Raw genomic sequence first — 144,179 nt, 5'->3', positions numbered from 1 at the left:
GCTGGGGCCTTTTCCTTGGGGATGGTGTTGGCAGTGTCTCAGTGGTGCGGGCTGCTCACTTGAGACCTCCAGACACGGTTCCCCACAACAGAGGGGTCAGTACACTCACATAAGCGCATCCGCATGAGGCTGGAGTCTGCCTGATGGCAACAAGAAATGATTGCATTCCAAAATGAGGAGCCTGTTCCACGCCTTAGGATGCAGTAGGCTTTGGAAGAGGAGCCCACGGTGGAGCAAGACTCTTCGGTGTCTTTTGAGAGGTTGTCTGGCCTTAGGGCCTGCTCTTCAAAATGGGGTATGCACGCCCCTGAGGGTAAATGAAGCCCTTCTAAGGAATAGTTTTGAATGATAAGTATTTGAAGTAAACCAGAAATCATATCTTTGCAACTATCTATCTAAACTTATGAAAAAATTCAGACGCAAGTTTCAAAATGTGTGTGTGGTGGGGACATAGTTTTACGGAATTCTTCTGGGGGCTGTTGTTGTTGTTAGGTGCCGTCGAGTCCATTCTGACTCGTAGCGACACTATATACAACGGAGCAAAACACTGCCCAGTCCTGCAACATCCTCACAATTGTTGTTACGCTTGAGCCCACTGTTGCCGCCACTGTGTCAAACCATCTGGTTGAGGGTCTTCCTCTTTTTCCCTGACCGTCTACTTTACCAAGGATGATGTCCTTCTGCAGGGAGTGATCCCTCCTGATAACATGTTCAAAGTATGTGAGACGTAGTCTCACCATCTTTGTGTCTAAGGAGCATTCTCGTTGTACTTCTTCCAAGGCAGACTTGTTAGTTCTTCTGGCAGTCCATGGTATATTCAATACTCTTTGCCAACACCATGGTTCAAAGGCATCAATTCTTCTTCAGTCTTCCTTGTTCATTGTCCAGCTTTCTCATGCATATGAGGCGATCGAAAACACCACGGCTTGGGTCCGGCCCACTTTAGTCCTCAAAATGACATCTTTGCTTTTCAACGCTTTACGGAGGTCTTTTGGGGGGGTACATGACCGAAAATGTTTGAAGTCCATTGGTCTAGTAGACAGAATTTTGGACCTGGCTCTAACCAGAAGTGGTCTCTGCTCTCTCACTTGCCAGCTCCGAGACCTTGGGCAGGTGCGTTTTCTCATCTGTAAATGGATATGATAATCCCTCCCCACAGTGCCTCACGGGAAAGTTACGTTCACTCGCACCCACCCACTGTGAGCTCCTGCTTTGTTCAGGCTGTATGCTAGGTCCCAGGCACAAAGGCGGGAAAGACGTTGCTGCTTCTTCCAGGACCTCACGGTGTTATTAGGATCAGATGCCATGAAGAAATAAAATGTGAAGAGCTGGAGCCACATGATAGGGATGTGGCAGGGCTCCTTAATACGGAGTTTGTGCTTCGGCTAGACAGGCCTGTGGAACAGCAGGGAGGGCGCTTTTCCTTGATGAAATCAGGCTATCGGAAGACTTGGGGTCACAAACGAGGAGGGGCAGGCTGGTTTCTCTAGGACTGAAGCCGAATACTTGTCTCCGTCATTCTGACGCTGGTACCCTGTAATTATTAAGCGTCTGAAAAGCCGCCTATGTCTGTTTCTCTCTCACTCCCACTTGAGGACAAACGTCGCCAGGACGTGATTACATTGTACATCATGAAATTCTACTTGAATTCAGAGGTTCTCAAACTTTAGAGGCATCAGAACCACCTAGAGGGCTCGTTAAAACACAGAGGGCTGCGTTCCCCCCCTAGAGTTTCTGACCCCGTAGGTCTGGGGGGGAACTTTAGGATGTGCATCTCTAACAAGTCCCAGATGCTGCTGATGCCGCTGACCCACGAACCACACTTTGAGAACCACTGTTCTGACCATATGCATCCATCTGTGGCAACTGAGATGAACTGCTCATAAATTACGTTAGTCCTTTCCTCTTTGATACCTCCCTGTGTCTAACCATCTTGGTCCTATATTGGAATGGTTGCATTTTTTCACCCCCATAAATTGTGAGCTGGGACTGGTATATTCGTCTTTGTTTTTTTCTGTTTCCCCTCCTTCTCTCCATGACTGGCTGGTTCCTACTCATTCTTCACGTCTCGACTTAGATGTCATTTCTTCCCTGATCAAGATTGGTTAGGTACCCTTCCTGTGTGCTTTTGTAGGACCAATATACCACATATCGATTGTATTTGTTGTCGTTGTTAGTAGCCGTTGAGTAGATTCTGACTCATGGCGACCCCGTGTGTGCAGAGTAGAGCTGCTCCATAGGGCTTTGAAGGCTGTGACCCTTTAGAAACAGATTGCCAGGCCTCTCTTCAGAGGTGCCTCTGAGTAGGTTCGAAGAGCCAACCTTTGAGCCAGTAGTCCAGCACTTAGCCATTTGTGCCACCCAGGGACGCAGTGTATTATAATTGCCTATTTTCTCATGTGCCCCATCCATTAGATTGTGAACCCCTCCAGGGTAGGGAATGCGTCCAGGAGGTTGCTAGTACTGAGTCTTGGCATGTGGTAATGAGCTCCTGGTCTCCAAAAACATGGAAATAGAGAAAAAGGGATGCATATGAGGGATACTGTAAAGGAAAGTTCTCGAAGGTGCCTGACCCATAGTAAACCAAACCGAAACACCAAATCCGTTGCCATCAAGTCGATCCCTACTCGTCGTGACCCTACAGATAGGTGTCCATAAATCCTTATTCAGTTAAACCGATGTATTCACAGAGCTCGTTGACTGATGGGTTTTGGAGGGTAAAACGGAGTAAGGATTTGACATTCGGTGAGCCCCTTATAGGTGAGAGACGCTGACAGAGACGGTAAAGTTGAAGATGGTGTGACTTAGAGGGGAGGGGGACAAAATCATGAGTCTAACATTTCTCAAGTGGTATTTAAGGTGATAGCAAATGCACAAATGGAGATATAAATCTGAAGAAGTGGGGCTGGAGATTTGTTTGTTATAAATTATATACACATATTATATATATATATAAAATATATATATATATATATAATTTTTTTTTTTTTTATGTAATAGGTGAAGAGATGTGGGAGTCAGACGTGTATCTGTGGCCAACTCTGTCTCGTTCACCAAGCCCGCACCAAGATCTCAGATCTCACCACTCTAGTCAGATCTTGCTATAGAAAGAGAACATTTACAACAAAGCCTGGAGCAGCACCGGCCTGGATGGCCTGCTCCCTCACTTGCTCCCGTGTAAGGAAGAGTCAAAAGGGAACAAAAAGACACCCAACAGGACAGTCCTTAGCTGGCCCTCCATGGGTTCCTCCCCTGCCTGAGTAGCCAGACCTTCCAAGTTTCCCTTTCTCTCTTTCTTTACCCTGCAGGGTTATGAGTTGCCAGTTGAAGAGGCAGGAGAAAACCCTTACAGGTCTTTTAGTCTCAGCCTCACAGTGGGAAGGGACACAGGACCTTGAGTGGTGAGCGCGAGTGAATCCAAATGTTGTCCTCAGGACCTTTTCCTGTGCTACCACACTTTCATCTTTCTGCTTCCTCTGTCCTCTCCAAAACCAAGAGCCTGAATCACAAGGCAGTCGGTTTCCACCTGGGGTCAGGTCTCATCTCCTTAAAGGAAAAATCGCGTTCACACAAGTTCAGGGATCCTGATCTCCGCCCCGCCCCCCCCCCCGCCCCTTGGAAGATTGCCTTTTTGTTTTCCCAACAGGGAATGCAACGGTGGGGGTGGGTTACTGAAGCTGTTGGTGGGTTAGGGGCTAAAAACTTCAGAGATGAGATCTTTTCGAGGGCTGCTGAACTTTTACCAACCTGAGTGTTTATCAGTGCATTCCTTGTTGACAAAGCTGATTTATCTGCCTGCTTTTTCTCCCCTCTTGCAGCTGTGGATAGAGGAGAGGAAGTCCCAGGAAATTGAAAACCACACCAAGATGACTGAATTCATTCTCGTGGGACTGTCCAAACACCCCCCATCCCAGAGTGTCCTCTTCTGGGCACTGATGTTTCTCTACAGAGTTACTTTAGCAGGAAACAGCATGAGCGTTTTCCTGGTAGGAGCCAATTCTCAGCTCCACACCCCCATGCATTCCTTCCATGGTAACTTATCTTTACGGGATATCCTTTTCTCCACCAGTGCTGTGCCTCTGGTCGTGGTGAACTCACTGCAGAACTTCCCCACCATCTCCTGCAGGTCCTGCTTTGCCCAACTTGCCATTCGAGCCTTCTTGGCACGGGCTGAGTGTTTCCTTCTTGCCATTATGGCTTACGGCCGATTTGTGGCAATCTCAAGCCCACTCGGGTACAACCTGGTCATGTCTTCCCGAGCCTGCATTTTAATGGCTCTGGTTGCATGGACGACAGCCTTCCTGCTCACTGTTATGCCCATTCTGCTCTTTCCCATCAGCTTCTGTGGGCATAATGCAATCGATCACTTTTCCTGTGAAGTCCAAGCCACCTTTAAATTGCTCTGTCCTCACACCGTTTCCCTAGAGGTTGCAGTGATGGTATGTGCTGTCATTTCAAGGCCAGTACCTCTAATTTTCATTCTGACCTCTTACCTTGGTATCCTCAGGGCTGTCTTAAGAATCCACCCAATTACGATGAGGCTTAAAGCCTTTTCCGCGTGTGGCTCTCCCCTGGTTGTGGTCGCCATCTACTTTGGGACACTCGCGTATATTTATGTGACACCCCAGAACAAAAAGTCCCAAGATAGGGACAAAATCGTCTCTCTATTTTATGCAGCAGTGACCCCAGTGTTAAATCCCCTCATCTACACCCTGAGAAATGAGGATGTGAAAGCTGCCCTCAGGGGGGTAGCGTGTAGGATCAAGTCCTGACGGACAGTGACACAACAATGGCTTTAGGTGCCCTGGAAGTTTTGTATCTGAGAGTGAACACTTGTGGAATGCAAAAGGACTTTCAAGGCGTAAACCTAATGGAATAAGTCACCCACAGGCAGAGATCTGATGACACAGAAATGCAAAACTGCTGAGTCGCCTGCATCTTAAATGAAAATAAAATACAAGGCACACACGAGGAGCAAGGCTGGCGACACACACAGCGGAAAAACAATAGTCTTTCTACATAAAACCTCTTGCAGATGACTCAGGTGAAAGATAAACACTCCAGTAGGAAAACGGCCGGAGGGCACTGCGTAGCAAAGGATTAACCTTACCCGAAGAGAGGTCTGGCCTTTGCCCTCAGCTCCTGGGAGATGACCTCTAGGCCCATGGAATGTCCTGCTTGAAAAGAGTGCCTTTGTTTATCAGGGGGCGTTAGGCCACGCCAGAGAGTCTAACAATGCGATTTACGACGGGGACTTTGGGCCATGTGGTATCTGCTCTCCCTCTGGAAGGGCTGGAGGCTAAAGGTCAGCCAGGTGGGAAGTCAATCATGTCTACGTGATTGAGCTACAAATAAAAACGTTGAACGCCAAGGCTCGGGTGCGCTTCTTTGGTTGGCGACGCTCCATGCGTATTGTCATACATCACTTCTGGGAGGAGCTAACGCTGTCTGTGGCCCCACTGGGGAGAGGGCAACTGGACGCTCTGTGTTTGGAACTTTCCTGGACTCTGTCCCATTTGCATCTCTTCTCTTGGCCAGTTTTAATCTGTATCCTTCCACTGTAATGAACGGTAGCTGTGAGAATAACAACTTACAGTGAACTCTGTGAACACTTCCAGTGAATTATCGAACCTGAGGGTGGTCCTGGGGACCCTCAAACTTGCAGCTGGTGTCAGGACTTAGGGAAATCTTGTGGACCGTTGCCTAACTTTGGAGGTACAAATACACAGTTCAGTAGAGAAGAAACAAACATTCGCGTTTAAACAACAACAAGAAAATCACTTTTCACTTATCATATTAACACAAATGAGAAACATTTAGCGTGGATTAGGGCTTGGGGAAGTACCGTTGGTGGGAGCGCAAATCGGTGCAGCCCTTTTGGGGGGGCTGTAAAAATCAAACATTCGGATAATCAATTTAGTTGAGCAGTTGGCCCTCAGCTGGCAGTTGCATTGCACACCTCTCCCTCACACTGCAGCAATCTGCTTTTCTTCCCACCACTCTGAAAGTACTGAGGTGGGCTGGAAAGTCGAGTGGCTCAGCTAATGCCCAACCAGGAACGAAATGCCAGCTTATGCTTTTTGCAGACTCCCACAGCTGTGCAAGTGAGGTGCTTGCCCTTGTACCCTCCCCAATTTGGGGGGAACTATGAGAAGGATAAGGGTGGTTTCTCGCAAAGGTGACTACCCTACCCAAAGGTGACTCTTCCACTCTAACCCTCTTTATGAAGATGCTGTGGAAGGGGCTCCTCTGAAATGGCAGCTTTTGGCAATTCCCCTCAGGAGGTGGTTGGTCTTGGACAGGTGGTCTTTTTTTACTTTAGAATGGGAGCTATCTTCAGGACTTTTTTCTCCCCACAGCTGTGAACTTTAATAACCAATTCCAGGAAAATAGAAAAGACCCACATTGGCACCTCACGGCATCACGCCACCTCTATGCATCCGTGCTACAGAAATACATACGCACATGGCACGTATGTACCAGAAGGCTTGTTAAAAAGCACCGTTTGAGATTGTAAGAATTTTGGACAAAAGCTCTAAATGTCAGGAAATAGAGCAATGCTTAAATAAATCAGTACCGGGACATGCTCTTTTTCGCTGACCGTCTACTTTACCAAGCGTGATGTCCTTCTCCAGGGACTGATCCCTTCCGATAACATGTCCAAAAGTATGCGAGACAACGTCTCACCATCCTCGCTTCTAATGAGCATCCCGGCTGTACTTCTTCCAAGACCGATTTGTTCGTTCTTCTGGCAGTCCAAGGTATATTCAGTGTTCTTCGCCGACACCATAATTCAAAGGCATCAATTCTTCTTCCGTCTTCCTTGTTCGTTGTCCAGCTTCCGCATGTATATGAGGTGATTGAAAATACTCAGGCGCACCTTAGCCCTCAAAGCGACATCCTTGCTTTTCAATGCTTGAGAGAGGTCTTCTGCAGCAGATTTGCCCAACGCAATGCGTCTTTTGGTTTCTTGACGCTGCTTCCACGGGCTTTGATTGGAGATCCAAGTGAAATGAATCCTTGACAACGTCAATGTTTTCTCCGTTTATCATAGACGCTGAGTGAGTGTACAATTTGCTATTCATAGATTCTTCCAAACTACCCTGCCAAGTGGCTGTCCCCATGTATGTGCCCGCCAGCGGTGTGGAACAGCACCGGTTTCCTCATCACCTCGGACTTGTTATGCTCTTTAAGTTTTACAAATCTGACGTGTGACCATTGATTTGTGGTTTTACTTTGCATCTCCAGATGAGTGACGATGAGCATTGGAATTCCTTCTCCTTTGAATTAATGCGGAGGTCTGCAAACTGTGGTCGGCGACCCAAAGCCAGCCAACAAAGTTGGATTGGAGCCCAGCTACACTGATTAGTTCACATATCGGCTAGGGCAGCTTTCCCGCCACATGGGAGAGGGGAGTTGTTTCAATGGAGACCACACGGCCTGCAAAGGGGAAATTATTTACCGTCTGGCCCTTTGCGGAAGAGGTCGGCCAACCCCTGACAAACCGTTCACATCCTCTGTCCATTGCCTAGTGGGTTGTTAGTCTCGTGTGGGAGTATAGGATGGCGTCTCTTTTCTGCCCCAGGTGCTTTACATTCATCATTGCATTTCGTCTTCACAACCCCGGGAGAGAAGGGCTGCGACTTCTGCCTTTCAGAGATGGTAAACTGAGGCTCAGCGGAGGAGGCACTGGAAGTGGTTGCACCAGGGCCTTCGACCCGGATCCACCACCTCATGGGCCTCCCAACGCCTCAGCACCTGGCAGGCGCCTGCTGCAGCCCCTCGGGCCCTCTCCCACCCTGGCCAATCAGCATGCGCCTCATGGCCGGCCCTTCAAGGACCAGGCTGTAAATGAGAGGCGGGGTGCTTTGTGGCGTGGGACTCAAAGGTGCGCACCGATTGGCGGGCTGGGGCAGGTGCGCACTGCTGCCATGGTTGCAGAGTGCCCCCCCCCCTCCATCCCAACCAGGGTTTCAGCGCCCTTCAGTCCTGAGGAACGTCCTCTCCGTGTCGGGCGGCTGGGCTCCACGGAGGCATGAGCTCCCCCAACGATGAGGTTTTCGCTTGGGGAACGGACCTTGGCCCGGGGCTGGGGAGGGCAGCAAGAGTGACGACGGGGCCCCTCGCTCGGGGCGTCTAGGGAGGCGCCCTGGGGAGTGAGGGGCACTTGGCGCCGTCCCGGAGATGGCGGCCAACGAGGGAGCTATATGGGGCATCGTCGGGGGAGATGGTGGCCGGGTGAGGGGCCCTCGGTGCGGCAAGGGTGATCCTGGCCTTGGTGAGGGGGCTTCACTGGTAGCTGGGGGCAAGCGGGGCCTGGCTGAGGGATTCCCCCACCGGACAGCATCGAGTGCGGCCTGGGTAAGGGGGTCTCACTTGGCAGGGGGCACAAGGTGGGCCTGGACGAGGATGTCCTTGGGGAGGGAGCAGTCAGTTGAGGGTTGACTGAATGGGGGCCCCCAGGCTGCTCCCACCCTTTTCAACCTTTTTGGGTGAGAGAGATCGGGGCTGGGGAAACCCTGAGAGTGACTAAGAGTAGGTTGACTATCTCTGTGTGACCCCAGGGGCCGACATCCCTGGACCAGCCACCGTCTGACTCTGAGGCCTCTGACCCGTCATCAGATGAGTACCCGGAGCCACAGCCGATAAGGGTGGACGTTAACCCTGAAACTCTAAGCCAGTTAAGGTCTAGCCTCCTGAAGGACCCTGGAGGCATACTCAGAGACAATGTCTTCTGTGGGCTGAGCTCCATCCGGCGTTCCTTAGCTTCACATTTTGAAAGGCAGTTTGAGATCGACACCTGTTCTCCCAGGAAACCATCAGCTAAGAAAATGCAGAGTGTGGAGAGCAGGAAGAGAGGGGACAGGCCCAGCTACCCACCCCAGACCACTTCTAGGGGGAAGGTGCCCCAGGAGAAGAAATCGCTAGGTGGTGGCACCACCACAAAGTTGGTCCTGGGGAGAAAGTCCCAAACCTACCTCTCACGAGGTCCCCAGGGACCAGCCACCTTCCCCCCGATCTCTGGACTTCCAGTGCTTGAGAGGTCTGAAGGCTATTCCTTGGGCCCTTGGGGACCCAAAATGACCAAACAGAATGCTGGCAAGAACGCGGTGGTGAGCAGGATAAGGGCATCTGAGCTGGTGGCCAAGGAAGATAACCTCCCACATAGAGATCCAGCCTTGAAGGGCCAAGTGAGTAGGCCACCCTCCTCCCTCCCCCTCCCCCTCCCTTCCCTGTCCCATCCCTATCCCCAACACGGACTTACTTTACGTATGCTCCTTCTGTCCTTTGAGGTTGTCATTAGGATGCCCAGCTGGGGTCATTCTAACAAGAGCAAGCACTTAAAAAGCGCCAGGCCCTGTTTGCAACACTTTACACGCTTTGGGCCTCTTTTCCAGAGAGACGCTGGGAAGAAGGGGGGCTGGCCACTGATTTCTATTGGCCAACCCCTCAAGAATTGGGCTGCAAAGCTTGCAGTCTAGACTTGTCGGCTTCCTGATTCCTCCTTGCCCCGATGGCCTCCTTGGCTGACCCAGGGAGAAAGTGCTCAAGATCTTGGGCTCTTGCTTCCCCTGCGTATTCCCCACCTCATCCCAGTCCCTGAGTGTGTGGGTGCACACACATGCAAAAATCCTCATCAGCCAGAGATTTGTGTTTTAGCCGTCAGCATGCAGGCCAGGGCCGTCTCGCCTGTCCGTGCACCGTGGAGATCATGGAGGATGCGCCGATAGGGACCCCAAGACCAGAGAGCCCCAAATTTCGGGAAACTCACCGCTGCTGGCCACGGCCCAGGGAGCCACGCCCAAAGTGCCCTCACCCTCTGGTGAGTCTCGAGGGCTTGGTTTGTGGGGAGAAGGACATGGGGGGAAGAATCTGGCTCTGTCACTCCTGGGACCTCAGCCTTGCTCCCAGAACTTTCTGCCCACCCAGGCAGTTCTCCCGCGGGGAAACAGGGTAGAGACAGGGCTGGCCTTGAGCCCAGTTGTCCTCTGTGGGAGGCTGTGTTACACCAGTGCTCCAAACTTCAACTCCAGGAGGCGACTTTCGGCAGGACTGAGCCTTTTCTGTTGGGCCCAGCCCAGCCAGAGTTCTTGGGCCCACAGCCTCTCTCTGATGGGCTGAGACTGGGGAGCAGGGAAGGCAGGCCTGGAGAGAAGGTTGGCGCTGCTGGGCAGAGCAGGAGCAACTTGCTGCTGGCGGAGGGTGCTGCTGCCTCCCTTCAGACCGTGCCGGCCCCTTTCCACCTCACTTGGGCTTTGAAGCTGGATTTTGGTGTTCTCTTTCAGGTGACCAGGGGCCACGTCCCCATGCTTCAGGAGAAGAGAGGAACCAGCAACCGTCTGTAGTACAGTGCTGCCTTCAAGTAATGCTAGCTAAGCTAGGTGGTGGGGTCTCTGTCCAGGTTAAGTGGGTTTATGCTATCTTCCCAGCCCACGGAGGAGGGAGGGCACCTTCCTTCCATTGAAAGTTCACTTCCAGTCTAGCCACTGGGCTTTGGGACGCGGGAGATAGGGGCCTGGGAGGGAGGGGGGTGAGGAGAGAGAAGAGGCAAGGACATTCTAACCAGTTTTCTTTCTCCCCTGCCTGCTGGTCTAGTGTCCTCTATTGCAACAGGAAATAGAGGACCTCAAAGATCAACTTGGTATGACGAACTCCTGGCTGAGGCAGGGACAGAGCAGGGTATTTTAGTGCAGAACCCCGGGGGTGTGGGGGCTGGGGCTGCAGGCCGCTTCCCAGGGACCAGCATTCCTGTGGGAAGGAGACCCTGGTGGGCCTGGCCCTGGAGCCTTCTGGGCATTTACATCTAGGGGCGCGCGCGTGTGTGTGTGTGTGTGTGTGTGTGTGTGTGTGTGAGAGAGAGAGAGAGAGAGAGATACTCATGCAGAAATGCATTATTTGAATTGCTTGTACACTTTGCCACCAGGTCCTAGAGATCGCCTTCTCTTAGTACAGTTAGAGACGCATGTTTATTTTCTCTCTAACTGCTGCTTGGCAGGGAATATGCATTTTTGGACAGATTCTGAATGCTTCTGATACACACCAGTTTGCAAAGTGCTTGTACATTGTCTTCCCATTTAGAAACATATCTACATTTAACTCAGGTGACAAGTGGGCGGGTCAGTCCCAGGGCTGCACACAGCCAAGTTTGGATGGGGGAGGGTGGGGTTGCAGGGTTAGGCCTGTCCCCGGGGGACAGGGGAGGGTTTCCATATCCCTATGCTTGCAGTGCCTGGCTATGCCTTTCTCTGTTTCAGCGAACATGTATTGCCTCATCAACAAGTTGCAGATCTTTTGACGTGAGTGGTACATTCCACGCCCCTTCCTGCAGCTGTGGCCGAGTAGGGGGACCAGGGGCTGGCCATGACCTGGGGCTTCTCCCTGACTCTGCTCCCTTTGACAGTTTGAACAGAGTTTCTCTGCACTCAGGAGCAGCAGGTATCTCCTGAGGCCAGGAGCTGTAGCCACACCGGCTCCCGCCTGTCCCCTCCTCATCCTCCCTGCCTGCCTCTTCCGAGGTCTGCCGTGCTGGCCATCCCCTGTGGTTTGGCACAGCGTCCATCCCCACGTTTTCTGTAGTTGCAAAATAAAGTACTTCTTGGATCCTGTGGTCTGCCTTCTCTCTGTGGGGGAACCTCGGCTGGCCTCTGGGCAGGATCCCGGCTGGCCACGGTGACCTGGCTCCGGGGGCCATGTGGGTCTGGGGACATGTGGCTCTGCCTCTACTTGCACTCTTAACCGTTCTTTCCCCATCTCTTTTTGGGGTGTCATCATTCCCGTTGATCATCGCTTTTCCCCTTTCCCTTCAGCAGGAATGAAGCAGCCGCTTCCGGAGTCCCAGACCCTCTCCTCTTCTCTCGGCTCCTCACCTGGCTCTCCCTCTCTCCCCTTCTCTGCCTGAGCACCCCCGTTTCTCCACTGGCCTCACAATGGCCGGCCTCCCCTTGGCGGTTGTTTCAGCACAGTGGAGCTCATCTTCCCCTTTCCAGGCCCAGGCCTCATTCTAGGTTCATTATCCCCAGAACCCGTGCTGCCAGCAGCACCTCTCACCCCACTACAAGCTGGGAGCCCGTGGGGCTGCAGATGGATAGGCATCTCCAGGCCTGGGCACCAATGCGTGCCTGAAGCCATAGGCCCCTGGTGGGGGCCACCACCACCAACAGCTTTGATTCCCAGCCGAGAAGGCTGGCCTGGTCTGACCCTACCCACTAGCCAAGAGCCTCCTGGGCTGTTCAGGCTGGCCCCTGAAGGTCTGAAGAAGGCACACTCCTGCCTGGGCCTGGCCAGCTTCAGTCTTTGGCCACCTGACAGTCCCACCGCCGTTTGCTCTGGCCTCGGCCTCAGAGGTTCCTGCCCCTCTTTCCTGGTGCTGTTCTCATTTGCCCTGGGCCACCTTGGGTGGCCCCTCCTGAAGCTGAAAGAGCAGCTGACAAGGACGCTCTCTGGGCAGGGTGCCATTACCACCGCCATCCCGCAGGGAGTGAAAGGAGTTTCTGCAGCCCAGGGAACTTCCGTCCCAGGTGACCCCCACCTGATGACCAGAGCACTGATCCCCTGCCAGCCAGCCGAGGCCAGGTAGCCCATGACTAGCCAGGTGACCACTTCCTCCTCCCCACCCCTGAGAGGAGCAGGGCAGGGAGGATCCCTGAGTTACAGGAGACGGGCTGGCAGGAGCCAGGGCGCTGGAGGAATTGGCCATTCTAGCCCCCCCCCCCGCCCCCGCCCCAGACCCCCGGTCTCTGCTCGATCTTCAGGGAGAAACCGTTGCTCCTTTCCTCATGTCCACAGGGAGGGGGAGTGAACTAAGAATGCCTTCCCTGGCGACCTGTAGCCGCATTAGAGACTGGGGGCAGCTGGCTTCTGGACTGGTGACACCTCCTCGGGAAGCAGCCCCAGGTCAGGGGCTCCATGCTTGGCTACTCTGCAGCCCTCTCAGGCCTCACTGTGCGCTGCCCATCTGCCCTGCCACCCCAAGCCTGCTCCCTTCACCTGGGCCCGAGGGAGACAGCACGCCTGAACAGGAGAATGGCTCAGTCCCTGTGGGAGGGAGAGGGGTCCCCAGAGAACCCCACCAGCTCTGCCTACCAACTCTTGCCCTCCTTGGCCTTCTTCCAAGTAAACGTGCACGCAGGGTGCGGGTGTCCCTGATGTGGGTGGGCAGGGGGAGGGCGTGCAGTGAGGATGCTAGCCCTGCTCAGACCCGCTTCGCACGCCTTGAGGGGTGAGGCAGTCCTCACCCACCCTGCGCAGGGACCACCTGGCACCCCGGCTCCTTCTCTGTCTCCTGTGTGTCTGCTCCAGGCTTGCTCTCCCCACAGCAGCTCATCTCGTTGGCTCCTTCCTGCCATCCTCATCCACTATCTGACTGTCTCTGCAGCTGGGGCGGAGCGTGGCTGACTCCATAGCATCCGCTGAGCACTGCAGCTCACTCGGCCTTTGAGGAGAAGCAAGCCGAGGAGCCCTGGTGGTGCAATGGTTAAGCATTCGGTTAGCAGCCCAAGGGTGGTGGTTCACCCCTACCCGACTGTTCTGTGGGAGAAAAGACCTGGCAGTTTGCTCCCGTAAAGACTGCAGCCTTGGAAACCCTCTGGGACTGTTCTACTCTGCCCTATTACAGGGTCACTATGAGTTGGAATCGACTCAATGGCACCCAGCGACAATCCCCTCGCAGGGCAACCTCACACTCTGCTGTGGGGGAAAGGCTGGGATGTGGTGGGGCCGGCACCCCCAGCTCCCTTAGGAGGCTGACGGGGAGAAGTGAAGAGCCTGAGGGGCGGTCACAGTAGGGATGCCCACCAGGAACCCGAGGCAGTTGCAGAAGCTGCAAGGCTGTGCCGCCCAGTGAGACTGAGAACGGTCCCCCAGGCGTCCAGCTCTTCGAGAGCTGCAGCTGGGTGCTGGGTGTTGGGGACTGGGGTTCGGGCTCTTCACTCAAAGGTGAGCAGAGGCAGCAGGACGAAGCAGCATTACAGATGCAGAAACCACGCAGATTCTCAAACACACAAGTGTCACCAGAAACCAAAAGAGTATGGAGGAGCTGACACCTTGCTGAGAGGGCCAAGGCTAGGGTGTCCCCCCACTCCCCCTGCTCCACCATCAGATTCAGCTTGACCACTCCTGAGTCTCGGGGCAGACCTGCCACGTGGGCCAAAGGAGGGAAGACAAATGTCTACTCAGCTCCTACAACTGGTTCCCCTCGCGCCACAGCTTCTGGAGCATCCGTAGGGAGTCCAGCATCTTCTTGGTAGGTGCTCCTCTCATCTTCATCCCAGGTGCCCGGCTGAGACAGCGGAGACGGCTCCGCTTCTCCTTGACCCAAGATGGCCCCTGTGCCCACACAGTCCTGAGACAGGGTGCACTACTCTGCCTCCCTCAGGCGGGGCCCTATCCCGGCTGGGCTGGGGCCACTCCTCTGCTCTGGAAGGGATGAGGGCTCAGGATTCTGCAGCAGACAGCCGGGCTCAGGCCTGCTGCTTCCTGAAGGCTCCAGCCACCTCACAGCCTCATTTCAGGGCCTGTCTCCCGTTGGCCAAGTCATCTTTTCCAGAAAGTGAGGACACAATGCCACCTCCTGGGTCAGGGTCTGACTGTTAGCTCCCAGACACTGAGACAGTATCCTTGGCTCCAGCTTTCCTGCCTGGCTTCTTTCCCTGTTGTTCCTCACAGCACTGAAGCTCAGCTCCCAACCTGCTTGACACCCTGAGTGCACCTGGGTGCCTTCAGGGATTCTGATCCTGCCCTGCTTACTAGGGGGTGGGCGGAAGGGAACCGTGACACAGGTTACATACGTGGGGGTAAACACATGGTGGGGGAGTAGAACAGTGCTGAGTACGCAGAGCTAGGTTTGTGCTGCCACTGGGAACAATGCTTTTCGGCTGAGTCATGTTCCGTTGTATATATGTACCACATTTGGTTTATCCATTCATCTGTTGATGACCCGGTGTGTTATAAGTGAAGTCTGATGAAACAATGAAGCATGCATGTGAGCAAAGGAGATAGGTTGGGTGTCAGGATGTGGGCATGTGGGCTCAAGCCCGGGGAATGGTGGGCAGGGCGCAGCACGGGTAGAGTTCACTTTAAAGCGTCGTAGAACCAAGGTGTCTACCTCACCTGGACTCTCTGGTGTCCACAGTTAGCATTGTTGCCTGAAAGGGAATACACCACAGAGATGAGGCTATACCATTTTACAGTCCCATCAGCAATGGAGGAGGGTTTCAACTTCTACACGTCTTCACTAACACTTGATTTTGTTTATAATTCTAGCCATCCTGTTGTTGATAGGTGCCACGGAGTCGCTTCCGACTCAGAGCGACCCCATGTGCAACAGAACGAAACAGCGCCTGGTCCTGCGACATCCTCACAATCGTTGGTGTGCTTGAGCCCATTGTTGCAGCCACCGCATCAATCCATCCCATTGAGGAGGGTCTTCCTCTTTTTCTCTGACCCTCTACTTTACCCCAAGCATGATGTCCTTCTCCAGGGACTGGTCCCTCCTGATAACATGTCCAAGGTACGTGAGACGAAGTCTTGCCATCCTTGCTTCTATGGAGCATTCTGGCTGTACTTCTTCCAAGACAGATTTATTTGTTCTTCTGGCAGTCCTTGGTATATTCTATATTATTCGCCAACACCATAATACAGAGGCACCAATTCTTTGGTCTTCCTTATTCCTCGGGGTTGTGGCCTGCATCCAATATTGGTGGACTTTCCGGCCAAGTTCGCTGGGTTTTGCTCGCTCGGGATCCTGCAGCAGGCTCCTGTTCATCTGACCTCCGCTTCCTGGGACTTGGGCTAGCAGCTTCCCTGCTGATCTTGGGATTCGCCAGCCTCCGCAGCCTGTGAACCAGTGCTCTGCTATTTGACCTGCCGATTTAGGGGTGCCAGCCCCTACAGCTATCTGAGTCACGAGAAGCATACAGCCTGATCCACGGATTTGGGACTTGCCAGACTCTACAACCGCATGAGTCGTTTCCTTGACATAAATCTCTCTCTGTATATATTTACACACGTCACTGGTTTTGCTCCTCTAGAGAGCCCAGCCTGAGACATTTGGTACGAAGATGGTTGTTGTTGTTGTTGTTGTTGTTGTTGTTAGGAGCCGTCGAGTCAGTTCAGACTCAGCGACCCATTGTGAAACAGAACGAAACACTGCCCAGTCTTGCACCACCTTCACACTCTTTGCTATGCTTGAGCCCATTGTTGCAGCCACTGTGTCAATCCCTCTTGTCGAGGGTTTTCCTCTCTTTTGCTGACCGTCTATTTTATCAAGCGCGATGTCCGTCTCCAGGGCCTGATGCATCCTGATAACATGTTCAAAGTACATGAGACGAAGTCTCAACATCCTTGCTCCCTAGGAGCACCCCGGCTGCACTTCTTCCAAGACGGATTTGTTCGTTCTTCTGGCAGTCCTTCTGGTATATTCAATATTCTTCTCCAACACCGTAATTCCAAGGGGTCAATTCTTCTTTGGTCTTCCTTATGCACTGTCCAGCTTTCTCATGCATATGAGGTGATTGAAAATACCATGGCTTGGGTATGGCACGCTTTAGTCCTCAGAGTGACCTCTTTGATTTTTAACACTTGAAAGAGGTCTTTTGCTGCAGATTTGCCCAACGCAACGTGTCTTTTGGTTTCTTGATGCTGCTTCCATGGGCATTGATTGTGGATCCAAGTAAAATGAAATCCTTGACAACTTCAGTCTTTTCTCTGTTTATCATGATGTTGCTTATTGGTCCAGTTGTGAGGATTTTTGTTTTCTTTACGTTGAGGTGGAATCCATGCTGAAGGCTGTGGTCTTCGATCTTCATTAGTACGTGCTTCAAGTCCTCTTCACTTTCAGCAAGCAAGGTTGGGTCATCTGCATATCGCAGGTTACTAATGAGTCTTTCTCCAATCCCGATGCCCCGTTCTTCTTCACATAGTCCAGCTTCTTGGATTAATTGCTCAGCATACAGACTGAATGGGTATGGTGAAAGGATACAGTCCTGACACACACCTTTCCTGATTTTAATCCAAGCAGCATCCCCTTGTTCTGTTCAAGCAACTGCCTCTTGGCCTATGTACAGGTACCTCATGAGCACGATTACGCGTCCTGGGATTCCCATTCTTCTCAATGTTATCCATAATTTTTTTGTCATCCGCATATTTGAATGCATTTGCATAGCCAATAAAACACAGGCAAACATCTTTCTGGTATTCTCTGTGCTCAGCCAAGATCCATCTGACAGCAATGATGTCTCTAGTTCCATGTCCTCTTCTGAATCCGGCTTGGATTTCTGGCAGTTCCTTGTCTATGTTCTGCTGCAACTGCTTTTGAGTTATCTTCAGCAAAATTTTACTCGCGTGTGGTATTATTATTTAATAATTGCCGCATTCTGTTGGATCACCTTTCTCTGGAATGGGCACAAATATGGATCTCTTCCAGTGGCTTGCCAGGTAGCTGTCTTTGAAATTTCTTGGCATAGATGAGTGAGCACTTGCAGTGCTGCATCCATTCTTCGAGACATCTCAGTTGGTATTCCGCCAATTCCTGGAGCCTTGTTTTGTTTTGTTGCCAGTGCCTTCAGTGCAGCTTGGATTTCTTCCTTCAGTACCATCGGTTCTTGATTATATACTACCTCCCGAAATGGTTGAACATTGACTAATGTTTCTACAGAAACAAAATTGTAAGGCTGAGTTTCCTGAATTGGTTCTTAACTCTGGTCAGTCTTAGAGATGTTGATAGCTCTGCTTCCAGAAGTGAAGAGAACACTGCTAATCCGAGGCACCAGGTGCCAATAGAAATACAAAAAATATCACCACCAATAGATCAGGTATTGGTGAGAGTCCAAGTTCTGGGTGATCTCACGTTTGGTAACTTTCTACAATTTTGTCAGATTGAGAAGTATAAAGAAGCTTGTGCACTGGTCCTGCTTTTGCTAGACAAAACGGTGAAAGAAAGACATGAGCTCAGGACTTCAGAGTCACAGCTGAAGCGCTGCGTAAATGACCTCCGAGTTTCCACCTGTGCCTTGAAAGACAGCCTTATTTCTGGTAGTCACAGAGCCGATATTGCTGAAAACCAGCCCTGCCATGTTATCGTAAGAGTGGCCGAATTACAATGCCAATTGAATTCTTATTCTCAAATGGTGCCTGAAATTAAAGTGAGGGCATTGCTTGGGAAGAAATGGGGTCTTGAAACTTGGGATGAGGACATATGGGCAGATAATCAGGAAGCTCTGTTGGCTCAGTGGTTAAGAGCTCAGCTGCTTACCAAAAGATTGCCAGTTCTAATCCACCAGCTGCTCCTTGGAAACCCTATGGGGCAGTATGGGGCAGTTCTACTCTGTCCTACAGGTTCGCAATGAGTTGCAATCGACTTGATGTCAATGCATTTAGTTAGTTTTTTTTTTTTTTTTTAAACGGGAAGCTGGAGACACTGAGCCCCTAAATTCCTGTGAGTCACTCCTGCCAACAGAACCAGCACTGTCAATCTCATCTGAGGAGATTACCGCACCTGCGTATGCTAAGCCATCACCCCCAGTAAAACCATGAGCCCCTCCACCCCCATCTGATGAGGTTAACCCAGCCCCCGTCAGAAGAGCTTTTGTCTGAGTCATTGCCTGGGGCATTGCCTGAGGCAAATGCCTTACAAAATGTTGCTGAATGTTCTCAGGACACATCCCTAAAACTGATTTTTGCTTCTAGACCTTTAACTAGACTTCAGTTCCAGTGAGCCCCAAAAGGTGAAGTACAAAGTGTGACCCAGGAGGAGGTATGCTGCACTCCAAAAGAACTGCTTGACTTTTCTAATACGTACAAACAGAAACCTGGGGAATATTTGTGCGAATGGCTATTAAGGGTGTGGGACAATGGTGCAAGGAACATATAGTTGAATCAGTCTGAGTTTATTGATAGAGACCCACTAAGCATGGATTTTTCATTCAATGTTTCAGCTTGAGAGGTTAGAAAGGAGCTAATAATTTATTTGGTTGGTTGGCCGAAGCATGTATTATGTGGTGGCCCACACTAACTCAAGTTCAACTGCCAGACCTGCCTTGGTGTAGTGTATAACGAGGAAGCCAAAGACTTAGGGCGATTGGCATGTTAGAGTGCATTTATCACGTTAGACCCACAGACCCAGACCTGGAGTGCCCAGAGGACACACCTTTTACCACAACTGTGGGGAGCAAATTTGTGAATTGAGCCCCAGCATCCTTGAAGACTGATGTGATTGCTACTTTATATAAATCCGATTTGACAGTGGAAACGGCTCTAACTGAATTAAGACCCTAACTATAATGCGGCTGATTCACCCAGTGGTGGTAGGGGCCAAGTGGTGCAACTGAATACACAAAGACAAGGTGGACATGGTTTCCGTAATGGACAGCAGAGTCAAAGCAGTAATCAGAATACTCTGACTAGTGTAGACTTATAGCATTGGCTACTTAGTCACGGTGTCCCTAGGAGTGAAAGAAATCAGAAATTTACTAAATATTTACTTGTTCTGTACAAGCAGAAGAATTCTCGGTCAAGCGAATGGCAGTTTAACTTGAATCTCCAAAATAGGAAGTCAGGCCCATCAATCAAATCTCAGACTTGGGCCAACTTGCAGACCCACAAGCCCTTGAATGCAGGGAAGGCCGGTTCACCTTAAGGAAGGACCCCACTAAACTGCCCACAATTTATACTGTTAATCTCTCTCCCAGCCTTCTCCGAAGGGATCGACGGCCATTCATGAACGTGACTGTTCACTGGGGGCAAAGGAAATCACCAGGCATTTCGAGGATTACTGGATACTGGCTCTGAACTGACACTAATTCCAGGAGACACAAAACATCACTGTGGCCCACCAGTCAGAGTGGAGGCATACGGAGGTCAGGTTATTAATGGATTCTTAGCCCAGGTTCAGCTCATAGTAGGTCCAATGTGTCCCTGAACTCATCCTGCTGTGACTTCCCCACTTCCAGAATGAATAATTGGAGTGGATGTATTCAGCAAACTGGCAGAACCCCCACACTGGATCTCTGGCAAGTGGAGTAAGGGCTATTATGGTAGGAAAAGCCAAGTGGAAACCATTAGAACTTCCCCTACCTAGGAAAATAGTGAACCAAAAGCAATACCTCATTCCTGGAGGGACTGCAGAGATTGGTGCCACCATCAAGGACTTGAAGGATGCAAGGCTGGTTACTTCCACCACAACCCCATTCAACTTGCCTATCTGGCCTGTGTGTGCAAAAAAAAAAAAACAAAAAACAAAGATGGATCTTGGAGAATGACAGTGGATTATTGAAAAGTTAACCAGGTGTTGACTCCAATTGTAGCTGCTCCAGATGTGGTTTCATTGCCTGAGCAAATTAATACATCTCGTGGTAGCTGATGGAACCGTGGTGGCTCGGTGGTGGTTAATTAAGAGCATGGCTTCTAACTAAAAGGTTGGCAGTTTGAATCCACCAGCCTCACCTTGAAAACCCTGTGGGACATTCTACTCTGTCCTACAGGGTCGCTATAAGTTGGAATCGACTCAATGGCAAAGAGTTTTGTTTTGTTTTGTACCTGGTATGCAGCTACTCCCCCACGTGTCTGTCAGTTTGTCGTACTGTGAGGGCTCGCGTGTTGCTGTGATGTGGGAAGCTATGCCACCGGTATCCAGACACCAGCACGGTCACCCGTGGAGGACAGGTTTCAGCTGAGCTTCCAGACTAAGACACACTAGGAAGAAGGACCCTGCAGTCTACTTCTGAAAAGCATTAGCCAGTGAAAACCTTATGAATAGCAACAGAACATTGTCTGATATAGTGCTGGAAGATGAGCCCCCCAGACCAGAAGGCACTCAAAAGGTGACTGGGGAAGAGCTGCCTCCTCAAAGTAGAGTCGGCCTTAACGATGTTGATGGAGTAAAGCTTTCGGGATCATCATTTGCTGATGTGGCACGACTCAAAATGAGAAGAAACTGATGCAAAAATCCTTTGATAATTGGAACCTGGAATGTACAAACTATTAATCTAGGAAAATTGGAAATCGTCAAAAATGAAATGGAATGCACAAACATCAATATCCTAGGCATTGGTGAGCTGAAATGGACTGGTATTGGCCATTTTGAATCGAACAATCATATCGTCTACTATGCTGGCAATGACAACTTGAAGACGAATGGTGTTGCATTCATCGTCAAAAAGAACGTTTCAAGATCTATCCTGAAGTACAATGCTGTCAGTGATAGGAAAATATACACACACCTACAAGGAAGACCAGTTAATACAACTGTTATACAAATTTACGCACCAACCACTAGGGCCAAAGATGAAGAAATAGAAGATTTTTATCAGCTGCTCCACTCTGAAATTGATCGAACATGCAATCAAGATGCATTGATAATTACTGGTGATTGGAATGCAAAAGTTGGAAAGAAAGAAGAAGGATCAGTAGTTGGTGATAGAAACAATGCTGGAGATTGAATGATAGAATTTTGCAAGACCAATGACTTCTTCATTGCAAATACCTTCTTTCACCAACATAAACGTCGATTATACGCAGGTACCTCGCCAGATGGAACACACGGAAATCAAAATGACTGCATCTGTGGAAGGAGACGATGGAAAAGCTCAATATCATCAGTGAGAACAAGGCCAGGGGCCGACTGTGGAAGAGACCATCAATTGCTCATATGCAAGTTCAAACTGAAACTGAAGAAAATCAGGGCAAGTCCACGAGAGCGAAAATATGACCTTGAGTGCATCTCACCTGAACTTAGAGACAATCTCAAGAATAGATTGGACACATGCAACACTAGTGACGGAAGACCAGACGAGTTTTGGAATGACACCAAGGGCATCATACATGAAGAAAGCAGGAGGTCATTGAAAAGACAGGAAAGAAAGAAAAGACCAAGATGGATGTCAGAGGGAACTCTGACTGAAACTTGCTCTCAAATGTCGAGCAGCTAAAGCAAAAGGAAGAACTGACGAAATAAAAGAACTGAACTGAAGATATCAAAGGGCAGCTCAAGGAGACAAAGTAAAGTATTATAATGACACGTGCAAAGAGCTGGAGATGGAAAACCAAAAGGGAAGAACACGCTCAACATTTCTCAAGCTGAAAGAACTGAAGAGAAAATTCAAGCCTCGGGTTGCAATAGTGAAGGATTCTATGGGGGAAAATATTAAACGACACAGGAAGGATCAAAAGAAGATGGGAGGAATACACTGAGTCATTATGCCAAAAAAGAATTAGTCGATGATCAACCATTTCAAAAGGTAGCGTATGATCAGGAACCAATCGTACTGAAGGAAGAAGTCCCAGCTGCTCTGAAGCCATTAGCTAAAAACAAGACTCAAGAAATTGATGGAATATCAATTCAGATATTTCAACAAACAGATGCAGTGCTGGAGGTGCTCACTCGTCTATGCCAAGAAATATGGAAGACAGCTTCCTGGCCAACTGACTGGAAGAGATCCATATTTATGTCTATTCCCAAGAAAGATGAACCAACCAAATGTGGAAATTATAGAACAGTATCATGAATATCACACCCAAGCAAAATTTTGCTGAAGATCATTCAAAAACGGCTGAAGCAGTGTATCGACTGGAAACTGCCAGAAATTCAGCCTGGTTTCAGAAGAGGACGTGGAGCCAGGGATATCGTTGCTGATGTCAGATGGCTCCCGGCTGAAAGCAGAGAATACCAGAAGGATGTTTACCTGTGTTTTATTGATTATGCAAAGGCATTCGACTGTGTGGATCATAACAAATTATGGAGAACACTGCGAAGACTGGGAATTCCAGAACACTTAATTGTGCTCATGAGAAACCTTTACATGGATCAAGAGGCAGTTGTTCAGACAGAACAAGGGGATACTGATTGGTTTAAAGTCAGGAAACGTGTACGTCAGGGTTGTATTCTTTCACCATACCTATTCAATCTGTATGCTGAGCAAATAATCTGAGAAGCTGGACTATATGAAGAAGAACGGGGCATCAGGATTGGAGGAAGACTCATTAACAACCTCCGTTATGCAGATGACACAGGCTTGCTTGCTGAAAGTGAAGAGGACTTGAAGCACTTACTAATGAAGATCAAAGACCACAGCCTTCAGTACGGATTGCGCCTCAACATAAAGAAAACAAAAATCCTCACAACTGGACCAATGAGCAACATCATGATAAGCAGAGAAAAGATTGAAGGTGTCAAGGATTTCATTTTACTTGGATCCACAATCAACAGCCATGGAAGCAGCAGTCAAGAAATCAAGACACACTTTGCATTGGGTAAATCTGCTGCAAAGGACCTCATTAAAGTGTTGAAGAGCAAAGATGTCACCTTGAAGACTAAGGTGTGCCTGACCCAAGCCGTGGTATTTTTGATCACATCATGTGCATGTGAAAGCTGGACAATGAATAAGGAAGACCGAAGATTTGACACCTTTGAATTGTGGTGTTGGTGAAGAATACTGAATACACCACGGACTACCAAGAGAGTGGTCAAATCTGTATTAGAAGTACAACCAGAATGCTCCTTAGAAGCAAGGATGGCGACGGTGCATCTTACATACTTTGCACATGTTGTCAGGAGGGATCAGTCCCTGGAGAAGGACATCATGCTTGGCAAAGCACAGGGTCAACGGAAAAGAGGAAGGCCCTCAATGAGGTGGATTGGCACAGTGGCTGCAACAATGAGCTCAAGCACAACAACAATTGTGAGGATGGTGCAGGACCGGGCAGTGTTTCATTCTGTTGTGCATAGGGTCGCTACGAGTCGGAGCCGACTCGGCGGCACCTAACAACAACAACAACATGCAGCTACTGACCTGGCTAATGTCTTTTTCTCCATACGTTCTTTTGAAGGACCACAAAAAGCAGTTTGCCTTCAGCTGGCAAGGCCAGAAATACATCTTCAGTGGCCTACCTCAGGGGTATATCTCTTCTCCAGCTCTACGTCATAACTTAGTTCAAGGGACCTTGAGTGCCTTTGCCTTCCACAAGACATCACACTGGGCCATTACACTGATGACATTATGCCGGCTGTACCTAGTAAGGAAGGAGTTTCAACGACTCTGGAGTTATGGTAAAACATTTGTGTGCTAAAACCCAAAAAATAATTGCCTCTGATTGTTTTCAAGAAAAATCTCTTGGGGGAAAGACCATTCTCACTGGATTGGTCAAGGCAAATAAAGACAGCCCTGTGAGTGGGGTCTTGCAAGAAACTACCACACAGATGAAATAACAATGATTGTCTCAGAATGGAGCTTTGAAGGAGCTCCAGACCCATTCTGACCCTCCAGTGGTTTCTTGGCTTCTGGCTTTCACCATAATAACAGGCTGTTGGTGAATGAGGCTACTGCAGAGCGTGTTGCTTTGATACTAGAAGCTTTGCCACTGGTATTTCAAATACCACCAGGGTCACCCTTGGTGGAGAGGTTTCAGCGAATCTTCTACACTAAAACAAACTAGGAAGAAAAGCACCTGTTAATCTACTTCTGAAAAAAACTGCCCAGTGAAAACCTTACCAACAGCAGGGGAACGTTCTCTGATATAGTGCCGGAAGATAAGCCCCTTAGTTTGGAAGGCACTCAAAATACGACTGGGGAAGAGCTGCCTCCTCAAAGAAGAGTCGACCTTAATGATGTGGATGGAGTCAAGCTTCCAAGACCTTCATTTGCTCAAAATGAGAAGAAACAGCTGCAAACATTCATTAATGATCGTTAATAATTGAAACGTGGAATGTGCGACGTACGAATCTAGGAAAATTGGAAGTTGTCGAAAATGAAATAGAACACTTAAACATTGATGCCATAGGCATTAGTGAGCTGAAATGGACTGATGTTGACTCTGTTGAATCAGACAATCATATGGTCTACCAGAAATTATAGATTGCAGAGGAATGGTGTCGCATTCATTGTCAAAAAGAGTGTTTCAAAATCTATTCTGAAGTACAAAGCTGTCAGTGATAGAATAATATCCATATGCCTACAAGGAAGACCAGTTAATACGACCATTATTCAAATTTACACACCAACCACTAAGGTCAAAGCAAAGAAAATGAAGATTTTACCAACTTTTACAGTCTGAAATTGATCAAACATGCAATCAAGATGCATTGATAATTACTGGTGATTGGAATGTGAAAGTTGGAAACAAAAAAGAAGGGAAAGTAGTTGGAAAATATGGCCTTGGTGACAGAAACGACGCTGGAGATCGAATGATAAAATTTTGGAAGACCAAAGACTTCTTCATTGTAAATATCTTTTTTCAGCAACATAAACAGTAACTATACACTTGGACCTTGCCAGATGGAATACACAGGAGTCAAATTAACTACATCTGTGGAAAGAGATGTGATAGAAAAGCTCGATATCATCAGCCGGAACGAGACCGGGGGCCAACTGAAGAACAGACCATCAAATAATCATATGCAAGTTCAAGGTGAAGTTAAAGAAAATTAAAACAAGTTCACGAGAGCCAAAGTACCTTGAGTATATCCCAGCTGAATTTAGAGACCATCTGAAGAATAGGTTTGTCGAATTGAACGCTAACGACCAAAGACCAGACGAGTTGTGGGAAGACACCATACACGAAGAAAGCAAGAGGTCCTTAAAAAGACAAGAAAGAAAGACCAAAATGGATGTCAGAAGAGACTCTGAAACTTGCTCTTGAATGTAGAGTAGTTAAAACGAGTGGAAGAAATAATGAAGTAAGAAAGCTGAGCGGATTTCAAAGGGAGGCTCGAGAAAACAAAGTAAAGTATTATAATGCTACGTGCAAAGACATGGAGATAGAAAACCAAAAGGGAAGAACACCCTTGGCATTTCTCAAGCTGAGAGAACTGAAGAACAGAATCCATGCCTCGAGTTGCAATACTGAAAGACTCTATGGGGAAAATATTAAACAATGCAGGAAGCATCAAAAGAAGATGGAAGGAATACACAGAATCATTACACCAAAAAGAATTGGTCGATGTTCAATCATTTCAGGAGGTAGCATATGATCAAGAACCCATGGTACTGAAGGAAGAAGTCTAAGCTGCACTGAAGTCTTTCATAAAAAAACAAGGCTCCAGGAATAGAAAGAACAGCAATTGAGATGTTTCAACAAATGGATGCAGGGCAGCAAGTGCTCACTTGTCTATGAAAAGAAATTTGGAAGACAGCTGCCTGGCCAACCAACTGGAAGAGATCCATATTTATGCCTATTCCCAAGAAAGGTGATCCAACCAAATGCTGAAATAATCAAACTATATCACTAATATTACATGCAAGTAAAATTTCGCTGAAGATCATTCAAAAGTGGATGCAGCAGTATATTGACAGAGAACTGCCAGAAATTCAGGCCGGATTCAGAAGAGGACGTGGAGCCAGGGATATCATTGCTGGTGTCAGATGGTTCTTGGCTGAAAGCACAGAGTATTAGAAAAATGTTTGCCATGTTTTATTGACTATGCAGAGGCATTCGACTGTGTGGATTATAACAAATTTATGGATAACATTGCAAAGAATGGGAATTCCAGGACACTTAATTGCTCATGAGGAACCTGTACATAGATCAAGAGGCAATGTTCGGACAGAACAAGAGGATACAGCATGGTTTAAAGTCAGGAAGAGTGTGTGTCAAGGTTGTATAATTTCACCATACCTATTCAATCTCTGTGGTGAGCAAATACCCTGAGAAGCTGGACTACACGAAGAAGAATGGGGCATCAGGATGGGGGGAAGACTCATTAACAACCTGCGTTATGCAAATGACACAACCTTCCTTGCTGAAAGTGAAGAGGACTTGAAGTACTTGCTGACGAAGATCAAAGGGCACAGCCTTCAGTATGGGTTGCACCTCGACATAAAGAAAACAAAAATCCTCACATCTGGACTACTAAGTAACATCATGACAAATGGAGAAAAGGCTGATGTTGTCAAGTGTTTCGTTTTACTTGGATCCACAATCAACACCCATGGAAACAGCAGTCAAGAACTCAAAAGTCACATTGCATTGGGCAAATCTGCTTCAAAAGACCTCCTTAAAATGTCGAAAAGCAAAGATGTCACCTTGAAGACCAAGGTGCGCCTGACCCAAGCCATGATATTTTCAAGCACATCATATGAATGTGAAAACTGGACAATGAATAAGAAGAAGAATGGATGCCTTTGAATTGTGGTGCTGGCAAAGAATATTGACTATACCAAGGACTGCCAAAGAATGAACAAATCTGTCTTGGAAGAAGCTACACCAGAATGCTCCTTAGAAGCAAGAGTGTCAAGACTGCATCTTATATACCTTGGACACGTTGTCAGGAGAGATCAGTCCGCGGAGAAGGACATCATGCTTGGTAATGTAGAGGGGCGACGGAAAAAAGGAAGACACTCAACAAGATGGATTTACACAGTGGCTGCAACAATGGACTCAAGCATAAAAACAATTGCGGGCATGGCGCGCGACCAGGCAGTATTTCATTCTGTTGTGTGTAGTATCACTGTGAGTCAAACGATTTGACAGCACCTAACAACAACAACAGCAAATCTTTGGCTGAAGGGTGAACCTCAGGAGGGACGTCATTACTGACCTAAAAGGGTGTCTGTGTGCCATGCTCTTAGAGTTTCTCTGGTCTCTGTCATACCAGTAAGTCTGGCCTTTTTTAAAAAAATTTTATGCGACTAAGAATTTTGCTCTACATTTTTCTCCAGCTATGTCTGGGTCCCTCCATTGTGATCCCTGTCTCATTGTGGCCTTTGGATCTGTGCAGCACCACTCAGCAGGGTAGCCTTTTCCCCCAGTCCGGTCCTCCAACCCAGAAGACTTCCTCGGGACATTTTTTTTTCTTTTCTCATTTTCTTGTCTCTCTCTACCTCCCTTCCTTTCCTTCCTTTCCTTCCTCCTGGACACCTGACACCGTGTTCCCTCTCCACTCCTTCTTGACTGGCCGGGCAGCACCCCTCAGCTAGAGCTTCTTCCTTGGTATGTACTGACATGCCAGTAGGCTCCCTTGGGGTATTTTCTTTCAGTTTTTCTTGGTTTCCTGTCTCTCTATTCCTTCTTTCCTTTTCTTCCTCCCTACCACCTGGCGTTTTTTTTTTTTTTTTTGGTTTTTGTCTCTATTATCCTTCCTTTCTCTCTCCTGATCACCACGCTGTGTGTACCTTTCTCTCCCTCTTTTTTTTTTTTTTAAATTTTTATTAAGCTTCAAGTGAACATTTACCATTCCAATCAGTTTGTCACATGTAGGTTTACATACATCTTACTCCCTTCTCCCACTTGCTCTCCCCCTATTGAGTCAGCCCTTACAGTCTCTCGTTTCGTGCCAATTTTACCTTCTTCCCTCTCTCTCTATCTTCCCATCCCCCCTCCAGTCAAGAGTTGCCAACACACTCTCCTGTGTCCACCTGATTTAATTAGCTCACTCTTCATCAGTATCTCTCTCCCCCCCACTGACCAGTCCTTTTCATGCCTGATGATTTGTCTTCGGGGATGGTTCCTGTCCTGTGCCATCAGAAGTTCTGGGGAGCATTGTCTCTGGGATTCCTCTAGTCGCAATCATACCATTAGGTGTGGTCTTTTAATGAGAATTTGGGGTCTGCATCCCATTGGTCTCCTGCTCCCTCAGGAGTTGTCTGTTGTGTTCCCTGACAGGGCAGACATCGATTGTGGCTGGGCACCAACTAGTTCTTCTGGTCTCAGGATATTGTAGGTCTCTGGTTCAAGTGGCCCTTTCTGTCTCTTGGGTTCTTAGTTGTCGTGTGACCTTGGTGTTCTTCCTTTGCCTTTGCTCCCGGTGGGTTGAGACCAATTAATGTATTTTAGATGGCTGCTTGTTGGCATTTAGGACCCCAGGTGCCACAATTCAAAGTGGGATGCAGAGTGTTTTCATAATAGAATTGTTTTGCCCATTGATTTAGAAGTCCCCTCAAACCATGTTCCCCAGACCCCAGCCCCTGCTCCTCTGACCTTTGAAGCTTTCATTTTATCTCGGTAACCTCTTTACTTTTAATCCTGTCCAATTAGGCTGACCTTCCATGTTTTGAGTGTTGTCTTTCCCTTCACCCAAAGCAGTTCCCATCTACAGATTGATCAATAAAAAGCCCTCTCCCTCCCTCCCTCCCTCCCTCCCCCCTTTGTAACCACAAAAGTATGTGTTCTTTTCCGTTTTTTCTATTTCTCAAGATCTTATAATAGTGGTCTTATACAATATTTGTCCTTTTGCAACTGACTCATTTCGCTCAGCATAATGCCTTCCAGATTCCTCCATGTTATGAAGTGTTTCAGAGATTCGTCACTGTTCTTTATCGATGCGTAGTATTCCATTGTGTGAATATACCACAATTTATTTACCCATTCGTCCGTTGATGGACATCTTGTTTGCTTCCAGCTTTTTGCTATTGTAAACAGAGCTGCAATAAACATGGGTGTGCATATATCTGTTTGTGTGAAGGGTCTTGTATTTTTAGGGTATATTCCGAGGAGTGGGATTTCTGGGTTGTATGGTAGTTCTATTTCTAACTGTTTAAGATAACGCCAGATGGATTTCCAAAGTGGTTGTACCATTTTACAACCCCACCAGCAGTGTATGAGAGTTCCAGTCTCTCCGCAGCCTCTCCAACATTTATTATTTTGTGTTTTTTGAATTAATGCCAGTCTAGTTGGTGTCAGATGGAATCTCATGGTAGTTTTAATTTGCATTTCTCTAATGACTAATGATCGAGAGCATTTTCTCATGTATCTGTTGGCTGCCTGAATATCTTCCTTAGTGAAATGTGTGTTCATATCCTTTGCCCACTTCTTGATTGGGTTGTTTGTCTTTTTGTGGTTGAGTTTTGACAGAATCATGTAGATTTTAGAGATCAGGCGCTGGTCGGAGATGTCATAGCTGAATATTCTTTCCCAGTCTGTAGGTGGTCTTTTTACTCTTTTGGTGAAGTCTTTAGATGAGCATAGGTGTTTGATTTTTAGGAGCTCCCAGTTATCTGGTTTCTCGTCATCATTTTTGGCAATGTTTTGTATTCTGTTTATGCCCTGTATTAGGGCTCCTAGGGTAGATCCTATTTTTTCTTCCATGATTTTTATCGTTTTAGTCTTTATGTTTAGGTCTTTGATCCACTTGGAGTTAGTTTTTGTGCATGGTGTGAGGTATGGGTCCTGTTTCATTCTTTTGCAAATGGATATCCAGGTATGCCAGCACCATTTGTTAAAAAGACTATTATTTCCCCAATTGACTGACACTGGTCCTTTGTCAAATATCAGCTGCTCATAAATGGATGGATTTATATCTGGATTCTCAATTCTGTTCCATTGGTCTATGTGCCTGTTGTTGTACCAGTACCAGGCTGTTTTGACTACTGTAGCTACATAATAGGTTCTGAAATCAGGTAGGGTGAGGCCTCCCACTTTCTTCTTCTTTTTCAGTAATGTTTTGCTTATCCGGGGGTTCTTTCCTTTCCATATGAAATTAGTGATTTGTTTCTCTATTCCCTTAAAGTATGACATTGGTATTTGGATTGGAAGTGCGTTGAATGTATAAATGGCTTTTGGTAGAATAGACATTTTTACTATGTTAAGTCTTCCTATCCATGAGCAGGGTATGTTTTTCCATTTAAGTGTGTCCTTTTGAATTTCTTGTAGCAGAGTTTTATAGTTTTCTTTGTATAGGTCTTTTACATCCTTGGTAAGATTTATTCCTAAGTATTTTATCTTCTTGGGGGCTACTGTGAATGGTATTGATTTGGTTATTTCCTCTTCGGTGTTCTTTTTGTTGATGTAGAGGAATCCAAGTGATTTTTGTATGTTTATTTTATATCCTGAGACTCTTCCAAACTCTTCTATTAGTTTCAGTAGTTTTCTGGAGGATTTCTTAGGGTTTTCCATGTATACGATCATGTCATCTGCAAATAGTGATAGCTTTACTTCCTCCTTACCAATCTGGATACCCTTTATTTCTTTGTCTAGCCTAATTGCTCTGGCTAGGACTTCAAGTACGATGTTGAATAAGAGTGGTGATAAAGGGCATCCTTGTCTGGTTCCCGTTCTCAAGGGAAATGCTTTCAGGTTCTCTCCATTTAGAGTGATATTGGCCGTCGGCTTTGCATATATGCCCTTTATTATGTTGAGGAATTTTCCTTCAATTCCTATTTTGGTGAGAGTTTTTATCATAAATGGGTGTTGGACTTTGTCAAATGCCTTTTCTGCATCAATTGATAAGATCATGTGGTTTTTGTCTTTTGTTTTATTTATGTGATGGATTACATTAATGGTTTTTCTGATATTAAACCAGCCTTGCATACCTGGTATAAATCCCACTTGATCAGGGTGAATTATTTTTTTGATGTGTTGTTGGATTCTATTGGCTAGAATTTTATTAAGGATTTTTGCATCTATGTTCGTGAGGGATATAGGTCTAAAATTTTCTTTTTTTGTAATGTCTTTACCTGGTTTTGGTATCAGGGAGATGGTAGCTTCATAGAATGAGTTGGGTAGTATTCCGTCTTTTTCTATACTTTGAAATACCTTCAATAGTAATGGTGTTAAGTCTTCCCTGAAGGTTTGGTAGAACTCTGCAGTGAAGCCATCTGGGCCAGGACTTTTTTTTGTTGGGAGTTTTTTGATTACCGTTTCAATCTCTTTTTTTGTTATGGGACTATTAAGTTGTTCTACTTCTGAATGTGTTAGTTTAGGTAAGTAGTATTGTTCCAAGAATTTATCCATTTCTTCTAGGTTTTCAAATTTGTTAGAGTACAATTTTATGTAGTAATCTGATATGATTCTTTTGATTTCATTTGGTTCTGTTGTGATGTGGTCCTTCTCGTTTCTTATTCGGGTTATTTGTTTCCTTTCCTGTTTTTCTTTAGTCAGTCTAGCCAATGGTTTATCAATTTTGTTAATTTTTTCAAAGAACCAGCTTTTGGCTTTGTTAATTCTTTCAATTGTTTTTCTGTTCTCTAATTCATTTAGTTCAGCTCTAATTTTTATTATTTGTTTTCTTCTGGTGCCTGATGGATTCTTTTGTTGCTCACTTTCTATTTGCTCAAGTTGTAGGGACAGTTCTCTGATTTTGTCTCTTTCTTCTTTTTGTATGTGTGCATTTATCGATATAAATTGGCCTCTGAGCACTGCTTTTGCTGTGTCCCAGAGGTTTTGATAGGAAGTATTTTCATTCTCGTTGCTTTCTAAGAATTTCCTTATTCCCTCCTTGATGTCTTCTATAACCCAGTCTTTTTTCAGGAGGGTATTGTTCATTTTCCAAGTATTTGATTTCTTTTCCCTAGTTTTTCTGTTATTGATTTCTAGCTTCATTGCCTTGTGGTCTGAGAAGATGCTTTGTAATATTTCGATGTTTTGGATTCTGGAAAGATTTGTTTTATGCCCTAATATGTGGTCTATTCTAGAGAATGTTCCATGTGCGCTAGAAAAAAAAGTATATTTTGCAGCAGTTGGGTGGAGAGTTCTGTATAAGTCAATGAGGTCAAGTTGGTTGATTGTTGTAAGTAGGTCTTCCGTGTCTCTATTGAGCTTCTTACTGGATGTCCTGTCCTTCTCCGAAAGCGGTGTGTTGAAGTCTCCTACTATATATGTGGAGGTGTCTATCTCACTTTTCAATTCTGTTAAAATTTGATTTATGTATCTTGCAGCCCTGTCATTAGGTGCGTAAATATTTAATATGGTTATGTCTTCCTGATCAATTGTCCCTTTTATCATTATATAGTGTCCTTCTTTATCCTTTGTGGCGGATTTAAGTCTGAAGTCTATTTTGTCAGAAATTAATATTGCTAATCCTCTTCTTTTTTGCTTATTGTTTGCTTGATATATTTTTTTCCATCCTTTGAGTTTTAGTTTGTTTGTGTCTCTAAGTCTAAGGTGTGTCTCTTGTAGGCAGCATATAGATGGATCGTGTTTTTTTATCCAGTCCGTGACTCTCTGTCTCTTTATTGGTGCATTTAGTCCATTTACATTCAGCGTAATTATAGATAAGTAAGTTTTTAGTGCTGTCATTTTGATGCCTTTTCATGTGTGTTGTTGGCCATTTCATTTTTCCACATTTTTTTGTGCTGAGACGTTTTTCTTAGTAGCTTGTGAGATCCTCATTTTCATAATGTTTAACTTTGTGTTTATTGAGTCGTTGCGTTTTTCTTGGCTTTTTTCTTGAGTTATGGGATTGATATTCCTTTTTGTGGTTACCTTTTTATTTACCCCTATTTTTCTAAGTAAAAACCTAACTTGTATCCTTCTATTTCACCTTGTATCACTCTCCATCTGGCAGTTCAATGCCTCCTATATTTAGTCCCTCTTTTTGATTATTTTGATCGTTTATCTATTGATTTCCATGATTTCCTGTTGTGTGTATTATTTTGTTTATTTATTTATTTTTTAGAATTAGTCTTAATTTGTTTGTTTTTGTGCTTTCCCTGTTTGAGTTGCGTTGATATCAGGACGTTCTGTTTTGTGACCTTGTATTGTGCTGGTACCTGATATTATTGGTCATCCGGCCAAACAATCTCCTTTAGCATTTCTTGCAGTCTTGGTTTAGTTTTTGCAAATTCTCTAAACTTGTGTTTATCTGTAAATATCTTAATTTCTCCTTCATATTTCAGAGAGAGTTTTGCTGGATATATGATCCTTGGTTGGCAGTTTTTCTCGTTTAGTGCTCTGTATATGTCGTCCCATTCCCTTCTTGCCTGCATGGTTTCTGCTGAGTAGTCTGAACTTATTCTTATTGATTCTCCCTTGAAGGAAACCTTTCTTTTCTCCCTGGCTGCTTTTAAAATTTTCTGTTTGTCTTTGGTTTTGGCAAGTTTGATGATGATATGTCTTGGTGTTTTTCTTTTTGGATCAATCTTAAATGGGGTTCGATGAGCATCTTGGATAGATATCCTTTCTTCTTTCATGATGTCAGGGAAGTTTTGTGTCAGGAGTTCTTCAACTATTTTCTCTGTGTTTTCTGTCCCCCCTCCCTGTTTTGGGACTCCAGTTACTCGCAAGTTATCCTTCTTGATAGAGTCCCACATGATTCTTAGGGTTTCTTCATTTTTTTTAATTCTTTTATCTGATTTTTTTTCAGCTATGTTGGTGTTGTTTCCCTGGTCCTCCAGAAGTCCCAGTCTACATTCTAATTGCTCGAGTCTGCTCCTCTGACTTTCTATTGCGTTGTCAAATTCTGTAATTTTATTGTTAATCTTTTGGATTTCTACATGCTGTCTCTCTATGGATTCTTGCAACTTGTTAATTTTTCCACTATGTTCTTGAATAATCTTTTTGAGTTCTTCAACAGTTTTATCAGTGTGTTCCTTGGCTTTTTCTGCATTTATCCTAATTTCATTTGTGATATCTTTAAGCATTCTGTAAATTAGTTTTTTATATTCTGTATCTGATAATTCCAGGATTGTATCTTCATTTGGGAAAGATTTTGATTCTTTTGTTTGGGGGGTTGGAGAAGCTGTCATGGTCTGTTTCTTTATGTGGTTTGATATGGACTGCTGTCTCCGAGCCATCACTGGGAAACTAGATTTTCCAAGTAGTCAGCTGGTGCGCTGGCTCCTAGTTCTGAAAACAGTCGCTGTCTGCCCGTATTTGTTCGTTTTCCGTCTCTAAGTCTGTGCTTGTTGTTCAGAGTTCGTAGATTGTTATGTGATCGATTCCCTTGTTTTTCCGAGTCTTTGTTGCAAGAGGGATCCGCGGTAGCGTCCACCTAGTCCGCCATCTTGGCCCCCGCCTCTCTCTCCCTCTTTTTAAAATCTACTTTCTTGTCTCTTTCCCCTTCCTTCCTTTCCCTTCTCCCTCCCACCTATCTGTGTGTGCTGTATCTGTCCCTTCTTGATGGGCTGTGCCACATTCCCTGGCTAGAAAGCCACCTGCACACAGCTTCCCCAAGTCTGCACCACTCCAACAGTGGGTTCTCTCAGCACATTTTTGGGTTTTTTTTTTTTTTTTGGCTTCTGTTCGTCTCTTCTTTTTCTCTTCCTCCCCACACCCACTTTACTCCAGACATCACATCCTCTCCTCTCCCTCCTGCCTATCTGCACCTTGTGCTGAGCATTACACCCCCAAGTGGGAAAGGCACGGCCTACCAGAACCTGCCCTGCACTGCCCCCTGATCCCGCCTTCCAAGCCCTTCCCCCTCCACTGGATCTGCCCTGCTGCACTGTAGCTGAACATTTGGCCCTGCCCATTGGATAAGGTGGTGAGAAGTATCATGCCCACAGATGAACAAGCAACGAAGAACGGCCAGCTTGCCTACTCAGACATAGCCAAATAAAACAAAGAAGCAAGATGACGCAAACAAATCTACAATCACTAAACGAAGAAAATAATTACTGAATGTCCTGAAGACAGCAAACAATTTGAAAACTTAAAAAAAAATGGACAGGATGGTTCCAGTAGGTGTCCAAAATAAAACATCGGATGACTTTGCAGTAGAAGAACAGGCACTGGAAGTACCTGACAGGGAATTCAAATCTCTAATATTCAGGAATATCCAAGAGATGACGAAAAAGTAGACAAAAAAGAGAAAAAAATAGACAAAATCATGGAAAAGATTAACAAAATAATGGAAGAATTCAGGAAAATAATACAGGAACAAAATGTCAAAATAAACTCACAACTAGAAATCACACAAAAAACGGCAATTACAAATCCAAAAGATAAACAACAAAATTTCAGAAATGGACAGTCTCATAGAAGGTTTGAGGAGCAGGGTTGAAATAATGAAAGACAGGATCAGCAAAATTGAAGACAAATCCTTGGATACCACTTTGAGGAAAAATCAGAGAAAAGATGGAAGAAAAATGAAGAAGCCCTGAGAACGATGTAGGACACAAAAAGCAAAAATTTGCGAGTGACCGTAGCTCCAGAACAGGGGGAGAAAACAGAAAACACAGTGAGGATCATTGAACAATTGCTGACAGAAAACTTCCCTAATATCATGAAAGATGAAAAGCTGACCATCCAAGAAGCTCAATGAAACCCATATACGATAGACCCCAAAAGAAATTCACCAAGGCATATCATAATCACACTCGCTAAAACCAAAGACAAAGAAAGAATCCTGAGAGCAGCCCAAGAAAAATGAAAAGTCACATACAGACGGGAAGCGATAAGATTAAACTCTTATTACTTGGCAGAAGCCATGCGGGCAAGAAGGCAATGGGATGACATATATAAAACCTTGAAACAAACAAACAAACAAAAAACACCAACCAAAAACAATATATCCTGCGAAACTCTCACTCAGATATGATGGTGAAGTTGGGACATATCCAGGTAAACAGAAATTAAGGCAATATGTAAAAACCAAACCAAAGTTACAAGAGTTATTAGAGGGAGTCCTTCAGTTAGAGAACCAACAACATCAGACAACAGCCTGAATCTAGGATGCAAGACCACCTCAACCAGATACTAACCTATGTAATGAATTCTCAAGGATAAAACAAAACTAAAAAGTTTACAACAGGGAACCAGGGATGTTAATCTGTAAATGACAGCAACATCAGAGCAATAAAAGAGGGAATAAACGATGTAGGTATGGAACTTTCAAATGGCGAGGAAGTCATGGTGATACCAAATACTAAAAGACTGGTTTAAACTTAGGAAGATAAGAGTAAATTTCAAGGTAACCACAAAGAAAGTTAACAAACCTACTCATCAAAATAAAGAGGAAAAACAAAGTCTCAGTAAACACAAAATCTATAAAAACAAAATAAATTTTAAAAAACCCACACACACAAAAAAAAAAAAGAATTCAGCACAGGAGAGTAAGAGGAGCAAAGAAAACATCAGCACCACAAAAAATGCTCTACAAAATGACAGCAATAAGGCCACGGTGTTTTTAATTGCCTCATATGCATCTGAAAGCTGAACAATGAATAAGGAAGACCAAAGAAGAATTGATGCCTTTGAATTATGGATGTTGGAGAATAATACTGAATATACCATGCACTGCCAGAAGAACGAAGAAATCTGTCTTGGAGGAAGTACAGCCAGAATGCTCATCTGAAGCAAGGATGGTGAGACTATGTCTCACATACTTTGGACATGTTATCAGGAGGGATCAGTCCCTGGAGAAGGACATCATGTTGATAAAGTAGAGGGTCAGTGAAAAAGAGGAAGACTCTTGTCTTAAGCTGGATTCTCTAGAGAAGCAAAACCAGTAAGGTGTATAAAAGATTAGGTAGGTAGACAGACAGACAGACAGAAGACAGACAGACAGATAGATAGATAGATGATAGATAGAAGATAGATGATAGACAGATAGACAGACAGACAGACAGACAGACAGACAGACAGACAGACAGACAGACAGATAGGGATTTATATCAAGGAAATGGTTCATGTGGTTGTAGAGGCTGGAAAAGTCCCAAGTCCGTGGGTCAGGATAGAAGCAGACACTCTATGATTCACATAACTGCAAGGGCTGAGGAACCCAAGATCGCCAGGTCAGAGAGCAGGGCTCCTGCTCACAGGCTACAAAGATTGACGGATCCCAAGATTGGCAGGCAAGACTGCAGGTAAGCTGCTAGCTCAAGTCCTGAGAGCCAGAGGTCAGACGAACAGGAGCCAGCTGCAGGACCCTGAGCTAGCAAAAGCCCATGAGCCATGCCAGAATGTCCATTTATATCTGATGCAGGCCACGTGTCCAAGGAAACTCTTTTCCAACTGAATTGGTTCCTTACAGCAGATCCCATCATGGAGGCGATCCCATTGCATCAAATTTCATCACGGAAGTGATCACAACATCACATGACTGCCAAAACACTGAGAATCGTGCCCAGTCAAGTTGACAGCAACCTTAACCATCACAGTCCACCCTCTGTCAACTTGCCTCCGGTACACATCTCCTTAAACCATGCATAACCTCTGAATAAAGACAATTATAAAGTCATACTTGCTCCTAACATGATACAACGAACACACATGCAACCAAAAATGCACTAGCTCAGTTTACGTTGTATATTTCTTAAGAGAAGAAAACAAAAATATTTGATGGACACATACGAGGCAGCAATACTCATAACAATTACAGTTCTGGTTTCTGCAACTGGTCATGTGGTCGTAACTGGTATTTACAACTACCTTCTTTGACCACCCATTCTGTATTCCCTTTGCCCTCAGCAAGCATGTCAGCTGGTCATGGTTCTTTGCCTGGTGGGGTGACCCAAACCTTCATTCATGAAAGATCTGGGCCATTAGTAGTCATGTCAGAATTGGGTTATTGTAGTTTCCCACTGACTTTAATCACAAGGCATGGTAGTTCTAAGAGACACCCTAAGGGATCTCCTACATTCCAGACATACTCTTCTTTACCGCCATTATGTAGTGTCAATCCAATTTCCTCTTGGTAGTCAGGATCAATCGCATCAGCCAATATGGTTATTCCCTCCTTTGCCTGTTGATCCGGAGACACAAGGAGCCCAAAGTGGCCAGGTGACGTTCTTAGCTTCCAGTCCAATGGAATCAGTGACGTGTCTCCAGGTGGGAGCATTCATCCCTTAGGGATTAAGATCGCTAGACCTGCAGAGCATAAGGTCGTGGGGACAGGAAGCAAAAATTTTGTGAGTGGGTCACTAGGGGAAATAGTGAGTGGTGCCACTCCCATTTCTACCCCTTGATTCCTGGACCCATGAATTCCTGTTATAGGAGAAACAGCACCATATATTGGATGGAGGTTTAGAGCATATACAGCCTCCTGGAGAATATTGCCCCAACTCTGCAAGATACTGCCCCCTAGCTGGGGTCGTAATTGTGTCTTTCGAAGGCCATTCCATCGTTCTATCAAACCAGCTGCCTCAGGATGATGGGGAACATGGTAAGATCAGTGAATTCCATGAGCGTGAACCCATTGCCGAACCTCATTTGCTGTGAAGTGAGACCCTTGATCAGAGACAAAGCTGTGTAGGATAAAATAACGGTGGATAAGGCATTCTGTAAGTCCACGGATGGTAGTTTTTGCAGAAGAATTGCATGTAGGGAAAGGCAAATCCATATCCAGAGTAAGTGTCTATTCCAGTAAGAACAAAACGTTGCCCTTTCCATGATGGAAGTGGTCCAACGTAATTAACTTGCCCCCAGGTTGCTGGCTGATGACCTCGAGGGATGGTGCCATACTGGGGACTCCGTGTTGGCCTTAGCTGCTGGCAGATTGAAAGTACAGCAGCGCATTAGCCAAGTCAGCCTTGGTGAGTGAAAATCCATGCTGCTGAGCCCATGCGTAACCTCCATTTCTACTACCATGGCCACTTTGTTTACGAGCCCATTGAGCAATGACGGGAGTGGTTGGGGAAAGAGGATGACTGGTTTCCACAGAGCATGTCATCCTATGCACTTGACTGTTAAAATCCTCCTCTGCCGAGGTCAACCTTTGGAGACCATTCACGTGGGACACAAATATCTTCACTACTTTGGCCCATTCAGAGAGCTCTATCCACATTACCTCTTCTCCATATTTCTTTGTCTCCAATTTTCCAGTCATGTTCCGCCCAAGTCCCTGACCATCCAGACAAACCATTGGCCACAGCCCATGAATCAGTATACAATCACAAAACTGGCCATTTCTCCTTCCAAGCAAAGTGAACAACCAGGTGCTCTGCTCAGAGTTCTGCCCATTGGGAGGATTAATCTTCACAACTGTCCTTCAGGGAAGTCCCAGAGGGGCCGCAGTGCTGATGCTGTCCACTTTCAAATGGCGCCTGCCTATCTCGCAGAACCATCTGTAACCAGGCACGAGTTTTCTCTTCCTCGGTCAACTGATCATAAGGAACTCCTCATGAGACCACAGGTGCAGGCTGGGAGATGGAAGATAATGTGACAGAAGTGGAGACTATGGGCATTTGGGTCACTTCCACATGCTACTTACTTGTGCCTACAAGTCCTGCTTGGGCCCGATCTCGTATATACCACTTCCATTTAACGATGGAGTGCTGCTGTGCACGTCCAACGTTATGACTCTGTGAGTCAGACAACACCCAGTTCCTGATGGGCAGCTCAGGCCACGTGGTGACTTGGTGGCCCATGGTTAAGTGTTCGGTCTCTGCTAAGGACTAGTAACAAGCCCAAAGCTGTTTCCGAAAAGGAGAGTAGTTATCTGCAGAGGACAGCAGGGCTCCGCTCCAAACTCCTAAGGGTCCGTGCTGTGATTCACCAATACGGGCCTGCCAAAGACCTCAAACAGCATCTCTGTCTGCCACTGACATGCGAAGCACCATTGGTTCAGCCGGATCATATGGCCCAAGGGACAGAGCGGCTTGCACGGCAGCCTGAACCTGTTGTAGAGCCTTCTTTTGGTCTGGGCCCCACAGAAAACCAGCAGCTTTTTTCAAGTCACTTGATAAATAGGCTGGAGTAGCGCACCCATATGAGAAATATGTTGCCTCCAAAATCCGAAGAGGCCCACTAGGCATTGTGCTTCGTTTTTAGTTGTGTGACGAGCCAGATGCAATAACTTATCCTTCCCTGCAGAAGGCATATCTCAACACGCCCCACACCACTGGACCCCTTGAGATTTCACTGAGGTGGAAAGTGCCTGAATTTTTGTGGAATGAATGTCCCACCGTATAGCACACACATGTTTTACCAATAATTCCAAAGTCATTGATACTTCATCCTTACTAGGTCCAATCAGCATAATGTCATCAACGTAATGGACCAGTGTGACATCTTGGGGAAGGGAAAGAAAGGATCAAGGTCCCTGTGGACTAAATTATGACGTAGGGCTGGAGAGTTGATGTAGCTCTGAGGTAGGCAATTGAAGGTGTCTCGCTGGCCTTGCCAGCTGAAGGCAAACTGCTTCTGATGGTCCTTTGAAATAGGTATGGAGACAAAGGCATTATCCGGATCAACAGCTGCATACCAGGTACCGGGAGATGTATTAATTCGCTCAAGCAATGAAACCACATCTGCAACAGCAGCTGCAACTGGAGTCACCACCTGGTTAAATTTTCAGTAATCCACTGTCATTGTCCAAGATCCGTCTGTTTTTTGCACAGGCCAAATAGGTGAGTTGAACGGGGATGTGGTGGGAATCACCACCCCTGCGTCCTTCATGTCCCTGTTGGTGGCAGTGATCTCCACAATCCCTCCAGGAATGTGGTATTGCTTTTGATTTACTATTGTCCTAGGTAGGGGCAGTCCTAATGGCTTCCACTTGGCTTTTCCTACCATAATAGCCCTTACTCCATTTGTTAGGGATCCAGTGTAGGGATTCTGCCAGTTGCTGAGTGTATCTATTCCATTTATGGATTCCTGAACTGGGGAAATCACTACAGGTTGGGTTTGGGGACACACTGGACCTACTGCGAGACCGACATAAGCTAAGACTTCATTAATAACCTGGCCTCCATATGCCTCCATATGGGTCATAGTGGCATTTTGGGTCTCCTGGAATTAGTGTGAATTCAGAGCCAGTATTCAGTAATCCCCGATAATCCCCGATAAACCTGATTATTTCCTTTCCCCCAATGAACAGTCACTCTCGTAAAAGGCTGAGAGAAAGATTAACAGTATAAGTCTTTGCCAGTGTATTGGAGTCCTTCCTCAAGGGGATCCGGCCTCGCCTTCACTCAAGGGGTCATAGGTCATTAAAGTCCCACAAGCTTGTGAATTGATTGATTTAGGGGCCATGACTCTATTCTGGTGATTCCAGGTAGACTGCTGTTCACTTTACCTAGGATTCATCTGCTTGTACAGATTAAGTAAATGTTTAGTAGATTCCCCATCTATATCAGTCCTCATGACACCATGACTAAGTAGCCAATTACTGCTTTGACTCTGCTGTCCATTATGGTAACCATGTCCACCTTTTCTTTGTTTATTGAGTGGCACCATTTGGCCCCTACCACCATGGGGTTCAATCAGCTGCATTGCAGTTATGGTCTTAATTCAGTTAGGCAGTTCCCACTGTCACATCTGATTTACAGAAAGTAGCAATCACGGCAGTCTTCGAGGATGCTGGGGCTCCCTTCACAAATTTGTCCCCCACAGTTGTGGTAAAAGGTGCACCCTCTGGGCACCCCGTGTCTGGATCTGTGGGCCTAACCTGATAAATTCACTCTAACATGCCAATTTCCCTAAGTCTTTGGATACTTCCTTCTGCGGTATACCAAGGCAGGTCCCGTACTTGAACTTCATTTAGTGTAGGCCACTTCGTAACCCATGCTTCAGCCCCCGCCCCCCCCCCCGCCCCAACCAAATAAACTGCTAGATCCTTTCCCAACTTCTCGAGATGAAACACTGAATGAAGAATCTGTGCTTAGCGGGCCGATGTCAATAAACTCAGCCTGATCCATCTTTACATTCCTTGCACCATTATCCCACACCCTTAGTAGCCATTCCCACACATATTCCCCAGGTTTCTGTTTGTGTATGTTAGAAAAGCCAAGCAGTTCTTTTAGAGTGTAGTGTACCTCTTCTTGGGTCACTCTTTGTACTTCACCTTTTGGGGATCAATGGATCTTAAGTCTAGTTATAGGTCTAGAAGCCAAAGACGGTAGTGGGGCAATATTTTGAGACCATTCAGCTTGCCTTATAAAGCGTCTGCCTCAGGTGATGCCCCAGGCAATGACTCAGACAAAGGCTTTTTAGACACAGGTGGGTTAATCTCATTAGATAGGGGTGTTGCTGTTGTTAGGTGCCCTGTTATCTGTTCCGACTCCTACCGATCCTATGGACAACAGGAGGGAACACCGCCCGGTCCTGCGCCATCTTCGCAGTCGTTGTTGTGCTTGAGCCCATTGTTGCAGCCACTGTGTCAATCCATCTCATTGAAGGTCTTCCTCTCTTTCGATGACCTACTTAAACCAAGCATGATGTCCTTCTCCAGGAACTGACCCCTCCTGATAACATGTCCAAAGTATGTGAGACGAATTCTTGCCATCCTCGCTTCTAACGAGAATTCTGGTTGTACTTATTCCAAGACAAATTTCTTCATTCTTTTGGCAGTCCATGGTATGTTCAATATTCTTCACCAACACCACAGTTCAAAGGCACCGACTCTTCTTTGGTCTTCATTATTCATTGTCCAGCTTTCACATGCATAGGAGGCGATTGAGAGCTCCATGACTCGAGTCAAGCTCACCTTTGACATCTTTGTTTTTTAACACTTTAAAGGGTTCTTCTGCAGCAGACTTTCCCAATGCAATGCGTCATTTGATTTCTTGACTGCTGCTTCCATGGACGTTGACCGTGGATCCAAGTAAAATGAAATCCTTAGACAGCTTCAATTTTTTTTCTGTTTATCATGATGTTGCTTATTGGTTCAGTCGGGAGGATTTCTGCTTTCTTTATGTTGAGGTGCAATCCATACTGAAGGCTGTAGTCTTTGATCTTCATCAGTAAATGCTTCAAGTCCTCCTCACTTTCAGCAAGAAAGGTTGTGTCACCTGCCTAATACTTGATTAGGCCATGATTCCCAGTATTGTGTGATCTTCCATTTTGTCATTGTAATTTTACGTTAAAGAGGATTAGGGTGGGATTGTAACACCCTTACTAACGTCACATCTCTGATCCAATGTAAAGGGAGTTTCCCTGAAGTGTGGCCTGCACCACCTTTTATCTTACAAGAGATAAAAGGAAGGGGAAGCAGTCAGAGAATGGGGACCTCATACCACCAAGAAATAGGCACCAGAATCAGAGCACGTCCTTTGGACTCAGGGTTCCCGCACGGAGAACCTCCTAGTCCAGAGGAGGATTGACGAGGAGGAACTTCCTCCAGAGCCAACAGAGAGAGAAAGCCTTTTCTGGAGCTGGTGCCCTAATTTCAAACTTCTAGCCTACTAGACTGTGAGAGAATAAACGTCTGTTTCTTAAAGCCATCCACTTGTGGTATTTCTGTTATAGCAGCACTGGATGACTAAGACAGTTGCCAGCCCGACGACATGTCAACACTCTCCCCTCTTGACCTTGGGTTCCCCGTTACCAGCTTTCCTGTCCCCTCCTGCCTTCTCATCTTTGCCCCTGAGCTGGTGTGCCCATTTATTCCTGTTTAGTTTTATGGGTCTGTCTAATCTTTGGCTGAAGGGTGGACCTCAGGAGTGACTTCAATACTGAGTTAAAAGGGTGTTCAGGGGCCATACTCTTGGGGTTTCTCCAGTCTCTGTCAGACCAGCAAGTCTGGTGTTTTTTCTGAGTTAGAATTTTGTTCTACATTTTCCTCCAGCTCTGTCCTGGACCCTCTATTGTGATCCCTGTCAGAGCAGTCAGTGGAGGTAGCTGGGCACCATCTAGTTGTACTAGACTCAGTCTGGCAGAGGCTATGGTAGTTGTGGTCCATTAGTCCTTTGGACTAATCTTGCCCTTGTGACTTTGGTTTTCTTCATTCTCCCTTGCTCCAGACGGGGTGGGACCAGTGGAGTATCTTAGATGGCTGCTCAGAGCCCTTAAGATCCCAGACGCTACTCACCAAAGTAGGATGTGAAACATTTTCTTTACAAACTATGTTATGCCAGTTAAGCTAGGTGTCCCCTGAGACCTTGGTCCCCGGCCCTCAGCACAGTAACTTGGTCCCTCATGGAGTTTGGTTGTGTTTATGAAGCTTCCATGACCTTACCTCGATCAAGTTATGCTGACTTCCCCAGAATTGTGTAGTGTCTTACTCTTCACCAAAAAAAAAAAAGTTACCACTAATCTATTTTCTAGTGCTGCCCCCCCCACCCTTTCCCTCCCTTGTAACCATCAAAAAAGACTGTTATTTTCTGTGTGTAAACCTTTTCATGCGTTTTTGTAATAGTGGTCTCATAGAGTATTTGTCCTTTTATGATTGAGTTATTACACTCAGCATAATGCCATCCAGATTCTACTATGTTGTGAGATGTTGTGCAGATTCATCATTGTTCTTTATTGTTGCACAGTATTCCATTGTGCATGTGTACCATACTTTGTTTACCCATTCATCTGCTGATGGGCACTTAGGTTGTTTCCATCTTTTTGCTACTGTGAATAATGCTGCAATGAGCATGGGCGTGCATATGTCTATTCGTGTGATGGCTCTTACTTCTCTAGGATATATTCCTAGGAGTGGGATTGCTGGATCGTGTGGTATTTCTATTTCCAGATTTTTCAGGAAGTGCCATACTGTATTCCAAAATGGTTGTACTATTTTGCTTTCCCACCAGCAGTGCATAAGAGTTCCAAACTCCTTGCAACCTCTCCAAAATTTGTAATTTTCCTTTTTTTAATTCGTGCCAGTAACGTCAGGGTGAGATGGTATTTCATTGTAGATTTGATTTGCGTTTTTTAATGGCTAGTGACCACGAGCATTTCCTCATGTGCCTGTTAGCTGCCTGAAGGTCTTCTTTGGTTGAAGTGTCTGTTCATATCCTTTGCCCATTTTTTGTTTGAATTATTTGTCTTTTTTTTTTGTAGAGGTGCTGGATTTTCCTATAGATTTTAGAGATTAGGACTTTGTCAGATTTATAGCCAAATTTTTTTTCCCAGTCTGTAGATTCTCTTTTTACTCTTTTAGTGAAGTCTTTTGGTGAGCATAAATGCTTAATCTTTAGAAGAGCCCAGTTATCTAGTTTATCTTCTGGTGTTTGTGTATTGTCAGTTATGGTTTGTATGCTATTTGTACCTCTAGTGTTGACTCTATTTTTTCTTCTATCATCTTTACAGTTTTTGGTTTTATATTTAAGCCTTTGATCCATTTTGAATTAGTTTTTGCTTATGGTGTGAGGTATGGGTTCTGTTTCAGTTTTTTACAGATGGACATCCAGTTTTGGCAGCACCATTTGTTAAAAGGACTCTTTTTTCTCAATTTAATGGACTTTGGGCCTTTGATGAAGATCAGGTGACCATAGGTAGATGGATTTACATCTGGGTTCTCAATTCTGTTCTATTGGTCAATGTGTCTGTCATTGTACCAGTACCAGACTGTTTTGACTACTGAAGCTGCATAGTAGGTTCTGAGGTCAGGTAGTTTGAGTCCTCCTACTTTATTCTTTTTCTTCAACAGCACTTTTCCTATCCAGGGCCTCTTTCCTTTCCTTTCCATAACAAGTTACTGATTAGTTTTTCCATCTCGTTAGAGAATGCTCTTGGTATTTGGATCTGGATTGCATTGTATTTGTAGATTGCTTTGGGTAGAATTGACATTTTCACAATGTCGAGTCTGTCTATCCACGAGCATGGTATGTTTTTCCATTTATGTACATGTCGTTTGGTTTCTTGTAGTAGCATTTTGTAGTTTTCTTTGTATAGTAGGTCTTCTACATCCCTCGTTAGATTTAGGAAACCCTGGTGGCATAGTGGTTAAGAGTTTGGCTGCTAATCAAAAGATCAGCAGTTTGAAACCACCAGGCGCTCCTTGGAAACCCTATGGGGCAGTTCTACTCTGTCCTATAAGGTCACTATGAGTCAGAATCAACTCAACAGCAACAGGTGTTTTTTTTTTTTTTTAGTTAGATTTACTCCAAGTATTTTATTTTTTTTAGGGGCTATTATAAATGGTGTTGCTTTCCTGATTTCCTTTTCCTAGTTCTCTTTATTGGTGTATCCTGCTACACCGCTCAATCTCTCTGTTAGTTCTAGTAGTTTTCTTATGAAGTCCTTTGGGTTCTGTACGTATAGTATCCTATCATCCACAAATAGGGACAGTTTTGCTTCTTCCTTACTGATCTGGATGCCCTTCTTTTTCTTGCTTATTCCTGTAGCTAGGATTTCCAGCACGATGTTGAATAGGAGCAGTAAAGGGCATCCTTGTTCCACTTCTCAGGGGGAATGTTTTCAGCCTCTCTCCATTAAGAATGATGTTGGTCTACATTAACAAAAAGAACATCGAAGAGGAAATAACCAAATCAATACCATTCACAGTAGCCCCCAAGAAGATAAAATACTTAGGAATAAATCTTACCAAGGATGTAAAAGACCTATACAAAGAAAACTACAAAGCTCTACTACAAGAAATTCAAAAGGACATACTTAAGTGGAAAAACATACCTTGCTCATGGATAGGAAGACTTAACATAGTAAAAATGTCTATTCTACCAAAAGCCATCTATACATACAATGCTCTTCCGATCCAAAGTCCAATGTCATTTTTTAATGTGGTAGAGAAACAAATCACCAACTTCATATGGAAGGGAAAGAAGCCTCGGATAAGCAAAGCATTACTGAAAAAGAAGAAGAAAGTGGGAGGCCTCACTCTACCTGATTTCAGAACCTATTATATAGCCACAGTAGTCAAAACAGCCTGGTACTGGTACAGCAACAGACACATAGACCAGTGGAACAGAATTGAGAACCCAGATATAAATCCATCCACCTGTGAGCAGCTGATATTTGACAAAGGCCCAGTGTCAGTTAATTGGGGAAAAGATAGTCTTTTTAACAAATGGTGCTGGCATAACTGGGTATCCATTTGCAAAAAAATGAAACAGGACCCATACCTCACACCATGCACAAAAACTAACTCCAAGTGGATCAAAGACCTAAACATAAAGACTAAAATGATAAAGATCATGGAAGAAAAAATAGGGACAACCTTAGGAGCCCTAATACAAGGCATAAACAGAATACAAAACATTACCAAAAATGACGAAGAGAAACCAGATAACTGGGAGCTCCTAAAAATCAAACACCTATGCTCATCTAAAGACTTCACCAAAAGAGTAAAAAGACCACCTACAGACTGGGAAAGAATATTCAGCTATGACATCTCCGACCAGCGCCTGATCTCTAAAATCTATATGATTCTGTCAAAACTCAACCACAAAAAGACAAACAACCCAATCAAGAAGTGGGCCAAGGATATGAACACACACTTCACTAAAGAAGATATTCAGGCAGCTAACAGATACATGAGAAAATGCTCTCGATCATTAGCCATTAGAGAAATGCAAATTAAAACTACGATGAGATTCCATCTCACTCCAACAAGGCTGGCATTAATCCAAAAAACACAAAATAATAAATGTTGGAGAGGCTGTGGAGAGATTGGAACTCTTATACACTGCTGGTGGGAATGTCAAATGGTACAACCACTTTGGAAATCTATCTGGCGTTATCTTAAACAGTTAGAAATAGAACTACCATACAACCCAGAAATCCCACTCCTCGGAATATACCCTAGAGAAATAAGAGCCTTCACACAAACAGATATATGCACACCCATGTTTATTGCAGCACTGTTTACAATAGCAAAAAGTTGGAAGCAACCAAGGTGTCCATCAACGGATGAATGGTTAAATAAATTGTGGTATATTCACACAATGGAATACTACGCATCGATAAAGAACAGTGATGAATCTGTGAAACATTTCATAACATGGAGGAACCTGGAGGGCAGTATGCTGAGTGAAATTAGTCAGAGGCAAAAGGACAAATATTGTATAAGACCACTATTATAAGATCTAGAGAAATAGTATAAAATGAGAAGAACACATACTTTTGTGGTTACGAGGGAGGGAGGGTGGGAGAGGGTTTTTTACTGATTAGATAGTAGCTAAGAACTGCTTTAGGTGAAGGGAAGGACAGTACTCAATACATGGAAGGTCAGCTCAACTGGACTGGACCAAAAGCAAAGAAGTTTCCGGGATAAACTGAATGCTTCAAAGGTCAGCGGAGCAAGGGCAGGGGTTTGGGGACCATGGTTTAAGGGGACTTCTAAGTCAATTGGCAAAATAATTCTATTATGAAAACAGTCTGCATCCCACTTTGAAATGTGGCGTCTGGGGTCTTAAATGCCAACAAGCGGCCAACTAAGATGCATCAGTTGGTCTCAACCCACCTGGAGCAAAGGAGAATGAAGAACACCAAGGTCACACGATAACTAAGAGCCCAAGAGACAGAAAGGGCTACATGAACCAGAGACCTACATCATCCTGAGACCAGAAGAACTAGTTGGTGCCCGGCCACAATCGATGACTGCCCTGACAGGGAGCATAACAGAGAACCCCTGAAGGTGCAGGAGATCAGTGTATTGCAGACCCGAAATTCTCATAAAAAGACCAGACTTAATAGTCTGACTGAGACTAGAGGAATCCCGGCGGTCATGGTTCCCAAACCTTCTGTTGGCACAGGACAGGAACCATTCCCGAAGACAACTCATCAGACATGGAAGGGACTGGACAGTGGGTAGGAGAGAGATGCTGATGAAGAGTGAGCTACTTGTATCAGGTGGACACTTGAGACTGTGTTGGCATCTCCTGTCTGGAGGGGGGATGGGAGGGTAGAGAGGGTTGGAAGCTGGCAAAATTGTCACGAAAGGAGAGACTAGAAGGGCTGATTCATTAGGGGGAGAGCAAGTGGGAGTACGGAGTAAGGTGTATATAAACTTATATGTGACAGTCTGACTTGATTTGTAAACGTTCACTTGAAGCTCAATAAAAGTTAAAAAAAAAAAAAAAGAGAGTTCACACCATGGAGGGTATGACTCAAAGCTAAGTCAAATATAAAAACGGCTGAGGGCCTCTGTTCTCCCCTTTTCTAGAGCAGCCTTTAAAGTACTCCAGTTTTATGAGGCAATTTTAATGGAAATTAGCTGAATATGTTAAAATTATATAATTAATTAAATTCAGCCTCAATTACTTATTGATCCAAGGCTGCTACAGAACACCTGGCAACAGTGAAACACAACACAGCGGCAGGTGTTTGGACTTAGTTCATGCTTGCTAACTAATTACAGGATTTTTATTATTATTTTTTTCCTTCAAAAAAATCCTGGCAGCTCTGCATTTGGTTCAAAAATTGAAAGTTGGATCCCAGGGGCTTTAGCCACCTCTGTTTATCTTTGTTTTCAGCCTGGAAGACATTCTATCATTTGGATGTTTTGCACATATCTAATCTTAATCATTTTTTTTAATCTTCTTCATTAGAGGTTGATTTTATACTTTAACCCTCAGCATTCTGATGAAGGCAGATTTTACACAGTGGATAAGAGTACAGACTCTGGATTCAGGTTGTCAGGGTGTGAATCACAGCTGTGTGACCTTGAGCATGTTACTTAAACTTTCTGTGCCTCAGCTTCAAAATCTCTAAAATGGAGTTAGTGATAGAACTTATATTGTAATGAAACCTAAACAAGTTTGCACACAGTAAGTGCTTGCACACCAGTACTGTGTTTGTTAAAAAAAAAATAAAATACACTTTACTTCCCAGTACTTTGGTTCCCAGTATGCTTTTGTTAATAACTGATTATATGATAATTGAGACATATAATCAAAATTGTTATAAACAGGTTTATATTAGGCTTATATCCACATGTGTCTATTAAAAACAAACAATGTAACTCCTAAATAAAGACTTGGTTTTGTCTGAAAAAAAAAAAGAATGATGTTGGCTGTTCGTTTTGTATAGATGTCCTTTATTATGTTGATGAATATCCCTTCTATACCTATTTTACTGAGTTTTTTAAATCAGAAATGAATGTTGGACTTTATTAGATGCCTTTTCTGTGTCAATTGAGATGATCATGTGATTCTTTTGTTTTGTTTTCCTTTGTTTATGTGGTGGATTATGTTGATTGATTTTCTAATGTTGAGCCATCCTTGCATGCCTGGTATGAATCCCACTTGGTCATGGAGTATTATTTTTTTGATATGATGCTGAATTCTATTTGCTAGAATTTTGTTTTGAGAATATTTGCATCTATATTTATGAGAGATATTGGTCCATAATTTTCTTTTTTGTGGTGTCTTTGCCTGGTTTTGGTATCAGGGTTATACTGGCTTCATAGAACAGATTCGAAAGTATCCCCTCCTTTTCTATGTTCTGAAATAATTGAGTAGTACTGGTGCAAACTCTTCTTTGAATATTTGGTAGAATTCTCCAGTGAAGCCATCTGGGCCAGCGCTTTTTTGTTGTTGTTGAGTTTTTTTTTTTTAATTTCCTTTTTAATCTCTTGTTCTGGGTCTGTTCAGATTTTTTACCTCAGTTGGTGTTAACCTGGTGGCATAGTGCTTAAGAGCTATGACTGTTAACCAAAAGGTCGGCAGTTTGAATCCACCCAGTGCTCCTTGGAAGCTCTATGGGTCAGTTCTACTTGGTCCCATAGGGTTACTATGAGTCAAATTTGACTCGATGGAATTGGGTTTGGTTGGTTGGTTGGTTGGTTTTTATGTTAGTTTTGGTAGGTAGTGTGTTTCTAGAAATTTGTCCGTTTCCTCTAGGTTTTCAAATTTGACCGAGTAGAGTTTTTCATAGTCCTCTGTTATGATTCTTTTAATTTCAGTTGTGTCTGTTGTAATGTCCCCCGTTTCATTTCTTATTTGGGTTATTTGCATGCTCTCTTGTTTTTCTTTTGTCAGTTTCGCCAATGGTTTGTCGATTTTGTTGATCCTTTCAAAGAGCCAACTTTTGGTTTTGTTGGTCCTTTTCATTGTTTTTCTATTCTCTATTTTATTTTATTTCTGCTCTCATCTTTATTATTTTCCTTCTTTTGGTGGCTGTGGTCTTCCTCCTCTGTTCTATTTCTATTTATTGGAGTTTATAGCTAATCATTTGATTTTGTCCCTTTCTTCTTTTTTTTTAAATAATTTTTATTGTGCTTTAAGTGAAAGTTTACAAATCAAGTCAGTCTCTCTCACAAAAACCCATACACAACTTGCTACATACTCCCAATTACTTTCTCCCCCCATGAGACAGCCCACTCCCTCCTTCCACTCTCTCTTTTCCTGACCATTTTGCCAGCTTCTAAGCACCTCTACCCTTGCATCTCCCCTCCAGGCAGGACATGCCAACATTATCTCCAGTGTCCACCCAAACCAAGTAGCTCAGGCCTCACCAGCATCCCTCTGCAACCCATTGTCCAGTCCAATCCATGTCTGACGAGCTGGCTTCGGGGTTGGTTCCTGTAGTGGGCCCACACAAGGTCTGGGGGCCGTGATCAGTGGGGTCCTTCCAGTCTCAGTCAGACCATTAAGTCTGCTCTTTTTACAAGAATTTGGGGTCTGCATCCCACTGTTCTCCTGCAACCTCAGGGGTTTTCTGTTGTGTTCCCTGTCAGGGCAGTCATAGGGTGTGGCCAGACACCATCTCGTTCTGCTGGTATCAGGATGATGTGGTTTCTGGTTCATGCAGCCCTTTTTGTCTCTTAGGCTCGTTATTACCTTGTGTTCTTGGTGTTCTTCATTCTCCTTTTTTTTTTTTTTTTGGCTTTAACAAAGAGAAATTTATTCTCTCACAGTCTAATAGGCTAGAAGTCCAAATTCAGGGCATCAGCTCTAGGGGAAGGCTTCATTCTCCTTTGATTCAGGTGGGTTGAGACTCACTGATGCATCTTAGACGGCTGCTTGCTATCATTTAAGACCCCAGATGCCACTCTTCAAGGTGGGATGCAGAATGTTTTCTTAATAGATTTTATTATACCAATTGACTTAGATGTCCCCTGAAACCATGGTCCCCAAACCCCTGCCCCTGATTCGCTGACCTTCAAAACATTCAGTTTATTCAGGAAAATTCTTTGCTTTGGTTTAGTCCAATTGTGCTGACAACCACTGTGTTGAGTGTTGTCCTTCCCTTCACCCAAAGTAGTTCTTGTCTACTATCTATTTAGTAAATACCCCTCTCCAACCCTCCCTCCCTGCCCCCTCTCGTAACCACAAAAGAGTGTGTTCTTCTGAATTTAAACTATTTCTCAAGATCTTATAATAGTGGTCTTATACAACATTTGTCCTTTTGCAAATGACTAATTTCACTCAGCATAATGCCTTCCAGGTTCCTCCATGTTATGAAATGTTTCACACATTCATTGCTGTTCTTTATCGATGTGTTTTACCATCACCACCATTCCATTGTGTGAATATACCATAATTTATTTATCCATTCATCCATTGATGGGCACCTTGGTTGCTTCCAGCTTTTTGCTATTATAAGCAGTGCTGCAATAAACATGGGTGTGCGTATATCTGTTTGTGTAAAGGCTCTTATTTCTCTAGGGTATATTCCGAGGAGTGGGATTGCTGGATCGTATGGTAGTTCAATTTCTAGCTTTTTAAGGAAGCGCCAAATTGATTTCCAAAGTGGGAAATCAATTTTAGAACATATTATACAGCCACAGTAGTCAAAACAGCCTGGTATTGGTACAACAACAGACATGTAAAAATGTACCATTTTACATTCCCACCAGCAGTAGTCAAAACAGCCTGGTACTGGTACTGGTACAACAACAGACATGTAAAAATGTACCATTTTACATTCCCACCAGCAGTGTATAAGGGTTCCAATCTCTCCACAGACTCTCCGACATTTACTGTTTTGTGTTTTTTGGGTTAGTGCCAGCCTTGTTGGAGTGAGATGGAATCTCATTGTAGTTTTGATGTGCATTTCTCTAATGGCTAATGATCAAGAGCATTTCCTCATGTATCTGTTAGCCACCTGAATCTCTTCTTTCGTGAAGTAACTGCTCATACCCTTTGCCCAATTTTTAATTCAATTGTTTGTCTTTTTGTGATTGAGTTTTACCAGAATCATGTAGATTTCAGAGATCAGGCGCTGGTCGGAGATGTCATAACTGAAAATCTTTTCCCAGTCTGTAGGTGGTCTTTTTACCCTTTTGGTGAAGTCTTTAAATGAGCATATGTGTTTGATTTTTAGAAGCTCCCAGTTATCTGGTTTCTCTTTGACATTTTTGGTAATGTTTTGTATTCTGTTTATGCCTTGTATTAGGGCTCCTAAGGTTGTCCCTATTTTTTCTTCCATGATCTTTATCATTTTAGTCTTTATGTTTAGGTCTTTGATCCACTTGGAGTTAGTTTTTGTGCATGGTGTGAGGTATGGGTCCTGTTTCATTTTTTTGCAGATGGATATCCAGTTATGCCAGCACCATTTGTTAAAAAGACTATCTTTTCCTCAATTAACAGACACTGGGCCTTTGTCAAATATCAGCTGCTCATATGTGGATGGATTTACAACTGGGTTCTCAATTCTGTTCCATTAGTCTATGTGTCTGTTGTTGTACCAGTACCAGGCTGTTTTGACTACTGTGGCTGTAGAATATGTTCTAAAATCAGGCAGAGTGAGGCCGCCCACTTTCTTCTTCTTTTTCAGTAATGCTTTGCTTATCCGAGGCTTCTTTCCCTTCCACATGAAGTTGGTGATTTGTTTCTCCACCACATTAAAAAATGTCTTTGGCAAAAAGGGCCACATGAGCCAGAGACTACATCATCCTGAGACCAGAAGAACTAGATGGTGCCCAGCTACAACTGATGACTGCCCTGACAGGGAACACAACAGAGAACCCCTGAGGGAGCAGGAGAGCAGTGGGATGCAGACCCCAAATTCTCATAAGACCAGACTTAATGGTCTGACTGAGACTGGAAGGACCCCGGTGGTCATGGCCCCCAGACCTTCTGTTGGCCCGGGACAGGAACCATGCCTGAAGCCAACTCTTCAGACATGGATTGGACTGGACGATGGGTTGGAGGGGGATGCTGGTGAGGAATGAGCTTCTTGGATCAGGTGGACACTTGAGACTATGTTGGCATCTCCTGCCTGGAGGGGAGATGAGAGGGTGGAGGGGGTTAGAAGCTCATGAAAAGGACAAGAAAAGAGAGAGTGGAGGGAGAGAATAGGCTCTCATTAGGGGGAGAGTAATTGGGAGTGTGTAGCAACGTGTATATGGTTTTTTGTATGAGAGACTGACTTGATTTGTAAACTTGCACTTAAAGCACAAAAAATTATTTTAAAAAAGTCTTTGGAATTTGGATCGAAAGTGCATTGTATATATAGATGGCTTTTGGTAGAACAGACATATTTACAATGTTAAGCTTTCCTATCCATGAGCAAGGTATGTTTTTCCACTTATGTAGGTCCCTTTTAGTTTCTTGCAGTAGTACCTTGTAGTTTTCTTTGTATAGGTCTTTTACATCTTTGGTAAGATTTATTCCTTAGTATTTTATCTTCTTGGGGGCTACTGTGAATGGTATTGATTTGGTGATTTCCTCTTCGATATTCTTTTTGTTGATGTAGAGGAATCCAACTGATTTTTGTGTGTTTATCTCATAACCTGATACTCTGCTGAACTCTTCTATTAGTTTCAGTAGTTTTCTTGAGGATTCCTTAGGGTTTTCTGTGTATAAGGTCATGTCGTCTGCAAATAGAGATAATTTCACTTCTTCCTTGCCGATCCGAATGCACTTTATTTCTTTGTCTAGTCTAATTGCTCTGGCTAGGACCTCCAACACAATGTTGAATAAGAGTGGTGATAAAGGGCATCCATGTCTGGTTCCCATTCTTAGGGGAAATGCTTTCAGTCTCTCTCCATTTAGGCTGATGAAGGCTGTTGGCTTTGTATAAATGCCCTTTATTATGTTGAGGAATTTTCCATCTATTCCTATTTTGCTGAGAGTTTTTATTATGAATGGGTGTTGGACTTTGTCAAATGCCTTTTCTGCATCAATTGATAAGATCATGTGGTTTTTGTCTTCTGCTTTATTTACATGGCGGATTACATTAATTATTTTTCTAATATTGAACCAACCCTGCATACCTGATATGAAACCCACTTGGTCATGGTGGATTCTTTTTTTGATATGTTGTTGAATTCTATTGGCTAGAATTTTGTTGAGGATTTTTGCATCTATGTTCATGAGGGATATAGGTCTGTAATTTTCTTTTTTTGGGTGATGTCTTTACCAGGTTTTGGTATCAGGGATATACTGGTTTCATAGAATGAGTTAGGTAGTGGCCCATCATTTTCTATGCTTTGAAATACCTTTAGTAGTAGTGGTGTTAACTCTTCTCTGAAAGTTTGGTAGAACTCTGCAGTGACGCTGTCCGGGCCAGGGCTTCTTTTTTGGGGAGTTTTTTTGATTACCTTTTCAAACTGTTTTCTTTGTTGTTGTTGTTATGGGTCTATTTAGTTGTTCTACTTCTGATTGTGTTAGTTTAGGTAGGTAGTGTCTTTCTAGGAATTCATCCGTTTCTTCTAGGTTTTCCAATTTGAGTACAATTTTTCATAGTAATCTGATATGATTCTTTTAATTTCAGTTGGGTCTGTTGTGATATGGCCCATCTCATTTCTTATTTGGGCTATTTGTTTCCTTTCCTTTATTTCTTTAGTCAATCTGGCCAATGGTTTATCAGTTTTGTTACTTTTTTCAAAGGACAGGCTTTTGGCTTTGTTAATTCTTTCAATTGTTTTTCTCTTCTCTAATTCATTTAATTCTGCTCTAATTTTTATTATTTGCTTTCTTCTGGCACCTGACGGATTCTTTTATTGCTCTCTTTCAATTTGTTCAAGTTGTAGAGACAGTTCTCTGATTTTGGCTCTTTCTTCTTTATGTATGTGTGCATTTATCAATATAAATTGAGCTCGGAGCACTGTTTTCACTGTGTTCCAGAGGTTTTGATAGGAAGTATTTTCAGTCTCATTGAATTCTATGAATTTCCTTATTCCCTCCTTAATGTCTTTTATAACCCAGTCTTTTTTGAGCAGGGTATTGTTCAGTTTCCAAATATTTGGTTTCTTTTCCCTGGTTTTTCTGTTGTTGATTTCTACTTTTATGGCCTTATGGTCTGAGAAGATGCTTTGTAATATTTTGATGTTTTGGATTCTGCAAAGGTTTGTTTTATGATCTAATATGTGGTCTATTCTAGAGAATGTTCCATGTGCACTAGAAAAAAAAGTACACTTTGCAGCTGTTGGGTGGAGTGTTCTGTATAAATCTATGAGGTCAAGTTGGTTGATTGTAGCAATTAGATCTTCCCTGTCTCTTTTGAGCTTCTTACTGGAAGTCCTATCCTTCTCCAAAAGTGGTCTGTGGAAGTGTCCTACTATAATTGTGGAGGTGTCTAACTCGCTTTTCAATTCTGTCAAAGTTTGTTTTATGAATCTTGTACCCCTATCATTGGGTGCATAAATATTAAATATGGTTATATCTTCCTGGTCAATTGTCCCTTTAATCATGATGTAGTGTCCCTCTTTATCCTTTGTGGTGGATTTAACTTTAAAGTCTATTTTGTCAGAAATTAATATTGCCACTCCTACTCTTTTTTTGGTTGTTGTTTGCTTGATATTTTTTTCCCATCCTTTGAGTTTTAATATATTTGTGTCTCTAAGTCTAAGGTGTGTCTCTCGTAGGCAGCATATAGACGGATCGTGTTTTTTATCCAGTCTGAGGCTCTCTGTCTCTTTACTGGTGCATTTAGTCCATTTACACTCAGCATAATTATAGATTAGTATGAGTTTAGTGCTGTCATTTTGATGCCTTTTTTTGTGTGTTGTTGACAATTTCATTTTTCCACTTACTTTTTTGTGCTGAGAAGTTTTTCTTTGTAAATTTTATGTTCTTCCTTTTCATAGTAGTTGAATTTATTTTTGCTGAGTTGTTATGTTTTTCTTGGTTTTTATTTTGAAGTATGTAATTGTTAGACCTCTTTGTGTTTGCCTTAATATCTACCCCTTTTTTTCTAAGTAAAAACCTAACTTGTATTATCCTATATCACCTTGTTTTCTTCTCCATATGGAAGATCTACGCCTCCTGTATTTAATCCCTCTTTTTTGATTATTGTAATCTTTTACATAATGACATCAATGAGTCCCTGATTTGAGCATTTTTTTCTTTTCTTAAATTAGTCTTATTTTTTTGTGTGATTTCCCTATTTGAGTTGATATCAGGATGTTCTGCTCTGTGACCTTATGTTGTGTTGGTATTTGATATTATTGATTTTCTGACCAAAGAATTTCCTTTAGTTATTCTTGCAGTTTTGGTTTGGTTTTTGCAAATTTTCTAAGCTTGTGTTTATCTGTAAATGTTTTAATTTCACCTTCATATTTGAGAGAGGGTTTTGCTGGATATATGATTCTTGGTTGGCAGTTTTTCTCCTTCAGTGCTCTATATATGTCATCCCATTGCCTTATTGCCTGCATGGTTTCTGCCGAGTAGTCCAAACTTATTGATTCTCCTTTGTAGGTGACTTTTCTTTTATCTTGGCTGCTGTTAAAATTTTCTCCTTATCTTTGGTTTTGGCAGGATGGATGATAATATGCCTTGGTGATTTTCTTTTTGGATCAATCTCGTATGCTGTTCAATGAGCATCTTGGGTAGATATCCTTTCACCTTTCACGATGCCAGCGAAGTTTTCTGCCAACAGATCTTCAACTATTCTCTCTGTATTTTCTGTTATCCCTCCGTGTTCTGGAACTGCAATCACATGCAAGTTATTCTTCTTGATAGAGTCCCACATGATTCTTAGGGTTTCTTCATTTTTTTTAAATGGTTTTATCTGATTTTTCTTCAACTACATTGGTGTCAATTGCCTTATCCTCCAGCTCCCCCATTCTGCATTCCAATTCCTCAATTCTGCTCCTCTGATTTCCTATTGAATTGTCTAATTCTGTAATTTTACTGTTAATCTTTTGAATTTCTGAATGCTGTCTCTCTATGGATTCTTCCAGCTTATTAATTTTTCCACTATGTTCTTGAATAATCTTTTTGACTTCTTCAACTTTTTATCAGTGTGTTCCTTGGCTTTTTCTGTAGATTGCCTTATTTCATTTCTGAGGTCATCCCTGATGTCTTGAATCATTCTGTATATTAGTTTTTTATATTCTACATTTGGCAATTCCAGGATTGTATCTTCATTTGGGAAAGACTTTGATTCTTCAATTTGGGGGTTTGTAGAAGCAATCATAGTCTGCTTTTTTATGTGATTTGATATCGACTGCTGTCTCCAAGCCATCTACATAAGATATTGTTATCATTTATTTTATATTTGCTCACCGAGTCTTATCTTCTTGTTTTGTTTTGTTTCAATATACCCAGATGGGCTACTAGGTTGCACTGTCTTGATTGTTGTAGCCTTTGAATCGCTTATGTCCTTTTATGAGCTGGTTTGAGCTGTTACCAAATATATAAGCCTTAGAGTTCATTCACTCTTCAAGAATAGAATCAGCTTAGGTGTCCTGATTTTGGGTCACCAGGTGTGTGGTGTAGGCTGTCACGTATTAACTTAGAGGAGTAGCGGTGATAGTTGTATACACCAGATTCTAGTAGTGGCAGTGGGTCACGCTCCAAGGATGGCAGGATGCTGACAGCCTTCCCCCAAGTGTCAGTGAGGTAGGTATCTCTCTATTCCTAGAGCACTTTGGTGGGTGGGCTCTGCAGCTGCACCTTAGGCACCCAATGCTTGTACCTCTAAAGATTTGTAGGCTTCACTATCCTCAGACCCCTTTAGCAGGTGGCGAGGTGGTTTGGGTGGAGCCTTAGCCCTCAGTTCCCTGCTGTGGATCAGTGAGGGCTCTGCTTAATAGGTAGAGAGGTATCAGACCTCCAGAACTTGTCTTTTCACTGTTCCGCTTAAACACGTACAGTCAGATCTCTATCAGAATTGCCTTTGCCTTATAATAGCCACCTTGTTCCCTGTAGGGATGAAAACCAAAGACTGTGGATCTTTTATGCTTGGCTGGAGCTGGTTCTGTATTTTTATTCCAGTTTAGGGAAGTCAGGGAAGGATCCCCGCCCCCCCCCCGGGTTTTTAATTGCTGCTTCTCTCAGGCCAGGAGGATGGGTTAAGAAAAAAAAAACCACAGAGCACTTCACTCCCTGTCCCAGGAAATTCCAATGTTAATGAAGCCGCCTGGGGCACGGAGGGGAGGGATCAGACAGATAGGAGAGACTAGCGCACAATACAGACAAAGTTACTTATCTTGCTTGGTGATGACTGTTTTATCTGAGATCCCAGAGGGACGTGTAGCCTGTGTGTGCTGGCTGGGTCAAGACTGCCCCTGAGGGTCAGGCCTGTGTCCCGTGCTTGTGCCGTCTCATGAAGCCGTGATCAGCTCCTCAGCTCCTAGTACAAAGCCCAGCGCCAAGGTTTTCTGGCTGGGATACTGCTGCACGCCAGGCTCCAAAACCAGTCGCTGCTTCCCCTGTCAGCCTTGTCATTGTGCAGCCTGTGTGCACTGGCTGGGTTTCCTCTGAGGTTACTTCAAGGGGCTAGAGTGCATCCCATGCTGGTGCCGTCTCAGGAAGCCGTGATCAGCTCCTCCGCGCTTAATCCAAAGCCAGGCACCAAGGTTTTCTGACTGAGACTCTGGCTCCAGGCTCCAAAAACAGTCACTGCTTTCCCGTGGTTGCTTGTTCTCTTGTCAGCCGCATCAGAGTGCAGCCTGCTTGCACTGGCTTCCTACTGAGGTTACTCCAGGTGGTTTGGGGTTAGGACTGTGTCCCGTGCTTGCCCTGCCTCAGTAAGCCGCAATCAGCCCCACCACTCACACCAGAAACCACAAGCGCTCAAGGCTGTGGCGCGGGACGCCAGATCCAGAAGCAGTTGCTGCTTCAGGGCACGGCTTTTCGCTCCCCTGTCACTCAGGTCAACTCCTTAGTTCTGTGTTTGATGGTCAGGGTTCGTAGATTGTCATGTATGTGATCCATTCACTTGTTTTTCCAAGTCCTTGTAGCAAAAGGTATCTGCAGTAGCTTCTATCTAGCCAGCCATCTTGGCCCCGCCCTCCTTTTGTTTTATTTCAGTGGCGGATTACTTTAATTGTTTTTCTAATGTTGAACCATCCTTGCATAAAAAACCCCAAAAAACCCAGGGGCAGTTCTACTCTGTCCTATAGGGTCGCTATGATATGAGTCATCCTTGCATATAAAAAAAAATTTTTTTTTATACTCTTTTTTTTTTTTAAATAAATCCCACTTGGTCTTGGTGGATTCTTTTTTTGATATGTTGTTGAATTCTATTGGCTAGAATTTTGTTGAGGATTTTTGCATCTATGTTCATGAGGGATATAGGTCTGTAATTTTCTTTTTTTGTGATGTCTTTACCTGGTTTTGGTATCAAGGATACGGTGGCTTCATAGAATGAGTTAGGTAGTGTTCCGTCATTTTCTATGCTTTGAAATACCTTTAGTAGTAGTGGTATTAACTCTTGCTGAAAGTTTGGTAGAACTCTGCAGTGAAGCCGTCCGGGCCAGAGCTTTTTTTTGTTGGGAGTTTTTTGATTAACATTTCAATCTCTTTTTTTGTTATGGGTCTATTTAGTTGTTCTACTTCTGATTGTGTTAGTTTAGGTAGGTAGTGTTTTTCTAGGAATTCATCCATTTCTTGTAGGTTTGCAAATTTGTTAGAGTACAATTTTTCATAATAATCTGATATGATTCTTTTAATTTCAGTTGGGTCTGTTGTGATGTGGCCCTTCTCGTTTCTTATTCAGGTTATTTGTTTCTTTTCCTGTATTTCTTTAGTCAGTCTAGCCAATGGTTTATCAATTTTGTTAATTTTTTCAAAGAACCAGCTTTTGGCCTTGTTAACTCTTTCAATTGTTTTTCTGTTCTCCAATTCATTTAATTCTGCTCTAATATTTATTATTTGTTTTCTTCTGGTGCCTGATGGATTCTTTTGTTGCTCACTTTCTATTTGTTCAAGTTGTAGGGACAGTTCTCTGATTTTGGCTCTTTCTTCTTTTTGTATGTGTGCATTTATCGATATAAATTGGCCTCTGAGCACTGCTTTTGCTGTGTCCCAGAGGTTTTGATAGGAAGTATCCTCATTCTCGTTGCATGCGATGAATTTTCTTATTCCCTCCTTAATGTCTTCTATAACCCAGTCTTTTTTCAGGAGGGTATTGTTCAGTTTCCAAGTATTTGATTTCTTTTCCCTAATTTTTCTGTTATTGATTTCCTCTTTTATGACCTTATGGTCTGAGAAGATGCTTTGTAGTATTTCGATGTTTTGGATTCTGCAAAGGTTTGTTTTATGACCTAATATGTGGTCTATTCTAGAGAATGTTCCATGTGTGCTAGAAAAAAAAGTATACTTTGCAGCAGTTGGGTGGAGTGTTCTGTATAAGTCAATGAGGTCAAGTTGGTTGATTGTTGTAATTAGGTCTTCTGTGTCTCTATTGAGCTTCTTACTGGATGTCCTGTCCTTCTCTGAAAGTGGGGTGTTGAAGAGCCCTACTATAATTGTGGAGGTGTCTATCTCACTTTTCAGTTCTGTTAAAGTTTGTTTTATGTATCTTGCAGCCCTGTCATTGGGTGCATAAATATTAAATATGGTTATATCTTCCTGGTCAATTGTCCCTTTAATCATTATGTAGTGTCCTTCTTTATCCTTTGTGGTGGATTTAACTTTAAAGTCTATTTTGTCAGAAATTAATATTGCTACTCCTCTTCTTTTTTGCTTATTGTTTGCTTGATATATTTTTTTCCATCCTTTGAGTTTTAGTTTGTTTGTGTCTCTAAGTCTAAGGTGTGTCTCTTGTAGGCAGCATATAGATGGATCGTGTTTTTTATCCAGTCCGAGACTCTCTGTCTCTTTATTGGTGCATTTAGTCCATTTACATTCAGCGTAATTATAAATAAGTATGTATTTAGTGCTGTCATCTTGATGCCTTTGTGTGTGTGTTGTTGACAATTTCATTTTTCCACTTACTTTTGTGCTGAGATGTTTTTCTTTGTAAATTGTGTGTTCCTCATTTGCATACTATGTGACTTTATGTTTGCTGAGTCATTATGTTTTTGTTGGTATTTATTTTGAGTTACGGAGTTGTTATACCTCTTTGTGGTTACCTTAATATTTACCCCTATTTTTCTAAGTAAAAACCTAACTTGTATTGTCCTATATTGCCTTGCATCCCTCTTCATATGGCAGTTCTATGCCACCTGTATTTAGTCCCTCTTTTTGATTCTTGTGATCTTTTACATATTGACTTCAATGATTCCCTGTTTTGAGCATTTTTTTCATTTTAAAATTAATCATAAGTTGTTTTTGTGAATTCCCTATTTGAGTTGGTATCAGGATGTTCTGTTCTGTGACCTTGTGTTGTGCTGGTATCTGATATTATTGGTTTTCTGACCAAACAATTTCCTTTAGTATTTCTTGTAGCTTTGGTTTGGTTTTTGCAAATTCTCTAAGCTTCTGTTTATCTGTAAATATCTTAATTTCGCCTTCATATTTGAGAGAGAGTTTTGCTGGATATATGATCCTTGGCTGGCAGTTTTTCTCCTCCAGTGCTCTATATATGTCATCCCATTGCCTTCTTGCCTGCATGGTTTCTGCTGAGTAGTCTGAACTTATTCTTATTGATTCCCCTTTGCAGGAGACCTTTCTTTTATCCCTGGCTGCTTTTAAAATTTTCTGTTTATCTTTGGTTTTGGCAAGTTTGATGATAATATGCCTTGGTGATTTTCTTTTTGGATCAATCTTAAATGGGGTTCAATGAGCATCTTGGATAGATATCCTTTCGTCTTTCATGATGTCAGGGAAGTTTTCTGCCAACAGATCTTCAACTATTCTCTCTGTGTTTTCTGCTATCCCTCCCTGTTCTGGAACTCCACTCACATGCAAGTTATTCTTCTTGATAGAGTCCCACATGCTTCTTAGGTTTTCTTCATTTTTTTTTAATTCTTTTATCCGATTTTTTTCCAGCTGTATTGGTGTCAATTCCCTGGTCCTCCAGATTTCCCACTCTGAACTCCAATTGCTCGAGTCTGCTCCTCTGACTTCCTATTGCATTGTCTAATTCTGTAATTTTATTGTTAATCTTTTGGATTTCTGCATGCTGTCTCTCTATGGATTCTTGCAACTTATTAATTTTTCCACTATGTTCTTGAAAAATCTTTTTGAGTTCTTCAATTGTTTATCAGTGTGTTCCTTGGCTTTTTCTGTAGATTGCCTTATTTCATTTCTGAGGTCATCCCTGATGTCTTGAAGCATTCTGTAAATTAGTTTTTTATATTCTATATCTGGCAATTCCAGGATTGTATCTTCATTTGGGAAAGATTTTGATTCTTTAATTTGGGGAGTTGTAGAAGCAATCATGGTCTGCTTCTTTACATGGTTTGATATTCACTGCTGTCTCTGAGCCATCACTAAGATATTGTAGTGATTTATTCTATATTTGCTCACTGAGTCTTATCTTGTTTTGTTTTCTTTCAATATACGTAGATGGGCTACTAGATTGTGCTGTCTTGATTGTTGTAGCCCTTGAATCACTTATGTCCTATTACCAGCTGGTTTGGGCTGTTACCAGATATATAAGCCTAAGAGTCCATTCACTATTCTTGAGTAGAATCTGATTTTGTGTCACCAAGTGTGTGGTGCAGACTGTCACCTATCCACCTAGAGAAGTAGTGGTGATAGTTGTGTGCACCAGATTCTAGTAAAGGCAGGGGTTCACACTCTAGGGGGGGCAGGATACTGACAGGCTTCTCTCAAGTGCCAGTGAGGTAGGTATGTCTCTATTCCAAAAGCACTTTGGTGGGTGGGCTCTGCAGCTGTACCTTAGGCCCCCAATGCAAGTACCTCTACAGAGTGGTAGGTGTCACCCTCCTTAGACCCGTAAGGCAGGACGCTAGGTGGTTTTGGGGGAGCTTCAACCCTCAGTTCCCTGTTGTGGGTCAGTGAGGGCTCTGTTGAATATGCAGAGATATCAGACCTGGGAAACTTGTCTTTCCAGTAATCCGCTAAAACAGTTACAGTCAGATCCCTATCAGAAATGCCTTTGCATTATAATAGCCACCTTGTTCCCTGTAGGGATGAAAGCCCAAGACCGTGGTTCACATATGCTTGGCTGGAGCTGGTTCTGTGTTTTTAGTCCAATTAGGGAATGATTTTTGGTCCCTGGGTTTTTTGTAGCTGCTTCTCTCAGGCCAGGAGAATGGGTTAGGAAAAGACCAAAAAGAAAGAAAAACCGCAGTGCAGTTCACTCTCTGGCTCAGGAAATTCCAATGTTAATGAAGCCACCTGGGAAGGGGAGGGAAGGGTTCAGATAAATAGGAGAGAGTAGCACCCGGGAATATAGACAAAAATTTTTTTTAATACTTATCTTGCTTGGGATGACTGTTTTATCTGAGATTCCCGAGGGGTGTGTCGTCGACTGCGTGCGCTGGCTGGGTAGAGATTGCCCCCGAGGGTCAGGCCCGTGTCCCGTGCTTGCGCTGTCTCAGAAGCTGCGGTTAGCTCCTCCCCTCCCAGTCCAAAGCCCAGCGCCAAGGTTCCCCGGCTGAGACACCGCACTCCTGGCTCTAAAACCAGTCGCTGCCTCCCGGTGACTTCTCCTCCTGTCAGCCACATTGCTGCGCTGCCTGCGTGCACTGGCTGGGCTTCCCCCGAGGTCAGTTCAGGGGTCTAGGGCTGCGCCCCATGTTTGCGCCATCTCAGGATGCCGTGCTCAGCTTCCCTGCGCCCAGTCGAAAGCCCTGTGCCAAGGTTTCCTGACTGGGACGCTGGCTCCAGGCTCCGAAAACAGTCGCTGCTTCCCCAGGGTTGTTTGTTCTCAGTCTCTGTCACTCAGATCAACTCTTTAGATCTGTGTTTGATGGTCAGGGTTCATAGATTGTCATGTATGTGATCGTTTCACTTGTTTTTCCAAGTCTTTGTTGCAAGAGGGATCCGAGGGAGCTTCTACCTAGTCAGCTGTCTTGGCCCCGCCTCTCCAATGACATTTTTTAGTGTGATGGAGAAAAAAATCACCAACTTCATATGGAGGAGAAAGAAGCCCTGGATAAGTAAAGCATTACTGAAAAAGAAGAAGAAAGTGGGAGGCCTCACTCTACCTGATTTTAGAACATATTATACAGCCACAGTAGTCAAAACAGCCTGGTACTGGTACAACAACAGACACATAGACCAATGGAACAGAATTGAGAACCCAGATATAAATCCATCCACCTGTGAGCAGCTGATATTTGACAAAGGCCCAGTGTCAGTTAATTGGGGAAAAGATAGTCTTTTTAACAAATGGTGCTGGCATAACTGGGTATCCATTTGCAAAAAAATGAAACAGGACCCATACCTCACACCATGCACAAAAACTAACTCCAAGTGGATCAAAGACCTAAACATAGACTAAAACAATAAAGATCATAGAAGAAAAAATAGGGACAACCTTAGGAGCCCTAATACAAGGCATAAACAGAATACAAAACATTACCAAAAATGACTAAGAGAAACCAGACAACTGGGAGCTCTTAAAAATCAAACAACTGTGCTCATCCAAAGACTTCACCAAAAGAGTAAAAAGACCATCTACAGACTGGGAAAGAATTTTCAGCTATGACATCTCCACCAGCGCCTGATCTCTAAAATCTATATGATTCTGTTAAAACTCAACCACAAAAAGACAAACAATCCAATCAAGAAGTGGGCAAAGGATATGAACACGCACTTCACTAAAGAAGATATTCAGGCAGCTAACAAATACATGAGAAAACGCTCTCAATCATTAGCCATTAGAGAAATGCAAATTAAAACTACGATGAGATTCCATCTCACTCCAACAAGGCTGGCATTAATCCAAAAAACACAAAATAATTAATGTTGGAGAGGCTGTGGAGAGATTGGAACTCTTATACACTGCTGGTGGGAATGTCAAATGGTACAACCACTTTGGAAATCTATCTGGCATTTTCTTAAACAGTTAGAAATAGAACTACCATACAACCCAGAAATCCCACTCCTCGGAATATACCCTAGAGAAATAAGAGCTTTTACACGAACAGATATATGCACACCCATGTTTATTGCAGCTCTGTTTACATTAGCAAAAAGCTGGAAGCAACCAAGGTGTCCATCAACGGATGAATGGTTAAATAAATTATGGTATATTCACACAATGGAATACTACGCATCGATAAAGAACAGTGACGAATCTGTGAAATATTTCATAACATAGGAACCTGGAAGGCATTATGCTGAGTGAAATTAGTCAGATGCAAAAGGACAAATATTGTATAAGACCACTATTATAAGATCTTGAGAAATAGTATAAACTGAGAAGAACACATTCTTTTGTGGTTACGAGGGGGGAGGGAGGGTGGGAGAGGGTTTTTTACTGATTAAGTAGTGGATAAGAACTGCTTTAGGTGAAGGGAAGGACAATACTCAATACATGGAGGGTCAGCTCAACTGGACCGGACCAAAAGCAAAGAAGTTTCCAGGATAAAATGAATGCTTCAAAGGTCAGCGAAGCAAGGGCGGGGGTTTGGGGACTATGCTTAAGGGGACTTCTAAGTCATCCGGCAAAATAATTTTATTATGAAAACATTCTGCATCCCACTTTGAAATGTGGCATCTGGGGTCTTAAATGCTAACAAGCGGCCATCTAAGATGCATCAATTGGTCTCAACCCACCTGGATCAAAGGAGAATGAAGAACACCAAGGTCACACGATAACTAAGAGCCCAAGAGACAGGAAGGGCCACATGAACCAGAGTCTTACATCATCCTGAGACCAGAAGAATTAGATGGTGCTCAGCCACAACCGATGACTGCCCTGACAGGGAGCACAACAGAGAACCCCTGAGGGAGCAGGAGAGCCATGGGATGCAGACCCCAAATGCTTGCAAATAGACCAGACTTAATGGTCTGACTGAGACTGGAAGGACCCTGGTGGTCATGGCCCCCAGACCTTCTGTTGGCCCAGGACAGGAACCATTACGGAAGCCAACTCTTCAGACATGGCTTGGACTGGACGATGGGTTGGAGAGGGATGCTGGTAAGGAGTGAGTTTCTTGGATTAGGTGGACACTTGAGACTATGTTGGCATCTCCTACCTGGAGGGGAGATGAGAGGGTGGAGGGGGTTAGAAGCTGGCGAAATGGACACGAAAAGAGAGAGTGGAAGGAGAGAATAGGCTGTCTCATTAGGGGGAGAGTAATTGGGACTGTGTAGCAAGGGTGTATATGGTTTTTTGTGTGAGAGACTGACTTGATTTGTAAACTCTCACTTAAAGCACAATAAAAATTTAAAAAAAGAGATTAACAAAGTTAACTAGTAAAGATGCGAAAGAGAGATGCCAAGCCACATGAAGATTGCCCAGGAGCAGAAGCTCAAAAAGACAAAGACCTTCCCCCATAGCTGACAGAGAAAGTCTTCCCCTAGAGCAGGTGCCCTGGATTCAGACTTCTAACCTCCAAAACTAAGAAAATAAATTTCTGTTTGTTAAAGCCATCCACTTGTGGTATTTTTGTCATAGCAGCACTAGATAACTAAGACAGCATTTGGTACGGAGAAGTGGGGGTGCTGCTCTAACAAATATCTACTATACGGAAGTGGTTTTGGAAGGGGGTAATGGATGGAGGCTGGAAGAGTTTTAAGGTGCCTGATAGTAAAGTAAAAGCCGAGATTGCCTTGAAGAGCCTGTTGGTAGAATTATGGAAATCAAAAGCATTTCTGGTGAGGGCTTAGAAGGCAGTGAGGAGAATCATAAAGTCTCTATTGTCTTAGAGAATACATATGGTGCCAGCAACAGAAAGGTGCTAGAAATGTGGACCTTAGAGGTGCTTCTCGTAAGGTTTTAACAGGAAATGATGAACACATGATTGAACACTGGAGGAAGGATGATGCTTTTTATGCAGTGGCAAAGAACTTGTTTAAATTATATTCAAAAGGTTGGTGGAAGGTAAAACTTGTAAGTGATGAACTTGGGTAGTTAGCTGAGAAGATTTCTAAGCAAGGTCTTAAAGGGGCCACATGGTTTCTCCTTGCCACTTATAGTAAAATTCGAGAAGAAAGAGATGGATTTAAAAATGAACTGTGCAAAATGAAAACAGAACTTAAAGATTTAGAAAATTCTGTTGTACAAACTAAGGACACATGTCCTAGAATATTCACCAAGGACATGGCTACACGATCTTTTGTTAAAGAGATTCAGCCTGTGGCTGATGGACCTAACCAACTACCACAGCAGAAAACCCATCAGCTTAGACTGAAGGGGACAGAGAAAGAATGAAAGGAAAGAATGCCTTTTGCCTCTTGGAATTCTATAGGCAGGAAACAGGCCAAAGGATCTATATTTGTTGTCCTCCAAGGAAAGAAAAAGATCATTCATGGAACAGCTCAGAGATTAGCAGAACTGTTGGAAGGAGCACTGGAAGCAGCGTGTTCTTGTTTTCAAAAGGGGGGCCGTGGTCTCCTGGATCCCAAAGGGTGGGGCCACAGCCTCCTAGGTTTCAAAGAGAAAGATCTTCACCAACTTGGTTCTGGAGTGTGGGGCTGCCATTCACGAGTGCCAGGGGGATGGGCTGCTGCCCAAAGCTGAGGGGGTGGGGCTGCTGTGCCCAAGGAGCAGAAGAACGGCATCTGCGGGGGGCCAAGGGAGTGGGATCTTCACTCAGATGGACTGGGAAAACGGGATCACCCAGAGCCAAGGGAGCAGAGTTGCCATCTCAGTTGGCCTAGAGGACAGGGCTGAAGCCCAGGGCTGAGGAACCTCCACCCAGAATCCAGACAGCACGGCCAACACCCAGAGTCTGGAAGGCAGGACCGTTGCCCAGATGGTCCCAGAAAACAGAGGATTAGTTTCAAGGCTTGAGAGCTAATGTAATGTGTTTTGCAGGGTTTTGGACTTTCTTCGTGCCTGTTATCCCTTCTTTCCCCCGAATTTCTCCCATTTGTAATGGAAATGTCCACTTTGTGCCCGTTCCACCATTGTGCTTTGGAAACAGATAATTTGTAGTCTAGATTTCACAGGTTTACAGATGAAGAGGAATTTTGCCCCAAGATGGAATATGCCTAAAGTCTCACCCATATTTGATTTAGATAATTCAGAAGATGAGATTTTGGACGTGGAGTTGATTTAAGACTTTGGGGATGATGTAATGGGGTGACTGTGTTTTGCATGTGGGAGGGACATAAATTTTGGGGGGGCCAAAGGATGGAATGTTATGGATTAAACTGTGTCCCCAAAAATATGTGTTGTAAATCCTAACCTCTATGCCTGTGGTCATAATCCCATTTGGGAATGGGTTGTCTTTGTTAATTAGATGAGATTAGTGTAGGGTGTATCTTGAGTCAATCTCTTTTGAGATATAAAAGAGATTAAATGCAAGTTTTTTTTTTTTTTTAGCAAGTAGAGATAGGGGAAGAGAGATGACAAGCCACATGAAGATCGCCCAGGAGCAGAAGCTCAAAGAAACAAGGACTTTCCCTCAGAGCCAACAGAGAGAGAAAGTCTTCCCCTAGAGCTGGCGCCCTGGTTTCAAACTTCCAGCCTCCTAAACAGTGAGAAAATAAGTTTCTGTTTGTTAAAGCCATTTACTTGTAGTATTTCTGTTATAGATAGCAGAACTAGATAACTAAAACAGAAGTTAACACTCATACAACACCCTATCTGGCTTGCACGAAAGACAGATAACTCTTGGAAAGTGACAGTGTGTTATTACATGCTTAATCAGATGCTGACACCAACTGAAGTTGCTGTTAGTATGCAACCGCTATGCAGATATTAATCTGGAAAATGCATTTTCCTCTGTACCAGTTAGCAAAGAATGCTGACAATCAGAAGCAGTTTTCTCTCATCATGCTGTCCTCTGCTGAGAAGTATTCTCTCCTTATTAATTTTAAGATTTTTATCAAAACTAACTCACATACAGCAAAGTATACATTTCATACATATGCAGTTCAATGAATTTTGACAAAATCAAGATACCCATGTAAATAGCACACAGATCAAGAAAGAGAAGATAATCAGAACCCTGAAGCACCCACTATTACCCTGCCAGTCATTACCTCCTCCCAAGGGAAACCACTATCCTGGCTTATAACACCATAGATTAGCTGTTGCCTGTTTTTTATTTATGGAAATGGAATCATTCAGTAAGTACTCCTTTGTGTTTGGCTTCCTTAACTCAACACTATGTCTGGTAGATTCACTCATGCTGTCACATATGGCAGTAGTTCTTTCATTCTCATTCTTGCACAGTGTTCAATTTTATGAATGTAACACGATTTATTTACCCATTCTACAAGTCATAAATATTTGAACTGTGTTCCTGTGTTCTATTATTATTGGTTCTGACTACTACGAATAGTCTTCTTTATGTTCATTAGCTATGCTGCATAGAAAATTACCTAAATCTAGCAGTTAAAACAACAAACATTTGTTGTTTCTGGGGGTCAGGAATCTAGAAGTAGTCTAGCTAGCAGGTTCTTGCTCAAGCTCTCTCATGGGGTTGCAGTCCAATTGTTGACAAGGACTACAATCATCTCAAGGTTTGGCTGGGGCTGGAAGACCCACTTACAAAATAGCTCACTCATGTGGCTGTTGGCTGGAGGTCTCAGTTTCTCTCCACCTGGAACTCATCTCATGACATGGCAGCTGGCTTCCCCCCAAACAAGTGAACCAAGAGAAAGAGCCTGAAGTTGTAATTCCCTTTATTACCTGGTTTCCAAATTTTCACTGTCACTTCTGCCATATGCAGATCCATTAGAAGCGAATCATCACTAAGTCCGGCCCACTCTCAAAGAGCGGTAAATTAAGCCCCATTTCTTGAATGGAGAAGTATCAAAGAAATTTGTAGACATATTTTAAAACCATCATAGTATGTTTCTTATTGAACATATGTATGTCTTCCTGTTGAGTACATATTTGGTTTTAGTAGCTACTAACAATTTTTCCAAAGTAGTTGTGCAATTTATACTCCTACCAGTAGTTTATGATATTTCCCCTTGCTCTGTGGCCTCACTGACATAAGATATTGTCTCATTTTTCCATTTGAGCTACTCTGGTGGGATACCATTCTTTTGAAGTAAAATTGCTGGGTTGCTACTGAACCATGGGACACTAAGTGACCACATGACCTAGGTGCTATAGTGATCTGGATATTTATCTAATCCTCCAGGTCATAAAGTTTGTTCTTAACATCAACATTCCACCTTCAGCTGAAGTGGTAGATAAGAGATTAGGCTCAAACAGGTTCTGAAGGCACCAGTAAGTTGCACGAGCAGGTGCTTCATCCTTTCTACTACTGATATGATGCCATTTCTTCCTCAACCCACATCTACAGCCTGGTGGAGAGTTCCTTATAATCATTTTACAGAAGAGAAAATATTTTCAAAGTGGGTTTATAGGCGAATTGGCATGATATACTGATACCTGCTTCAAGTGCTTTGTTGCAGCATTACATCCTGTTATGGATTGAATTGTGTTCCCGAACAGTGTGTGTTGTAAATCCTAACCCCTATACCTGTGGTTGTGAGGATTTTTGCTTTCATTATGTTGAGGTGTAATCCATACTGAAGGCTGTAGTCTTTGAACTCCATCAGTAAGCACTTCAAGTCCCCTTCACTTTCAGCAACAAAGGTTGTGTCACCTGCATGTTGCAACAGGCTCAAACATAGCAACTATTATGAGGATGGTGCAGGACAGGGCAGTGTTTCGTTTTGTTGTACATAGGGTCACTATGAGTCAGAATCTACTTGATGGCACTAACAACAACAGCAATATACCTGTGATTATAATCCCATTTGGGAATGGGTTTTCTTTGTTATGTTAATAAGGAAGTATTAGTGTAGGCTGTGTTTTAAATCAATCTCTTTTGAGATATAAAAGGGGCAGATTGAGCAAGTGACAAAGCAAGTAAGCAGAGATGAGGGGAAGATAGATGCCATGCCACATGATCACCAAGGAATAGAAGCAGAAAAGAGACAAGGACTTTCCCTCACAGCCAAAAGAGAGAGAAAGCCTTCCCTACAGTAAAACCAAAAAACCAAACCCACTGCCGTCAAGTCAATTCTGACTCATAGCAACCCTATAGGACAGAACAGAACTGCCCCATAGAGTTTCCAAGGAGCACCTGGCGGATTTGAACTGCTGACCTTTTGGATAGCAGCCATAGCACTTAATCATTATGCCACCAGGGTTCCCTAGAGTAGGCACCCTGAATTTGGACTTCTAGCCTCCTAAACTGTGAGGAAATAAATTTCTGTTTGTTAAAGCCATCTACTTGTGGTTTTTCTGTCATAGCAGCACTGGATAACTGAGACACATGCCCATTCAAAAGTGAACCTGAAACACAGTGGCAAAAGGCAATTCTCTCTTTGGGCACAACTTCTACAAGTGCATCTTATTGTTTATTTTGTCTGGAAGGGCATGGCTAGAAATGTAGATCTGCTCAGGTTAATGGGTTGGGGAGGGGGCGTACAGTAGTTAAAGTTAGATGGTCAGGACTTAGAAGGAAGAAGACTAGAGGATTGATAGCAAGGGGTTCTGGGGAAGAGGTATGTAAGTGCACTTCCCAGATTGAGCACAGAGTGTGAGGAAACATGCATCCTTCATGAATGTTCACCAAGGTTTAGCCACTGCAGAGGACACATTCAACGATCAGATGAATAAGATTACCTGCCCTGTGTATGTCAGTCAACTTATTTCCCCAGTGTTCTGATCACCTTCTATTCATCCAGTTGATGAAGGAGGGATCCCCCACCCGAAATAATATGAGACTGGCAAACACACACCATCTGACACTGGGCAGATGAGATTGACAGCAGTGTTTTAGTCACCTGTACTCACAGCCCAGGGGAGGAGAACACTGGATGCCATGCGGAGCCGTACAAGAGTTGCACTCAGTAGCAGTGAACCAGCAGGGACTGTGGAAGGCAGGCTTTGTAGTACCAAAAGGATGGAGTGACCCCTGATTTCCACAGGAGGATATGATTGGTTTCTCTGAATAATTTCGTAGGCTGGCAAGAAGGTGAAACTTATTAGGTCGAAGACCAGATGGGGCACATTTGGTTTGGCTGATGGAAATAGAACTAGCCAGGTGGGCAGCCTTTCCCACTGAGTGGCATTCATATCCAGTGAGAGCAAGGTAACACACTGTTAGGTCTTTCTGGGGCCCTGTGAGGCTCAAAGATGTCAAGTCAGCACTTAAAATTTTACATCTTATGATACACCCAATTACCCCGATTTTTGCTCAATGGGCTCATAATAAAAGTGGTGATGGTGACAGAAATTTCCCTGATATCACAAAAGATGAGAAGATATCTATCCAAGATGCTCATTGAACCCCACAAAAGGTAGATCCTAAAAGAAAGTCACCAACACATATTATAATCAAACTTGCCAAAACCAAAGATAGAGAATTTTAATAGAGGCTAGGGATAAACGAAAAGTCACCTGCAAAGTAGAGTCTATATGACCAAGCTCCGACTACTCAGCAGAAACCATGCAGGCAAGAAGGCAATGGGATGACATATATAAAGCCTTGAAGGAAAAAAATTGCCAGTCAAGAATCAGGTATCCAACAAAACCGTCTCTCAAATACGAAGGCAAAATTAGGACATTTCCAGATAAACAGAAGTTTAGGGAATTTGGGAACACCAAATCAAAATTATAAGAAATACTAAAGGGAGTCCTCCAGTTAGAAAATCAAAACATCAGATAACAAGACCAAAACACAGGACAGAGCAACCATATATCAACCCAGACAGGGAAACCACAAAAATAAATCAAAGCTAAAATGCTCAAAACAGGGAAACAGAAACATCATTATGTAAAAGACGACACCATTAAAACAAAAAAGAGGGACTAAAAAATGTAGTCATAGATCTATCATATGGACATAAAGTCCAAAAAGAAGAAAGGGCCAAAATCAAAGAATTATCCCTACAACTGGAAGAAATAGAAAGAAAGCAGCAAAAGGAGACCTTGGCAATGAGAAGAAAGCAAATAATAAAAAATAGAGCAGAATTAAATGAAATAGAGAACAGAAAAACAATTGGAAGAGTTAACAAGACCAAAAGCTGGTTCTTTGAAGAGATCAACAAAATCAATAAACCATTGGCGAAACTGACAAAAGAAAAACAGGAGAGGAAGCAAATGACCCGAATAAGAAATGAGATAGGCCACATCACAACAGACACAACTGAAATTAAAAGAATCATAACAGAATACTATGAAAAACTGTACTCTAACAAATTTGAAAACCTAGAGGAAATGGACAAGTTTCTGGAAACACACTACCTACCAAAACTGCCACAAACAGAAGTAGAACAACTAAATAAACCTATAACAAAAGAAGAGATTGAAAAGGTAATTAAAAACTCCCCACCCCCCAAAAAAGCCCTGGCCCTGATGGCTTCACTGGAGAATTCTACCAAACTTTCAGAGAAGAGTTAACACAGCTACTACCAAATGTATTTCAGAGCACAGAAAAGGATGGAATGCTCCCAAACTCATTCTATGAAGCCAGCATAACACTGATACCAAAACCAAGTAAAAAAAAAAAAAAAGACACCACAAAAAAAAAGAAAATTACAGACCAATATCCCTCATGAACTTAGGCACAAAAATCCTCGACAAAATTCTAGCCAAGAGAATTCCACAACATATCGAAAAACTAATTCACCATGACCAAGTGGGATTCATACCAAGTATGCGGGGATGGTTTAAAATTAGAAAAACAATCAATGTAATCCATCACATAAATAATAAAACAAAAGACAAGAACCACATGATCTCATCAATTGATGCAGAAAAGGCATTTGACAAAGTCCAACACCCATTCGTGATAAAAACTCTCAGCAAAATAGGAATAGAAGGAAAATTCCTCAACATAATAAAGGGCATTTATACAAACCTAACAGCCAACAGCATCCTAAACGGAGAGAGTTTGAAAGCACTTCTCTTGAGAACGGGAACCAGACAAGGATATCCTTTATCACCACTCTTATTCAACACTATGCTGGTCCTAGCCAGAGCAATTAGGCTAGAAAAATAAATAAGGGGCATCAGATCGGTAAGGAAGAAGTAAAAGTATCTCTACTTCCAGAAGATATGATCTTATACACAGAAAATCCTAAAGAATCCACAAGAAAACTACTGGAACTAATAGAAGAGTTTCAGCAAAATATCAGGATACAAGATAAACATACAAAAATCAGTTGGATTCCTCTATACCAAAAAAGAGAATGTCGAAGAGGAAATAACCAAATCAATACCATTTACAATAGCCCCCAAGGAGATAAAACACTTAGGAATAAATCTAACCAGAAATGTAAAAGACCACAAAGAAGGCTACAACACACTACTGCAAGGAACCAAAAAAGACCCACATAAGTGGAAAAACATACCTTGCTCATGGATAGGAAGACTCAACATTGTGAAAATGTCTATTCTACTCAAAGGGATCTACAGATACAATGAAATTCCGATCCAAATTCCAATGGCATTTTTTAATGACGTGGAGAAACAAATCACCAACTTCATATGGAAAGGGAAGAGGCCCAGGATAGTAAAGCGTTACTTAAAAAGAAGAACAAAGAGGGAGGCATCAAACTACCTGATTTTAAAACCTATTACACCACCATGGTAGGCAAAACATACTGGTACTGGTACAACAGATAAATAAGACCAATGGAACAGAATTGAGAATCCAGAAGTAAATTCATCCACCTATGAGCAGCTGATATTTGACAAAGGCGCAAAGTCCATTAATTGGGAAAAAGACAGTCTCTTTAACAAATGGTGATGGCATAACTGGATATATACCCGCAAAAAAAAAAAAAGAAAGACCCATACCTCACACCATGCACAAAAACTAACTCAAAATGGATCAAAGACCTAAACATAAAATCTAAGACGATAAAGATCATGGAATTAAAAATAGGGACAAAGCTAGGAGCCCTAATACATGGCATAAATAGTATAAAAAACATTCCTAACACTGTAGAAGAGAAACTAGATAACTGGGAGCTCCTAAAAATCAAACAACTATGCTCATCCAAAGAATTCACCAAAAGAGTGAAAAGATTACCCACAGACTGGGAAAAAGTTCTTAGTTATGACATTTCCAATCAGCATCTGATCTCTAAATTCTACATGATACTGCAAAAACTCAACAACAGACAAATAACCCAATTAAAAAATGGGCAAAGGATATGAACAGGCACTTCACCAAAGAAGAGGTTCAAGTGGCTAACAGATGCATGAGGAAATTTTCACGATCATTAGACATGAGAGAAATGCAAATCAAAACAACAATGAGATACCATCTCATCCCAACGAGGCTAGCATTAATCAAAAAAACCCACAAAATAATAAATGTTGGAGAAATTGTGGAGAGACTGGAACACTTATACACTGCTGGTGGGAATGTCAAATGGTACAACCACTTTGGAAATTGATTTGGCACTTCCTTAAAAAGCTAGAAATAGAAGTACCATACAATCCAGCAATCCCGCTCCTTGGAATATATCCTAGGGAAATAAGAGCCCTCACATGAATAGATACATGCACACTCATGTTCGTTGCCGAACTGTTCACAATAGCAAAAAAATGGAAATAACCAAGGTGCCCATCAATGGATGAATGGATAAACAAATTATGGTATACTCACACAATGGAATGCTACGCAACGATAAAGAACAACGATGAATCTGTGTGTCATGGATTGAATTATGTCCCCCCCAAAAATGTGTGTATCAACTTCGTTAGGCAGTGATTCCCATTATTGTGTGGTTTTCCTCCACTTTGTGATTGTAATTTCATGTTAAAAGGATTAGGGTGGGATTGTAACACTGCCCTTACTCTCCTCCCTCATCCAATGTAAAGGGAGTTCCCCTGGAGTGTGGCCTGCACCACCTTTTACCTCTTAATAGTTAAAAGGAAAGAGAAGCAAGCAGAGAGTTGGGGACCTCATACCACTGAAAAAGCAGCACCGGGAGCAGAGCTCATCATTGGACTGGGGAGTCCCTGCGCCTGAGAAGCTCCTTGACTAGGGGAAGATTGAGGACAAGGACCTTCCTCCAGAGACGACAGAGAGAGAAAGCCTTCCCCTGGAGCCGATGCCCTGAATTTGGACTTTTAGCCTACTTTACTGTGAGGAAATAAACTTTTCTTAATTAAAGTCATCCACTTGTGGTATTTCTGTTATAGCAGCACTGGATGACTAACACACCGTGAAACATCTCATAACATGGATGAATCTCAAAAGCATTATGCTGAGTAAAATTAGTCAGTCGAAAAAGGACAAATATTGTATGAGACCACTATTATAAGAACTTAAAAAAGTTTGAACACAGAAGAAAACATTCTTTGATGGTTACGAGGGTGGGGAGGGAAGGAGAGGGATATTCACTAACTAGATAGTGGATGAGAATAATTTTAGGTGAAGGGAAGGACAACACACAATACAGATGAAGTCAGCAAAACTGGACTAAACCAAAAGCTAAGAACTTTCCTGAATACAACCAAACACTTCAAGGGACAGAGTAGTAGGGGCCGGGGTTTGGAGACCATGGTTTCAGGGGACATCTAGGTCAATTGGCATAACAAAGTTTATTAAGAAAACATTCTGCATCCCACTTTGGCGAGTGGCGTCTGGGGTCTTAAAAGAGAGCAAGCTGCCTTCTAAGATTCATCAGTTGATCTCAACCCACCTGGAGCAAAGGAGAATGAAGAACACCAAAGACCCAAGGAAAATATGAGCCCAGGAGACAGAAAGGGCCACATAAACCAGAGACTCCATCAGCCTGAGTCCAGAACAATTAGATGGTCCCGGGCTACCACCAATGACTGCCCTGACAGGGAACACAACAGAGAACCCCTGATGGAGCAGGAGAAAAGTGGGATGCAGAGCTCAAATTCCAGTAAAAAAAAAGACCAGACTTAATGGTCTGATGAGACTGAAGGGACCCCAGAGGACATGGCCCCTGGACTCTCTGTTAGCCCAGAACTGAAATCATTCCCGAAGCCAAATCTTCTGACAAAGATTAGACTGGACAATAAGACATAAAATGGTACTGATAAGGGGCGTGCTTCTTAGCTCAAATAGACACATGAGACTATGTGGCAAGCTCCTGTCTGGAGGTGAGATGGGAAGGCACAGGGGGACAGGAGCTAGTTGAATGGACATGGAAAATACAGGGTGGAGAGGAGGAGTGTGCTGTCACATTGTAGGGATAGCAACTAGGGTCACATAACAATGTGTGTATAAGTTTTTCTATGAGAAATAGACTTGAATTGTGAACTTTCACTTAAAGCATAATAAAAAAAGAAAAAAGGATCGATAGTTGAAAAACAGGTCCTTGGTGATAGAACTGATGCCAGAGCTAGCATGATAGAATTTTGCAAGATGAATGACTTATTCATTGCAAATACATTTTTTTCAACAACATAAATGATGATTATACTCTTGGACTTCACCGGATGGAAAACCCAGGAATCAAACCAACTATATCTGTGGACAGAAATGATGGAAAAGCTGAATATCATCAGTCAGAACACAGCCAGGGGCCAACTCAGGAACAGACTGTGAATTGCTCATATTCAAGTTCAAGTGGAAGCTGAAGAAAATTAAAACAAGTCCACAATAGCCAAAGTACGACCTTGAGTATATCCCACCTGAATTTAGAGATCATCTCAAGAATAAATTTGATGCACTGAACCCTAATGACCAAAGACCAGATGAGTTGTGTGATGACATCAAGGACATCATACATGAAGAAAACAAAAGGTCATTAAAAAGACAGGAAAGAAAGCAAAGACCAGAGCAGACGTCAGAAGAGACTCTGAAACCTGCTCTTGAACATAGAGCAGTTAAAGCAAATGGAAGAAAGAGCTGAACAGAAGATTTCAAAGGGCAGCTGGAGAAGACAAAGTAAAATATTATAACGAAATGTGCAAAGACCTGGAGTTAGAAACCCAAAAGGGAAGAACACATTCAGCATTTCTCAAGCTGGAAGAACAGAAGAAAAAATTCAAGCCTCGAGTTTCAATTTTGAAGGATTCTATATATATATATGGTCAATATATTCAATGACACAGGTACCATCAAAAGAAGATGGAAGGAATAGACAGAGTCACTGTACCAAAAAGAATTGGCCGATGTTCAACCATTTCAGGAGGTAGCATACTATCAAAAACCAATGGTATTGAAGGGAAAAGTCCAAGCTGCACTGAAGGCATTGGCAAAAAACAAGGTTCCAGGAACTGATGGAACACCAACTGAGATGTTTCAACAAAGGAATGCAGCGCTGGAGGTGCTCATTCATCTATACTAAGAAAATTGGAAGACAGCTACCTGGCCAATTGACTGAAAAGATCCATATTTAGATGGTACTGTAGGAGGAAATCCAAGCTGCACTAAAGGCACTGGCAAAAAACAAGGCTCCAGAAATTGACTGAAAACCAATTGAGATGTTTCGAAGAAGAGACACAGCGCTGCAAGTGCTAAGTCGTCTATGCCAAGAAATTTGAAAGACAGCTACCTGGCTAACCACTGGAAGAGGTCCATATTTGTACCCATTCCAGAGAAAGGTGATCCAACAGAATGTGGCAATTATTAAACAATAATATCACACGCATAGACGAGTGAGCACCTCCGGCGCTGCATCTGTTTGTTGAAACATCTCAATTGATGTTCCATCAATTCCTGGAGTCTAGTTTTTTGCCAATGGCTTCAGAGCAGCTTGGACTTCTTCAGTACCAATGGTTCCTGATCATATGCCACCTCTTGTAAATGGTTGAACATCAACTAATTCTTTTCGGTATAATAACTCTGTGTATTCCTTCCATCTTCTTTTGATGCTTCCTGCATCGTTTAATATGTTCCCCATAGAATCCTTCACTATTGCAACTCGAGGCTTAATTTTTTCTTCAGTTCTTTCAGCTTGAGAAACGCCGAGCATGTTCTTTCTTTTTGGTTTTCCATCTCCAGCTCTTTGCACATGTCACTATAATACTTTACTTTCTCTTCTCGAGCCGCCCCTTGAAATCTTCAGTTCAGTTCTTTTACTTCATCATTTCTTCCTTTTGCTTTGGCAGCTCGAGTTTCGAGAGCAAGTTTCAGAGTCTCCTCTGACATTCGTCTTGGTCTTTTCTTTCTTTCCTGTCTTTTCAATGACCTCTTGCTTTTTCATGTATGATGTCCTTGATGTCATTCCACAACTCGTCAAGGTCATATTTTCGCTCTCATGGACTTTCCCTGATTTCCATCAGTTTCAGCTTGACCTTGCATATGAGCAACTGATGGTCTGTTCCACAGTCGGCCCCTGGCCTTGTTCTGACTGATGATATTGAGCTTTTCCATCGTCTCTTTCCACAGATGTTGTCAATTTGATTTCTGTGTGTTCCATCTGGCGAGGTCCATGTGTATAGTTGCCGTTTATGTTGGTGAAAGAAGGTATTTGCAATGAAGAAGTCGTTGGTCTTGCAAAATTCTATCATTCCATCTCTGGCATTCTTTCTATCACCAAGGCAATATTTTCCAACTACTGATCCTTCTTCTTTGTCTCTAACTTTTGCATTCCAATCACCAGTAATTATCAATGAATCTTGATTGCATGTTTGATCAATTTCAGACTGCAGCAGCTGATAAAAATCTTCTATTTCTTCATCTTTGGCCCTAGCGGCTGGTGTATAAATTTGAATAATAGTCGTATTAACTGGTCTTCTTTGTAAGCATATGGGTATTATCCTATCACTGCCAGCTTTGTACTTCAGGATAGATCCTGAAATGTTCTTTTTTTTTTTTTTAATATCCAATTTATTAATCTATCTCATAAATCCATTAAACAATTAACATTCCAGACTAAATGGTCAATATTTCTGTATCTACACATGATGTATGTATTAGAGCAATCTTATGATTTTAAGAAAATAATTTTTCCCAAACATCTTAGTGTTGCTTGCAAGCTGAAATTAAGTTCGGTTTATTTCATTAAAATCACCACTGTAACACATTGGATTTTTCTTAAATACATTAACAAATCCCCAGTGCCGTTGAGTCAATTCCAACTCATAAAAACCCTTTAAAACCTGACAAAACACACAGTAATTGTCATGACTAGGGAAAATTACATAAAATTGATTTAAAAATTGCTAATATGGTGGATTTAAGATTTTTTTCCATCATCTTCCATTACTTTTGATATTTTTATTTTATTCATTCTTGGAGTTTCTATTTCGGTCTCAGCTTAGGGTTGCAATAATCACACAGACCATGCTCCACCTCCCAAAAAAGATTTCAGACTAGCCAAAGTTGCAGATTTTGGGTTATCAGCTGATTGATTCTTAATGGGGATACCAGACCTAGCAATTCACACGTGCACAAATTATTATTTTTTTTTAGGTTATGTGCTTTTTTTCTCTAAATTTTATGTATTTTGTTGTTGTTTAGAATATACACAGCAAAACATACACCAACTCAACTCTTTCTACCCGTACAATTCAGTGACATTGGTTACATTCTTTGAGTTGGATAACCATTCTCGCCCTCTTTTCTGAGTTGTTCCTCCTCCATTAACATAAACTCCATGCCCCCTAAGCTTCTTAACTAACCTTTTGTGTTGCTGTTGTCAATTTGATCCCGTATAGATAGTTCTTAAAGGAGCATAATGCTCAAAGCAGACATTTTTTACTAGTTAAGCTAAACTATTGTTTGGTTTTAAGAAGATTTCAGGGGATATTTTTGATTTAGAGTTTAAAGATTATCTCAGGACAGTAGTTTCAGGGATTCATCCAGCCTACATGGCTCCAGAAAGTCTAGAGTCCCTGGGAATTTCAAATTCTGTTCTGCATTTCCCCCCTTTTTATCAGGATTCTTCTATAGAATCTTTGACCAAAATGTACAATTAGTCTTTAGGTTGAGCTCTTTTTTTTTTTTAATAACTTTTATTGAGCTTCAAGTGAACGTTTACAGATCAAGTCAGACTGTCACATATAAGTTTATATACACCTTACTCCGTACTCCCACTTGCTCTCCCCCTAATGAGTCAGCCCTTCTAGTCTCTCCTTTCGTGACAATTTTGCCAGCTTCCAACTCTCTCTTTCTTCCCATCCCCCCTTCAGACAGGAGACGCCAACACAGTCTCAAGTGTCCACCTGATATAATTAGCTCACTCTTCATCAGCATCTCTCTCCTACCCACTGTCCAGTCCCTTTCATGTCTGATGAGTTGTCTTCGGGAATGGTTCCTGTCCTGTGCCAACAGAAGGTTTGGGGGCCATGACCGCCGGGATTCCTCTAGTCTCAGTCAGACCATTAAGTCTGGTCTTTTTATGAGAATTTGGGGTCTGCATCCCACTGATCTCCTGCTCCCTCAGGGGTTCTCTGTTGTGCTCCCTGTCAGGGCAGTCATCGATTGTGGCCGGGCACCAACTAGTTCTTCTGGTCTCAGGATGATGTAGGTCTCTGGTTCATGTGGCCCTTTCTGTCTCTTGGGCTCTTAGTTATCGTGTGACCTTGGTGTTCTTCATTCTCCTTTGCTCCAGGTGGGTTGAGACCAACTGATGCATCTTAGTTGGCCGCTTGTTAGCATTTAAGACCCCAGACGCCACATTTCAAAGTGGGATGCAGACTGTTTTCATAATAGAATTATTTTGCCAATTGACTTAGAAGTCCCCTTAAACCATGGTCCCCAAACCCCCGCCATTGCTCCACTGACCTTTGAAGCATTCAGTTTATCCTGGAAACTTCTTTGCTTTTGGTCCAGTCCAGTTGAGCTGACCTTCCGTGTATTGAGTATTGTCCTTCCCTTCACCTAAAGCAGTTCTTAAAAAAAGCAGTTCTTAGCTACTAATTAATCAGTAAAAAACCCTCTCCCACCCTCCCTCCCTCCCCCCCTCGTAACCACAAAAGAATGTGTTCTTCTCAGTTTATACTATTTCTCTAGATCTTATAATAGTGGTCTTATACAATATTTGTCCTTTTGCCTCTAATTTCGCTCAGCATAATGCCTTCCAGGTTCCTCCATGTTATGAAATGTTTCACAGATTCGTCACTGTTCTTTATCGATGCGTAGTATTCCATTGTGTGAATATACCACGATTTATTTAACCATTCATCCATTGATGGACACCTTGGTTGCTTCCAGCTTTTTGCTATTGTAAACAGAGCTGCAATAAACATGGGTGTGCATGTATCTGTTTGTGTGAAGGCTCTTATTTCTGTAGGGTATATTCCGAGGAGTGGGATTTCTGGGTTGTATGGTAGTTCTATTTCTAACTGTTTAAGAAAATGCCAGATAGATTTCCAAAGTGATTCTACCATTTTACATTCCCACCAGCAGTGTATAAGAGTTCCAATCGCTCTGCAGCCTCTCCAACATTTATTATTTTGTGTTTTTTGGATTAATGCCAGCCTTGTTGGAGTGAGATGGAATCTCATCGTAGTTTTAATTTGCATTTCTCTAATGGCTAATGATCGAGAGCATTTTCTCATGTATCTGTTAGCCGCCTGAATACCTTCTTCAGTGAAGTGCGTGTTCATATCCTTTGCCCACTTCTTGATTGGGTTGTTTGTCTTTTTGTGGTTGAGTTTTGACAGAATCCTATAGATTTTAGAGATCAGGCGCTGGTCGGAGATGTCATAGCTGAAAATTCTTTCCCAGTCTGTAGGTGGTCTTTTTACTCTTTTGGTGAAGTCTTTAGATGAGCATAGGTGTTTGATTTTTAGGAGCTCCCAGTTATCTGGTTTCTCTTCGTCATTTTTGGTAATGTTCTGTATTCTGTTTATGCCTTGTATTAGGGCTCCTAAGGTTGTTCCTATTTTTTCTTCCACGATCTTTATCGTTTTAGTCTTTATGTTTGGGTCTTTGATCCACTTGGAGTTAGTTTTTGTGCATGGTGTGAGGTATGGGTCCTGTTTCATTCTTTTGCAAATGGATACCCAGTTATGCCAGCACCATTTGTTAAAAAGACTATCTTTTCCCCAATTAACTGACACTGGGCCTCTGTCAAATATCAGCTGCTCTTATGTGGATGGATTTATATCTGGATTCTCAATTCTGTTCCACTGGTCTATGTGTCTGTTGTTGTACCAGTACCAGGCTGTTTTGAATACTGTGGCTATAAAATAGCTTCTGAAATCAGGTAGAGTGAGGCCTCCCGCTTTCTTCTTCTTTTTCAGTAATGCTTTGCTTATCCGAGGCTTCTTTCCCTTCCATATGAAGTTGGTGATTTGTTTCTCCATCACCTTAAAAAACGTCATTGGAATTTGGATCGGAAGTGCATTGTATGTATAGATGGCTTTTGGTAGAATACACATTTTTACTATGTTAAGTCTTCCTATCCATGAGCAAGGTATGTTTTTCCACTTAAGTATGTCCTTTTGAATTTCTTGTAGTAGAGCTTTGTAGTTTTCTTTGTATAGGTCTTTTACATCCTTGGTAAGATTTATTCCCAAGTATTTTATCTTCTTGGGGGCTGCTGTGAATGGTATTGATTTGGTTATTTCCTCTTCGATGTTCTTTTTGTTGATGTAGAGGAATCCAAGGGATTTTTGTATGTTTACCTTATAACCTGAGACTCTGCCAAACTCTTCTATTAGTTTCAGTAGTTTTCTGGAGGATTCCTTGAGGTTTTCTGCGTATAAGATCATGTCATCTGCAAATAGAGATAATTTTACTTCCTCTTTGCCAATCCGGATGCCCTTTATTTCTTTGTCTAGCCTAATTGCTCTGGCTAGGACTTCTAGCACAATGTTGAATAAAAGCAGTGATAAAGGGCATCCTTGTCTGGTTCCCGTTCTCAAGGGAAATGCTTTCAGGCTCTCTCCATTTAGAGTGATGTTGGCTGTTGGCTTTGCATAGATGCCCTTTATTATGTTGAGGAATTTTCTTTCAATTCCTATTTTGGTGAGAGTTTTTATCATAAATGGGTGTTGGACTTTGTCAAATGCCTTTTCTGCATCAATTGATAAGATCATGTGGTTTTTGTCTTTTGTTTTATTTATGTGATGGATTACATTAATGGTTTTTCTGATATTAAACCAGCCTTGCATACCTGGTATAAATCCCACTTGGTCGTGGTGAATTATTTTTTTGATTTGTTGTTGAATTCTATTGGCTAGAATTTTGTTGAGGATTTTTGCATCTCTGTTCATGAGGGATATAGGTCTGTAATTTTCTTTTTTTGTGATGTCTTTACCTGGTTTTGGTATCAGGGAGATGGTGGCTTCATAGAATGAGTTGGGTAGTATTCCGTCATTTTCTATGCTTTGAAATACCTTTAGTAGTAGTGGTGTTATCTCTTCTCTGAAAGTTTCGTAAAACTCTGCAGTATAGCCATCTGGGCCAGGGCTTTTTTTTGTTGGGAGTTTTTTGATTACCGTTTCAATCTCTTTTTTTGTTATGGGTCTATTTAGTTGTTCTACTTCTGATTGTGTTAGTTCAGGTAGGTAGTGTTTTTCTAGGAATTCATCCATTTCTTCTAGGTTTGCAAATTTCTTAGAGTACAATTTTTCGTAATAATCTGAAATGATTCTTTTAATTTCAGTTGGGTCTGTTGTGATATGGCCCATCTCGTTTCTTATTCGGGTTATTTGTTTCCTTTCCTGTATTCCTTTAGTCAGTCTAGCCAATGGTTTATCAATTTTGTTAATTTTTTCAAAGAACCAGCTTTTGGCTTTGTTAATTCTTTCAATTGTTTTTCTGTTCTCTAATTCATTTAGTTCAGCTCTAATTTTTATTATTTGTTTTCTTCTGGTGCCTGATGGATTCTTTTGTTGCTCACTTGCTATTTGTTCAAGTTGTAGGGACAGTTCTCTGATTTTGGCTCTTTCTTCTTTTTGTATGTGTGCATTTATTGATATAAATTGGCCTCTGAGCACTGCTTTTGCTGTGTCCCAGAGGTTTTGATAGGAAGTATCCTCATTCTCGTTGCATGCGATGAATTTCCTTATTCCCTCCTTGATGTCTTCTATAACCCAGTCTTTTTTCAGGAGGGTATTGTTCAGTTTCCAAGTATTTGATTTCTTTTCCCTAGTTTTTCTGTTATTGATTTCTAGTTTTATTGCCTTGTGGTCTGAGAAGATGCTTTGTAATATTTCGATGTTTTGGATTCTGCAAAGGTTTGTCTTATGACCTAATATGTGGTCTATTCTAGAGAATGTTCTATGTGCGCTAGAAAAAAAGTATACTTTGCAGCCGTTGGGTGGAGAGATCTGTATAAGTCAATGAGGTCAAGTTGGTTGATTGTTGTAATTAGGTCTTCCGTGTCTCTATTGAGCTTCTTACTGGATGTCCTATCCTTCTCCGAAAGTGGTGTGTTGAAGTCTCCTACTATAATTGTGGAGGTGTCTATCTCACTTTTCAGTTCTGTTAAAATTTGATTTAAGTATCTTGCAGCCCTGTCATTGGGTGCATAAATATTTAATATGGTTATATCTTCTTGATCAATTGTCTCTTTTATCATTATGTAGTGTCCTTTATCCTTTGAGGTGGATTTAAATTTAAAGTCTATTTTGTCAGAAATTAATATTGCTACTCCTCTTCTTTTTTGCTTAGTGTTTGCTTGATATATTTTTTCCATCCTTTGAGTTTTAGTTTGTTTGTGTCTCTAAGTGTAAGGTGTGTCTCTTGTAGGCAGCATATAGATGGATCGTGTTTCTTTATCCAGTCCGAGACTCTCTGTCTCTTTATTGGTGCATTTAGTCCATTTACATTCAGTGTAATTATAGATAAGTGTTTAGTGTTGTCATTTTGATGCCTTTTTATGTGTGTTGTTGACAATTTCATTTTTCCACATACTTTTTTGTGCTGAGACGTTTTTCTTTGTAAATTGTGAGATCCTCATTTTTGTAGTCTTTGACTTTATGTTTGTTGAGTCGTTACGTTTTTCTTGGCTTTTATTTTGAGTTCTGGAGTTGTTATACCTCTTTGTGGTTACCTTAATATTTACCCCTATTTTTCTAAGTAAAAATCTAACTTGTATGGTTCTATATCGCCTTGTATCCCTCTCCATATGGCAGTTCTATGCCACTTGTATTTAGTCCCTCTTTTTGATTATTGTGATGTTTTACATATTGACTTCAATGATTCCCTGTTTTGAGCTTTTTTTTTTTTTAAATTAATCTCAATTTGTTTTTGTGATTTCCCTATTTGAGTTGATATCAGGATGTTCTGTTCTGTGACCTTGTGTTGTGCTGGTATCTGATATTATTGGTTTTCTGACCAAACAATTTCCTTTAGTATTTCTTGTAGCTTTGGTTTGGTTTTTGCAAATTCTCTAAGCTTCTGTTTATCTGTAAATATCTTAATTTCGCCTTCATAGTTCGGAGAGAGTTTTGCTGGATATATGATCCTTGGCTGGCAGTTTTTCTCCTTCAGTGCTCTGTATATGTCATCCCATTCCCTTCTTGCCTGCATGGTTTCTGCTGAGTAGTCTGAACTTATTCTTATTGATTCTCCCTTGAAGGAGACCTTTCTTTTCTCCCTGGCTGCTTTTAAAATTTTCTGTTTATCTTTGGTTTTGGTGAGTTTGATGATAATATGTCTTGGTGATTTTCTTTTTGGATCAATCTTAAATGGGGTTCGATGAGCATCTTGGATAGATATCCTTTCGTCTTTCATGATGTCAGGGAAGTTTTCTGTCAGCAGATCTTCAACTATTTTCTCTGTGTTTTCTGTCCTCCCTCCCTCCCTGTTCTGGGACTCCAATCACATGCAAGTTATCCATCTTGATAGAGTTCCACATGATTCTTAGGGTTTCTTCATTTTTTTTAATTCTTTTATCTGATTTTTTTTCAGCTATGTTGGTGTTAATTCCCTGGTCCTCCAGATGTCCCAGTCTACATTCTAATTGCTCGAGTCTGCTCCTCTGACTTCCTATTGCGTTGTCTAATTCTGTAATTTTATTGTTAATCTTTTGGATTTCTACATGCTGTCTCTCTATGGATTCTTGCAACTTATTAATTTTTCCACTATGTTCTTGAATAATCTTTTTGAGTTCTTCAGCTGTTTTATCAGTGTGTTCCTTGGCTTTTTCTTCATTTTGCCTTATTTCATTTCTGAGGTCATCCCTGATGTCTTGAAGCATTCTGTAAATTAGTTTTTTATATTCTGTATCTGATAATTCCAGGATCGTATCTTCATTTGGGAAAGATTTTGATTCTTTGTTTGGGGGGTTGGAGAAGCTCTCATGGTCTGCTTCTTTATGTGCTTTGATATCGACTGCTGTCTCCGAGCCATCACTAGTGGTTTATTCTGTAATTGCTCACTGAGTCTTATCTTGTTTTGTTTTCTTTCAATATACGTGGATGGGCTACTAGATTGTGCTGTCTTGATTGTTGTAGCCCTTGACTTACTTATGACCTATTACCAGCTGGTTTGGGCTGTTGCCAGATATATATGCCTGAGTCTATTCACTATTCTTGAGTAGAATCTGATTTTGGGTCATCAAGTGTGTGCTGCACCCTAACACCTATCCACCTCGAGAAGTAGTGGTGATAGTTGTGTGCACCAGATTCTATTAGCAGCTGGGGTTCACTCTCCAGGGGGGGCAGGATGCTGACAGGCTTCCCCCAAGTGTCAGTGAGGTAGGTGTGTCTCTATTCCTATAGCACCTTGGTGGGAGGGCTCTTCAGCTGTACCTTAGGCCCCCAATGCAAGTACCTCTACTGATTGGTAGGTGTCACCCTCCTTAGACCCCTAAGGCAAGAGGCTAGGTGGTCTGGGGGGAGCTTCAGCCCTCAGTTCCCTGTTGTGGGTCAGTTAGGGCTCTGTTGAATAAGCAGAGATATCAGACCTGGGGAACTTGTTTTTCCAGTAAATCCGCTACAAAAAATGCAGTCAGATCCCTATCAGAACTGCCTTTGAAGTATAACACCTTGTTCCCTGTAAGGATGAAAGCCCGAGATTTGGATCATATATGCTTGGCTGGAGCTGGTTCTGTTTTTAGTCCAATTAGGGAAGAATTTTTGGTCCCTGGGTTTTTTGTGGTTGCTTCTCTCAGGCCGGAAGAATGGGTTAGGAAAAGACCAAAAAAAAGGGAAAAGCAAAGCCTCGGAGCCGGAGCAGTTCTCCCTCTGGCTCAGGAAATTCCAATGTTAATAAAGCCGCCTGGGAAGGGGAGGGGAGGATTCAGAAAAACAGGAGAGAGTAGCACCCCGGAATATAGCCAAAGTTGCTTATATTGCTTGGGATGACTATTTTATCTGAGATTCCCTAGGGGCGTGTCGCCTATGTGTGCTGGCTGTGTGGAGATTGTCCCCGAGGGTCTGGCCCGCTGAAGCCGCGGTCAGATCCTCCACTGCCAGTTCAACGCCCAGCGTCAAGGTTCCCCTGTGGGGACGCTGCACTCCCGGCTCCAAAATCAGTCGCTGCCTCCCGGGGACTTCTCGTCCCGCCAGCCGCGTCGCCGTGCCGCCTCCGCGGACTGGCTGGACCCCCTCCCGGGGTTAGTTCAGGGGAGTAGGGCTGCGCCCCATGTTTGCGCCGTCACAGATGTCGTGTTCAGCTCCCCTGCGCCCAGTCCTAAGCCCGGCGCCAAGGTTACCTGACTGGGACTCTGGCTCCAGGCTCCAAAAACAGTCACTGCTTCCCCGTAGTTGTTCGTTCTCCGTCTCTGTCACTCAGGTCAACTCTTTAAATCTGTGTTTGTTGTTCAGGATTCGTAGATTGTCATGTATGTGATCGATTCACTTGTTTTTCTGAGTCTTTGTTGCAAGAGGGATCCGAGGTAACTTCCACCTAGTCAGCCATCTCGGCCCCGCCTCCCTGAAATGTCCTTTTTGACAATGAATGCAACACCATTCCTCTTCAAATTGTCATTCCCAGCACAGTAGACTATATGATTGTCTGATTCAAAATGGCCAATACCAGTCGATTTCAGCTCACTAATGCCTAGGATATTGATGTTTATGCATTCCATTTCATTTTTGATGGTTTCCAATTTTCCTAGAGACATACATGGTACATTCCAGGTTCCCATTATTAATGGATGTTTGCAGCTGTTTCTTCTCATTTTGAGTCCTGCCACATCGGCAAATGAAGATCCCAAAAGCTTTACTCCATCAATATTATTAAGGTCAACTCTACTTTGAGGAGGCATCTCTTCCCCAGTCAACTTTTGAGTGCCTTCCGACCTGGGGGGCTCACCTTCCAGCACTATATCAGACAATGTTCTGCTGCTATTCATAAGGTTTTCACTGGCTAATGCTTTCAGAAGTAGGCTGCCGGGTGTTTCTTCCTAGTCTGCCTTAGTCTGGAAGCTCACCTGAAACCTGTCCTCCATGGGTGACCCTGCTGGTATCTGAATACCGGTGGCATAGCTTCCAGCATCACAGCAACCTGCAAGCCCCCACAGTACAACAAAATGACAGACATGTGGGGGAGTAGCTGCATAAATAGCCAGGTACCAAAAAAAAACCCTTTCCCATTGAGTCAACAAAAGATCAGACGAGCTGTGGGATGACATCAAGGACATCATACATGAAGAAAGCAAAAGGTCATTAAAAAGACAGGAAAGAAAGAAAAGACCAACATGGATGTCAGAAGAGACTCTGAAACTTGCTCTTGATTGTAGAGTAGCTAAAGCAAATGGAAGAAAGGATGAAGTAAAAGGTCTGAACGGAAGGTTTCAAAGGGCGGCATGAGAAGACAAAGTAAAGTAGTATAATGAAATGGGTAAAAACCTGGAGAAAGAAAACCAAAAGGGAAGAAAAGGCTCAGCATTCTTCTAGAGGAAAGAACCAAAGAAAAAAGCCAAGCCTCGAGTTGCAGTTTTCAAGGATTCTGTGGGGGTAGTGGTTGCAGAGCTACGGCTGCTAAGCAAAAGGTCAGCAGTTCGAATCCTCAGGTCCTCCTTGGAAACCCGATGGGGCAGTTCTACCCTGTCCTATAGGGTCGCTATGAGCCAGAATCGACTCGACGGCAGTGGGTTTGATTTTCGTTTTTTTGGATGGGCAAAATATTGAATGACCCAGGAAGCATCATACTAAGATTTCAGGAATACACAGAGTCACTGTACCAAAAAGAATTGGTCGACGTTCAAACGTTTCAGGAGGTAGCATATGATCAAGAACTGACGGTATTGAAGAAAGAAGTCCAAGCGGTACTTCTTCCAAGACAGAACCTGTTAGTTCTTCTGGCCGTCCGTGTTCACTTTTCTTCGCCAGCACCATAATTCGAAGGCCTCAGTTCTTCCTCAGTCTTCCTTATCCATTGTCCAGCTTTCACGTGCATATGAGGCGATTGAAAACACCCTGGCTTGGGTCAGGCGCACGTTAGTCCTCAAGGTGACATCTTCGCTTATCAACAAGTTACATGAACGAGGCCTTTGAAGCAGAATTGACCAATGTAACATGTCGTTTGATTTCCTGACTGCTGCTTCCATGGGTGTTGATTGTGGATCCAAGTAAAACGAAATCCTTGCCAACTTCAATCTTTTTTCCGTTTCTCATGATGTTGCCGGGAACGACGAAATGAAGAGGAATGGCATCACGTGCATCGTCAAAAAGAACATTTCAAGATCTATCCTGAAGTACAACGCTGTCGGTGATAGGATAACATCCATAGGCCTACAAGGAAGGCCGGTTAATACGACTATTAATTCAAGTTTCCACACGAACCAGTAATGCCAAAGATGAAGAAATTGAAGATTTTTACCAACTTCTGCAGTCTGAAATTGATCAAACATGCAGTCAATATGGATTGACGTATGTATAGATGTGTACATTTTATACGATTGTGTGAGCATGGAGAAAGATGTGGAAAGACACACTCCAGGCGTTTAACATCGGCTGTCCAGTGGAGGAAAGGTGGTTGTTTTTGTTAGGTGCCGTAGAGTCAGTTAGTAGTGACCCTAGGTACAACACAACGAAAAGCCCCCCAGTCCTGCGCCACCCTAACACCCATTGCTGTGTTTGAGCCCATTGTTACAGCCACTGCGTCAATCCATTTCCTTGAGGGCCTTCCAATTTTTCGCTGACCCTTTACCTTACCGGCATGATGTCCTTCTCCAGGGACTGGCCCCTCCTGATAACATGTCCAAAATACATGAGACAAAGTATCTCCATCCTGCCCTTTAAGGAGCATTCTGGCTGTATGTCTTCCGAGACAGATTTAGATTTGTTCCTTCTTCTGGCAGCCCATGGTATATTCAGTATTCTTGGCCAACACCATAATCCAGAGGCATCAATTACTCTTTGGTCTTCCTCATTCACTGCCCAGGTTTTGCATGCATATGAGCCCATTGACAATACCCCGACTCGGGTGAGGAGCACCTCGGTCCTCAAAGTGACACCTTTGCTTTTTAACACTCTAAAGAGGAAGGGGTAACGAAATGCAAAAACTCTGTAGAGACTGCTGAAAGCTGCTTGCCGCTCCTTCTACCTGGAATCCTCTTCCTTGAAATCTTCCCACAGCTGACTCCATCTCATTGCTCAGGTCTCAACTCAAATGTCAATTCTTCAGATATTTTTCCACACCCTCAGCTAAAGCAGCTGCTCCATCCCCCACCACCATCCTCAGCCACCCCATTTTCACCCATGAAAATGTAAACTCCTGACGGAGGGAACTTCGGTTTCTTGTTCTTCACTCTAAGCTCAGGGCCTAGAACCATGCCCGACACATACTAGGCATTCAAGACATATTTATTTCTTCCCTGAATGACTGGTATAAAGTGCCATCCTCACGTACATATTATGTCCGTTCCATAAATTAAGAAAGTTTCCGTGAAGTATGTGATCTTGTCAGCCGGCAAAGGTGGGTGGACCCCTCCCAGATTTGGGTTCAAATGTTAAGATCGGTCAGCACCCTTCTGTCATTTTTTGGTATACATTCTTTCAGTAAATTTTGGACTTCCAATTGGATCAAATTGTGGGCCTCCGTTTCAGTTTTTTGTCTTCTTTCTCAGGGTGTGTGCGTGTGTTTATTGGATATAGTTTGGTTTGTGGGGGTTCTCTCTACCCTGCTTAGAGTTATAAGTGTCTTTGTCTCCCAGCGGTGTCAAATCAGTATCATCAGCGTTAGAGGTCTCCCCCATGGGAACGGTTGTTCTATTGGGTTTCCAAACCTTGGGTTCAAGTTGGGTTTGAACTACCCCTTTGGCTGTGCCACATGGGTACTGTCTTAGTCATCTAGTGCTGCTGGAATAGAAATACCACAAGTGGATGGCTTTAACAAAGAGAAGCTTATTCTCTGACAGTTCCAGTAGGCTAAAAGTCCAAATTCAGGGCTCCAGCTCCAAGGGAAGGCTTTCTCCCTCTGTGGGCTCTGGAGGAAGGTCCTTGTCACCAGTCTTCCCTTGGTCTGGGAGCATCTCGGCACAGGAACCTCAGGTCCAAAGGACGCACTCTGCTCCCGGTGTTGCTTTCTTGGTGGTATGAGGTCCCCAACTCTCTGCTTGCTTCCCTTTCATCTCTGGTAAGATAAAAGGTGGTGCAGACCACACCACAGGGAAACTCCCTTTACATTGGATCAGGGATGTGGCCTGAGCAAGGGTGCTACATCCCATCCTGGGGAGCTGGGGACCACAGTCTCAGAGGACATATAGGTCAACTGGCATAACATACTTCATAAAGAAAATGCTTTACATCCTACCTTGGTGAGTAGCGTCTGCAGTCTTAAAAGCTTGAGAACGGCCATCTAAGATTACATCCATTGGTCCCAGCACGTTTGGGGCAAAGGAGAATGAGGAAAACCAAAGACACGAGGAAAATATTAAACCAAAGGACCACATGAACCCAGCTCCCCACCCCAGTAACTTGGTCTCTCAAGGTGTGTGGATGTGTCTAGGAAACGTCTATGGCTTCGCTTTGGTCAAGTTGTGCTGGCTTCCTCTGTATTGTGTGTTGTCTTTCCCTTCATCAAAGTTGACACTTGTCTGCTATCTAGTTACTGATTTCCCCTTCCTCTCCCTCCCCACACTCATAACCATGAAAGGATGTTGTCTTCTGTGTTTAAACCTTTTCTTGACTTCTTTATAATAGTGGTCTCATACGCCGTCCTCTTTGCCTGTGTCCAGGTTCTCACCACCTGCCACCTGCTCTCTTGGTGCGCCCCTGTCCAGCCCACTCCCTGCACCGTGAAAGCAGGGTTGAGTGGGTGTCGGGACAGGAGAAGGAAGCTGAGGACCGCCCTCCTCCCCCTGCCACTCCCGGGCTGTCGAGGCCTAGTGTTCCCTCCACCCGCCCCAGTCGGAGCTGGCCCCAAGGCTTCCTGCACCAGGGCCGGCCTGCCCATTCTGGGGGCCATGCCTTGACCCACACGAAGTAATGGGTGGGGGCATTAGGGCATCCAGAGGAGTCAGGGTGGGGCCGTCCACGTGCAACCTCTCACTTGGGGCCACTGGAGGCCAAGGGAGGGCTTGTTGGCTCTGGTACCGAGTGGTCTTATGGAGCGTTGAGGGCGCAGCTTACTGAGGGAGCCTCATTCCCTCCACACCAACATCATGGCATAGCCCCCTTGGTAAGAACTGACCACGCACTCACTGGGCACCATGAAAAAGGACCTGTTTGCACTGGCGCACTTGGGACAAAAGACAAGCGAAGGGGCGGAGCTTCCTGAGGGTCTACTGCAACCAGGAGAGGGCAGGCTTGGCGGGAACAGGTCACATCACGTGCCCTGCGTCCTCTGGGGGGCCTGTTTGCGCAGGCGCACTGGAGTCTCAGCGCGCACTAAGGGGAGTGGCTTCTCTCAGGCGCTGTGGAGAGGGTCGGCTGGTTCTTGCTGTGCTCTGAACTGGGACTCGAAGGCCAGGAGCAGCCATGCAGGCCGCAGACGACGGCGCAGGCGGCGCGGCGGGTGCGCCAGGAGGTGCAGACGACCAGCGTGGCCGCCGCCTCCCCAGCGGTCAGGGTGGCCAGGGCGGTCCTGACGGCTCCGATGGCCCCCGAGGCCGAGGCGGCCCCGACGGCCCCGACGGCCCCGACGGCCCCCGAGGCCGAGGCGGCCCCCACGGCCCTGACGGCCCCAATGGCCCCGACGGCCCCCGTGGCCCCCGAAGCCCCCGAGGCCGAGGCGGCCCCGATGGCTTTCGCGGGCCCGGCGGCCAGGATGGCCCCGGGGGTGGCCGACAGGGTGGTCCCAGCGGCCAGGGTGCTCCCGGCGGCCAGAGTGCTCACGGTGGCCAGGGGGGCCCCAGCAGTAGCCACCAGGGTGGCCCTGATGGCCCTGGCGGTGGCTGCCAGGTTGGCACTGGTGGCCGCCCCGGCCGTGGAGGTCCCAGCGGCCCCAGCGGCCAGGGAGCGGTGGGCGCCCCAGTCGACCAGGCTCCTCAGGTCCAGCTGGTACCGCATGGCCCTGGGCCGGATGGAGACACGGTGCCTGCAGCTGGAGGACCAGCAAGCCGACTGATCGAGTTGTATCCTTTCCAAAGAGAGCAGCCCCCGCCCCTCGCACCGGGACCGCAGGTGTGGAGTGGGGGTGGTCTGGGGTTAGGAGTACCGACCAAGAGCGGCTTTTGTGGGCGGGACTGAGTGGGAAGTGGTGGGAGGACTGAGGGGAGGGGGAGCGACCTGGGGAAGCCTCATAGGACGGGGGGTGGGGATGGCTGAAGGGCTGGAGCGGGGAAGAAGGCAGACAAAGGGCGACTGAATGAGGAGGGAGGCAGGCCAAGGTGGCCAGAGCTGGTGTGGAGGGGGATGGTGGGCAGCCTGGGGGGCAGTGGGCCTGGGAGGGAGAAGGAGTCTGGGGCACAAAGCCAGTATTCAGGGGTGCCTTAACCACATGCCCGCCAGCTCCCTCACCGTGCCTTTCCGATCGCCCCTGGAGGCGGACATGGCCCGCAGGGCCCTGGCCCCAGATATTATCCAGCGCCACCAAGGGGTGATTCATAAGGAGCTTACCGTGGACGGAAGCATCTTGGCTGTGTAAGTTCGAGAGGGTGCCTGCTGGGGTCGCAGATGCCCGGGCTAATCTCAGTAGCAGCGGAGCTGTAGTGTAGACAGGGCAAACCAAAAATACCAAACCCATTCTGTCCCGTGGATTCCGACTCATAGCGACCCTATAGGGTGGGGTAGAACTGCCCCATAGGGTTTCCAGGGAGCACCTGGTGGATTCGAACTGTGACCTTTAGGTTAGCAGCCCTATAGCACTTAACCACTACACCGCCAGTGTCTCCTGGAGACAGGGAGACACCTAAATGTTAGGTTGAAGGAAGGGGCGTGGTGCACTTAGCATAGACAGAGTTCCTGACCTATAACTTGGCTTTATTTTCTCCCTCACTTTAGCAGATGGACTGCTGAAGACCCTGTTCTCTTCCAAATTGCTGTCAACTCCTTCCTCGACCATCTTTCCCTGGTGGTGCGGAATATTCAGCGCTTTGGGCCCCCTGTTTTCCGCTAAGCCTCGGTGGGCAAAAGGGGGCTGAGACCTAGGCTTGTGTCCCCTCCTGGGCAGTGCTTCCCCCCCGCCCCGGGCATTGGTTCCTGGAGTAGTTGCCACTTTCTGATTGTGCCAGTCTAACGGTTTGCCTGCATTGGCCCTTGGGCACTCTCTGCCCACTTGTTTTGTTTCCCTGTTGTTGGAGGGGGGGAATGTGCTTAAATGTTTGTCACTGCAGAAAATAAAACTGAGCTTCTACTCCGTGTCTGAGTTCCTTTTCAGCTCCCACACCTCCAGAGTTCCTTGTCCTCAGGTTGGAGGGGAGCTTCTGGGACTCACACATTCAAATAGTACGAGGTGATTGAAGACCATTTGGGAAATGGGAGAAAAGGAAAATCACTTGTGTCCTTTCATTCAGCATTCACCACTCTCAACATTTTGGATTTTTTTTTTTTTGGTTTGGTTTGGTTTTATAGTCGCCTCTGCGTAGTAAAGTTATAACACTCATATATAAAGTACAATTTTTTGCAAGGTTAACATTGAATTTTTGTTGTCGTTAGCATTACATTTTTTTCCTGAATTTTTCCATTTAACATACGAGCTTCTCCTGTTTCTAAAACGTCCTCGGAAACAGGCTGTTGAATGGATGCATAAAAGTGCATTATCGTGAAATTGCAGATCACATAAATCCTTTCTAATTTTCCCCTTATTAATAGGTAGTTGTTCAGTGGGATTCTTTTATATCAGTGTTTCCATGGGTGGTTATTTCTTTAAGATGGACTCCTAAAAGAGGTGGAATTATTGGAGTGAAATATTTCTTTTGTACTTATGATTTAAGGTTCTTGATCTACAGCACAAGATTACTCTCCAGAAAATGTTTCCACTACCCGCCAGGATTCTGGTTTCCCCCACATCCCTGACACCTCTGGGTTCCTCTTCCTGCCCAAGTTAAAAAAAAAAAAAAAAAAACCAGTTTGCATGAGGAGAGCAAACTACCCCAAAACACTAAAAAAAAAAAAAAAAACTAGAGGAGGAATTTTGTGGTTTACTGGACTTGTTTCAGATCAGTGGGGGTGGGGGGGGTGAATGCTGGGACCATAGGTAAAGTGTTTGGGCCTGGGCCTGGCTGGCGGGGGCAGGGTGGGGAGGGTTAGTTCCCTCTAAAATACCTTGTGTCCTGCAGCCTTGCTAAACTCCCTTCTTAGTTGGCAGGAGCTGCTTTGTAGATTCCATCAGATTTTCTACTTAGATGATCATGTTGACTGCAAATACAGGCAGTCTTGCATCTACCTTTCCAATCTGTTCCTCTCTCATTGATTTCTCTCCCTGTTATGGGTTGGATTGTCCTGCTGCTTTTTGCTGTTAATTCTTGTTACCTGCCATCGAGTCGGTTCCGACTCTGTAGACCTGGTTCTTTCAGACTGGTTGTCAGACATGGTGACTTTTACCTTGGGTACCCGATAATTTTGTCTGTTCCCAGGATGCTCTTAAGTTTCTTGGAAACAGTATGTTCCCTTCCAAGCCTTACTTTTAAGATTTGCTCAGTGGGACCCAAGCGACTTTAAGGGTAGCATCAATGTTTCCTCACTGCTGAGTACTCCACCCCATGGCTCCTGGATCCTGACGTTTTCCGTTCCAGTGGAAAGGGACAGATTCTATTCCTGGTCCTGCTTGGCCCTGCTGGGCGTGGTTGCCACCATTAACCCTTACCAGGGGTCCTTCCCATGGACTCTCGGAGTCTCCTCAGGCATGTGCCCATCAGAACTCTGCTCCATACTCCAGGGGACCCTCTGCCCATCTCCAGGCTTCTCTCCCTCTGCAGCTCTGGATCTGTGGGACACCAGGCTTCAGTCTGACCCTTCCTCCCTCACCCTGCAAAGCCCAGAGGCAGTCTGCCGCCTTGGCCCCAAAGATGGACAGCTGAAGCTGCTGGGCTGTTTACAACATAAGGCAGGTCACGTGGCTCCTCTCTTCTAAACCCTGGGGAAGCTGGAGCAGGAAGACCAACCTCAAGAGAACCAAATCCTGGATTTCGCCGTGCCTGAAGCCAGCAACTTCCTGCAGTCCTTTCAGTTGCACAGACCCATAGCGCCCCCTCAGGCTCTAGCCTGTTGGGTGTTTTACTTTCTCTTTGGTATTTAACTTGAAATAGAAAAGTCTCCTCTATTTGAAATGAAGGATGATAAAATTATTTCTTACCTATCCTACTAACCTGGCCTGAGGGCCTCTTATCCTTCATGGAAGAAAGGGGCATTTATTCTTGATAAGGGACTGGCTCCTTTGCTGATAAGCCATCAAGCCATAGTACCCTACAAAAGGAGGCACATGAGGCTTTAGTGGATAGGAACCCAAAGGAGCGGTGGGGTGGGGGACCACAAGGCAGTAGCTGGAGGAAAGGACAGAGGAGGAGGGCACCAGTAGCTCCATTTTCAGATTTAAAAAAACCTGTTGTCGTCCAGTGGATTCCGACTCATAGCGACCCTATAGGACAGAGTAGAATGCCCCGTAGTGTTTCCAAGGGAGCGCCAGGTGGGTTCAAATTGCTGACCTTGTGGTTAGCAGCCGCAAACTGAAACACTATGCCACCAGGGTTTCCCACTTTCCAGATAGGGCTCCCAAATTTGGCCCTGAAATGTGGGGCCAGCTCACTGGGGACAGGATATGAGTCTGACCCTCCCTCCCTCCTTCACCCTGCAAAGCCCAGAATCAGCCTGCAGCCTTGGCCCTACAGATGGACTGCTGAAGCCGCTGGGGTGTCTTTTTTTTTTTTTTAACTGTGTTTTAAGTGAAAGCTTACAAATCAAGTCGGACTCTCATACAAAAACTTATATGCACCTTGCTATGTACTGCTATTTGCTCCCCCCTCAATGAGTCAGCACACTCCTCCTCTCCACCCTGTACTCCCCGTGTCCATTCAGCCAGCTTCTGGCCTCCTCTGCCTTCTCATCTCCCATCCAGACTGGAGCTGTCCACATAGTCTCATATGTCTACTTGAGCCAAGAAACTCACCAGTATCATTTTCTGTCTTACAGTCCAGTCCAATCCCTGCCTGAAGAGTTGGCTTTGGGAATGGTCCCAGTCTTGGACTAACAGAATGTCTGGGGACCATGACCTCAGGGGTCCTTCTAGTCTCAGTCAGACCGTTAAGTCTGGTCTTTTTATGAGAATTTGGGGTCTGCAACCCACTGCTCTCTTGCTAGCTCAGGGGTTTGCTGTTGTGTTTCCAATCAGGGCAGTCATCCTTTGTGGCCAGGCACCATCTAGTTCTTCTGGTCTCAGGATGATGAAGTCTCTGGTTTATGTGGTCCTTTCTCTCTCAAGGGCTCATACTTACCTTGTGTCTTTGGTGTTCTTCATTCTTCCTTGCTCCAGGTGGGTTGAGACCAATTGATGCATCGTAGATGGCCATTAGCTAGTGTTTAAGACCCCAGACGCCACTCTCCAACGAGGCATGCAGAATGTTTTCATAATAGAGTGTATTATGCCAATTGACATACATGTCCCCTGAAACCATGGTCCCTAGAGCCCTGTCCCTGTTACGCTGGCCTTCAAAGCGTTGGGTTTATTCAGGAAACTTCTTTGCTTTTGGTTTAGTCAAGTTGTGTTGACCTCTCCTGTACTGTGTGTTGTCCTTCCCCTCACCTAAAATAAGACTTAAAAAAAAATAAAATAAAATAAGACTTATCTACTATCTAATTAGTGAAAACACCTTTCCCTCCCTCCCTCCCTCCTCCCCCATAACCATCAAAGAATATTTTCTCCTCTGTTTAAACTATTTTGGAAGCTCTTATAATAATAGTGGTCTTTTTTTATTGTGCTTTTTTTTTTTAAGTGAAAGTTTACAAATCAAGTCAGTCTTTCATACAAAAATTTATATACACCTTGCTATATATTTTTTTTATATACTCCTAGTTGCTCTCCCCCAATGGGACAGCACACTCCTTCTCTCCACTCTCTATTTTCATGGCCTATCTGCCAGCCTCTGATTCCCTCTGCCTTCTCACCTCCCCTCCAGACGGAGCTGCCCACATAGTCTCATGTGTCTACTTGGTCCTTTTCGTTTCTTATTCGGGTTATTTGTTTCCTTTCCTGTATTTCTTTAGTCAGTCTAGCCAATGGTTTATCAATTTTGTTAATTTTTTCAAAGAACCAGCTTTTGGCTTTGTTAATTCTTTCAATTGTTTTTCTGTTCTCTAATTCATTTAGTTCAGCTCTAATTTTTATTATTTGTTTTCTTCTGGTGCCTGATGGATTCTTTTGTTGCTCACTTTCTATTTGTTCAAGTTGTAGGGACAGTTCTCTGATTTTGGCTCTTTCTTCTTTTTGTATGTGTGCATTTATCGATATAAATTGGCCTCTGAGCACTGCTTTTGCTGTGTCCCAGAGGTTTTGATAGGAAGTATCTTCATTCTCGTTGCGTTCTATGAATTTCCTTATTCCCTCCTTGATGTCTTCTATAACCCAGTCTTTTTTCAGGAGGGTATTGTTCAGTTTCCAAGTATTTGATTTCTTTTCCCTAGTTTTTCTGTTATTGATTTCTAGTTTTATTGCCTTGTGGTCTGAGAAGATGCTTTGTAGTATTTTGATGTTTTGGACTCTGCAAAGGTTTGTTTTATGACCTAATATGTGGTCTATTCTAGAGAATGTTCCATGTGCACTAGAAAAAAAAGTATACTTTGCAGCCGTTGGGTGGAGAGTTCTGTATAAGTCAATGAGGTCAGGTTGGTTGATTGTTGCAATTAGGTCTTCCGTGTCTCTATTGAGCTTCTTACTGGATGTCCTGTCCTTCTCCGAAAGTGGTGTGTTGAAGTCTCCTACTATAATTGTGGAGGTGTCTATCTCACTTTTCAATTCTGTTAAAATTTGATTTATGTATCTTGCAGCCCTGTCATTGGGTGCATAAATATTTCATATGGTTATGTCTTCCTGATCAATTGTCCCTTTTATCATTATGTAGTGTCCTTCTTTATCCTTTGTGGTGGATCTAAGTTTAAAGTCTATTTTGTCAGAAATTAATATTGCTACTCCTCTTCTTTTTTTGCTTATTGTTTGCTTGATATATTTTTTCCATCCTTTGAGTTTTAGTTTGTGTCTCTACGTCTAAGGTGTGTCTCTTGTAGGCAGCATATAGACGGATCGTGTTTCTTTATCCAGTCCGAGACTCTCTGTCTCTTTATTGGTGCATTTAGTCCCTTTACATTCAGCGTAATTATAGATAAATAAGTGTTTAGTGTTGTCATTTTGATGCCTTTTTATGTGTGTTGTTGACAATTTCATTTTTCCACATACTTTTTTGTGCTGAGACGTTTTTCTTATTAAATTGTGAGATCCTCATTTTTGTAGTCTTTGACTTTATGTTTGTTGAGTCGTTACGTTTTTCTTGGCTTTTATCTTGAGTTATGGAGTTGTTATACCTCTTTGTGGTTACCTTATTATTTACCCCTATTTTTCTAAGTAAAAACCTAACTTGTATGGTTCTATATCGCCTTGTATCCCTCTCCATATGGCAGTTCTATGCCTCCTGTATTTAGTCCCTCTTTTTGATTATTGTGATCTTTTACATATTGACTTCTGTGATTCCCTGTTATGAGTTTTTTTTTTAATTAATCTTAATTTGTTTTTGTGATTTCTCTATTTGAGTTGATATCAGGACGTTCTGTTTTGTGACCTTGTGTTGTGCTGGTATCTGATATTATTGGTTTTCTGACCAAACAATATCCTTCAGTATTTCTTGTAGCTTTGGTTTGGTTTTTGCAAATTCTCTAAACTTGTGTTTATCTGTAAATATCTTAATTTCGCCTTCATATTTGAGAGAGAGTTTTGCTGGATATATGATCCTTGGCTGGCAGTTTTTCTCCTTCAGTGCTCTGTATATGTCATCCCATTCCCTTCTTGCCTGCATGGTTTCTGCTGAGTAGTCTGAACTTATTCTTATTGATTCTCCCTTGAAGGAGACCTTTCTTTTCTCCCTGGCTGCTTTTAAATTTTTCTGTTTATCTTTGGTTTTGGTGAGTTTGATGATAATATGTCTTGGTGTTTTTCTTTTTGGATCAATCTTAAATGGGGTTCGATGAGCATCTTGGATAGATATCCTTTCGTCTTTCATGATGTCAGGGAAGTTTTGTGTCAGGAGTTCTTCAACTATTTTCTCTGTGTTTTCTGTCTTCCCTCCCTGTTCTGGGACTCCAATCACATGCAAGTTATCCTTCTTGATAAAGTCCCACATGATTCTTAGGGTTTCTTCATTTTTTTTAATTCTTTTATCTGATTTTTTTTCTGCTATGTTGGTGTTAATTCCCTGGTCCTCCAGATTTCCCACTCTGCATTCTAATTGCTCGAGTCTGCTCCTCTGACTTCCTGTTGCGTTGTCTAATTCTGTAATTTTATTGTTAATCTTTTGGATTTCTGCATGCTCTCTATGGATTCTTGCAACTTATTAATTTTTCCACTATGTTCTTGAATAATCTTTTTGAGTTCTTCAACTGTTTTATCAGTGTGTTCCTTGGCTTTTTCTGCAGTTTGCCTTATTTCGTTTGTGATGTCTTGAAGCATTCTGTAAATTAGTTTTTTATATTCTGTATCTGATAATTCCAGGATCGTATCTTCATTTGGGAAAGATTTTGATTCTTTTGTTTGGGGGGTTGGAGAAGCTGTCATGGTCTGCTTCTTTATGTGGTTTGATATGGACTGCTGTCTCCGAGCCATCACTGGGAAACTAGTTTTTCCAGAAAATCTGCTAAAAAAAAATGCAGTCAGATCCCTATCAGAATTGCCTTTGGATTATAACCGCCACCTTGTTCCCTGTAAGGATGAAAGTCTGAGATTTGGATCATATATGCTTGGCTGTAGCTGGTTCTGTGTTTTTAGTCCAATTAGGGGTGGATTTTTGGTCCCTGGGTTTTTTTTTTTGTTGTTGTTGTTCCTTCTCTCAGGCTGAGAGAGTGGGTTAGGAAAAGACCAAAAGAAAAAAAAAGGGGGGGGGAAGCAAAGCCGCCGCGGAGCCGGAGCCGTTCTCCCTCTGGCTCAGGCAATTCCAATGTTAATGAAGCCGCCTGGGGAGGGTGGGGGAGGGATCAGCGAGATAGGAGAGTAGCACCTCAGAATATAGCCAGAGTTGCTTGTCTTGCTTGGAATGACTATTATATCTGAGATTCCCACGGGGCGTGTCGCCTATGTGTGCTGGCTGTGTGGAGATTGCCCCCGGGGGTCTGGCTCTCTGAAGCCACCCGCTGCCAGTCTAAGTCCTAGCGTCAAGGTTCCCCTGCTGGGACGCTTTACTCCCGGCTCCAAAATCAGTCGCTGCCTCCCGGGGACTTCTCCTCCCGCCAGCCGCGTCGCCGTGCCGCCCCCGCGGACCAGCTGGGCCCCCTCCCGGGTTTAGTTCAGGGGAGTGGAGCAGCTCCCCGTGCTTGTGCCGTGCCAGCGCCCAGTCAAAATCCCAGCGGGACTGTTCCCCGGCTGGGACGCTGCTCTCCCAGCTCCAAGACCAGTCACTGCCTCCCGGGGACTTCTCCCACTGGCTGCGTCTCCACGCCGCCCGCGTGAACCGGCTGGGCCCCCTCCCCGGGTGATTTCGGAGGGTAGGCCTGGGCCCCTTGTTTGCGCCGTCAGCTCCCCTGGGCTCTGCCCTAAATCGGGCGCCAAAGGTTACCTGACTGGGACGCTGGCTCCAGGCTCCGAAAACAATCGCTGCTTCCCCGTATTTGTTCGTTTTCCATCTCTAAATCTGTGTTTGTTGTTCAGGGTTCGTAGATTGTTACGTACTTGATCGATTCACTTGTTTTTCCGAGTCTTTGTTGCAAGAGGGATCCGAGGTAGCTTCTACCTAGTCTGCCATCTTGGCCCCGCCCCCCTTGCCTAGAATTTTGTTGAGGATTTTTGCATCTAAGTTCACGAGGGATATAGGTGTATAATTTTCTTTTCCGTTTAGTAGTAGTGGTGTTAACTCTTCTCTGAAACTTTGGTAGAACTCTGCAGTGAAGCCGTCCGGACCAGGGCTTTTTTTTGTTGGGAGTTTTTTGATTACCTTTTCAATCTCTTGTTTTGGGTCTATTTAGTCATTCTACAGTTTTATCTCTGTTTGTGTTCGTTTAGGTAGGTAGTGTGTTTCTAGGAATTCATCCATTTCTTCTAGGTTTTCAAGTTTGTTAGAGTACAATTTTTCACAGTAATCAGATGTGATTCTTTTAATTTCATTTGGGTCTCTTGTAATATCGCCCATCTCATTTCTTATTTGGGTTATTTGCTTCCTCTCCTGTTTTTCTTTTGTCAGTTTGGCCAGTGCTTTATCAATTTTGTTGATTTTTTTCAAAAAACCAGCTTTTGGTCTTGTTAATTCTTTCAGTTGTTTTTCTGTTTTCTATTTCATTTAGTTCAGCTCTAATTTTTATTATTTGTTTTCTTCTGGTGCCTGAGGGTTTCTTTTGTTGCTCTCTTTCTATTTGTTCAAGTTGTAGGGATAATTCTTTGATTTTAGCCCTTTCTTCTTTTTGGATGTGTGCATTTATTGATATAAGTTGGCCTCTGAGCACCGCTCTTGCTGTGTCCCAAAGGTTCTGATAGGAAGTGTTTTCATTCTCATTGGATTTTCTGAATTTCTTTATTCCATCCTTAATGTCTTCTATAATCCAGTCTTTTTTGAGCGGGGTATTGTTCAGTTTCCAAGTCTTTGATTTCTTTTCCCTGCTTTCCCTGTTATTGATTTCCACTTTTATGGCCTTATGGTCAGAGATGATGCTTTGTAATATTTCAATGTTTTGGATTCTGCTTAGGCTTGCTTTAAGCCCTAATATATGGTCTATTCTAGAGAATGTTCCATGTGCACTAGAAAAGAAATCATACTTGGTCGCTGTTGGTTGGAGTGTTCTGTATATGTGTACGAGGTCAAGTTGGTTGATTGTAGCATTTAGATCTTCCGTGTCTTTATTGAGCTTCTTTCTGGATGTCCTGTCCTTCACCGAAAGTGATGTGTTGAAGTCTCCTACTATTATTGTGGAGCTGTCTATCTCACTTTTCAATGCTAATAGAGTTTGTTTTATGTATCTTGCAGCCCTGTCATTGGGTGCATAAATATTTAATATGGTTATATCTTCTTGGTGTATTGTCCCTTTAATCATTATATAGTGTCCTTCCTTATCCTTTTTGATAGATTTAACTTTAAAGTCCATTTTGTCAGAAATTAATATTGCCAGTCCTGTTTTTGACTGTTGTTTGCTTGATCTATTTTTCCATACTTTGAGTTTTAGTATGTGTCTCTAAGTCTAAGGTGTGTCTCTTTTAGGCAGCATATAGACGGATCTTGTTTTTTTAATCCATTCTGCCACTCTCTGTCTCTTTATTGGTGCATTTAGTCTATTTACAGTCAGGGTAATTATCGATAAGTATGAATTTAGTGCTATCATTTTGAGGTCTTTTTTTGTGTGTTGACAGTTTCTTTTTCCCACTTGATTTTATGTGCTGAGTAGATTTTGTTTATATATTGTACTTTCCTCATATTTGTTGTTGTTGATTTTGTTTCTGCTGAGTCTGTATTTTCCCCTTGTATTTTATTTTGGTGAGTAGGATAGTTTGTCTCCTTTGTGGTTACCTTATTATTTACCACTATTTTTCTAAATTTAAAACTAACTTTTATTTCATTGTATTGCCATATCTTCCTCTCCATATGGAAGGTGTATGATTACATTTCTTAGTCCCTGTTTATTATTTTAATGTTGTCTTCTTTTATATAAAATAATATTGCTGTTACCCTGTTTTGGGCTTTTTTTTTTTTTTTTTTACAGTCTTGCTTTGTTTTTTTTTTTTTTTTGGATTTCCCTGCCTGGGTTGACTTCTGTTTGCTCTGCCCAGTGTTCTAGTCTTGGGTTGATACCTGATATTATTGATTTTCTAACCAAAGAACTCCTCTTAGTATTTCTTGTAGTTTTGGTTTGGTTTTTACGAATTTCCTCAACTTGTGTTTATCTGGAAATATCTTAATTTCACCTTCATATTTAAGAGAGTTTTGATGGATGTATGATTCTTGGCAGACAATTTTTTTCCTTCAATTTTTAAAATATGTCATCCCATTGCCTTCTTGCCTGCATGGTTTCTGCCAAGTAGCCCGAGCTTATTCTTATTGGCTATCCTTTGCAGGTGACTTTTCGTTTATCCCTCGCTGCTCTTATAATTCTCTTTATCTTTGGTTTTGACAAGCTTGATTATAATATGTCTCAGCGACATTCTTTTAACATCTACCTTATGTGGAATTTGATGAGCATCTTGGATAGATATCTTCTCATCTTTCACAATATCAGGGAAGCTTTCTGCCAACAAATCTTCAACAATTTTCTCTGTATTTTCTGTTATCCCTCTCTGTTCTGGTACTCCAATCACTCGTAGGTTATTTCTCTTGATAGAGTCCCACATGATTCTTAAGGTTTCTTCCTTTTTTTGAATTCTTTTATCTGATTTTTCTTCAAATATATTAGTGCCAAGGGATTTATCTTTGAGTTCAGAAGTTCTAGCTTCTGCTTGCTCAATTCTGCTCCTCTGACTTTCTATTGAGTTGTCTAACTCTGTAATTTTATTGTTAATCTTCTGAATGTCTGATTGCTGTCTGTCTATGGATTTTTCCAGCTTATTAAACTTTTTGTTATGTTCCTGAATAATCTTTCTAATTTCTTCAGTTGCTTTATCTGTGTGTTCCTTGGCTTGTTCTGCATATTGCCTCATTTCCTTCCTGATGTCTTGAAGGGTTCTGTATATTAAACTTTTGTATTCTGCATCTGGTAATTCCAGGAATGCACTTTCATCTAGAAGATCCCTGGACTCTTTGTTTTGAGAGACTGTTGAAGTGATCGTGGTCTGTTTCTTTATGTGAGTTGATATTGACTGCTGTCTCTGAGCCATCTGTAAGTTACTGTATTAGTTTATGCTTGCTTACTGTGTCGTAGCTTCTTGCTTTGTTTTGTTTTGGTATACCCTTATGGGTTGCTTGAGTAAGCTAGTTTGATTATTTTCACCTTTGGATCTCTAGTGTCCTGTCCTCAGCTGGCTAGAGCTGTTATCAGGTATATCAGTCTAGGAGTCCCTTCAGTTTTCTTCTATGAATTCAGCTCAGGTTTCCAGGTAGCTGATATCAAGTGTGTGGTACAGGCTCTGTCCTACAGTCCTAGAGGGGCAGGGGTGATTGGCGTATATACCGGTACCTGGTTGCAGCAGGGAGGTCATGCTCTAAACAAGGCAGGGGGCTGAGAACCGAACCGCAAGTGTCTCTGAGGAAAACGCGTGTCTGTTCCCTAGAGCATGCTGGTGGGTGGGTTCTGCAGAGGGACCATGGGCACTGAAAGGTTTTGGTTGTAAGGACTGGGAGGTACCAGTTATCTTTGGACCCCTGTCACGGGTGGCTGGGTGACCTGAGTGGAGCTACCAGTCCTTAGGTCCCTGATGTAGGTAGATGAGGACCTTGTTTAATAGGCAAAGCGATGTCGAACATCAAACACCCACCTCTCCACTGCACAGCTGAAATGGTTGGAGTTTGCCAACAAGGGCCTATTCTCCCAAAATAGGCCCACACAGGTCCATGCAGAAGGGAAAGGTGCTCAAGGTCCACGGATGGTTTATGCCTGGACAGGAGCCGCTTCTGTCCTGAGCTCCCCCAGTTAATGGAGCTAGCAAATTATCTTTTCCCCCCAGTTGCAAATTTTTTCCTTCCCCAGGGCCGGGAGGATGGCTCCAGGTGCTCACCTGGGTCTATGTCAGGCCCAGGGATTTAGCCTCTGAAGCCGGCTTGGGGGTGGGGGGGCGCGGTAAAATATCCGTGAGTACTTAGTTTTTACCAAGAGCGCCGTTCTCCTCAGGTCCTGGAGGTGTAAGTGGGCTGTGTGGCTGCTGCTTCTCCCTGAGGAAACTGCGTTCTCCCCAGGTCTCGGAGGTGTGAGTGGGCTGTGTGGCTGCTGCTTCTCCCTGAGAAAACTGCTGCCGAATGCTAGGACCAGCCCACCACGGCCGCTGCTCCGGGAATGGTGCCTGAGGGCTCCCTGTGACCCAGGTCCGGTAACTCCTCTCCGCTTCTGAACAGCCTCTTCCTCCCCTGCCCCTCAGTTCATTGTCTAAGCTTGCTTTTGATGCTCAGGGCTCCCAGCTTGTCACAAATATACTCGTTTCACTTGTTTTTTCAGGTCTTTGTTGTAAAGACGGCTCGCCGGAAGCGTCTGTCTATTCCGCCATCTTGGCTCCGCCCTGAATAGATTTTTTAAATGTAGTATATCCATGCAATGGAATATTATTCAGTCATAAAAAGGAATGAAGTCCTGGTACATGGTACAATGTGGATGAATCTCAAAAAATTATACTAAGTGCAAGAAGCCAGACACAAAAGGTCACTGTCTTAGTTATCTAGTGCTGCTATAACAGAAATACCACAAGTGGGTGGCTTTAACAAACAAATTTATTCTCTCACAGTTTAAAGAGGCTAGACGTCCGAATTCAGGGTGCCAGCTCCAGGGGAAGGCTTTCTCTTTCTGTCGGCTCTGGGGTAAGGTCCTTGTCATTAATCTTTCCCTGGTCTAGGAGCTTCTTAGTGCAGGCACCCTGGGTCTAAGGGACTCCTGGTTCTTCTTACGTGGTGGTAATGAGGTCCCCGTCCTCTCTGCTTGCTTCTCTCTTTTATAACTCAAAATAAATTGACTCAATATGCAACCTAGTCCTTTGGATTGTGTCCTGCCTCATTAACATAACTGCCTCTAATCTTGCCGCATTAACACCATAGAGGTTAGGATTTACAACACCTAGGATAATTACATCAGATTTAAAAATGGAGGACAACCACACAATACTGGGAATCAGGGCCTAGCCAAGTTGACACACATTTTGGGGGGGGACACAATTCAATCCATAACAGTCACATATTGTATGATTCCATTTATGTGGAACGTCCAAAATTGGTAAATCCGTAGAGACAGAAAACATGTTAGTGGTTACCAGGGAATGGGGGAAGGGAGGAATAAGGAGTGACCACCTAATGGGTACAGAGCCTCCTTTTGGGGATGATGAAAGTGTTTTGGAACTAAATAGAGGTGACAGTTGCATACCATTTTGAATGTACTGAGTGCCACTGTATTATTCACTTTACAATAATTTTATGTTATGTGGATTTCACCTCAAAAAATAAAATGTTTAAAGAAAGAATAAGGACAAAATAAAAGCATTCTCAGATAAAAGAAAATGAAGGGCATGCTTCACTAGCAGACCTTCACTACAAGAAGCATTAAAGGAAGTTCCTCGGCAGAAGGGAAATGATACTGTATGAAAAGTCACATCTTTAGGAAGGAAGAAATAAAGCATCAGAAATGATAAATACTTGGGTAAAAATGTAAGATTATTTTTCCCTTTCTTTCATCAAAATACATACGACTGTTTAAAACAATAATTTGAGATGGATAATATACCTAAAAGTAAACGCCCAAACTACAAAGCTTTTGGAGGAAAACATAAGAAAATATCTTCACGACTGGGGTAGGCAAAAGTTTCTTAGGCAGATCAGAGGAAACAATAACCAGAAAATAAAAAATTTATAAATTTGACTTCCTTAAAATTTAAAGCTTCTGCTCATTAAATACAGTTAAGAAAATGAATAGGCAAATTACATGTTGGGAGAAAACATTAGCAAAACATAACTGACAATGAACTGTTACCTAGAACACATAAAAAATATCCGAACTTCAATAATAACAAGAAAAAACAACTCAATTAAAATGGGCAAAAGATTTGAACAAACACTTCACAAAATAAGATGTGTAAATGTCCAATAAATACTTGAAAAAGTGCTTAAGGTCAATAGACATCAGGTAAATGCAAACTAAACCAACAATACAATGGCACTACGCACCCACTGGGAATGATAAAATTTACAAGACGGACAACACCGAATGTTGGTGAAGATACAGAACAAGCAGGACTCTCATCCTTTGTTAGTGGGAACGTAAAATGGTACAACCACTTTGGAAAAAGGTCTGGTAGTTTGTTTTTTTTTTTTAAATAGTCTTTATTTAAGCGTGTGTTGTTATTTTATGGCCTACAATTTGGTGTGCTATTTGAAAAATGCAGTATTTCAAAGTAGTATATTTTTTATTATTCATGTAGCTTTTGAATTTTTTTAACTTTTATTGTGCTTTAAGTGAAAGTTTACAAATCAAGTCAGTCTCTCACACAAAAACTTATATACACCTTGATAATACTCCCAATTGCTCTTCCCTTAATGAGACAGACTGCTCCCTCCCTCCACTCTCTCTTTTCCTGAACATTCCGCCAGCTTCTAACCCCCTCTACCCTCTCATCTCCCCTCCAGACAGGAGACGCCAGCATAGTCTCCTCACCAGCATCCCTCTCCATCCAGTTGTCCAGTCCAATCCCTGTCTGAATAGTTGGCTTTTGAAATGGTTCCTGTCCTGGGCCAACAGAAGGTCTGGGGGCCATGATCACCGGGGTCCTTCTAGTCACAGTCAGACCATTAAGTCTGGTCTTTTTACGAGAATTTGGGGTCTGCATCCCATTGCTCTCCTGCTCCCTCAGGGGCTCTCATGTTCCCTGTCAGGTCAGACATCGGTTGTAGCCGGGCACCATCTAGTTCTGGTCTCAGGCTGATGTAGTCTCTGGTTCATGTGGCCCTTTCTGTCTCTTGGGGCTCGTAATTACCTTGTGTCCTTGGTGTTTTTCATTCTCCTTTGCTCCAGGGGGGTTGAGACCAATTGATGCATCTTAGATGGCCACTTGCTAGCGTTTAAGAACCCAGATGTCTCTCTCCAAGGTGGGATGCAGAATGTTTTCTTAATAGATTTTATTATGCCAATTGACTTAGATGTCCCCTGAAACCACGGTCCCCAAACCCCCACCCCTGCTATGCTGGCCTTTGAAGCATTCAGTTTATTCAGGAAACTTCTTTGCTTTTGGTTTAGTCCAGTTGTGCTGATTTCACCTGTATTGTGTGTTGTCTTTCCCTTCACCTGAAGTAGTTCTTATCTGCTATCTAATTAGTGAATACCCCGCTCCCACTTTCTCTCCCTCCCCCCTCTCGTAACCATCAAAGAATATTTTCTTGTCTGTTTAAACTATTTCTCGAGTTCTTATAATCATAGTCTTATATGATATTTGTTCTTTTGCAACTGACTAATTTCACTCAGCTAATGCCTTCCAGGCAGGTTCCTCCATGTTATGAAATGTTTCACAGATTCATCACTGTTCTTTATCGATATCCACTGTGTAAATATACCATAATTTATTTATCCATTCATCCATTGATGGGCACCTTGGTTGCTTCCATCTTTTTGCTATTGTAAACAGTGCTGCAATGAACATAGGTGTGCATATGTCTGTTCGTGTAAAGACTCCTGTATCTCTAGGATATACTCCAAGGAGTGGGATTGCTGGACTGTATGGTAGTTCTATTTCTAGCTTTTGAAGGAAGCACCATATCGATTTCCAAAGTGGTTGTACCATTTTACATTCCCACCAGCAGCGTAGAAGTGTTCCAGTCTCTCCACAGCCTCTCCAACATTTATTATTTTGTGTTTTTTGGATTAATGGCAGCCTTGTTGCAGTGAGATGGACTCTCATTGTAGTTTTGATTTGCATTTCTCTAATGGCTAATGAACATGAGCATTTCCTCATGTATCCCTTAGCTACCTGAATGTCTTCTTTAGTGAAGTGTCTGTTCATCTCTTTTGCCCGTTTTTTAATTTGGCTTTTTGTCTTTTTGTAGTTGAGTCTTTGCAGCATCATGTAGATTTTAGAGATCCGGCGCTATTCGGAAATGTCATAGCTAAAAACTTTTTCCCAGTGTCTAGGAAATCTTTTTATTCTTTTGGTGAAGTCTTTGGATGAGCGTAGGTGTTTGATTTTTAGGAACTCCCAGTCATCTAGTTTTTCTTCTGCATTGTTAGTAATGTTTTATATACTGTTTGTGCCATGTATTAGGGCTCCTAATGTTGACCCTATTTTTTCTTCCATGATCTTTATCTTTTTAGATTTTATGTTTAGGTCTTTGATCCATTTTGAGTTTGTGTTTGTGCATGAGTGAGGTATGGGTCTTGTTTCATTTTTTTGTTAAAAAGTCTATCTTTTCCCCATTTAGGAAACCCTGGCGGCGTAGTGGTTAAGTGCTACAGCTTCTAACCAAGAGGTCGGCAATTTCAATCCACCAGGTGCTCCTTGGAAACTCCATGGGGCAGTTCAACTCTGTTCTATAGGGTCTCTATGAGTCAGAATCGACTCAACGGCAGCGGGTTTGGGTTTGGTTTTTGGTTTCCCCATTTAACTGCTTTGGGGCCTTTGTCAAATACCAACTACTCATACGTGGATGGATTTATGCCTGGATTCTCAATTCTGTTCCATTGCTCTTTGTATCTGTTGTTGAACTAGTACCAGGCTACTTTGACTACTGTGGAGGTATAATAGGTTCTAAAATCATCTAAAGTAAGGCCTCCCACTTTGTTTTTTTTTTTTTTTTTCAATAATGCCTTATTTATCCAGGGCCTCTTTCCCTTCCATATGAAGTTGGTGATTTGTTTCTCCATCTCGCAAAGAAATGTCGTTGGAATTTGGATCGAAATTGCATTAAATGTATAGATTGCTTTTGGTAGAATAGACATTTTTATAATGTTAAGTCTTCCTATCCATGAGCAAGGTATGTTTTCCCACTTATGTAGGTCCTTTTGGTTTCTTGCAGAAGTGTTTGTAGTTTTCTTTGTGTAAGTATTTTACATCTCTGGCAAGATTTATTCCTAAGTATTTCATCTTCTTGGGGGCTACTGTAAATGGTATTGATTTGGTGGTTTCCTCTTCGATAATCTTTTTGTTGGTGTAGAGGAATCCAACTGAGTTTTGTATGTTTATCTTGTATCCCGATACTCTGCTGAACTCTTCTATTAGTTTCTATTAGTTTTCTCGAGGATTCCATAGGGTTTTCTGTGTATGAGGTCATGTCATCTGCAAATAGAGATACTTTTACTTCTTTCTTGCCAATCTGGATGCCCTTTATTTCTTCACCTAGCCCAATTGCTCTGGCTAGGACCTCCAGCACAGTGTTGAATAACAGCGGTGATAAAGGGCATCCTTGTCCCTTGTTCCCGATCTCAAGGGGAATGCTTTCAGGCTCTCTCCATTTAGGATGATATATTCTATTGGCTTTTATAAATGCCCTTTATTATGTTGAGGAATTTTCTTTCTATTCCTATTTTGCTGAGAGTGTTTATCATGAATGAGTGTTGAACTTTATCAAATGCCTTTTCTGCCTGAATTGATAAGATCAGGTGGTTCTTATCTTTTGTTTTATTTATGTGATGGATTACATTAATTGTTTTTCTAATGTTGAACCATCCCTGCATAAAAAAAAAAAAATTTTTTTTGTTTTGCATACCTGGTATTAATCCCACTTGGTCATGGTGGATTATTTTTTTTATATGTTGTTGAATTCTGCTGGCTAGAATTTTGTTGAGGATTTTTGCATCTATGTTCATGAGGGATATAGGTCTGTAATTTTCTTTTTTAGTGGTGTCTTTACCTGGTTTTGGTATCTGGGATATGCTGGCTTTATAGAATGAGTTTGGGAGTATTCCATCCATTTCTATGCTCTGGAAAACCTTTAGTACTAGTGGTGTTAATTCGTTTCTGAAACTTTGGTAGAACTCTGCAGCGAAGCCATCTGGACCAGGGCTTTTTTTTGTTGGGAGTTTTTTTTATTACCTTTTCTATTTCTTCTTTCATTACGGGTCTATTTAGTTGTTCTACCTCTGTTTGTGCTAGTTTAGGTAGGTAATGTGTTTCTAGGAATTCATCCATTTCTTCTAGATTTTCAAATTTGTGAGAACACAATTTTTCATAGTAACCTGATATGATTCTTTTAATTTCAGTTAGGTCTCTTGTAATATCTCCCATCTCATTTCTTATTCAGGTTATTTACTTCCTCTCCTGTTTTTCTTTTGTCAGTTTGGCCAATGGTTTATCAATTTTGTTAATTTTTTCAAAGAACCAGCTTTTGGTCTTCTTAATTCTTCCAATTGTTTTTCTGTTTTCTATTTCATTTAGTTCTGCTCTAGTTTTTATTATTTGTTTTCTTCTGGTGCCTGAGGGTTTCTTTTGTTGCTCTCTTTCTATTTGTTCAAGTTGTAGGGATAATTCTTTAATTTTAGCCCTTTCTTCTTTTAATATGTGTGCATTTATTGATATAAATTGACCTCAGAGCACTGCTTTCGCTGTGTCCCAAAGATTCTGATAGGAAGTGTTTTCATTTGCTTTGGATTCTATGAATTTCTTTATTCTATCCTTAATGTCTTGTATAATCCAATCTTTTTTGAGCAGGGTATTGTTCAGTTTCCAAGTGTTTGATTTCTTTTCCCTGATTTTTCTGTTACTGATTTCTACTTTTATGGCTTTATGGTCAGAGAAGATGCTTTGTGATCTTTCGATGTTTTTGATTCTGCTAAGGCTTACTTTATGACCCAATATGTGGTCTATTCTAGAGAATGTTCCATGTGCACTAGAAAAGAAAGTTTACTTGGCTGATGTTGGGCGGAGTGTTCTGTATATGTCTATGAAGTCAAGGTGGTTGATTGTGGCATTTAGATCTTCCGTGTCTTTATTGAGCTTCTTTCTGGATGTCCTGTCCTTCACTGAAAGTGGTGTGCCGAAGTCTCCTACTATTAATTATTGTGGAGCTGCCTATCTCACTTTTCAATGCTGATAGAATTTGTTTTATGTATCTTGAAGCCCTGTCATTGGGTGCATAAATATTTAATATGGTTATAACTTCTTGGTTTATTGTCCCTTTCATCATTATATAGCGTCCTTCCTTATCCTTTATGATGGATTTAACTTTAAAGCATATTTTTCAGAAATTAATATTGCTACTCCTGCCCTTTTTTGGTTGTTGTTTGCTTGATATATTTTTTTCCATCCTTTGAGTTTTAGTTTGTTTGTGTCTCTAAGGTGTGTCTCTTGTAGGCAGCATATCGATGGATCTTGTTTTTTAATCCATTCTGCCACTCTCTCTCTTTATTGGTGCATTTAGTCCATTTACATTCAGTATAATTATGGATAGGTATGAATTTAGTGCTATCATTTTGATGTTTTTTTTGTGTGTTGTTGACACTTTCTTTTTCCCACTTAATTTTATGTGTTGAGTAGATTGTCTTTATATATTGTCCTTTCCTCATATTCGTTGTTGTTGATTTGTTTCTGCTGAGTCTCTATTTTTTCTTGTATTTCATTTTGATGTGTAGGATAGCTAGTCTGCTTTGTGCTTACCTTATTATTTACCTCTATTTTTCTAAATTTAAACCTAACTTTTATTTCTTTGTATCGCCTTGTCTTCCTCTCCATATGGAAGATCTATGACTACATTTCTTAGCCCCTTTTTAGTGTTTTAATGTTGTCTTCTTTTACATAATAACATTGCTGTTTCCCTGTTTTGAGAGTTTTTTTTATTTTGATTTATTTTTGTGATTTCACTATCTGTGTTGATATCTGGTTGCTCTACCCCATATTCTAATCTTGGCTTGATATCTGATATTATGGATTTTCTAACCAGAGTACTCCTTTAGTATTTCTTGTAGTTTTGGTTTGGTTTTTAAGAATTCTCTAAACTTCTCGTTATCTGGAAATGTCCTAGTTTCACCTTCGTATTTTGACAGGCAGTTCTGCTGGATATATGACTCTGCTGGCAATTTTTTTCCTTCAATTTTTTAAATAAGTCATCCCATTGCATTCGTCCCTGCATGGTTTCTGCCGAGTAGTCTGAGCTTATTCTTATTGATTCTCCTTTCGTTTATCCCTAGCTGCTCTAAAATTTCCCTATTTATTTTTGGTTTTGGCAAATTTGATTATAATATGTCTTGCTGACTTTCTTTTAAGATCTACCTTATGTGTAGTTTGATTAGCATCTTGGATAGATATCTTCTCATCTTTCACGATATCAGGGAAGCTTTCTGCCAACAAACCTTCAACAATTCCCTCTGTATTCTGTTATCCCTCCCTGTTCTAGTACTCCAGTCACTCGTAGGTTATTTCTCCTGATAGAGTCCCACATGATTCTTAAGGTTTCTTCATTTTTTTTAATTCTTTGATCTGGTTTTTCTTCCAATATATTGGTGCCAAGTGCTTTATCTTCAGTTTCACTAATTCTGAATTCCATTGCCTAAATTCTGCTCCTGTGACTTTCTATTGAGTTGGCTACTTCTGTAATTTTATTGTTAATCTTCTAAATTTCTGATTTCTGTCTCTCTATGGATTCTTGCAGCCTATTAAATTTTTCATTATGTTCTGGGATAACCTTTTTAATTTCTTCAATTGCTTTATTTGTGTGTTCCTTGGCTTCTTCTGTGTTTTGCCTGATGTCCTTCCTGATGTCTTGAAGAGTTCTGTATATTAATCTTTTGTATTCTACATCTGGTAATTCCAGGAAGACACCTTCATTCGGGAAATTCCTTGATTCTTTGTTTTGGGAGCTTGTTGAAGCGATCATGGTCTGCTTTTTTATGTGGTTGATATTGACTGTTTTCTTGAAGCCATCTATAAGTCATCATATTAATTTATTTTATCTTTACTTACTGTATCGTAGCTTCTTGCTTTCTTTTGTTTTGATATGCCAAAATAGGCTGCTCGAGTGGACTATCTTGATTATTTCTGCCTTCGAAGCTCTAACGTCCTGTCATCAGATGGCTAAAGCTGTTACCAGGTATGTGAGCCTAGGAGTACATTCACTTGTTTTATATGGATTCAGCTCAGGTGTCCAGGTAGTTGATCATCAAGTGTATGGTACAGTACAGGCTCTGTCCTACAGTCTTAGAGGGGCAGGGTAATTGTTGTAACCACAGGTATCTGGTTGCAGCAGGGAGGTCACACCTGAACAAGGCAGGGGGCTGACAACCATCTCCCAAGTACCTGTGAGGAAAGCGTGTCCCTGTTCCCCAGAGCATACAGAAGGGTGGGTTCTGCAGTCAGATCACGGGCACCCACTGCTTTTGGTTGTAAGGAATGGGAGGTGCCACTTATCCTTGAACACCTGTCCTGGGTGGCTAGGTGACATGGGTGGAGCCACCAGTCCTCAGGCCCCTGATATGTGTAGGTGAGGACCCTGTTTAATAGGCAAAGCAGTGTAAAACATCAAAAACCACCTCTCCACCACACAGCTGAAACAGTTGAAGGCAGATCTCAAGCATATACACAGTCTTCCAACAAGGGTCTAATTTCCTGAAATGGGCCCACACAGGTCCATGCAGGGGTGAAAGGTATTCAAAGTCCATGGACCAGTTGAGCCTGGACAGGAGCTCCTTCTGTCCTGAGCTCCACAGCTTAGTGGAGCTAGCAGAATATCTTTTCCCCCAATTCTTAATTTATTCCTTCTCCAAGGCCAAGAGAATGGCTCAGAGCATGCAGCAGGACCTATCTCAGTCCCAGGGAAACCGACAGCCACTGAAGCCAGCTTGGCTGCTGAGGGCACAGTAAAATAAACCCAAGCACATAGCTTTTGCTGAGAACACCATATTTCTCTGGTTCTGGAGGTGTGAATAGATGGTGCAGCTTGCTGTTGCTCCATGAGGAAACTGCATCCTGAATGCCAGCTACTGCCAGCACGACTGTGGTCACTCCAGGGGGGCTGGTTCCCAGCAAGACAGGTCCGACAACTCATCGCCACTTCTGAACCGTCTCTCCCACCCCCTGCCGCTCAGTCCAATTTCTGAACTTTGCTGTTGATGTTTAGGGCTCCTAGATTGTCATATATATAATCGTTTCACTTGTTTTTTGTGGGTCTTTATTGTAAGAGGGATCACTGGAAGTATCTGATTACTCTGCCATCCTGCCCCCCCCCCGGGTTGTCTTAAACCGAGTCAGGTCTCAGGACCCATCTCTCCTGTTCCAAACCCTCCAATTGGCTCCCATCTCTCCCACAGGCAAAGCCAGAGTCCTCACAGTGGTTCACAGAGCCCAAGGTGGTCCTGTTCTTTTCCTCTCTGGCCTCCCTAGCCTCCCCCTTGCTCACTCTGATCCAGCCACACTGGCCTATTCGCCCTTTCTGAAACACCTCAGCCCAGACGTGCCTCAGGACCTTTGCATGGACTTTTTCCTCTCTGCAACTCTCTTCCCCCGGGGTTCGCCTGGCTCACTCCCTGACCTCCTCCAGGTCCTTCTCAAATGTCCCCCCTCAGCCAGGCTTTCCTGACCCCCTACTTAAGCATGCATGCCACCCCCACTGCTCACGGCTCATTGCCCCCCCCCCCACCATACCCTAGCTCCTGGAAAAGTGTTTGCCTGGTGCAATGTAGGCCCAGACACTCTCGCTCCTTAATCGGATCATGGTCTCTCACAGGGCTTGTCAGATGCCATTCTCTTGTCCCAGAGCACTCCCTGTTTGTCCTGCTCCTTCCTGCCTGTGCTCCACTTGAACAGGTGTGGGAGCAAGAGATAGGTAGGTGCATCCTGATAGGAAAGACACCTGGGACAGTAAGGCATTGCCAGCGTTTAAGGAGTGTGGGTGCATTTGAAGGTACTGGAGGGTTTTGAACAGAGTGGCAGTGTAGTTCACCTTACATGTTTAACCCACAGTCTTTCCAACTTCTATTTGTCATTCCCCACCCTTGTAGTCATTTGAGTGAAAAATCCTATAGTCTTCCTTGACTCTTCTCTTCTCCTGGCCCACATCCAGTCCATCAGCAAATGTTCTTTTACCTAAACTATCCAAAATCCTGAAATGGTTGAATGTCCACCAATTCTTTTTTTTTTTTTTTCTTATTTGGTCCAGTGACTTTGTGTATTCCTTCCATCTTCTTTAACGTTTTAGTATTTAATATTCTCCCCGTAGAATCCTTCAGTACTGCAATTCGATGTTTGAATTTTTTCTTCAGTTCTTTCAGCTTGAGAAATTCCAAGCACATTCTTCCTCCATTTGGTTTTCTATCTCTTGCTCTTTGCATGTGTCATTATAATACTTTACCTTGTCGTCTTGAGCCGCCCTTTGAAATCTCCCGTTCAGCTCTTTTACTTCATCATTTCTTCCTTTTGCTTTAGCTACTCGAAGTTCAAGAGCAAGTTTGAGTCTCTTCTGACATCCATTTTGGTCTTTTCTTTCTCTCCTGTCTTTTTAATGACCTCTTGCTTTCTTCATGTATGATATCCTTGATGGCATTCCACACTTATCTGGTCTTAAGTCATTATTGTTCAATGTGTGGAATGACATCAATGACATCATCCATGAAGAAAGCAAGAGGTCACTGAAAAGACAGGAAAGAAGAAAAGACAGGAAAGAAGAAAAGACGAAGATGGATGTCAGAGGAGACTCTGCAACTTGCTCTTGAACGTCGAGCAGTTAAAGCAAAAGGAAGAATTGATGAAGTAAAAGAACTGAACAGAAGATTTCAAAGGGCCTCTCGAGAAGACAAAATAAAGTATTATAAGGACATGTGCAAAGAGCTGGAGATGGAAAACAAAAAGGGAAGAACACGCTCGGTGTTTCTCAAGCTGAAAGAACTGAAGAAAAAGTTCAAGCCTCGAGTTGAAATAGTGAAGGATTCTATGGGGAAAATATTAAATGGTGCAGGAAGCATCAAAAGAAGATGGAAAGAATACACGGAGTCATTATACCAAAAAGAATTAGTCGATATTCAACCATTTCAAGAGGTGGCATATGATCACAAACCGATGGTACTGAAGGAAGAAGTCCAAGCTGCTCTGAAGGCATTGGCGAAAAACAAGGCTCCAGGAATTGATGGAATATCCATTGAAATGTTTCAACAAACAGATGCAGCGCTGGAGGTGCTCACTCGTCTATGCCAAGAAATATGGAAGACCGCTTCCTAGCCAACTGACTGGAAGAGATCCATATTTATGCCTATTCCCAAGAAAGGTGATCCAACCAAATGTGGAAATTATACAACAATATTATTAATATCACACGCAAGCAAAATTTTGCTGAAGATCATTCAAAAACGGCTGAAGCAGTATATCGACAGGGAACTGCCAGAAATTCAGGCTGGTTTCAGAAGAGGACGAGGAACCAAGGATATCATTGCTGATGTCAGATGGATCCTGGCTGAAAGCAGAGAATACCAGAAGGATGTTTACCTGTGTTTTATTGATTATGCAAAGGCATTTGACTGTGTGGATCATAACAAACTATGGATAACACTGCGAAGAATGGGAATTCTGGAACACTTAATTGTGCTCGTGAAGAACCTTTACATAGATCAAGAGGCAGTTGTTCGGACAGAAAAAGGGGATACTGATTGGTTTAAAGTCAGGAAAGGTATGTGTCAGGGGTGTATTCTTTCACCATACCTATTTAATCTGTATGCTGAACAAATAACCCGAGAGCTGAACTATATGAGGAAGAACGGGGCATCAATTTTGGAGGAAGACTCATTAACAACCTGCGTTATGCAGATGACACAACCTTGCTTGCTGAAAGTGAAGAGGACTTGAAGCACAGTAATTACTAATGAAGATCAAAGACCGCAGCCTTCAGTATGGATTACACCTCAACATAAAGAAAACAAAAATCCTCACAACTGGACCAGTGAGCAACATCATGATAAACAGAGAAAAGATTGAAGTTGTCGAGGATTTCATTTTACTTGGATCCACAATCAACAGCCATGGAAGCAGCAGTCAAGAAATCAAAAGACGCATTGCATTGGGCAAATCTGCTGCAAAGGACCTCTTCAAAGTGTTGAAGAGCAAAGATGTCATATTGAAGACTAAGGTGGGCCTGACCCGAGCCATGGTATTTTCAATCGCATCATATGCATGTGAAAGCTGGACAATGAATAAGGAAGACCGAAGAAAAGTTGACGCCTTTGAATTGTGGTGTTGGCGAAGAATATTGAATATACCATAGACTGCCAAAAGAACAAACAAACCTGTCTTAGAAGTACAACCAGGATGGTCCTTAGAGGCAAGGATGGCAAGACTGCGTCTTACATACTTTGGACATGTTGTCAGGAGGGATCAGTCCCTGGAGAAGGACATCATGCTTGGCAGAGTACAGGGTCAGTGGAAAAGAGGAAGACCCTCAACGAGATGGATTGACACGGTGGCTGCAACAATGAGCTCAAGCATAACAACGATTGTAAGGATGGTGCAGGACGGGGCAGTGTTTCGTTCTGTTGTGCATAGGGTCGCTATGAGTCGGAACCAACTCAAGGGCACCTAACAACAACAGCAATGGCTAGTGATCGTGAGCATTTCCTCATGTATCTGTTAGCTGACTGAATGTCTTCTTTGGTGAAGTGCCTGTTCATATCCTTTGCCAACTTTTAAAATGGATGATTTGTCTGTTTGTTGTTGAGGTTTTGCCCTATCTTGTAGATTTTAGAGATTGGATGCTGATCAGATTTGTCATAGGTAAAAAAAAATTTTTCCCCAATCTGTAGGTCATTTTTTTACTCTTTTGGTGAAGTCTTTGGATGAGCATAAGTATTTGATTTTCAGGTGCTCCCAGTTATCTAGTTTCTCGTCTGGTGTTTGTGCATTGTTAGTAATGTTTTGTATACTGTTTATGCCATTTATTAGGGCTCCTAGCGTTGTCCCTGTTTTTTCTTCCGCGATCTTTATCATTTCAGATTTTATATTAGGTCTTTGATCCATTTTGAATTCGTTTTTGTGCATGGCGTGAGGTATGGTTCTTGTTTCTTTCTTTCTTTCTTTTTTTTGCAGATGGATATCCAGTTATGCCAGCACTATTTGTTAAAGAGACTGTCTTTTCCCCATTTAACAGACTTTGGGCCTTTGTCAAATATCAGCTGCTCATGGGTCGATGGATTTATGTCTGGATTCTCCATTCTGTTCCATTGGTCTATACATCCTTGTTGTACAAGTACCAGGCTGTTTTGACTTCCGTGGCAGCATAATAAGTTCTAAAATCAGGTAGTGTTAGGCCTCCCACTTTGTTCTTTTTCATTGTTGCTTTACTTATCCAGAGCCTCTTCCCTTTGCATATGAAGTTGGTGATTTGTTTCTCCATCTGATTAAAAAAATGCCATTGGAATGTGGATCGGGATTGCATCGTATCTGTAGATGGCTTTGGGTAGAATAGACGTTTCCACAATGTGGAGTCTTCCTATCCATGAGCAAGGTATGTTTTTCCACTTATGTAGGTCTCTTTTTGCTTCTTGCAGTAGTGTCTTGCAATTTTTTTTGCAAAGGTCTTTTACTTCTCTGGTTAGGTTTATTCCTAAATATTTTATCTTCGTGGGGGCTATTGTAAATAGTATTGGTGATTTCCTCTTCAACATTCTCTTTCTGGGGTGTAGAAGAATCCAACTGAATTTTTGTTTATCTTGTGTCCTGATACTTTGTTGAAGTCTTCTATTACTTCCAGTAGTTTACTTGTGGATTCTTTCAGGTTTTCTGTGTATAGGATCATATCATCTGCAAATAGAGATAGTTTTACTTCTTTCTTACCAATTTGGATGCCCTTTGTTTCTTTTTCTAGCCTAATTGCTATGGCTAGGACCTCCAGCAAAATATTGAATAAGAGTGGTGATGAAGGGGGTCATTGTCTGGTTCCCGTTCTCTTTCAGACTCTCTCCACTTACGATTATGTTGGCTGTTGGCTTTGTATAAAAGTCTTTTATTATGTGGAGGAATTTCTCTTCTATTCCTATTTTGATGAGAGTTTTTATCATGAGTGGGTGTTGGACTTTGTCAAATGCCTTTTCTGCATCAGTTGATAAGATCATGTGTTTCTCGTCTTTTGTTTTATTTATATGATGGATTACATTGATTGTTTTTCTAATGTTAAAGGATCCCTGCATACCTTCTATGAATCCCACTTGGTCATGGTGATTATTTATTTGTTTATTTTGATATGTTGTTGAACTCTGTTGGCTAGAATTTTGTTGAGGATCTTTGTGTCTATGTTCACGAGGGATATTGGTCTGTAATTTTCTTTTTTTCTGGTGTCTTTACCTGGTTTGGTATCAGAGTTATGCTGGCTTCATAGAATGAGTTTGGGAGTATTCTATCCTTTTCTATGCTCTGGAATACATTTAATAGTAGTGATGTTAACTCTTCTGTGAAAGTTTGGTAGAATTTTCCAGTGAAGCTGTCAGGGCCAGGGCTTTTTTTTTTTTTCTTTCAATCTCTCTCTCTCTCTCTTTTTTTTGTAGGTTTATTTAGTTGTTCTACCTCTGTGTTAGTTTAAGTAGGTAGTGTGTTTCTAGAAATTTGTCCATTTCCTCTAGGTTTTCAAATTTGTTAGAGTACAAAACAAACTCAAAATGGATTAATGACCTAAATATAAAACGATAAAGATCATGGAAGAAAAAATAGGGAAAACTTTAGGAGTCCTAATACATGGCATAAATAGTGTACAAAACATTACTAACAACGTAGAAAAAAAACTAGATAACCGGGAGCTCCTAAAAATCAAGCAGCTATGCTCGCCCAAAGACTTCACCAAAATATTCCCACAATGGAATACTACGCATTGATAAAGAACAGCGATGGATCTGTGAAACATTTCATAACATGTAGGAATCTGGAAGGCATTATGCTGAGTGAAATTAGTCAGTTGCTAAAGGACAAATACTCTAAAGACCATTATTATAACAACTTGAGAAATAGTTTAAACAGAGAAGAAAATATTCTTTGATGGTTATGAGAGGGGGGAGGGAGGGAGGGTGGAAGCGGGGTTTTCACTGATTAGATAGTAGATAAGAACTACTTTAGGTGAAGGGAACGACAACACACAATACAGGCAAGGTCATCACAACTGGACTAAACCAAAAGTGCAGAAGTTTCCTGAATAAACTGAATGCTTCAAAGGCTAGCATAGCAGGGGCGGGGGTTTGGGGACCATGGTTTCAGGAGACATCGAAGTCAATTGGCATAATAAAATCTATTAAGAAAACATTCTGCATCCCACCTTGGAGAGCAGCCTCTGGGGTCTTAAATGCTAGCAAGTGGCCAGGTGAGATGCTTCAATTGGTCTCAAACCACCTGGACGAAAGGAGAATGAAGAACACCAAGGACACAAGATAATTACTAGTCTAAGAGACAGAAAGGGCCACATAAACCAGAAACTACATCAGCCTGAGACCAGAAGAACTAGATGGTGCCCAGCCACAACTGATGACTGCCCTGATAGGGAACACAACGGAGAACCCCTGAGGGAGCAGGAGAGCAGTGGGATGCAGACCCCAAATTCTTGTAAAAAGACCAGATTTAATGGTCTGACTGAGATTAGGAGGACCCCAGTAGTCATGGCTTCCATACCTTCTGTTAGCCTAGGACAGGAACCATTCCCAAAGCCAACTCTTCAGCCTAGGGTCAGACTGGACAATTGGATAGAAAAGGTTGATGGTGAAGAATGAGCTTCTTGGATCAAGTAGACGCTTGAGACTGTGTTGGCATCTCCTATGTGGAGGGGAGATGTGAGGGCAGGGGGGGTTAGAAGCTGGTGGAATGGACACGAAAAGAGAGAGTGGAGGGAAGGAACAGGCTATCTCATTAGGTGGAGATCAATTAGGAGTATAGAGCAAGGTGTATATAAATTTTTGCATGAGACATTGACTTGATTTGTAAACTTTCACTTAATGCACAATAAAAATTAAAAAAAAAATACAATCACAAAATAGAGGATAACACAATACTGGGAATCATGGCCTAACCAAGCTGACACATATTTTGGGGAGACACAGTTCAATCCATGACAGCAACCAATGTCACAAAACAATGTGTATATTAATTGTTCAATGAGAAAGTAATTTGTTCTGTAAACCTTCATCTAAAGTACAATAAAAAGACAAAAAAGGATACGAAAGAAAGAAAAGACTAAAACGGATGTCAGAAGACACTCTGAAACTTGCTTTTGAACATCAAGCAGCCAAAGCAAACGCAAAATATAAGTAAGTAAAAAAGCCGAAAAGAAGATTTCAAAGGGTAGTTTGAGAAGACAAAGTAAAATATTATAATGACACGTACAAAGACCCGGAGTTAGAAAACCAAAAGGGAAGAACTGGCTCGGTATATCTCAAGCTGAAAGAACTGAAGAAAAAAATTCAAGCCTCGAGTTACAATATTAAAGAATTCTACGAGAAAATATTAAACGACACAGGAAGCATCAAAAGAAGATGGAGGGAATACACAGAGTCACTGTACCAAAAAGAAATGGCTGCCGTTCAACCATTTCAGGAAGTAGCATAAGATCAGGAACCGATGGTACTGAAGGAAGACGTTCACGCTGCACTGAAGGCTTTGGCGAAAAACAAAGCTCCAGGAATTTACGGAATATGAATTGAGATGTTTCAACAAACGGAGGCAGCCCTGCAAGTGCTCATTCTTCTATGCCAAGAAATTTGAAAGACAGCTACCGGGCCAACTGACTGGAAAAGATCCGTATTTATGCCTATTCCAAAGAAAGATGATCCAACAAAATGCAGAAATTATCGATCAATATCATTAATACCACATGCAACAGAAGTTTTGCTGAAGATCATTCAAAAGCAGCTGCAGCAGTACATGGACAGGCAACTGCCAGAAATTCAAGCCAGATTCAGAAGGAGGCCATGGAAACAGGGATGCCATTGTTGATGTCAGATGGCTCTTGGCTGAAAGCGCAGAATAACATAAAGATGCTTATCTGTGTTTTATTGACTATGCAAAGGCATTCGTCTGTGTGGATCATAATAAATTATGGATAACATTGAAAAGAATGGGAATTCCGGAACACTTAATTGTGCTCATGAGGAACCTGTACATAGATCAAGACAGTCGTTCGCACAGAGCAAGGGGGTATTGCATGTTTTAAAGTCAGGAAAGCTGTGCGTCATGGTTGCATCCTTTCACCATACTCATTCAGTCTTTATGCTGAGCAAATAATCTGAGAAGCTGGACTATAGGAAGAAGAATTCGGCAACAGAATTGGAGTAAGACTCGTTAGCCACTTGTATTAGGCAGGTGACACAACCTTTCTTGCTGAAAGTTTTTGAAGCATTTACTGATGAAGATCAAAGACTACAGCCTTCAGTATGGATTGCACCTCAACATAAAGAAAGCAGAAATCCTCCCGACTGAACCAATAAGCAACATCATGATAAACAGAAAAAAAATTGAAGCTGTCTAAGGATTTCATTTTACTTGGATCCACGGTCAACGTCCATGGAAGCAGCAGTCAAGAAATCAAATGACGCATTGCATTGGGAAAGTCTGCTGCAGAAGAACCCTTTAAAGTGTTAAAAAACAAAGATGTCAAAGGTGAGCTTGACTCGAGTCATGGAGCTCTCAATCGCCTCCTATGCATGTGAAAGCTGGACAATGAATAATGAAGACCAAAGAAGAGTCGGTGCCTTTGAACTGTGGTGTTGGTGAAGAATATTGAACATACCATGGACTGCCAAAAGAATGAAGAAATTTGTCTTGGAATAAGTACAACCAGAATTCTCGTTAGAAGCGAGGATGGCAAGAATTCGTCTCACATACTTTGGACATGTTATCAGGAGGGGTCAGTTCCTGGAGAAGGACATCATGCTTGGTTTAAGTAGGTCATCGAAAGAGAGGAAGACCTTCAATGAGATGGATTGACACAGTGGCTGCAACAATGGGCTCAAGCACAACAACGACTGCGAAGATGGCGCAGGACCGGGCGGTGTTCCCTCCTGTTGTCCATAGGATCGGTAGGAGTCGGAACAGATAACAGGGCACCTAACAACAGCAACACCCCTATCTAATGAGATTAACCCACCTGTGTCTAAAAAGCCTTTGTCTGAGTCATTGCCTGGGGCATCACCTGAGGCAGACGCTTTATAAGGCAAGCTGAATGGTCTCAAAATATTGCCCCACTACCGTCTTTGGCTTCTAGACCTATAACTAGACTTAAGATCCATTGATCCCCAAAAGGTGAAGTACAAAGAGTGACCCAAGAAGAGGTACACTACACTCTAAAAGAACTGCTTGGCTTTTCTAACATACACAAACAGAAACCTGGGGAATATGTGTGGGAATGGCTACTAAGGGTGTGGGATAATGGTGCAAGGAATGTAAAGATGGATCAGGCTGAGTTTATTGACATCGGCCCGCTAAGCACAGATTCTTCATTCAGTGTTTCATCTCGAGAAGTTGGGAAAGGATCTAGCAGTTTATTTGGTTGGGGCGGGGGGGGGGGCGGGGGCTGAAGCATGGGTTACGAAGTGGCCTACACTAAATGAAGTTCAAGTACGGGACCTGCCTTGGTATACCGCAGAAGGAAGTATCCAAAGACTTAGGGAAATTGGCATGTTAGAGTGAATTTATCAGGTTAGGCCCACAGATCCAGACACGGGGTGCCCAGAGGGTGCACCTTTTACCACAACTGTGGGGGACAAATTTGTGAAGGGAGCCCCAGCATCCTCGAAGACTGCCGTGATTGCTACTTTCTGTAAATCAGATGTGACAGTGGGAACTGCCTAACTGAATTAAGACCATAACTGCAATGCAGCTGATTGAACCCCATGGTGGTAGGGGCCAAATGGTGCCACTCAATAAACAAAGAAAAGGTGGACATGGTTACCATAATGGACAGCAGAGTCAAAGCAGTAATTGGCTACTTAGTCATGGTGTCATGAGGACTGATATAGATGGGGAATCTACTAAACATTTACTTAATCTGTACAAGCAGATGAATCCTAGGTAAAGTGAACAGCAGTCTACCTGGAATCACCAGAATAGAGTCATGGCCCCTAAATCAATCAATTCACAAGCTTGTGGGACTTTAATGACCTATGACCCCTTGAGTGAAGGCGAGGCCGGATCCCCTTGAGGAAGGACTCCAATACACTGGCAAAGACTTATACTGTTAATCTTTCTCTCAGCCTTTTACGAGAGTGACTGTTCATTGGGGGAAAGGAAATAATCAGGTTTATCGGGGATTATCGGGGATTACTGAATACTGGCTCTGAATTCACACTAATTCCAGGAGACCCAAAATGCCACTATGACCCATATGGAGGCATATGGAGGCCAGGTTATTAATGAAGTCTTAGCTTATGTCGGTCTCGCAGTAGGTCCAGTGTGTCCCCAAACCCAACCTGTAGTGATTTCCCCAGTTCAGGAATCCATAAATGGAATAGATACACTCAGCAACTGGCAGAATCCCTACACTGGATCCCTAACAAATGGAGTAAGGGCTATTATGGTAGGAAAAGCCAAGTGGAAGCCATTAGGACTGCCCCTACCTAGGACAATAGTAAATCAAAAGCAATACCACATTCCTGGAGGGATTGTGGAGATCACTGCCACCAACAGGGACATGAAGGACGCAGGGGTGGTGATTCCCACCACATCCCCGTTCAACTCACCTATTTGGCCTGTGCAAAAAACAGACGGATCTTGGACAATGACAGTGGATTACTGAAAATTTAACCAGGTGGTGACTCCAGTTGCAGCTGCTGTTGCAGATGTGGTTTCATTGCTTGAGCGAATTAATACATCTCCCGGTACCTGGTATGCAGCTGTTGATCCGGATAATGCCTTTGTCTCCATACCTATTTCAAAGGACCATCAGAAGCAGTTTGCCTTCAGCTGGCAAGGCCAGCGAGACACCTTCAATTGCCTACCTCAGAGCTACATCAACTCTCCAGCCCTACGTCATAATTTAGTCCACAGGGACCTTGATCCTTTCTTTCCCTTCCCCAAGATGTCACACTGGTCCATTACGTTGATGACATTATGCTGATTGGACCTAGTAAGGATGAAGTATCAATGACTTTGGAATTATTGGTAAAACATGTGTGTGCTATACGGTGGGACATTCATTCCACAAAAATTCAGGCACTTTCCACCTCAGTGAAATCTCAAGGGGTCCAGTGGTGTGGGGCGTGTTGAGATATGCCTTCTGCAGGGAAGGATAAGTTATTGCATCTGGCTCGTCACACAACTAAAAACGAAGCACAATGCCTAGTGGGCCTCTTCGGATTTTGGAGGCAACATATTTCTCATATGGGTGCGCTACTCCAGCCTATTTATCAAGTGACTTGAAAAAAGCTGCTGGTTTTCTGTGGGGCCCAGACCAAAAGAAGGCTCTACAACAGGTTCAGGCTGCCGTGCAAGCCGCTCTGTCCCTTGGGCCATATGATCCGGCTGAACCAATGGTGCTTCGCATGTCAGTGGCAGACAGAGATGCTGTTTGAGGTCTTTGGCAGGCCCGTATTGGTGAATCACAGCACGGACCCTTAGGAGTTTGGAGCGGAGCCCTGCTGTCCTCTGCAGATAACTACTCTCCTTTTCGGAAACAGCTTTGGGCTTGTTACTAGTCCTTAGCAGAGACCGAACACTTAACCATGGGCCACCAAGTCACCACGTGGCCTGAGCTGCCCATCAGGAACTGGGTGTTGTCTGACTCACAGAGTCATAACGTTGGACGTGCACAGCAGCACTCCATCGTTAAATGGAAGTGGTATATACGAGATCGGGCCCAAGCAGGACTTGTAGGCACAAGTAAGTAGCATGTGGAAGTGACCCAAATGCCCATAGTCTCCACTTCTGTCACATTATCTTCCATCTCCCAGCCTGCACCTGTGGTCTCATGAGGAGTTCCTTATGATCAGTTGACCGAGGAAGAGAAAACTCGTGCCTGGTTACAGATGGTTCTGCGAGATAGGCAGGCGCCATTTGAAAGTGGACAGCATCAGCACTGCGGCCCCTCTGGGACTTCCCTGAAGGACAGTTGTGAAGATTAATCCTCCCAATGGGCAGAACTCTGAGCAGAGCACCTGGTTGTTCACTTTGCTTGGAAGGAGAAATGGCCAGTTTTGTGATTGTATACTGATTCATGGGCTGTGGCCAATGGTTTGTCTGGATGGTCAGGGACTTGGGCGGAACATGACTGGAAAATTGGAGACAAAGAAATATGGAGAAGAGGTAATGTGGATAGAGCTCTCTGAATGGGCCAAAGTAGTGAAGATATTTGTGTCCCACGTGAATGGTCTCCAAAGGTTGACCTCGGCAGAGGAGGATTTTAACAGTCAAGTGCATAGGATGACATGCTCTGTGGAAACCAGTCATCCTCTTTCCCCAACCACTCCCGTCATTGCTCAATGGGCTCGTAAACAAAGTGGCCATGGTAGTAGAAATGGAGGTTACGCATGGGCTCAGCAGCATGGATTTTCACTCACCAAGGCTGACTTGGCTAATGCGCTGCTGTACTTTCAATCTGCCAGCAGCTAAGGCCAACACGGAGTCCCCAGTATGGCACCATCCCTCGAGGTCATCAGCCAGCAACCTGGGGGCAAGTTAATTACGTTGGACCACTTCCATCATGGAAAGGGCAACGTTTTGTTCTTACTGGAATAGACACTTACTCTGGATATGGATTTGCCTTTCCCTACATGCAATTCTTCTGCAAAAACTACCATCCGTGGACTTACAGAATGCCTTATCCACCGTTATTTTATCCTACACAGCTTTGTCTCTGATCAAGGGTCTCACTTCACAGCAAATGAGGTTCGGCAATGGGTTCACGCTCATGGAATTCACTGATCTTACCATGTTCCCCATCATCCTGAGGCAGCTGGTTTGATAGAACGATGGAATGGCCTTCGAAAGACACAATTACGACCCCAGCTAGGGGGCAGTATCTTGCAGAGTTGGGGCAATATTCTCCAGGAGGCTGTATATGCTCTAAACCTCCATCCAATATATGGTGCTGTTTCTCCTATAACAGGAATTCATGGGTCCAGGAATCAAGGGGTAGAAATGGGAGTGGCACCACTCACTATTTCCCCTAGTGACCCACTCACAAAATTTTTGCTTCCTGTCCCCACGACCTTATGCTCTGCAGGTCTAGCGATCTTAATCCCTAAGGGATGAATGCTCCCACCTGGAGACACGTCACTGATTCCATTGGACTGGAAGCTAAGAACGTCACCTGGCCACTTTGGGCTCCTTGTGTCTCCGGATCAACAGGCAAAGGAGGGAATAACCATATTGGCTGATGCGATTGATCCTGACTACCAAGAGGAAATTGGATTGACACTACATAATGGCGGTAAAGAAGAGTATGTCTGGAATGTAGGAGATCCCTTAGGGTGTCTCTTAGAACTACCATGCCTTGTGATTAAAGTCAGTGGGAAACTACAATAACCCAATTCTGACATGACTACTAATGGCCCAGATCTTTCATGAATGAAGGTTTGGGTCACCCCACCAGGCAAAGAACCATGACCAGCTGACATGCTTGCTGAGGGCAAAGGGAATACAGAATGGGTGGTCAAAGAAGGTAGTTGTAAATACCAGTTACGACCACATGACCAGTTGCAGAAACCAGAACTGTAATTGTTATGAGTATTGCTGCCTCGTATGTGTCCATCAAATATTTTTGTTTTCTTCTCTTAAGAAATATACAACGTAAACTGAGCTAGTGCATTTTTGGTTGCATGTGTGTTCGTTGTATCATGTTAGGAGCAAGTATGACTTTATAATTGTCTTTATTCAGAGGTTATGCATGGTTTAAGGAGATGTGTACCGGAGGCAAGTTGACAGAGGGTGGACTGTGATGGTTAAGGTTGCTGTCAACTTGACTGGGCACGATTCTCAGTGTTTTGGCAGTCATGTGATGTTGTGATCACTTCCGTGATGAAATTTGATGCAATGGGATCGCCTCCATGATGGGATCTGCTGTAAGGAACCAATTCAGTTGGAAAAGAGTTTCCTTGGACACGTGGCCTGCATCAGATATAAATGGACATTCTGGCATGGCTCATGGGCTTTTGCTAGCTCAGGGTCCTGCAGCTGGCTCCTGTTCGTCTGACCTCTGGCTCTCAGGACTTGAGCTAGCAGCTTACCTGCAGTCTTGCCTGCCAATCTTGGGATCCGTCAATCTTTGTAGCCTGTGAGCAGGAGCCCTGCTCTCTGACCTGGCGATCTTGGGTTCCTCAGCCCTTGCAGTTATGTGAATCATAGAGTGTCTGCTTCTATCCTGACCCACGGACTTGGGACTTTTCCAGCCTCTACAACCACATGAACCATTTCCTTGATATAAATCCCTATCTGTCTGTCTGTCTGTCTGTCTGTCTGTCTATCTGTCTATCATCTATCTTCTATCTATCATCTATCTATCTATCTGTCTGTCTGTCTTCTGTCTGTCTGTCTGTCTACCTACCTAATCTTTTATACACCTTACTGGTTTTGCTTCTCTAGAGAATCCAGCTTAAGACAAGAGTCTTCCTCTTTTTCACTGACCCTCTACTTTATCAACATGATGTCCTTCTCCAGGGACTGATCCCTCCTGATAACATGTCCAAAGTATGTGAGACATAGTCTCACCATCCTTGCTTCAGATGAGCATTCTGGCTGTACTTCCTCCAAGACAGATTTCTTCATTCTTCTGGCAGTGCATGGTATATTCAGTATTATTCTCCAACATCCATAATTCAAAGGCATCAATTCTTCTTTGGTCTTCCTTATTCATTGTTCAGCTTTCAGATGCATATGAGGCAATTAAAAACACCGTGGCCTTATTGCTGTCATTTTGTAGAGCATTTTTTGTGGTGCTGATGTTTTCTTTGCTCCTCTTACTCTCCTGTGCTGAATTCTTTTTTTTTTTTTTTGTGGGTTTTTTAAAATTTATTTTGTTTTTATAGATTTTGTGTTTACTGAGACTTTGTTTTTCCTCTTTATTTTGATGAGTAGGTTTGTTAACTTTCTTTGTGGTTACCTTGAAATTTACTCTTATCTTCCTAAGTTTAAACCAGTCTTTTAGTATTTGGTATCACCATGACTTCCTCTCCATTTGAAAGTTCCATACCTACATCGTTTATTCCCTCTTTTATTGCTCTGATGTTGCTGTCATTTACAGATTAACATCCCTGGTTCCCTGTTGTAAACTTTTTAGTTTTGTTTTATCCTTGAGAATTCATTACATAGGTTAGTATCTGGTTGAGGTGGTCTTGCATCCTAGATTCAGGCTGTTGTCTGATGTTGTTGGTTCTCTAACTGAAGGACTCCCTCTAATAACTCTTGTAACTTTGGTTTGGTTTTTACATATTGCCTTAATTTCTGTTTACCTGGATATGTCCCAACTTCACCATCATATCTGAGTGAGAGTTTCGCAGGATATATTGTTTTTGGTTGGTGTTTTTTGTTTGTTTGTTTGTTTCAAGGTTTTATATATGTCATCCCATTGCCTTCTTGCCCGCATGGCTTCTGCCAAGTAATAAGAGTTTAATCTTATCGCTTCCCGTCTGTATGTGACTTTTCATTTTTCTTGGGCTGCTCTCAGGATTCTTTCTTTGTCTTTGGTTTTAGCGAGTGTGATTATGATATGCCTTGGTGAATTTCTTTTGGGGTCTATCGTATATGGGTTTCATTGAGCTTCTTGGATGGTCAGCTTTTCATCTTTCATGATATTAGGGAAGTTTTCTGTCAGCAATTGTTCAATGATCCTCACTGTGTTTTCTGTTTTCTCCCCCTGTTCTGGAGCTACGGTCACTCGCAAATTTTTGCTTTTTGTGTCCTACATCGTTCTCAGGGCTTCTTCATTTTTCTTCCATCTTTTCTCTGATTTTTCCTCAAAGTGGTATCCAAGGATTTGTCTTCAATTTTGCTGATCCTGTCTTTCATTATTTCAACCCTGCTCCTCAAACCTTCTATGAGACTGTCCATTTCTGAAATTTTGTTGTTTATCTTTTGGATTTGTAATTGCCGTTTTTTGTGTGATTTCTAGTTGTGAGTTTATTTTGACATTTTGTTCCTGTATTATTTTCCTGAATTCTTCCATTATTTTGTTAATCTTTTCCATGATTTTGTCTATTTTTTTCTCTTTTTTGTCTACTTTTTCGTCATCTCTTGGATATTCCTGAATATTAGAGATTTGAATTCCCTGTCAGGTACTTCCAGTGCCTGTTCTTCTACTGCAAAGTCATCCGATGTTTTATTTTGGACACCTACTGGAACCATCCTGTCCATTTTTTTTTAAGTTTTCAAATTGTTTGCTGTCTTCAGGACATTCAGTAATTATTTTCTTCGTTTAGTGATTGTAGATTTGTTTGCGTCATCTTGCTTCTTTGTTTTATTTGGCTATGTCTGAGTAGGCAAGCTGGCCGTTCTTCGTTGCTTGCTCATCTGTGGGCATGATACTTCTCACCACCTTATCCAATGGGCAGGGCCAAATGTTCAGCTACAGTGCAGCAGGGCAGATCCAGTGGAGGGGGAAGGGCTTGGAAGGCGGGATCAGGGGGCAGTGCAGGGCAGGTTCTGGTAGGCCGTGCCTTTCCCACTTGGGGGTGTAATGCTCAGCACAAGGTGCAGATAGGCAGGAGGGAGAGGAGAGGATGTGATGTCTGGAGTAAAGTGGGTGTGGGGAGGAAGAGAAAAAGAAGAGACGAACAGAAGCCAAAAAAAAAAAAAAACCCAAAAATGTGCTGAGAGAACCCACTGTTGGAGTGGTGCAGACTTGGGGAAGCTGTGTGCAGGTGGCTTTCTAGCCAGGGAATGTGGCACAGCCCATCAAGAAGGGACAGATACAGCACACACAGATAGGTGGGAGGGAGAAGGGAAAGGAAGGAAGGGGAAAGAGACAAGAAAGTAGATTTTAAAAAGAGGGAGAGAGAGGCGGGGGCCAAGATGGCGGACTAGGTGGACGCTACCGCGGATCCCTCTTGCAACAAAGACTCGGAAAAACAAGGGAATCGATCACATAACAATCTACGAACTCTGAACAACAAGCACAGACTTAGAGACGGAAAACGAACAAATACGGGCAGACAGCGACTGTTTTCAGAACTAGGAGCCAGCGCACCAGCTGACTACTTGGAAAATCTAGTTTCCCAGTGATGGCTCGGAGACAGCAGTCCATATCAAACCACATAAAGAAACAGACCATGACAGCTTCTCCAACCCCCCAAACAAAAGAATCAAAATCTTTCCCAAATGAAGATACAATCCTGGAATTATCAGATACAGAATATAAAAAACTAATTTACAGAATGCTTAAAGATATCACAAATGAAATTAGGATAAATGCAGAAAAAGCCAAGGAACACACTGATAAAACTGTTGAAGAACTCAAAAAGATTATTCAAGAACATAGTGGAAAAATTAACAAGTTGCAAGAATCCATAGAGAGACAGCATGTAGAAATCCAAAAGATTAACAATAAAATTACAGAATTTGACAACGCAATAGAAAGTCAGAGGAGCAGACTCGAGCAATTAGAATGTAGACTGGGACTTCTGGAGGACCAGGGAAACAACACCAACATAGCTGAAAAAAAATCAGATAAAAGAATTAAAAAAAATGAAGAAACCCTAAGAATCATGTGGGACTCTATCAAGAAGGATAACTTGCGAGTAACTGGAGTCCCAAAACAGGGAGGGGGGACAGAAAACACAGAGAAAATAGTTGAAGAACTCCTGACACAAAACTTCCCTGACATCATGAAAGAAGAAAGGATATCTATCCAAGATGCTCATCGAACCCCATTTAAGATTGATCCAAAAAGAAAAACACCAAGACATATCATCATCAAACTTGCCAAAACCAAAGACAAACAGAAAATTTTAAAAGCAGCCAGGGAGAAAAGAAAGGTTTCCTTCAAGGGAGAATCAATAAGAATAAGTTCAGACTACTCAGCAGAAACCATGCAGGCAAGAAGGGAATGGGACGACATATACAGAGCACTAAACGAGAAAAACTGCCAACCAAGGATCATATATCCAGCAAAACTCTCTCTGAAATATGAAGGAGAAATTAAGATATTTACAGATAAACACAAGTTTAGAGAATTTGCAAAAACTAAACCAAGACTGCAAGAAATGCTAAAGGAGATTGTTTGGCCGGATGACCAATAATATCAGGTACCAGCACAATACAAGGTCACAAAACAGAACGTCCTGATATCAACGCAACTCAAACAGGGAAAGCACAAAAACAAACAAATTAAGACTAATTCTAAAAAATAAATAAATAAACAAAATAATACACACAACAGGAAATCATGGAAATCAATAGATAAACGATCAAAATAATCAAAAAGAGGGACTAAATATAGGAGGCATTGAACTGCCAGATGGAGAGTGATACAAGGTGAAATAGAAGGATACAAGTTAGGTTTTTACTTAGAAAAATAGGGGTAAATAAAAAGGTAACCACAAAAAGGAATATCAATCCCATAACTCAAGAAAAAAGCCAAGAAAAACGCAACGACTCAATAAACACAAAGTTAAACATTATGAAAATGAGGATCTCACAAGCTACTAAGAAAAACGTCTCAGCACAAAAAAATGTGGAAAAATGAAATGGCCAACAACACACATGAAAAGGCATCAAAATGACAGCACTAAAAACTTACTTATCTATAATTACGCTGAATGTAAATGGACTAAATGCACCAATAAAGAGACAGAGAGTCACGGACTGGATAAAAAAACACGATCCATCTATATGCTGCCTACAAGAGACACACCTTAGACTTAGAGACACAAACAAACTAAAACTCAAAGGATGGAAAAAAATATATCAAGCAAACAATAAGCAAAAAAGAAGAGGATTAGCAATATTAATTTCTGACAAAATAGACTTCAGACTTAAATCCGCCACAAAGGATAAAGAAGGACACTATATAATGATAAAAGGGACAATTGATCAGGAAGACATAACCATATTAAATATTTACGCACCTAATGACAGGGCTGCAAGATACATAAATCAAATTTTAACAGAATTGAAAAGTGAGATAGACACCTCCACATATATAGTAGGAGACTTCAACACACCGCTTTCGGAGAAGGACAGGACATCCAGTAAGAAGCTCAATAGAGACACGGAAGACCTACTTACAACAATCAACCAACTTGACCTCATTGACTTATACAGAACTCTCCACCCAACTGCTGCAAAATATACTTTTTTTTCTAGCGCACATGGAACATTCTCTAGAATAGACCACATATTAGGGCATAAAACAAATCTTTCCAGAATCCAAAACATCGAAATATTACAAAGCATCTTCTCAGACCACAAGGCAATGAAGCTAGAAATCAATAACAGAAAAACTAGGGAAAAGAAATCAAATACTTGGAAAATGAACAATACCCTCCTGAAAAAAGACTGGGTTATAGAAGACATCAAGGAGGGAATAAGGAAATTCTTAGAAAGCAACGAGAATGAAAATACTTCCTATCAAAACCTCTGGGACACAGCAAAAGCAGTGCTCAGAGGCCAATTTATATCGATAAATGCACACATACAAAAAGAAGAAAGAGACAAAATCAGAGAACTGTCCCTACAACTTGAGCAAATAGAAAGTGAGCAACAAAAGAATCCATCAGGCACCAGAAGAAAACAAATAATAAAAATTAGAGCTGAACTAAATGAATTAGAGAACAGAAAAACAATTGAAAGAATTAACAAAGCCAAAAGCTGGTTCTTTGAAAAAATTAACAAAATTGATAAACCATTGGCTAGACTGACTAAAGAAAAACAGGAAAGGAAACAAATAACCCGAATAAGAAACGAGAAGGACCACATCACAACAGAACCAAATGAAATCAAAAGAATCATATCAGATTACTACATAAAATTGTACTCTAACAAATTTGAAAACCTAGAAGAAATGGATAAATTCTTGGAACAATACTACTTACCTAAACTAACACATTCAGAAGTAGAACAACTTAATAGTCCCATAACAAAAAAAGAGATTGAAACGGTAATCAAAAAACTCCCAACAAAAAAAAGTCCTGGCCCAGATGGCTTCACTGCAGAGTTCTACCAAACCTTCAGGGAAGACTTAACACCATTACTATTGAAGGTATTTCAAAGTATAGAAAAAGACGGAATACTACCCAACTCATTCTATGAAGCTACCATCTCCCTGATACCAAAACCAGGTAAAGACATTACAAAAAAAGAAAATTTTAGACCTATATCCCTCACGAACATAGATGCAAAAATCCTTAATAAAATTCTAGCCAATAGAATCCAACAACACATCAAAAAAATAATTCACCCTGATCAAGTGGGATTTATACCAGGTATGCAAGGCTGGTTTAATATCAGAAAAACCATTAATGTAATCCATCACATAAATAAAACAAAAGACAAAAACCACATGATCTTATCAATTGATGCAGAAAAGGCATTTGACAAAGTCCAACACCCATTTATGATAAAAACTCTCACCAAAATAGGAATTGAAGGAAAATTCCTCAACATAATAAAGGGCATATATGCAAAGCCGACGGCCAATATCACTCTAAATGGAGAGAACCTGAAAGCATTTCCCTTGAGAACGGGAACCAGACAAGGATGCCCTTTATCACCACTCTTATTCAACATCGTACTTGAAGTCCTAGCCAGAGCAATTAGGCTAGACAAAGAAATAAAGGGTATCCAGATTGGTAAGGAGGAAGTAAAGCTATCACTATTTGCAGATGACATGATCGTATACATGGAAAACCCTAAGAAATCCTCCAGAAAACTACTGAAACTAATAGAAGAGTTTGGAAGAGTCTCAGGATATAAAATAAACATACAAAAATCACTTGGATTCCTCTACATCAACAAAAAGAACACCGAAGAGGAAATAACCAAATCAATACCATTCACAGTAGCCCCCAAGAAGATAAAATACTTAGGAATAAATCTTACCAAGGATGTAAAAGACCTATACAAAGAAAACTATAAAACTCTGCTACAAGAAATTCAAAAGGACACACTTAAATGGAAAAACATACCCTGCTCATGGATAGGAAGACTTAACATAGTAAAAATGTCTATTCTACCAAAAGCCATTTATACATTCAACGCACTTCCAATCCAAATACCAATGTCATACTTTAAGGGAATAGAGAAACAAATCACTAATTTCATATGGAAAGGAAAGAACCCCCGGATAAGCAAAACATTACTGAAAAAGAAGAAGAAAGTGGGAGGCCTCACCCTACCTGATTTCAGAACCTATTATGTAGCTACAGTAGTCAAAACAGCCTGGTACTGGTACAACAACAGGCACATAGACCAATGGAACAGAATTGAGAATCCAGATATAAATCCATCCATTTATGAGCAGCTGATATTTGACAAAGGACCAGTGTCAGTCAATTGGGGAAATAATAGTCTTTTTAACAAATGGTGCTGGCATACCTGGATATCCATTTGCAAAAGAATGAAACAGGACCCATACCTCACACCATGCACAAAAACTAACTCCAAGTGGATCAAAGACCTAAACATAAAGACTAAAACGATAAAAATCATGGAAGAAAAAATAGGATCTACCCTAGGAGCCCTAATACAGGGCATAAACAGAATACAAAACATTGCCAAAAATGATGACGAGAAACCAGATAACTGGGAGCTCCTAAAAATCAAACACCTATGCTCATCTAAAGACTTCACCAAAAGAGTAAAAAGACCACCTACAGACTGGGAAAGAATATTCAGCTATGACATCTCCGACCAGCGCCTGATCTCTAAAATCTACATGATTCTGTCAAAACTCAACCACAAAAAGACAAACAACCCAATCAAGAAGTGGGCAAAGGATATGAACACACATTTCACTAAGGAAGATATTCAGGCAGCCAACAGATACATGAGAAAATGCTCTCGATCATTAGTCATTAGAGAAATGCAAATTAAAACTACCATGAGATTCCATCTGACACCAACTAGACTGGCATTAATTCAAAAAACACAAAATAATAAATGTTGGAGAGGCTGCGGAGAGACTGGAACTCTCATACACTGCTGGTGGGGTTGTAAAATGGTACAACCACTTTGGAAATCCATCTGGCGTTATCTTAAACAGTTAGAAATAGAACTACCATACAACCCAGAAATCCCACTCCTCGGAATATACCCTAAAAATACAAGACCCTTCACACAAACAGATATATGCACACCCATGTTTATTGCAGCTCTGTTTACAATAGCAAAAAGCTGGAAGCAAACAAGATGTCCATCAACGGACGAATGGGTAAATAAATTGTGGTATATTCACACAATGGAATACTACGCATCGATAAAGAACAGTGACGAATCTCTGAAACACTTCATAACATGGAGGAATCTGGAAGGCATTATGCTGAGCGAAATGAGTCAGTTGCAAAAGGACAAATATTGTATAAGACCACTATTATAAGATCTTGAGAAATAGAAAAAACGGAAAAGAACACATACTTTTGTGGTTACAAAGGGGGGAGGGAGGGAGGGAGGGAGGGAGAGGGCTTTTTATTGATCAATCTGTAGATGGGAACTGCTTTGGGTGAAGGGAAAGACAACACTCAAAACATGGAAGGTCAGCCTAATTGGACAGGATTAAAAGTAAAGAGGTTACCGAGATAAAATGAAAGCTTCAAAGGTCAGAGGAGCAGGGGCTGGGGTCTGGGGAACATGGTTTGAGGGGACTTCTAAATCAATGGGCAAAACAATTCTATTATGAAAACACTCTGCATCCCACTTTGAATTGTGGCACCTGGGGTCCTAAATGCCAACAAGCAGCCATCTAAAATACATTAATTGGTCTCAACCCACCGGGAGCAAAGGCAAAGGAAGAACACCAAGGTCACACGACAACTAAGAACCCAAGAGACAGAAAGGGCCACTTGAACCAGAGACCTACAATATCCTGAGACCAGAAGAACTAGTTGGTGCCCAGCCACAATCGATGTCTGCCCTGTCAGGGAACACAACAGACAACTCCTGAGGGAGCAGGAGACCAATGGGATGCAGACCCCAAATTCTCATTAAAAGACCACACCTAATGGTATGATTGCGACTAGAGGAATCCCAGAGACAATGCTCCCCAGAACTTCTGATGGCACAGGACAGGAACCATCCCCGAAGACAAATCATCAGGCATGAAAAGGACTGGTCAGTGGGGGGGAGAGAGATACTGATGAAGAGTGAGCTAATTAAATCAGGTGGACACAGGAGAGTGTGTTGGCAACTCTTGACTGGAGGGGGGATGGGAAGATAGAGAGAGAGGGAAGAAGGTAAAATTGGCACGAAACGAGAGACTGTAAGGGCTGACTCAATAGGGGGAGAGCAAGTGGGAGAAGGGAGTAAGATGTATGTAAACCTACATGTGACAAACTGATTGGAATGGTAAATGTTCACTTGAAGCTTAATAAAAATTTAAAAAAAAAAAAAGAGGGAGAGAAAGGTACACACAGCGTGGTGATCAGGAGAGAGAAAGGAAGGATAATAGAGACAAAAACCAAAAAAAAAAAAAAAAACGCCAGGTGGTAGGGAGGAAGAAAAGGAAAGAAGGAATAGAGAGACAGGAAACCAAGAAAAACTGAAAGAAAATACCCCAAGGGAGCCTACTGGCATGTCAGTACATACCAAGGAAGAAGCTCTAGCTGAGGGGTGCTGCCCGGCCAGTCAAGAAGGAGTGGAGAGGGAACACGGTGTCAGGTGTCCAGGAGGAAGGAAAGGAAGGAAAGGAAGGGAGGTAGAGAGAGACAAGAAAATGAGAAAAGAAAAAAAAATGTCCCGAGGAAGTCTTCTGGGTTGGAGGACCGGACTGGGGGAAAAGGCTACCCTGCTGAGTGGTGCTGCACAGATCCAAAGGCCACAATGAGACAGGGATCACAATGGAGGGACCCAGACATAGCTGGAGAAAAATGTAGAGCAAAATTCTTAGTCGCATAAAATTTTTTTAAAAAAGGCCAGACTTACTGGTATGACAGAGACCAGAGAAACTCTAAGAGCATGGCACACAGACACCCTTTTAGGTCAGTAATGACGTCCCTCCTGAGGTTCACCCTTCAGCCAAAGATTTGCTGTTGTTGTTGTTAGGTGCTGTCAAATCGTTTGACTCACAGTGATACTACACACAACAGAATGAAATACTGCCTGGTCGCGCGCCATGCCCGCAATTGTTTTTATGCTTGAGTCCATTGTTGCAGCCACTGTGTAAATCCATCTTGTTGAGTGTCTTCCTTTTTTCCGTCGCCCCTCTACATTACCAAGCATGATGTCCTTCTCCGCGGACTGATCTCTCCTGACAACGTGTCCAAGGTATATAAGATGCAGTCTTGACACTCTTGCTTCTAAGGAGCATTCTGGTGTAGCTTCTTCCAAGACAGATTTGTTCATTCTTTGGCAGTCCTTGGTATAGTCAATATTCTTTGCCAGCACCACAATTCAAAGGCATCCATTCTTCTTCTTATTCATTGTCCAGTTTTCACATTCATATGATGTGCTTGAAAATATCATGGCTTGGGTCAGGCGCACCTTGGTCTTCAAGGTGACATCTTTGCTTTTCGACATTTTAAGGAGGTCTTTTGAAGCAGATTTGCCCAATGCAATGTGACTTTTGAGTTCTTGACTGCTGTTTCCATGGGTGTTGATTGTGGATCCAAGTAAAACGAAACACTTGACAACATCAGCCTTTTCTCCATTTGTCATGATGTTACTTAGTAGTCCAGATGTGAGGATTTTTGTTTTCTTTATGTCGAGGTGCAACCCATACTGAAGGCTGTGCCCTTTGATCTTCGTCAGCAAGTACTTCAAGTCCTCTTCACTTTCAGCAAGGAAGGTTGTGTCATTTGCATAACGCAGGTTGTTAATGAGTCTTCCCCCCATCCTGATGCCCCATTCTTCTTCGTGTAGTCCAGCTTCTCAGGGTATTTGCTCACCACAGAGATTGAATAGGTATGGTGAAATTATACAACCTTGACACACACTCTTCCTGACTTTAAACCATGCTGTATCCTCTTGTTCTGTCTGAACATTGCCTCTTGATCTATGTACAGGTTCCTCATGAGCAATTAAGTGTCCTGGAATTCCCATTCTTTGCAATGTTATCCATAAATTTGTTATAATCCACACAGTCGAATGCCTCTGCATAGTCAATAAAACATGGCAAACATTTTTCTAATACTCTGTGCTTTCAGCCAAGAACCATCTGACACCAGCAATGATATCCCTGGCTCCACGTCCTCTTCTGAATCCGGCCTGAATTTCTGGCAGTTCTCTGTCAATATACTGCTGCATCCACTTTTGAATGATCTTCAGCGAAATTTTACTTGCATGTAATATTAGTGATATAGTTTGATTATTTCAGCATTTGGTTGGATCACCTTTCTTGGGAATAGGCATAAATATGGATCTCTTCCAGTTGGTTGGCCAGGCAGCTGTCTTCCAAATTTCTTTTCATAGACAAGTGAGCACTTGCTGCCCTGCATCCATTTGTTGAAACATCTCAATTGCTGTTCTTTCTATTCCTGGAGCCTTGTTTTTTTATGAAAGACTTCAGTGCAGCTTAGACTTCTTCCTTCAGTACCATGGGTTCTTGATCATATGCTACCTCCTGAAATGATTGAACATCGACCAATTCTTTTTGGTGTAATGATTCTGTGTATTCCTTCCATCTTCTTTTGATGCTTCCTGCATTGTTTAATATTTTCCCCATAGAGTCTTTCAGTATTGCAACTCGAGGCATGGATTCTGTTCTTCAGTTCTCTCAGCTTGAGAAATGCCAAGGGTGTTCTTCCCTTTTGGTTTTCTATCTCCATGTCTTTGCACGTAGCATTATAATACTTTACTTTGTTTTCTCGAGCCTCCCTTTGAAATCCGCTCAGCTTTCTTACTTCATTATTTCTTCCACTCGTTTTAACTACTCTACATTCAAGAGCAAGTTTCAGAGTCT

The sequence above is a fragment of the Loxodonta africana genome, chromosome X (assembly GCF_030014295.1).
Source record: "Loxodonta africana isolate mLoxAfr1 chromosome X, mLoxAfr1.hap2, whole genome shotgun sequence".
In the NCBI taxonomy this organism is placed as follows: Eukaryota; Metazoa; Chordata; class Mammalia; order Proboscidea; family Elephantidae; genus Loxodonta; species Loxodonta africana.
The sequence above is the reverse complement of the archived record's forward strand: the minus strand, read 5'-3'. Positions refer to the sequence as shown.